The sequence below is a fragment of the Panthera leo genome, chromosome D2, assembly GCF_018350215.1.
Source record: "Panthera leo isolate Ple1 chromosome D2, P.leo_Ple1_pat1.1, whole genome shotgun sequence".
In the NCBI taxonomy this organism is placed as follows: domain Eukaryota; kingdom Metazoa; phylum Chordata; class Mammalia; order Carnivora; family Felidae; genus Panthera; species Panthera leo.
In genome coordinates, this window is record NC_056689.1 from 39,370,760 (window position 1) to 39,514,282 (window position 143,523).

A 143,523-nucleotide genomic window follows, 5' to 3' on the forward strand; every position below is an offset into this window, starting at 1 on the left:
CTCCCTGTTTCTACCAGTCATAATTAAGCCTGTGTTTCTCTATTACAATATTTCTTTCAACGTGCAGAAAAATGACAGTGCCCTCCTGTACCAGGGAATTAATGCTGCCCTCGGTAATAGATAAACGCTGAAATTTCAGCGAATTAAGTGAGGAAGCTTTATTTCTTGATGTGGATGAGGTAACTCTTCTGTGTCATTGGCTTTCAAACATGGACTCGTGGATCAGGCTGCTTTTTTCTCGTGATGCCACCATCTTGGATGAAATGGGTGGATGAGAGACAACGAGGAAAAGACATACCAGTTGCAAAAGCCACAGCCTGAGAGCATACAAATCAGATCCCCTGACATTCATAGACTAGAATTCCTTCACATGGCCACATGGAGCTGAAGGGGAGCTGAGAAAAGTAGTCATCTGGTGGGTTCAGGGAAGGGAAATAGGGTGCCAGACAGCACGGCCGTTGTCATAGTTTGTCATTCTGGTCCCTCACACGTTGTGTTCTCCTCTTCCATGTAAATACACTCACCATCTCCTTAACGGGGACACCCTCAAGTCGCAGGCAGTCACTGCATCCAGCCCAAAGTCCACAGTGTGCATGGATTCTGCATTAATCTCTAGAATGTCTGGATGTGGCTGAAAAGACATGTTACCTAAACAACCCCACCCCCACCCCCACCCCATATGACACAGTGCACAGCAGTAGAGCAGGTCCACTATGGAAAAGAAGAGAATGTGAGCCTCACTCAGTCACTAGTTGATAGCATTCCTGAAGTCCTGCTAGTCAGGCACTGTGAAGTTCTCCTGTCCTGGCAGTGAGGGGACAGCCTTGAATGAGGGTAGGACTGTGCCCTAGAGGAGGCTCCTCCTTGTTCATTGTCCCCCTTGGCTTCATCTGAATGAGGGTTGAGGACCACGCCCTCCTTGGATCAGGATACCCTTTGAAATCTGCCTCCCATTCATTCATGGAGGTTGGGTACCCAAAGGTTGCTGAAGTCTTGAATAATTGAAGGCTTTTTTGTTTTAGTTCAGGCTCAAAAACTTAGTAGGCTTCTGATCTGTTTGCTTCCATGTCCCGGGAACAACATCTAAAATTCTTTTCTAGACATATTTTGTAAGCTGGCTGTAATTCTCTGCCTCTTTTCCCCTATACCTCTACTTGCAACCGAAGGGCATCTATCTTAGGCTCTTTGAAAAGTGGGAAGGATTGCACTCTTCATGCGCTTGTGTTAGCCTGGCTCCTCCGAGGAGTTAGAGACAGGGATGGGGTTACACACACAAGGGTTTTATTCAGGAAACGCCTGTGGGGGGAAAGGGGAAGAGTGCTGGAGGAGTGTGGGAGAGCCATCACCCTGCAGCACAAGTCTGACCTTGAGTGAAGGAGGCAGGGAAGGCAGATGAGGGGACGAGGTGTTCTAGGCAGCCATGCAGCCCAAGGGAAGCTTGTCCAGGCCTCATGGAAGCTGCCCATCCGAAGGGTCTGGTGTCCCCTAGGAATGGGCCCACCATGCTGAGTCAAAGACTGGGGCCACCTCTGGGAAGCACGGCCATGGGCAAACACAAGAGCACAGGGACTGTACTGTTTGCTCAGTTATGCTGTCTGTAGTTGGATGTCTGCGGAGCACATTCTCATGGCCACCTGTACCTTAGATCACTTTATTCACCTTAGAAGTTTTATTAGGCTCTGTCATGCAAAACTTAAAAAAAAAAAAAAATCCCATCTCTTGTAATTTGGGCCCTAGAAAGAGGTGGCTTTTCCAATCCTACAAAGTCCCAAATTTCTATATTCTCTCTATTTTCTTTCATTTTGATTTGCTAAGCACTCAATCCTTTCTTGAATTCCTTTCTTTCTCTTAACACCTTGCTGAACACAGCTGCTAGCAACCAACACCCACTCTCAATGTTCTGTTTTCTAGCGTCTTCCTTAGAGTGGCAAGGTCAGAAGGTACGAGGGTCTGCCTTTCCAGTTACAGCATCTGACAATTTGATCAAGTGTTTTGCCCTTGCATAGCATGGATCTCTGGCCATCCATTCAGCCTGCTGCTGAATGCCAGCAACCTGCTAAGGCAATGGCATTACATAGTTTACATTTCTGTGTCAGCACTACCCCGCTTTGGGGACAGATTTGCATTTTAGTCACGGGAATCGTTGGGGTCTGTTGCCGCCGGCAAACCGAGAAATCTCAGTGGCTTAAAACAACACGGGTTTATTTCTTCCTCACGTTACAGGCTGATGTGGGTCAGGGGCCTAGCGTCTTCATCTTGCAACACTATCTCCGTTCCCCGTTTCCAGCCAGTGGACGGGAGGGAGAGAGAGGAAGGACTGGTGCACTGTCTGCTGAAGATCTCAGAGGGGCTCGGCCTCCAACACCAGTTCCAGCCTTGGGCACCGGCTTTGGCAGCCGTGAAGGGGAGGGAGGGAGAGAGGGAGGTGGCATTGCACTCGGGCCGGCCGGTGTCTCTCTGGAATGCCTTTGTCGATGACACTGCTCTGTAGAGAGGTGTGAAGGTTGTGCTCCTTCGGCCAACCTAGCTCCTCCTGTACTAATTGGGACTCAGACCTGTTTCTTCTTCCTTCCTGGTGCCTCCTTCTGCTGTGAGGCAGCGAGTGACAAGCACATCCAGTGGCTCCTGGGGGCAGATGGTGAAGTCTGGGTCTGGATCATGGGAGAAGGCCCTGGCGACAAGCCCTATGAAGAGATCTCTGAGGAGCTGATTGCGGAGAGGGCGCGGCTGCAGGCACAGAGGGAGGCCGAGGAGCTCTGGTGAGAGGTGCAGACGGGTACCGGGTCGGGTCTGAACACAGAGCCTACGGTGGGTCCAAGCCGCAGGACGCTAGGTTGTGGGTGGGAGGGGGGAGGTGCCAGGCAGCTGGCTGGCCGTTTTCTTAGCTCAGCTAAGATTAGGGGACCAAAGCACCAGTCTTCCATCAGGTAGGTCTGGTGGGTTCAAATCCCGGCTCCACCAGTTACTTGTAAGCTGATCTGGGGTCTCAGTTTTCACATCTGTGGTGCGGGCATAACAACACCCTTTCCGTCTGGACATAGATTGGATTCACTGCGATGATACAGATGGCATGCTTTTCCTCTATTCCTCGCGGAGCTGTCCCTGGGACAGCAGAGGAGTTTGGGTTCACCTTTGTGGCTGCTTGTTCCTCTTCACCGTACCTGCCTTTCTCACACAAGGTGCATAGTTGAGCCCCCAGTGAGATTTGGAGTCAGACTTCTTTCATAAACAACTTTTTTACCTTTTTTTTTTTATCGGAAATCCGTATGAAGTTGACTTCAACATTCCCCTACCCCCCCATAAAATAAGTGACAATATTTTATTTTATTTTTTAAGTATTTATTTATTCATTCATTTATTTAATGTATGTATGTACTTATTTTTGAGAGAGAGAGAGAGAGAGCGCACACAAGCACAAGCGGGGGAGGGCAGAGAGAGAGGGGGTCAGAGGATCTGAAGCGGGCTCTGTGCACACAGTAGAGAGCCCGGTGTGGGGCTCGAACTCACGAACCGTGAGATCGTGACCGGAGCCGAAAGCAGACGCTTAACCAACTGAGTCACCCAGGCGCCCCTTAATAACAATATTTTAGTTGTAAAATTGTAACAACAACTCAACGCCCACCGCCTGAGATAATCACGGTGAGCATTTAGGCAGCACGTGCTTTATAAACTGCTTTATTCACACCTTGATAAATTGATTAATATAGATTCACAGTGTTATTTAAGACTACTATATAGTATCCTATTACATGAGAAACCCAATTTATTGGCCCTGTTGATGGACATTTAGGTTGTTCGCCATTTGTTATGTTATAAAAATTCTCTGATGAACATCTTCTACCTACATCTTTGTAAACTTGAGTGAGATATAGGATTTCTGAGTCTTTTTTTTTTTTTTTTTTTTTTTATCCCTGGCTTCCTGACACTTCTGTTGATTTACACTCCCTTACAGGAGGGTGACTGTTTCTCTCCAACTTGGCAACATTGAGTTTTGCTGACCTTAGATAGTTGTCATTCTGATGGACCCAGAAATGTTGCTCATAGTTTTTATTTGAAGCTCTGTGGTTACGTGGTCCTTCAGTCTCCTGCATGAGCTTATATCTGCTGGTGTTTTATTGGAAGGAGACAGAAGGAGGCAGAAATCACCAAGAAGTTTCGGGATGCGCTGGCCAATGAGAAAGCCCGGATCCTGGCGGAGAAGTGGAAAGTGGAGACGGAAGACCGTAAGGCTGCCAAAGTCTTGGAGGAGCGCATCCACGAGGAATTCAAGGTGAGGCCGTGCATGGAACGTGTGTGTGGCCACCTATGCAGGCTCCCAGGCTACTGGCGCCCACCTCTGGTTTGAGCATTGGTTGGCCCTGAGCAGAAATCTCACATGTCTGAGCAGGAAGGAATTTGACACACCAGTTGGGCCAATTCACTTCTCACTGGACAGATGAGGAAACTGAGGGTTAGACAGAGGAAGAGATTTGCCAAGGACAAGTAGCTGGGGACTGAGCCAGGATCAGAACTCAGACCTTCTGCCTCCCAAATGAAGGGTCCTGCAAAGGGACCTAGAAAGTGTTGAGTTTGTGGTCAGACCAGCCTGGCATCCAGTTCCAGTTCTACTTGTTAGTGCTGCGTGACCTTGGGAAGCTTGCTGAACTTCTCTGAGCCTTCACGTTCTTGTTTATAATATTAGGGTAATAACAACACCCAATTTGAGATTTTTGGAGGATGTAAGGAGATGAAAAATGCACATTTTCTGGCCCCGGACAGAAAATTGTTGGGAACCTTGCATACCTATTCATGCTGGGAAAGTTCAGTGCTGGTAAAGGAGATTTACACTGCTCTAGTAAGAAGTTAAGATTGCCTGAAAAAAATTTTTTTTCCTGGTCCCTATTTTGCGTTTTTTTCCCCCTACAGGAATAACACATTTTGGGGGTGAGGGTAGAAAACTCAAAAATACATATAAGTGAAAAGAAGAAAATAATAATCTGCTGAATCCTATTAATGATATTATTTTATAAGTTGTATATTCATGGAATGTGCACATTTAAACATTTTAAAAGTATTTTTTCCTATAATGATTAGATAGAACAATGGCCCCTTAAGATCATTTATGTTGCAAATATTCTTCTCAGTGTTATTTTTTCTTAATTGTGGTTATAGTGCTTTCGGACGTACAAAAGATTACAAGTTTTATTAGCCAACTATATCAATCTTTTTTTAAAATGTTTATTTATTTTTGAGAGAGAGAGAGAGAGAGCACGAGTGGGGAAGGAGTACAGAGAGAGGGAGACACAGAATCCGAAGCAGGCTCCAGGCTCTGAGCCGTCAGCACAGAGTCCGATGTGGGGCTCGAACTCATAAACCGCGAGATCGTGACCTGAGCCGAAGCCAGACACTCAACTGACTGAGCCACCCAGGCGCCCCTATATCAATCTTTTAAAAATTATTGTTACATGCTAAGAAAGATCTGTGCCACTACAAGCTTATAAAACACTAATCTACGTTGTTTTCTATGTCTTTCATGATTTTATTTCTTTGCACTTAATTTCCCTCCACTTCAATTTTTTTCTTTTAAGGTTTGTTCATTTCTCAGAGACAGAGACAGAACTTGAGCGGGGGAGGGGCAGAGAGAGAGAGGGAGACAGAATCAGAAGCAGGCTCCAGGCTCTGAGCTGTCAGCACAGAGCCCGACGCGGAGCTTGAACCCACAAACCGCGAGATCATGAGCTAAGCCAAAGTCAGACGCTTAACCGGCTGAGCCACCCAGGCGCCCCAATTTCCCTCCACCTTAGAGTGTGGTATGATATAGGGCTATAACTTTGTTTTTCTTCCAAATAGTTAGCAAATTGTCCCATCATCATTTATTATATCATCTCCCTTCTCTTAGTGCACTCGCTGCCTTGATTCTTCTTACCTACCTTTGGATCTCTTCATGGGTTCTTCTTCATTGATTATTCCTGAACCAGATTCGCTTATTTAATTATTGTCGCATTTAAAATGAAGTTTAACATCTGCTATCAGGGAAGAACCTATCCTTGCTCTTCATTTTCCAAATGTCCTTGGCTAATTTTAGTCATTCTTGGCCCACTAGAGATACATCTGAATCATCATGTCGCCGTCCTCCTCCCCGAAACAACAAAAAAACACACGGTGATTTTCATTGGAATTACATCCTCGTTAGAGATGTATTTCTCGTTCAGTCTTCTTTTTCAGGGTGTGGTGTATTCTTCCTGTTACTCAAAGCTTCTTTTTGTCTTTGATAAAAATTTTTGAAACACCTCTCTATGCACCATCCACCCAATCCCAAACATGCACAATAACTTATATATACGCATGGTGCCTCCGTCTTTTGGAACTGGGCGAAGTTTATTGTTTTATTTAAATGCTCCACGTTTCTTTTCTACGTAAACCTTAGGTTGAATATTTTTTGTTGCTATCGTGAAGATTGTTCTCATTACTTTAAAACCTATTGCAATTGCTGCTTATATATTTACATTGGTATTGATCATATTTAATTTTCCCTTGCATAATATATACATTTTTAGGAGATTCATTTACTCTCAAAACATACGATTTAAAAGCAATTTCAGACTTGCAGCAACAATGAGAGAAAAAAACAAATGTTCGTGTGTTCTCCCCTGAAATTCACCAGTTATTGATGCCTTGTCCAATTTTCATTCTCTTTCCTCCTCTTCCTCTATATCTGCGTCTATCTATACGCAGACGTATATATACACACACATATCTACGTATGTACATTTTTGTTGCTACTGCTAAATTGTTTCGCTAAACAATTTGAATGGAAGCTGTAGACATCATATCCTCCAGCCCAGGGGTTAGCAAACTATTTTCGGTAAAGGGGCAGATAGCTAATATTTTAGGCTTTGTCGGCCTAAAGGTGCAGATAGCTAATATTTTAGGTGCAGATAGCTAATATTTTAGGCTTTGTCGGCCACACCGTCTCTGTCACAACTCCTCAACCAGGCCATTGTAGCACAAACACGGCTACAGACAATATGTAAGCAAATGGGGGTGACTGTCCTTTAACAAGACTTTATTTTAAATAACAGGGGGCAGATCTGGGAGCCTTAGTCTGCTGACTGCTGATCACACACTATGTACTTCAGCGTGCCTCTCCCACGACTGAGTACCTTTGCCCCTGGGTAGCCAGGACAATCCTGATCGCACCTGTTGAAATGAACAGTAATTCCATGATAGTATCCATAATCCAGTCAATCCATAGTGGAGAGATGTTCAGTTTGTATCGTTGGATTTTGCTTATGGTTGTTCAAGTCTGCTGGGGAAGAAAACCAACACTTTCTGTGTATCTCTAACAGCAAGAATCACATGTTCTAGTCTCTGGCCCCCCTCCTTCCCAGAGGTGGGCTGAGTCCCAGATACTGGGAGGGTGGCTCCTTGGAGCTGGGGTCCTGGGGTTCATTTATTTCACAAGGAGATTCCAGAGGGAATGAGTTCTCAGAGATTTTCGGGTTGAACTCCTCCTTGAGAACTTCAGTGAGAGAGAGAGAGAGGTGATACGTTGTGGGGCGCTCTGTGTGGACGTTCATGGAGGGCTCGGTAAAGCCATGAGGTTCACTAAGGAACCCAAACGCAGACTTTTGGTGTTATTTCCCAAGAAGGCCATGGTAATTATATGTCTGCTTTTGTTTTAAGAATTAACTTGCTGAATGTGAATGTTTACACGTCAGTACTCACATTCGGATTCTGATTTGGCATATCTGATTTTGAAAAGCCTCAGACTTGCAGGTTGTATCTGTGAGGCCCTGGTGGGGCTCATCAGGGCAATGTCTGACAGGAACACCAGCACATGGACTCTGGAGTGGGAAGGGCCAGGTTTATGAACTAGGATATTTCCTGTCAGAGCTGTCTGTAAGTGAGCTACCCTTGTATTGTGATGAGATCTTCATTGCAGGAACCGCTTACCATGGGCTGAAATGGTATCTGAAAAGTTTCTGTGGTGGATTAAATATGGCCGGTGGCAAGTTCTTTGCCATGTCTCTCTTTGAGACTGCTCTTCCCTTGAGTCTGCTCTGGCCTTGTGACTAGCTTTGATCGGTAGAGTGCAGTAGAAATGACTCTGTGTAACATTTGGGGACAGGATACAGGAGATTTGTAGCTTCGGCCCCTCTTGCGATGCTCACTTTTGGAAGCTGCCCCCATGAGAAGCCCTATGACCTTAGCCCATCACTCTGTAAGGAAACCCAGGCAAGCCAGGCAGAGAGAAAGGGGCTGTGTGGGGGAGCACTGAGGCACCAGACACGTGAGTGGAATCTTCTTGGTTCTTCCAGTGAATGACCCCAACCAAATGATTGGCCTCGGATGCCTCGGATTAACCTATGGAACCACGGTCAAATAAGATTGTTGTTGTTTTAAGCCATTATGTTTTCTGGTAGTTTGTTACTTGGTAATAGACAAACCGGATCAGTTTCACCAAAGGGATTTCCGCACTGGATTAGAGATTGGCTTAGATAATTTTTATTGTGTCTTTCAACAACCAAGACTCTAACCTGACGTGAGGCTCGCATTCAGGCATACGCCAACAACGTTCGTTTAATTTCATACATTTTTCCCCCTTTCCCTGAGAACCTGAGTGCAGGTTGTTTGGGGGAAGTGATGGTGGTAGTTATAAACTCCCTCCTCTCCTCAAGCATAGAGGGTGCCAGGGGAGAGAAACAGATAACTCTGGGAGTATCCTTCAGCCCCCACCATGCCTGGGGGACTATGATGGAGCTCAATGGAGCACCTGTACGCATCCGGGTGTGAGCAGAGATGGGAAATGGACAGGAGATATGTGGAATCCTGAATGGTCTGCTGGTGGGAGAGGAAAAAGTGATGGGGGAAGCCAGACAGGGATCTGGCAAGGTAGGCTGTGGAGCCCTTGGGTGCTACCATAAAGAAGCAGACAGTTCCCTGCGGGCAGAGCGGAGCTGTGAGGATTTTGAAGCAGAGGGACATGGCCAGATCAAGTTCAGTGAGAGTAACTGGTGGTGATGGTTATGATTCAAGTGCTGAAGGCATGGTGAGAGGGAGAGGCCAGTGGTCAAAGTGGGAACTGCTGAGTGTGACTATGGTGAGATTCAGGGGGATGGACACAGAGAAATGGAGGTGAAATCGGCAAGGCTTGGCATCAGTTAGATGCCGGGATGGGGGGAACCCAAAGAGCAAAGACATCAGAGCCCCAGGCTGAGGAGTAGGGACAGGGTGCCACCCTGTTGCTATGGAGATCTGGGAAGGCAGAGTAGGCTTGGGGGGAAGAGAATGTGCTTGGGCTGTCTGGGCCAATGTGGTTCTCTAGAAGGGGAATTTGGGGTGGGGGCTGGAGGAGAGGGGAGACGCTGGATGGGAAGCCTGCTGGTGGAGGGGGGCTGGCTGGGTTCACTTCCGGCTACCGGTGTGGAGGATGCAGGCAGGTTCTTGAAATCCTCCTGCTTATAGGACAGATAATAGTGAAAATTCCTTTGAGAAAATGGGGAGGAAAAAAAATCCCAGAATCTTGTGTCAGGTTAAAGAGGGAACTTCAAAATAGAAGATACAGACAGCTGGAAACCTGTTTTTAAAAACCATTCTGTTGTGGCTGGCACCATTGGAATGCAATTTACAATGCATATGAAAATGTTCCTTTAGTAAAAACGGGGATCAGGAGGCCAGATATAATTTGCATATTTTCTCTGCTTTCTTAACTCATAAAACTGCTTTTGGCTGCTTCTGTCTCTGCTTAAGACCGCAGAACACGGACAATAAGGCTCCTTCTCTCTCACTCTGTCTTAGTCTCCCTCCCCTCCCACCTCCTGCCAGTGTTCCTGATAAGGAACAGGCATGGGTTGATAGAGTTAGACTGCCCTTTAATTTTTTTTCCCATTTTCTGGAAATGGGAAAGGCCACCACGCTCTTTGTTTTTTCTTTCTCCTTTAAGGTTGTAGTTCATTTTGGCCCTTCGTGACATCTTGTATGACTACAGAAACTATCCCCACCTTATTTCCAAAAGGATTATATAAATGGTGGGGACACTTTCCACTTTTCAATTTTCTCTAGAAAGTTGTAGACTTTATCTGAGTTTCTCTTGGACAAGGCTGGCATCGACAGGACGACATGATATAGTTTACGCTTCGCCTTTCGACAATCATCACAAGCCCTGTCTTACCTTCACTTGTTCACTTGCTTCTCCAGTCAGTGTTTATGGAGCACCTGCTATCTGCCAGGCTCTGTGCTGGGGGCTGTCGATGGGGGAATAAATGATACAGGCCTGGCCCTGCCCTTTTGGTGTACCTCATCTCGAAAAGCATGATGGTATTATTTGGGCCAGATGAACAACTGAAGGGTTTGGGACAGCCCTCCCGCCCCTGGAATGTGCCACTTTGGCATGTGGACTGTTTTGAGCTGAAGGCAATTGAGACCCTGAGGTCTCAGGAGAAACTATCACCCCTCCCTCCAACCACATAGAAGAATCTCAGTGGGGGCTGTTTTCCAGAATGAGGGTTATTAACAGTGATAAATTTTATCTGAGTGACCCATCTGTATGGAAGGGCAGACATCTAATTACCAAACAGCTGCTCATCTCTTTATCACCCTGTGAGGTGCATTCTTTTCTTTTGAAGTTCCAGACCCCTATCGCCTCTCCTAAGCTCAGGATGACACAGATCCCTCATTTTGCCTGATGGTCTTTGGAATTTCCATATCCGTGTGCTTTCCTTGTATATCTGTTATTAAATCTGATTTCCTCCTGTTAATCTGTCTCACGTCAGTCTGATTCTTAGTGCCGCAGGAAGGATCTTGAAGGGGATCCTTGAAGGGGACAGGACTGCTTGCTCCCCAACACAACAAAAGCGACTATGCCTTCCAGAAAAGCATCTGTCTCGGTGACATTTTCCATCGGGGTGGGGCGGACCCGGGCCTCTGGGGGCTCCTGTGGTGTGCTGTTACTGATGGGTTATCAGGAGAAGGGGGATTGAATAAGCCGGACGGCTCAGAGGGCTTTGGGCCTGCCAGAAAAAGGCATCCATTCCTAATGTGGAAGGGAGTGTTTTCATAGTCGCCTTTTGGCTGCCTTGGCCTGTGGCTGCTAAATTTAAAGATAGACTTTTCACTGGGGCTCATGGAGGAGACGAAGGATTCTGAAAGCAGCCCCAAACAGGGAGAGCTTTTCAGACAATTTCAGCTGTGAGGGGTGAGTCATTTCAGCAAGACCCTGGAGGGAAGGATGCAGTGCTCTTTATCTGTAGGTGAAAAATGTTTCCTTTTGTTGTCCCCATCCCTGTGAGAAGCTTGTCTTTGTCACAGTAAGTGGCCAGTTATTTTCCTTGGAGATGGAAGCTGTTTTCCGACTCCCAGTCTGTTGTTGTTCATTCGTGGGTGCAGAGGATTGAGTGAACAGTGGCACTGCCGTTTATTTATGTATTTATTTATTTGCTGGTAATTATCACCCCCCCCCCCTTTACTGAGCTACAATGTACAAAGAAAAATTGTATATATTTGAGATGTGCAATGTTTTGGTGTATGCATACATTGTGAAATGATTACCATAATCAAGATAATGAACGCATCTCTCACCTTACCTGGTTACCGTTTTCGTGTGTGGTGAGAACACTTAACATCTGCTCTCTTAGCAGATTTCAAGTACACAGTATAATATTAACTATAGGTACCATGCTGTACATTGTATTTCCAGAATTTATTCATCCTGCATCACTGAAACTTTGTAGCTTTTCACCAAACACAATCTAAGTGTCTGTTGATCAATGAATGGATAAATAAAATGTGATATATATACATAATGTATATGTGTACATATATATGTGTATGTAATGTGTGTATATATATATAATATATATATATATATATATATATATATATATATATATATGATGGGATATTATTCAGTCTTAATAAAGAAGGAAACCCTGCCATTTGTGACAACATGGATGAATTTGGAGGACGTCAGGCCAAGCATCAGTCATGACCCTTCTCTGGGGTGCACTCTTTGTTATGGGCCTCATATGTTAATGGCCTAACTTCCACCATCACAGAATGTAAGTGTATGTAGAGGTAAGGTCTTTAGAAAGGTCATAAGTTAAGATGAGGTCTTCAGGGTGGGCCCTAATCCAGTATGACTGGTGCCCTTATAAGAAGAGGAAATTTGGACACAGACATGTGTGCCCACAGAAGACAGGGAGAAGACACAGGGAGACACAGGGAGAAGATGGTCCATCTAGAAGGCAAGGAGAGAAGCCTCAGAAGAAACCAGCCCTGCCCACGCCTTGATCTCGGACGAATGGGTGTTCTAATTGATGAGTTATGGCCTCTATAGCTCGTAAGTGTCTGTTGTTTAAGCCTCCTGGTTTGTAGTACTTTGCTATGGGACCCCAGCAAGCCAATTCACTCCTTGTCTGTATCAGAAAGTAGGACCAGGAGGCTGAAGCCCCTCTGACTCTGACAGGTCTTGGCTGACCGTATTTTCCCTAAGACCTTCCCGCCTGGAAGACCTGACGTGGGCAGGTGCTGGATCTGAAGTGTCTGGGTGGACGCCATTTTGGCTGGCGCTCTGTGTGTTGGGCGATGTGACCTCCTTGGTCAGAGATGGGGGGGCCCTGTGGGGGCACAGGAAACCTGCTGTGTACACCGTAATGCTGTGCCCACGTGGGGCTGATTTTTGCTCTGCTGACATGCTGGTGATTGCCGAAGGTGAGTTTTTTTCACGGCTTTGAGCTAAAACCCCGCTTGTTCTGCTCTGGAGCCAGGCCGACTTTGGTCTTGACTCTAGCATTTCTCACCTGAGGCTATTTCCCTCCTGACCCCACACTCCCCTCCACCTGTTGATCCCTGTCTCTGCTTGTCTGCAGATGTCCTTAAAGGGCTGCCTGCGGTCATTCCACTCCCTCCCCTCAGTCGCCTGGATGGCTGCCTTCCCCTCCCCTTACCTTGGCCACTTTCGCTCTCCCATCACATCCTGTGGCCACCACCCGCCTTCCCTTGTCGCCTTCCCTTGTCGCTTCTCTGTCCTTATCTTCTGCGCTGTCTCAATGTCTCTGGGCCTGCAGCTCAGTTTACCACTCCCTTTTACTTGAAATGTTCTCTTCTATTGGCTTCTCCAACAGACATCACCCCTTCTGGGTTTTTAGCTTATCTGTTGGCCTTCCTTCTCAGCCTCCTTTCCTGGCGCCAGCTCTTTCTCTCAAGTTTTAAATGGTGGAGTGGCCCAAGACACTCTGGTTGTTCTCTCTCCCTCTCGCTCTTTTTGACTGTTATTATTGAAGTGTAATTGAGGTACAGTGTTAGTTTCAGGTGTGCAACATATTGATTTGACCATTCTATGCATTACGCAACGCTCACCTCGATCAGCGTGGTCACCATCCGTCACCATGCAACATTATTACGGTTTTATTGACTATATTCCCTATGCTGTACTTTCATCTCTGTGATTTATCTCTGGTTGTTTTCTTTTGATCTGCATTCTTTCTCTCAGGGATAGCATTAGGTCCTGTGGCTGAGACACTTCATCCCTCTGCAGATGGCTTCTCAGCCAGTATCTTCAGCTGAACTTGCCCTGAAGCCCAGGCACACGCATCCTGCTGCTAACAGCAGGCCTCTGGGGACGTCAGATGGCTTCTTGAACTCATCAAAGATAGCATTTTCACTTTTCTTCTTTCAAACACGGTAGATGATTCTGTACTCAAACATGGCAAACCCATTTGCAATGCTGGCCCTATTGTGTGTGTGGTTTTTCTCTGCCCGGAAATTTCTTTTCCCCAGTACTTACGTACCAATATTCTTCCTTATTGTTTGGTTATCAGATCACATTGTCCCTCCTAGGAGGGCTTCTGGTCACACAGCCTGAAGTAGCTTCCTAAATTCTGTCACTTACCCTGTTTTAATTCTTTGCACACTGTTTATTACTCTCTGGCATTTCCTGATTTTTATTTGTCTGGTGTGTTTCACGCACTGGAAGGTGAGCTCTGAGGGTGGGGCCTGTGTGCGTCATGCCCATGGCTGTGTCCCCAGAGCCCACAGCCCGATGCCGGCCTGAGCCTCTAGGTGCTTTGTGTTTGGTGAGTGACTACATGAAGCCACTTGCCTTCTTTAGCCCTAATTCCCAACTCTTGAGAGTGGCTCATTTGGAAGTGGAAATTTTATTCTTTAGGATTAAAAAATGGATTTGAATTAGTGGAAAAACCTTAATTTATACCATTTCAGAAGAAACAAAAAACTTTGTCTTTATTAAATGAGGGATTAAAACTCAGTTATCTTTTTTTTTTTCTCTTGTTGATTCATTAAAATAGTAGCAAAGGACCGAGAAAGTTCTAAAGCACAAGGAGATAGAAGACGAGAAGAGAGAACAGATGAGAAAATATTCACCAGAGTTTGGTTGCCGGGAGGGGGAGTGGGGAGGGGTTCAGTGGGGTGCCTGCAGGAAGAGGGTGAGTAGGTGAGCTGTATTGGTCTGGATCCACACGGGCTCAGGACCCGGAGGCACCAGGGACTATGGTGAGGGGAGCTCAGACTGGCTCAGTTTCTCTGTGGTGTGGCTGGACCCCCATGTCCCCATTTTCATCCATTTCTTCCAGGCTGCTACATCCCTCCCTCCAAGAGGAAGGAGATGGGGCGCTGGCAGGGGTCCAGAGCTCAGTGTGTCAGGCAGAGTGGCGAGAGCAGGCCAGGGGCAGATGGGAAACAGTAAAGGTCTGAACACATGCAGTGGGACCTGCAGCCAGGATTCCCCTAGGATGCACAGGGCCGCAGGTATTTCTGCATGGTGTCTTTGTTTATAATAAATTATTAACTTGAGCCACATAAAATCAGCCTGTTAGCCCTGTTCTGGTGACCTAATCGCATGCAATCCTGTGATGAAAATATGGTGCTGCGGGCACCTGGGTGGCTCAGTCAATTAAGCGTCCAACTCTTGATTTTGGCTAAAGTCATGACCTCACAGTTCGCGGGATCAGGCCCCACATCCGGCTCTGTACTGACAGTGCAGAGCCTGCTTGGAATTCTCCTCTCTCTCTGCCCCTCCTTCTCTCTTATTCTCTCTCTCAAAAAAAATAAACATTAAAAAAAAAAAAAAAGAAAATACCATGCTAGCTGGCAGGTTTCATCTGCTTGCCAGGTCACCCTCCTGGAACCATGGCCTGGCTGTCAGGCTCCAGGATGACTCCATAAATGAATCCTGGAGCCCCTATGGGGCATATGGTTAACACCTTTCATGAAGGAAGGGTCAGAGAGCACCGAGGGGGAGAAATGGAGACTAGGGGTCATGCAGGAGCTGGTCTGGACTTGGAGTACCTTACCTGGATTCCACTGCTGCCCCTGCCAATCCTGGGAGGACTCTGTGGCCATTCCTGGGGGGGACCTGAAGGGATGTTTGCAAAGAAGACATTTCAAAGCATGGTGTTCCTATGAAATATGAGGTGTGGGCCACGGGTTCTGCTTGCTAGGGTCTAAAGGCTGTCCTGCCTGCAGCCTGCCTCCCCCACAGACTTCTGGTATGCTGGTGGTCAGACATCACTCAGGTAGGATAATCTCCGAGAAAGGACTTCTAGATACTTGAGCGTTCCCCAGCGAAATGGCTGATTCCTTGTCCATTCATCCTAGAGTGGAGCCCACCTCTCAAAGAAGTCCTGTCTATATACTGAGCCTCTGTGTAGTTATTTTCTCTCTTGAATATGAATAGACAGCCAGGAAACATCAGACATCTGAGGAAAGCCTCCAACATGAATGACAAGCATCACATAAAACACACTTTAAAGAAAATAAAAAACAAAAAACAGAGGAAATAGATCTAAATCAGAATATAGGGGAGAAAAAGCTCTAACATCCTCAGAGATGAAACATTACACTCATAACAGGGATGAAACCAGAACAGGGTGCAATGAAGCCAAAAAGAACGACCAAAGAATAAGAAGGAGGGCTTGGGGATTACAAATGCAGTGCTTGAAATAAAAAATGTAGTAGCAGATTTAGACAAGAAAGTCAGTGAAATCAACCAGGAAGTAGAACAGCAAAGACAGGAGACGGAAAATAAGAGAGAAATGATAAGGCACCAAGAGGATCAAGTCAAGGAGTCCAGCATTTGACAAACAGGAGTTCTAGAAAGAAAAACAGTGAGAGGAGAAGAAATTATCCAAGAAATTCTAAGCCAAGGTATATTAGACTGGAAAGATCTGAGACTTCAGGCAGAAAGTTACCTGAGTGCCTGGCACAGTCAATGAAAGAAAATCGCCACCAAGGCACATCATGTAACTACGTTCAGAATGTCAGCGATAAAGAGAAAAATTAATATCTCATGCAGAAGATTGAGAATCCGAGTGGCAGTACTGGATGCTAGGAGGTAAAGTCTTCTAAATTCTGCTTTAGGAAAATGATTTTTAATTAAATTCTATGCTCAGCCAAATGAGCTGTTATATCTGAGGGCAGCATATAGATGTTTTCAGCTAAGACTCAGTGAGTGTCTCTCTGTGCATCCATAGCTGAGAAGTCCTGTTGCTGCCAAATGACGAAGGGGCCAGAAAAAGAACAAGGAACAAAGAAACAAGAGCTTCAACTCAGGGAGGGCTGAGAAATGAGTCCCTGGTGGGTGGACAGACAGGAGACTCCGGTAACAACCAGTTGAGTTGGGAGAAAAAGGGAGGCTGGCATCTGGGGGCAGTGATGATCCTGGAAAAACAGTAACTGCTGTTTATCTGTTATCATAATAAACACAGTGGGGCACCTGGGTGGCTCAGTTGGATAAGCGTCCGGCTTCGGCTCAGGTCATGATCTCACGGTTCGTGAGTTCAAGCCCCGCATTGGGCCCTCTGCTGTCAGCAAAGAGCCTGCTTCAGATCCTCTGTCCCTCTCTCTCTCTCTGCCCCTCCCCAACTAGTGTTCTCTCTCTCTCTCTGTCTCAAATAAATAAACATTTTAAAAAATCTTTAAAAAATAATAAACACAGAGAAAGATCTACCACAGGTCTTAGAGAAGTTTGGGAAAACTCAATATTCAACTTCAGGATAAAACAATTATAAACTCAGGAAAGAAACAGCCATCATACTACCATGTTTTACTAAATATAAGATGCCATTATTAGTTAAGTAATGACTTGTCAATCATCATTTTAAGAAAAAACCGTTGCCCATGAAAAAGGCAGATTGTAGGTTGTGAGACATATACCCACGTTTCAGAGATTGTGTTAGAAGGCTAAAGAACATCACAGCGCCCCACTCTGGCTTTGCAGTGAGCCATATTTAGTCTGACTCATTGATTTCACCACAGAGAGCGATGTCGACATTGTGAGGATGAAGAGAGGGAAAGTTTGGGTGTGTACCTGTGTGAGAAACATTAGTGCTAAATAGTCATGAAGCAAAAATGAAAGGCAGTAGTTTAATACCTAGAATTGATACATCAAAATATTAGCCGCATTAGGCAGACGGAGATGTAATCACACGAAGGAGCAGCCAAAATAAGGGAGAATGGTGGCCTCTGGACACTGGAGAAGGGTGGGGTAGGTTGGGGTGAAGTGGTTTGGAGACTTGCCGGTTTTTATTGTATTAAAAAAAATTTTTTTTTAATGTCTATGTGAGAGAGAGAGAGAGAGAGAGAGGACAAAGACAGCTTGAGAGGGGGAGGGGCAAAGAGACAGAGACAGAATCTGGAGCAGGCTCCAGGCTCGTAGCTGTGAGCTATCAGCACAGAGCCGGATGCAGGATTCGAACCCACAAGCAATGGGATCATGACCTAAGCTGAAGTCATATGCTTAACCAACTGAGCCACCCTCAGGCACCCTGAGACTTGGTGTTTTTTTTTCCATTTATGTATGTATGTATGTTTATTTTTGAAAGACAGAGAGAGACAGAGCGTGAGCAGAGGAGGGGAGAGAGAGAGAGGGAGACATAGACTTCAAAGCAGGCTCCAGGCTCTGAGCTGTCAGCACAGAGACTAAGGTGGGGATTGAACTCAGAAACTATGACATCATGACCCTAGTGGAAGTCAGATGCTTAACCGACTGAGCCACCCAGGCACCCCATAGACTGGCTGGTTTTTTAAATGAGCCTTTGGCATATAATGCACGTTTGACCAAAGGTAGAGGAAAACACACACACACACACACACACACACACACACACACACAACACACACACAACCCTTTTGGAGATTAAAAGAGGGACAACAATTGCAGAAGTGGGGCAACCCTGCTTGTCTCTGAAATACCTTATTCGGACATAAGGTTAGGACATGGTCCTATCCTGCTTCACTGGCCCCCAGGAAGACGGGTACTTACACGCCTTCCCCCCACAATGCAAGATGGCCCAGCGTCCCCTTTTCTTTGCAGAAAGCTTTAGAGTCTACACATTGTTCCATGTGTTTTTACCCATTTGATCCTTACCGCTGCCTGGATTAGGCCTAACGAACTGTTGCCATTTCATGCTTCAGAACCGGAAATTGAGCCGCCGCCACCTCCCGGGCCGGCCCACCCCGCCCCGCCGCGCATCGGCTCAGCCCTGCTCAGCCGCACAGGGGCGCTTCTCTCTCGTGACCTCACGCCCTTCTGTCCCCATGATATTTTAGAGGAAAGAGGAAGAGGAGCGGAAGCGGGGAGAGGAGCAGATTCGCCTCCAGGAAGAGCAGAGGGCGAAGGAACTCTACTGGACCCTGAAGCAGGCCCAGCTGCAGAGCCACGCCAGCGAGAAGGAGGAGCGCGAGTGGGAGGAGCAGCGTGAGTACTCGGGCCTGCCTCCCCGCCCACCCTCCTCCCACTTGTGTCTGTGCCTCGTCCTCCTTCCGGTTTGCTCTTGCGCGCGGCCCACACGCCTTTAGTCGGGGCCACCCACGCGCGCGGCCCTGCCGAGGACCCAGAGGGTAAGGGCTCTCAGCCTAGGGGGGAGATTTCTTACACTAAAAAAACGAAACCCTACATTTACCAGTACTTCACTGGCCAACCCCTAGGCATCCAGAAATGAGGGTTCATGGTGCTTATCTTGGAGGGACTCATGGGCCAGACTCACAGGCGACGGGCTTGGAGGGGGAAAGTAGCACGTACTGCTGGAACAGAGAGTGGCGATCCTGGCGGGCTTCCAGACGCAGCATTACGGAGTGGAGCTTGATGGGGGGCACAGGAACAACTGAGGCAAACAAGTGGAGGAGGGAGAGGGCGTAGGAGATGGAGACCCCAGCAGGTGTAAAGGCATGGTGACCAGAGTGTGGGGTGCTCAGGAGGGTGGAGATGTACGGGGGTGGCGAAAAGGCTTGGAGGCTGTCGGTGGCGAGAAGTTAGGTGGGAGAGGGAAGGCGGGACCAGATTTGCAAGGTGGTGTTTCAATATGTGCTCGGGGTTCGTTTGAATCAGGTCTGGTGTCACATGCAGATGTGGAGATGTGGATCTTGCAGGAGGCAGTTTTTACTCGAGGGGGCGGGGCTACGTGGGGGAAGGCCTGGGGCCAGTCAGGAGGCGGTGGGAGCCAGGGGACAGTGTGGGCCAGAGTCTTCGCTGTGGTTTGCTTGGGAAAGGGAGGGCCAGGCAGGGTAAGCAGGTTTAGAATTGGCCGGGCTTGAATAATTTCTGCAGTCTCTGGGGCATAGGGGCCGTCTCTGGTTGCCTGACACCTGGCTCTGGGGTGATGGGGGCATGTGGATAGTGACCCAGAGTATAAGAACTAGATAAAGGAAATGGTTGGGATGTAGGTTTTTGATTGGCTGGTTTACAAATGAAAGGCACACTTGCACACGAGCCCTTTAGTATCTTTGGGACTTGGCTAACTCTGGGAGGGGCAGTCTCTCTGGGTTCAGGTGTGAAAACATCAAAAACTATGGAAAATAAAAAGGCATGGTTCATGCAGGTGGACAGTGGGAAGCATCCAGAAGTGGGCTTGGGAGTGAGAGGGAGGAGGCGGCTGTTGCCAAGGTACACATTAGAGATGATTGGAACCAGGCCCATAGCAGGGAGAGCGGAGACGTGGGGTGACTTCTACTCGCCAGCCCTCTGGTCCTCGAGCTTTTCTCAACCACATGCCAGAGTCCTCAAACAGACCTTAGAAAAATTGAAATACAATTCACATGACATAAAATTCACCGTTCTAAGGTGTGCAATTCAGTGGCTTTTAGTATACTCGCTATGTTGTGCAGCCTTCACCACTATTAGTTCCAGAACATTTCGTCACTGCAAAGAGAAACTCTGTACACATTGGTTATTCCTTCTCTTGCCATGCCTCTGGAAACCACTGATGTAATTTCTGTCCTTATGCATTCGCCTATTACAGATATTTCTTATAAATTGAATCATGCGTTACGTGGCCTTTTGTGTCGGACCTCTTTCACTCAGCATGCTTTCAAGTCCAGCCATGTTGTAGTTTGGGTCAGTACTTCATTCCTTTTTGTGGTTGAATAAAATTTGAATGTAGGCATGTGCCACCATGTTGTTTATCCATTTGTTAGCTGATGGACCTTTGGGTTGTTTCTACTTTTTGGCTATTATGAATAATGTTGCTGTGAACATTGGTGGGTTTTTGTGTGCACGTATTTTTCCGTTCTCTTGGGAGTGGAATTTCTAGGTCATATGGTAACTATGTTTAGCATTTAGAGTAACTGCCATACTGTTTTCCAAAGTGACTGTACCGTTTTACATTTCCACAAGCAGTATATGAGGGTGCTAGTTTCTTCCCATCTTTGCCAATGCTTGGTATCTTTTGTCTTTTTTCTTTAATTTTTTAAACGTTTATTCATTTTTTTTTTATTTTTAATGTTTATTTATTTTTGAGAGAGAGTGAGTGCTGGGGAAGGGCATAGAGAGAGGGAGACACAGAATCCGAAGCAGGGTCCAGGCTCCAGGCTGTCAGCCCAGAGCCCGATGTGGGACTTGAACTCACAAACTACGAGATCATGACCTGAGCCAAAGTCGGACGCTTAACCGAGTGAGCCAGCCAGATGTCCCCGTTTATTTGTTTTTTGAGAGACAGAGCATGAATAGGGCAGGGTGGGGGGCAGAGAGAGAGGGAGACACTGAATCTGAAGCAGGCTCCAGGCTCTGAGCGGTCAATGCAGAGCCTGACGCGGGGCTCGAACTCACAAACCATGAGATCATGACCTGAGACGAAGTCACCTGCTTAACTGAGCCACCTAGGCACCCCTGGTCTTTTGGATAATACACATTCTAACAGGTGTGAGGTGACACCTCATTGTGTCATTTGATTTGCATTTCCCTGGTGATTAATGATGTTGAGCACTTTTTCACGTACCTGGTGGCCATCTGAATGTCTTTTTGAAGAAAAAATATCTGTTCAGGTCCTTTGCCTATTTTTAAATTGGCTTATTTGTTTTGGCTAATTGAGTTGCATGGGTTCCTATATATCTTGGATATTAACCCCTTATTAGATATGTGGTTTACAAAGATTTTTGCCTATTCCACAGGCTGCCTTTTAATTTTGTTGATGGCTTCCTTTGCTGTGCAGAAGCTTTTCGAATGGATGTAATCCCACCTGTTTAATTTTGCCTTTGGTGTCATATCCAAAATATCATCGCCAAGACCAATGTCAAGGAACTTTTTTCCTAGGTTTTCTTCCAGGTGTTTTACAGTTTCAGGTCTTACATTTAAGCTTTTAATCCATTTTGAGGTGATTTTTGTGTATGCTGTGAGATAAAAGTTCAATTTCATTCTTTTCTAGTAGCTGTCCACTTTTCCCTGCACCTTTTATTAAAGAGACCATCCTTGCCCATTATGGATTCTTAGTGCCTTTGTTGAAAATTAGTTGAGTATATATGCATAAGTTTATTTGTGAACTCTACATTCTTTTCCATTGGCCTTTGTGTCTTTTTGTGTCAGTACTATACTGTTTTGATTACCATAGCTTTGTAATATAATTTGAAATCATGAAGTGAGATACTTCTGGCTTTGTTCTTCTTGCTAAAGATTCCTTTAGCTATTGAAATCTTTTGTGGTTCCATACAAATTTCAGGATTATTTTTTCTATTTCTGTGAAAAATGCCATTGGAATTTTAATAGGGATTGTTTTGAATCTGTACATTGCTTTGAGTAGTATATTTATTTTAACAATATTAATTCTTCCAGTCTATGAACACAAGGTAAGTCTTTCCATTTGTTTGTGTCTTCTTCAATTTCTTTCTTCAATGTTGTATAGTTTTTAGTGTACAGGTCTTTTGCCTCCTTGGTTAAATTTATTTCTAGTATTTTGTTCTTTTTTTTTTTCTTTCCAAGCTTTTATTTAAATTCCAGTTAGTTAACATATAGTGTAATATTAGTTTCAGGTGTAGAATTTAGTGACTCATCACTTACATACAACACCCAGTGCTCATCCCAACAAGTGCCCTCCTTAATCCCTATTGCCTGTTTCATGCACCCTGATGCTATTGTAAATGGGGTTGTTTTATTATTATTTTTTTGCTGATTCACTGTTAGTGCATAGAAACACAACTGACATTTGTATGTTGATTTTGTATCCTGCCATTTTAATTTGTTTATTAGTTCTAACAATTTTTGGGTAAAATTATTAGGGTTTTCTATGTGCAAGGTCATGCCGCCTGCAAACAGAGATAGTTTTACTTCTTCCTTTCTGATTTGGATGCCTTTTATTATCTTTTTCTTGCCTAATTATTCTGGCTAGAACTTCCAGCATTATGGTGAATAAAAGTGGTGACAGTGGGCATTCTTGTCTTGCTTCTGACCTTAGAGTAAAAGCTTTCAACCACACACTGGGGCTTATGAGGTTAGTTATGGGCTTGTCATATATGGCTTTTATTATGAGGTACATTCTTTCTATCCCCAATTTCTTGAGAGTGTTTATCATGAAAAGATGCTGAGTTTTGTGAAATGCATTTTCTGCATCTACTGAGATGATCATGTGATTTTTATTCTTCTTTTTGTTACTGTGGTGTGTCAGAGTTATTGATTTGCCGCTGTTGAGCCATCCTTGCATCCCAGAATACATCCCACTTGATCGCGGTGTATAGAGCATTTGGAAAGGCCTCCATGGAGGAAATGGCATTTGGTTTGGGAAGAACGGAGAGGTAAAGAAGGCAGGGAAGGGCATCACAGCAGAGGGAGCAGCACTGAGCAAAAGCAAGGTCATCATCGTGTGCATAGGGCACGGCACATGTTCTGAATCAGCTGCAGCCTGGGGTTCCTGGTGAACAATGACGAGAATGAGGCTAGAAAGGGAAGATAGGCAAGAGCTAAAGAACAATTCATTTAGATTCAGAACGGAAGAAGAGAGGGGAGAAACAAGAAGGTGGGACAAAGGTTTATACTGAAAATATGGTGAACAGGTACAAGGTGAAGTCACATGAGGCTACTCTAGTGTGGGAGGGGGAGGAGCCCTGGACTGGGAGCCCCGCCCCAGCTCTGCCACTGGCTCGTGTGACTGTGGACCAAGTTCGTGCTCAGTTGCTCAGTTTCTGTTTTGTACAGTAGGGGCATCCGTGTTGAGTTGAGGCTTGTTGGGAGGGTAAAGGGAGAGGGAGGATGTGTCACTCAGGAGCGTTTCTCTTCTGGTAGTGACACGATGAGGTGGACCGTTATGGGCTGGGCTGGTGTTTCCTTGGGGACGGAGACAGGAGATTCTCTGGCTCAAGTGCTGCCTGATTGCTAATTAATGTACAGCGTGGCAGCAGAAAATGGAAAACCCTCCAAAAGACAGAGGAAAGGATAATTCAGGTCCCCTGATTTTGGTTCCCTATTTTAGGCTTTCTTGAAGAATGATGCGCTAAACTCTGGAGCCTGTCATTCAAAACCAGCAAAGTCGTTCTGCACTCAATTAATTTAATATGAGAGATTATAGTGGGCCATTCATCTCCTGGGAGCAGCAGTTTTTGATAAAACACCTAAATTAAATTCTCCAAGTTAGAGGAAAAAGGGCATTGTTTCCTTTAGTATCACTAGAATACGAAGTTAGTTGTTCAGTTCAAATAGCAGAGCAGGCTCTGGCTTCTGAGAAGCTCTGAATATTCCAGGCAGAAATTCATTTAATTATGTCTCAACTGTGAACTTGCAGGCATGTGGAGTTAGGTGATGTCTAGCTGCCCAGAGATTTGGAGACAAGCCAGCATGACTTGGTAAATGATACACTTTCCAAAAATTGGAGCTGTGTTCTTCTTCACCCCTCTCCTCCCTCCTTGAACCGTGTGATTCTGGTGTGACCCTTAACACACGATCTGTGCTCTGCTTGGCTCCCCCCTTGCCAGGGTGTGGTCAGAACTGAGGGAGAAACTGTGTGCTCAGGCCCAGTATGGAGTCCAATTACGTTGGTTCCCTTCTCTTTGCCCATAGAAAGGAGACTGCTCTGGAGTCTGGGTTTCATGTGGGTGATTCTAAAATGCTGTGTGCTTGAGACAGGCAGAACCTGCAGGGGTTTGAGGAGACGCAGTGCGGTCTGAAGATGGGGTGGGGCTGGAAGGAAAAGATAACACAGAAGAAGGGCCTGTCCTATCTACTCATGGGATGGGAAATTATGCAATGTCTCTTTGGATGTAACCAGTTAGAGCTGTTCTTCATGTTCTGAGTGCCAAATGGTTTTGGTTTTACAACTTAGAATAGTGCCAGCCTGAGTCTCCACATGCCTGATTCATATCCTGCTTGGGGTTCTCTCTTCTCTTGAATTGCTCAAGAATCCCTGGGGGCTTTCTTTTGTCCCAAAGCAGAGTCATCCCCAGGTTTACCCTGGCCTTAAGGAACCCCTGAAATTACTTCTGGTGGCCACAGGGGGTCACTGTTGGCAGCCATCAAGAATCGTCAGCAGGACATGGTGGGTGGTGACCTCAGAAGACTTGAGTCAGGGTGGAGAGAGGTCTTCTTCCCTTGGCCACGTTTAGCTGGGGGTGAGCCTCACTTTCTTTCCCTGAGGCTCATCTCTCAGGGTTCATCATCTTGGTGCCAAATCCATCCGTTCTGCAGGTGAGGGCTGCTCCAGCACATTGAGTGCCCAGGGGCCTGTGTGCATATCCTTCACTCTCTGGAGTGCCTGTTGTCCTTTCCCAGGGGTCAGGAAGCCTCCCTGTTCCACAAAGATTTCATTTTCCCCATTTGCCCGACAAGAGCTCCTGACTACCCAGCCCCCAACCCTACACCAATTCCCCACCTCCACCCCGTTGCCTTAAGTGGGATAGACCCTTTCTGAAGGAGGCATTCCAGTCCCCTTACCGAAGGCAGCAATAACAATAAATATGTAATATTTAATGAACTTGTACCGTGTGACAGGAGCTGTCCAAGACCCTTCTGTGTAGTATCTCGTGTACCTCATTTACAAAGCAATCCCAGGACGTCCCCATTTTACAGGTGAGGAAGTAAGGTGTAGATATGGTAATCAAGTTGTCCAATGTCACGTGGAACAGAAAATGGAGAAGTTAAACACAACTACCCACATATATAATTTAAATCTTTATGAGTGCTTTTTCATATATTTTTCATATATATATGATTTCACATATACGTATAATTTCATATACTATAATTTCATAATATATCTCATATATATAATATACGCAAAAGCACCCATAAAGATTTAAATTATATATGTATACAATTATTCACTATTTTTCCGGGACATTATATTACACCCAAGGGGTTGCTACAAATAGATACTGCTTTGAAGGATTTGGTTTCTCTGTGGAGGTAACCAACCAGATCATCTGAATTCTATAAAACACTGACTCTTTTCTTTCTTTTTTTTTTTTAATTTTTTTAAATGTTTATTTATTTTTGAGAGAGACAGAGTGTGAGTGGGGGAGGGGCAGAGGGAAAGGGAGGCAGAATCCAGAGCAGCCTCCAGGCTCTGGACAAGCTGTCAGCACAGAGCCCAATGCGGGGCTCGAACCCACAAACTGTGAGATCATGATCTGAGCCGAAGTCAGACACCCAACCAACTGAGCCACCCAGGCGCCCTTACCCTGAGTCTTTTCTATCTGGGCAAAGGTAGAGAGGGCCCAAGGAACCATGGGCAAGTTCTCCAGAGAGACGTCTCATGACGAGCAACAACTAGTAATCTTCCAGAACCCCATGCCCACTGCTCCTTTCTCATCTTCCCAAACTGAAACTCCGTCCCCATTAAACAATAACTCCCTGTCCCACCCAGTCCCCAACCCCTGGAAACCAATATTCTCCTTTTTGCTGTGTATTTAACTATTGTAAGTACCGTGCATGGAATATCAGTGGAATCATATGATGTCCTTTTGTGTCTGGCTTATTCACTTAGCATAATGTCTTAAAGATTCGTCCACATTGTAGCAGGTATTGGAATTCCCTTCTTTTAAAAACATTTTTTAAAAAATGTTTTATTATTTATTTTTGAGAGAGAGAGAGAGAGAGAGAGAGAGAGACAGAGTGTGAGCAGGGGAGGGGCAGAGAGAGAAGGAGACACAGAACTAGAAGCAGGCTCCAGGCTCTGAGCTCTCAGCAAAGAGCCTGATGTGGGGCTCAAACTCACAAACCATGAGATTATTACCTGAGCCGAAGTCAGACGCTCAGGCGTCCCAAGGAATTTGCTTCTTTTTAAAGGCTGAATAATATTCCACTGCATATATATATATATATATATATATATATATATGCATATATGTATATACACACATACACACAAACACACACATACCATACTTCGGTTATCTCTTTGTCCTTTGATGAACATTTGGATTGTTTCCACCTTCTGGCTATTGTGAATCATGCTTCTATGAATATTGCTGTACAAAAATTTGTTTCAACCCCTACTTTCAATTCTTTTGGGTATATATCCGGAAGATTGTATGGCAATTGTACGTTTAATTTTTCTGGACCTGCTATACCATTTTCCACAACAGCTGCACCATTTTTCATTTCCACCAACAATGCACAAAGGTTCCACTCTCTCCATATCCTTGCCAACACTTGTTTACTGTTTTTTTTCTAACTAAAAAAATTAAAAACGAAAGAGCTACCCTGATGTGTGTGAAGTGGTGTCTTATTGTGGTTAGTCTATTGTTTGATATCTCAATTCAGCCTTTCTCCTGAAGTCCTCAGTGTTTTCACACTGTTCTAGCCATCCATACAGTGTTACTGTGACATGAGCCTCAGTTTCCCATTAGCAGAAGGAGAAAGGAGACCACGGATCTTATCTTGGAAGTAAGAATGGCCATGGTCACCCTTTGTTCTGTGTGTTGAGCAGGCCTCGCAGTGCCTGTTGGCCAGGCCCATGGGGCGTCACCTTGGGCTGGGACATGGGCTGTGGGAGGAAGAAGCAGGTGCCTTGGTGTGGGTCCTCACCTCTGCAGTGGGTCTGCCAGGCCACGGGGAGAGTTTGATACTTGCTGGCTCAGGGCAGAAAATGCCTGTGGCTCCTCATGTGAGTTTGAGTTATTTTCACTGGGTTAGAAGAAAAATACCCCATGGGTTCTGGCTGAGGGTTTTCTGTGGTAGATTCCTGGGATACAGTCTGAATTCATTCCTGATTCTGAGAAGGAACTGAAGCAATCCCTCAGGAGTTCAAAGTGGAATTTAGGGTAAGCTGCTTGACCCAGAGAGGATTCCCCATGATCGGCCAGCAAGGGTGCCCCCTCCTGGACTGGCCAGGAACTCGGTTTTGGACCTGGCAATTCCGGGGCTGATGAAAAGAAACATTTTAGCTAATACTTAACCATAGTGCTTAATATGTACCTGACATGGTTTTAAGTGGCTTACCTTATGAGCTCTCTGGATCCTCATGACAACGTTATGAGGTAGGGACTGTTATTATCTCCGTTTAACTTATGACGGAATGCAGGCTCAGGGCGATTAAGTAACTGGTCCCGCGTCACACAGCTGGTAAGTGAAGCTGGGATCTGAATCTAGGCACCCTGGCTCCAGACTCAGGCTTCGAGAGATTTGAAGAAAGGATCAAAGCCAGGGGCCTGATTTAGTCAGACATCGCTTTTCCAGGACACTTCATAGTTTATAGTGTTTTTATATGTTTCATTTACTCTCCATGACAACTCCGTGAGGCAGACGTTCGTGTCGTTCTCATTTTGACAGAGGTGGAAACTGAGGCCCAGGGCCGTTCTGGAATTTTCTTAGGGAAGCCAGGTGGCGCGTGCCAAGGATGTGCAGAAAAGGGAACCGGTGTATGCCGTTGGTGGGAACGTAAATTGGTGCAGCCACTGTGGAGAACAGTGAACTTCCTCAGACACTTAAAAATAGAAATACCCCATGATCCAGCAATCCCACTTCTGGGTATACATCCAAAGGAAATGGAAACAAGCTGTTGAAGAGATACCTGCACTCCCATGTTTATTGCATCATTACTCACAATAGCCAAGATATGGAAACAACCCAAGTGTCTATCAATGGAAGAGTGGATAAAGAACGTGTGTGTGTGTGTGTGTGTGTGTGTGTGTGTAGACACAATATGTATACACACTCTCTGTGTGTATGCACACACACACACACACACACACACACACACGCAGAAATACTATCCATAAGAAAGAAGGAAATCTTGCCATTTGCAACAACATGGTTGGACCTTGAGGATAATATGCTAAGAGAGATTAGTCAGACAGAGAAAGACAAATACTACATGATGATATCGCTTATGTGTTGAATCAAAAAAAGCGAAACTCCTAGAAACAACTAGAATGATGGTTACCAGGGGCTGGCTGGGAGGGGGCAAGGACTGGGGGAGATGATGGTCAAAGGGCACAAACTGGCACCTAGAAGATGAGTAAGTTCTGGAGATCTAGTGCACAGCACAGCAGCTGCAACGAACAGTGCTGTGTTATACACGTGAGAGCTGCTAAGAGACTAGATCTGGAATGTTCTTACCACAAGAAAGAAATGATTATGAGAGGTGTTGGAGGGGTTAGCTAATGGTATCGTGGCCATCATTACAATTACAATATATAAATGTGTCAAATCAGCATGTTGTATGCCTTAAACATACGCATTGTTATAGGTCAATTATATCTCAAAGACAAAACAGGAACGTAAGGAGAGAAAAAATAAAACAAACCAAGAAAGTTGTTTTGGAGCTGCCCTTGACCCCGTGTGACTCCACTCCGGTCCCTTTTCCATAATCCCTTTTCTTGCTGCCCAGGGTTGGCTTTGCCAAGGCCAAGGCAGAGCTCCCACTTGCTTCCTGCTTGTGGCTTTGGCCATGTCCTCACCCTGAGAGCTGTCAGTGCCTTGGCCTTTCTGCGCTGCCCTGGCTGTGTGTTCATCACAGTTGGTCTGAGCTGGCTGAGCACAGCCGAGCAGGACAGAGTCTGCAGAGCATGGGAAGCCCAGTGGAGCCCAGTGAATAATGGGGAGGAGCTCAGAAACCATTAGGCTGGGAAAGAAAGTGGGGCAGGCGGGACACTTCTTAAGGGCTGGGGAGGGGAATTTGTCCTTTATCCTGTGTCCAGTGGGAGCCCCTGAAGGCTTTGAGGAAGAGAATGGCAGGCTTGAGCTGGCCCTTAGGAGGCTGAGTTTAGTCTCTGTGTGTCGAATGGCTCTGGGCCTCACCTGGCTGAGTCCCAAAAGCCCACCTTCCTAGGTTGCCTATGACTTCCTTCTGCAACTTGTCTGTCACTGAGTGTCGCTGTCTGTGTGGGGCTGTAAGCTCTCAAAGGTCGCTGGCTTTTGTAGGGCACCACTGTCTGTGTTTCTTTTGCTGGCTAGTGGCTGCAAAGCCCACGCCCGGGCACCCTGGCCTTGTTTGACCCTCCCACGGCAATGCAAGGCAGGCATCATGGTGTTCCTGGTATCCAGAATGTACAGATGAGCCAGCTGGGCACCAAACCTAGGATTCTCCCTGGGATGGCTTCTTTTTCTGGAAAACTCCTGTTGATCTTCCCAGATGCTTCCTCTCCTGTGATGGCTGTTGGCTTCCTCGCAGAATATGAGAGCTGCTGTCCCTAAACCCTGACAATGCTTTATTTGTCCCAGACTTCATTGTGTTAGAGATATTTATCTTGTTTTCCCAGGTAGCACCTTGAGGGTCCGGTCTCTGTTATGTCTGCACCCAGCTCAGAGTTAAATCCTTAACTGGACACAGTCGGCCAAGAATAGGCATTGTCTGTTGGCTGGCACGTATGTATTGTAGGCACTGGACGATAGCCATGAGTAGAGCAGAAGAAATTCCCCACCTGACCTTGTGGGACTCTGCCTACTGGATCCTCTGCATGTGACCTCCACTTCCATAAATACCTTCTGAGGGACAGACTTGATGTGCCCTTCTTCGGATCTGGGGCAATGTTGTTTTTTGTGTTTTTTTTGTGTTTTTTTTTTTTGACATTTATTTATTTCTGATAGACAGAGACAGAGTGCGAGCAGGGGAGGGGCAGAGAGAGGGGGAGACACAGAATCCGAAGCAGGCTCCAGGCTCTGAGCCGTCAGCCCTGAGCCCGACGTGGGGCTCGAACTCACAAACCGCGAGATCGTGACCCGAGCTGAAGTCGGACGCTCAACAGACTGAGCCACCCAGGCGCCCCTGGGGTAACGTTTTATTTCAAGAAAGGGTCTTTGACAAGTTGAGAGACAACTTTAGAAGTGCTGCCTCTCAGGACAAGGGCTTATTTGTCTTGTGTCCTCCAGGCACTAACAGAACACAGATCTCTGACGTTGGCAGGTTGTAGGTGTTGGCTACACATGCATGGAATGATTGGAATAGAAGTAGATTATGGGTAAGATTTTACTCTAGGAGGGGAAGGTGACCTTCTCGGGCCCACTCAGTTACCAGTCATGCACAATTAGGACACGGCCAGCCCTAAGAGTTCTCTGCAGAAAGAACTAGATTTTAGAGGCAGATAGGGACCTGACAGGATGCATTCAGACTACAAAAGAATTAGCTTGAATTCTAGACCTTGCCTCCAACCGGTTTTGTTCCCTCTCTTGGCATTTTCCCAGCTCTAGGACTCCCTTGTGAGTGTTAGAAGCAGCAACACACAGATGTCTTTCCAAGGCCACTTGGCTGAGACAGGGCCCTGCCTGGAGGAACACAAAAGCCTGGAAGGCTGGAGAGAGGGGCCTCTGGGAGTGACAGAGCTCCCAAAGGATCCTCTCGCCAACACACTCGTCAGCTGTCAAGGCCACTGCAAACCAGAGAAGGGGCACCAGGACCGGGACGCCAGTGTTTCTAACAACTCACCCTGTGGTAGCAGAGAGGATGGTTCCTGGCTTGGCCATTGACCCAGCCCGGCAAGTTACTGTCCTAGCATGAGCTGGGGAGGGGCAGAGAGAGAGGGAGACACAGAATCCCAAGCAGGCTCCAGGCTCTGAGCTGGCAGCACAGAGCCTGACGTGGGGCTTAAGCTCATGAACCGTGAGATCACGACCTGAGCTGAAGTCGGCTGCTTCACTGGCTGAGCCACCCAGGTGCCGTGGAGGCTGGGTTTCTGGTGTAGAAATTGTGATGGGCCCCCTTCCCTGGGTGGTTGGGGGAAGTGTCTATAATGAGATATCGCAGGCAAAGCATAGAACCCAGGGCTTGGCACAGAGAAAGCTACAATCAATGTGGGTGATGGTAGTGCTATTTGGAGATGCTGACCACCTTGACAGGTGCCCTTGAGGCTGGGCAGGTAGGCACATGGTTTGAGAAGCTGCTCTAAGCAGGGTACTCCCGGAAGGAAATACGTAGAGAGATGTATATTTCCATCCAAAGTTTGCTTGCTCATTCTGGAACAGAGCCATAGGAACAGGCAGATGACCCTGAAGTGTCACGAGTGTTTCTACCTCCACAGGGACAGGCAAGCCCCGGGCTGCTGGCCAGGGCTGGGCCTGCCCTGTCGTTTCCAAGCTCTGAACCTCCATGCAGCCCATGTGGGTGAATCCAGGTGAATCGTGGGACTCTGGGTGACTCCCAAGGCTCTGGGCCCAGTCCTGACTTGCTCAGTGTACAGCCTGGGCTGCGGCTCTGGGTAAACATACTCTCTACCCCTTTGCAGTGCGCCGGTCCAAGGCTGCTGATGAAGAGAGGAGTCGCAGAGCCCAGCGCGCCAGGGACGAGTACCGGCGCCACTCACTCCGTGCCATCCAGAAGGGCACCGTCGCTGGCCTCAGCTCCATGTTCCGAGAGCTTGGCCAGAGCCAGGAGCAGGAGGCCAGACTTGACCACCACCTTCCCGGCGCAGGGCCACCGCCACCCCTTGCCGTACCTGTCAGGTGGGTCTGGGGGACTCTGCAAATGCAGTGTGGCTGGAGGATCCAGTCCTGTCTCTGCTCCAACTGCTGTGAAATTTGGAGCTAGTCATTTCCCCGCTATGGGCCTCAGTGTCTCAGTCTGCATAATGGGGCAGGAGGGGACAGTGAGGAGTCTGGTCGGAGATTTCTAGTAGCCCCGGAGTTCTGGGAGTCTTGACATTTTGGGTCTAGGATGCCTTTCAGAATCTAAAGAAAGCTGCATACAGTCTTGCTTCCAAAATGTGCATATGAACATACCCCAAAATGTCTGCATATAATTTCAAGCTCTTCAGGGTCTACAGATACCGGGTTAAGAACTTGTAATATAAGACCTCAAATGGGTTAAATATGGTGCAGCAGCTTGGAAACCAGTGTTGGCTGCTGTTTCTAACCGCAGGTGGCGCTGGTGCATCCTGGGTTCTGATACCGGGTTTGCAGGTGAGTGTGCTTGAGTGCAGGGGGGTCATCTCAGGAGTGCTTTGGCAGGGACACTTAAGTGACTGCCCATGCTCGCCAGACCCACGGTCAAGAGGTTGCCTGGAGCGTCTCCTTAGACCAGCCCCAAGGTTGGTCCCCGCACGTCCATCACTGCTGAGCAGCTCCTGCCCCGGTGAGGGTGGACAGTGAGTGTTTGCTGCTTCCCCGAACCACAGTTAATCTGCAGGGCAGTCCATTCACTCCCAAATGACGGTGGCTTGTCTGAGTCTTGCTTTAATTGGGATTTAGGATTATTCATAACCCCCTTCTCCTTCTCCCCGCCGTCTAGGGAGAGCTGACCACGTCTGCATTTCTCCTTTCCTTCCTTCCTCCCTCCCTCTCTTGTCATTTATGATTCACAAACCAGCAAGTTTAAAAAGAAATATGGAGAAAGACAGACTTCCATTCCTGCCTCCACCTACTTGGTTTTCCCGTGCCCCGTGGGTGGGAGCACTGTTCTTAGTTTATGTGTGCCTGCCCACTTCTGTCGTGTAGTTGCTGACGTGAAAAGTCGTAAAAAGTCCTAGCCCAGTCTCTCTCTCTCTCTTTTTTTTTTATAAGAAAAGGTTGCATGCTGTACACATGGCTCTGCTTTTCACATCAATTCTTAGCTATTCATTTATTTTTATTTAGTTTTCTTTTTTTTAAAATATTTTTAAGTAATCTCTGCACGCAACATGGGGCTCAAACTCACAACCTGGAGATGAAGAGTCACATGCTCCCCTGACTGAGCCATCCAGTGCCCCTATTTAGTTTTCTTTCTTTCTTTCTTTCTTTCTTTCTTTCTTTCTTTCTTTCTTTCTTTCTTTCTTTCTTTCTTTCTTTCTTTCAGTGAGAGAGAGAGAGAGAGAGAGAGAGAGAGAGAGAGCATGATGAGGGAGGGACACAGAGAGAGGGAGGGAGAGAATCCCAAGTAGGCTCCATTCTGTCAGTGCAGATCCGATGTAGGGCTTGATCCCGTGACCCTGGGATCATGATCTGAGCCAGAAGCGAGAGTCAGACCCTTAACCCACTCAGCCACCCAGGTGCTCCGAGTTTCCTTTTTTATAGTTACATCGTATTCTACTCCATAGATGTGCTAGAAGTTAATTATCAAAAACTACTGGTGGACAGTAGAGGTGTTTGAAATCTTTGGTTATTACCAACAGTGCCCTTAAAGAATAGCCTTGTAGACACTCATCTGACACATGGCGGCCACAGGCGGGAGGCCTATGAGTGGCCGGGAAAATGCCTTTTCTTTCTCTCAGACATCTCCTCCTGTCCTCTTTTCCATTCCCACCTGTGCGGCTTTTTTTCGAAGCAAGTGATAACAGTTCTCTTTGGGGAAAAGTAATAACAGCTGGTACGTTATAATCTGCAAAGTGCCTTCAAGCACCTGGACTCATTTAATTGTCTCCACAGGCGTGAGTGTGGGCATCGTGCTTATTCATCTCATAGCGGCCCCCCCTCCTCTCCCCTCCTCTCCCCTCCTCTCCCCTCCTCTCCTCTCCTCCCCCCTCCTCCTCCTTCTCCCCGCTCTTCTGGTCCCCTCCCCCTCCCTCCCTGACTTTCCACATCCCTGCTGTCTTCTCAGCAGGACTTGGGAGCGCCCACGGAGACCTGTCTCCAGGGAAGTCATAGTCCGCTGGTTTAAGGAGGAGCAGCTGCCTCGCCGAGCCGGCTTTGAGAGGAACACCAAATCCATCGCCCCCTGGTTCCATGGTAGGATGGCTTTCCGGGCCCCTGGGGTGGATAATTTCCACGTGTCCACCTCTCTCTGGGGTTGGCAGGAGGTCCTAAAGGACTACGGTCATCAGGGCTAGTGGAGGACTTTGGACTCTGCTGCTTTCACGCTACCCCCACGAAGACTGGCCGGTCTCCCAGGGTTAAGGATTGGCTGTCCTGCGTCGCCTGGGTGAGAGTGGAGTGGAGAGAGGTCCCGTGGCTGTCCTCTGTTTGCTCATTGAATGTGCCGCGTTCAAGCCACAGGTTGTGATTTCCCCAGGGCTTGAGCTGAATTACTGAGTGGCCTCCATCAAGGCCCTCAGGGACCAAGGCAGACGTGTACGAGCAGGGGTCCAGGACACGGAAGGCACCAGGGATTTCTAATGTGCATTCCCCTCTCTCTGCTGGGGAGGGATGACCACGATCTTGCTCACTGCTTTCACTCACAGACTCCTTGACCATCGGGGCCTCCTCAGAGGTGTCTTCTCTACACACCCAAGCGTGAGCTCTCCGTGAGCTCTCACTGCACCGTGAGCTCCTGGTAGGCAGGGCCCACATCTCGTTGTCTAAGCCTGCATCCCAGATCCCGGCCATAGGCTGGCACACGGCAGGCTCTGAACAAGTACTTGTTGCTGAGATGACAGAATGGCTGAATGAAGAGGTCAGGGTCACCGAAGCATAGAACACGAGAGCTGGAAGCCTCCCTGGAAGTGTCTCATTCCTCATTTTACAGATAAGGAGACAGGTCCAGGTCAGGGAGGACATTTTCATAATGTCACCAACAGACTTGTAAGGTTCAAGAACACATCTCAAGCTCATGACCCCGTCCAGTGATCTGAACCTGTAGAGGCCTCAAACAGGGAAACAGGATTGTGATTTCAGCAGAGACTTGCTACAGTGAAATAAGAGTGGCTACTGGCCATCAGACTCTTCTGTATCCGTTAGCTGTTGCTACATAACAAATCACCCCAAAACTCAGTAGCTGAAAACAAATAAGCATTTATTATTTATTCATACTTTTTTTTTTTTAATGTTTGTTTATTTTTGAGAGAGAGAGCGCACGAGTGGTGAAGGGATAGAGAGAGATCGGGAGACAGAATCTGAAGCAGGCTCCAGCCTCTGAACTGTCAGCACAGAGCCCGATGCTGGGCTGGAACCCGTAAGCCATGAGATCATGACCTGAGCCGAAGTCAGATGCTTAACCGAATGAGCCACCCAGGCACCCCAATTTATTCATAAGTTTCTGAATCAACTAGGCAGTTCTTCTGGAATGGGCCAGGCTCAGATGATCTGAGCTCAGCTTGCTTGTGTGTCCCCAGACAGCAGGCTGGTCTCCTGGGTGCTGGCTTATCCGGGATAGACTTGACCGAGACATCTCCTCTCTGCTCCATGTGGTCTCATATTCTCCAGCAGCCTGGCCAGACTGTCAGGTTTCTCTGGATGAGTTGTCTCCTGGCCTTGCTCCCCGAGTCTTCCCTCCCTTGTCAGCACTGAGCCGAGGTTTGCCGAAGGGCTCCTCTGGTCAGAATTGATCTCACCTGCCACAGTTAGCATCCATCAGACCCTTACCTGCCTTTGTTGCACTTCTGCCTGCTTCCTGGGAGCTTGGCCAACCTCCCCTTGGCCTGTGTGCCCTCTTGCGGTGTGAATTGCCAACCTGCTTCCTGGCCAGCTTCCATGTGTTCTCAATTCCATCCGGATGTAGAGATGACCCCAGTGTCACGATGGGCACTAGAGACCGTGGGATCTCAAGGGCTACTAGGGAGGCCCTCACAGGCAAGCTGTGGGCATGGCTCCAGCTCCAGGAAAGGCAGCTGGAGTGAAATCATGCAGACATCATGCAGGGGCGAGCGAGGCCACGTACGCCTTCATCCCCATCTTCAAGAGCCTAAAGAGCTTGTGAACTCCTAAGTATAGGCAGTCACAACATTACAGATGGGGTGAACTGTAGCATTTTTCAGGGACTGTCCCAGGTCATAAAGGTCACAGAGGCACCATCCAGTTCATGCAAGAGTATCGTCAGTGGTCTGCCTGTTTCACTCTGACCCCTCTACAATTTATCATTCACACAGCGTCCTGAGAATATTTTAAATATAAGTCAGATCCTGTCACTCCCCTGCTTAATACCCATCGCTTACTTCCCTTTATACTTGCAATGAACTTCAAACTTCATGCTGGGGCCTGCAGGTCCCCAGATGATGGGTCTTACTTCCTGCTTCAGCCTTATACCACAATTCTCCCCTTGTCCACCTTGCTTCCACAGCTCTGGCATTTTTCTTCTTCAGACAAGCCATTTTCTACCCCAGGCCCTTTGCACTTGCTTTTAATCTATTTGGTATTGCTCGTTTCCTAGCTTTTTTTGCATGGATGATGCATTCTTATTTCTCATCTCAAATATCCCCTTTTCCCAAGAGGCCCTTTCCTGAATCCTTACCTAGAGCAGCCTTTGTCAATTTCTCTCACTTTACTACACTTATCTCTTTAAGAGTGCTCACTCGGGACTCCTGGGTGGCTTAGTCAGTTAAGCATCTGACTCTTGATTTCAGGTTAGGTCATGATCTCACTATTTGTGAGTTTGAGCCCCATGTCGGGCTCTGCTTTGTTGGCACAGATTCTCGGTCTCCCTTTCCCCCTCTCTGTCTCTCTTTCAGAAAAATAAATAAACATTAAAAAAAAAAAGAGTGCTCACCCAATTGATATTTATCTTGTTGTTTGCTTTTGTGAATTCTCCTCCCTTAACAAAAGCCTGTGAAACTAAGGACCTTATTCATTTTCCCTGGATGCCTGCCATAGTAAGTGTCCATAGAAAGAATAGAAGGTGGAAGTGAAGTGTCAGTTTAGATCCCAGTCTTTCTGGTCCCCATGAACAGCCATTGCTTCTGTGCACTGGGCCCTGGTGGGTGTGTGGGTCCCCTCAGGGTCTGATGAGTGAGGTTAAGCTAGAGCCATCTGCTTGTAGACGCCTTCCTTCTCCAGGCCTCCACTTATCCAACAGAAGGATGGAGAGGCTCTTTATGGCCCAGAAAGAAGGGAGTCAACGTTCACAGGTGACTGAGCGACACGTCCTCGAAGCCGGTCCTGGGGGATGCCCTGCCTGTCACTCCCAGTTTTGTGTCCCTGTAGCCCTAGGAGAGCTTGAATCATTGTTTTCCTTTTCATTTATCCATTGGGATCATGGAAACACAACGGTAGCGTCTCAGGCACCTGTGTAGTGCAGCTCAGGAGTTCTGTGGAGATGGGGCTTTGCAGGGGCCCTGCATGCTTGTGGCAGCCAGCAGAGAAGGCATGACACAGGGACTCCCAATTGATCTCTAGCTTTATTTTCTCTCCTGATGGAAAAAACGTAATTTTTATATTGTCACAGGACAAACAGAGCCATGATTTAGGTCTCGTAATTTATGTAACTGATTTCATGTTCTTTTGACAGTTCTATCATAAAGTATGTGAGAAAGTTGCTAATACACAGACCGGAGCTATTTAGTGACAGAGTTTTTATTGATCTGTGACAGAATGAAAGAAAAAGGCTCATGTATGGAGGGTGGCCGACCGTCTTTGCTTGGAGAGGACTGAGTCATATTCTAAGATGATAGCCTTTCCTCAGTTTCAGTGTTCAGATGTTCCATCATCTTTTATGAATTGGTGGTGACAGTAAACAGTAGTTATTTTTATATAGTGCCTTTGCTCAGAAGAGTAAAAACTGTAGCAGCCCCATGCTGGTTTCCAAACTCTTGAGAGTACCTTTGCTCATACCTAAAATCCCAAAGTCTGGAACGACTGGTATGGTCCAGCTTCTGCCCCAACGTAGGCATTTCCTGACAGCATCTCTGAGAGCCTCCCCCGTACCAAACCTTCCAGAGATGGAGCTGCTGACCATAATGTGCCCAGACAGCCTGCACCCATTTAATTGTTAGGGAGGCTTTGCCCCAGGTTGGCTGGGGGCTCTGCCTTCAACTGGTCTTGGCAGACATCTTAGTGGGGGCGGCTCCGCTCCCTGTATCTCCCATGCTCCTCCTGGGGACCGGCAGGCTGGCCCACGCACGCTCTTCTCAGGGACCAGAGACCAAGTGGCATTCTTGGCTTGTGAATCCAGTCTTTGAAGCAGGACGCTATTGCCCTCATCTCACACCATTGGCCACGTTATGTCCCAGGGTTCAGGGGTGGAAAAATATATTCTACTTCTTTCCTGTGAGGAAGACAAGGAGGGGAGGAGAATTTGAGTCAATAATGTCATCTGTTACAATCCCAATATAAGTCTTTTCTTTTCTGGGTAAAACAGTCCTAGTTAATTTAGCTGGATTTTAGATGCAGGTTAAAAATGACCACTGTGATTTCTAGTTCCTTCCCTTCCCTCAAACACATCCGGGTGTGTTGTGGGGTATACACTCCAAAGAGCAATGTGGACAAGGAGTCTGAAGCTATGGGGCCCACTCTAGAACCTAGCAGCTCTGTGACCTTGGGCATGTCCTTTATTTATTTATTTATTTATTTATTTATTTATTTATTTATTATTTTTTAAATGTTTATTTTTGAGAAAGAAAGAGAGACAAAGCATGAAAGGAAGAGGGGCAGAGAGAGAGGGAGACACAGAATCTGAAGCAGGCTCCAGGCTCTGAGCTGTCAGCACAGAGCCTGACGCGGGGCTGGAACTCACCAACCGTGAGATCACGACCTGAGCTGAAGTTGGACGCTTAACCGACTGAGCCACCCAACAGCCCCTGGGTGTGTCCTTTAAATGCCCATCTATGAAATTGGGATTTTCGGTGTGAGTGCTGATGTCTCTCCGAGTCTGAGGTGGGCCACCAGAGACCCCACCCCCTCTGGGAAACAGAGTGTATATGGAGCTGGGGGGTTGGGAGAGGACTCAGAACAAGAAGGGGAGGGGAGGAGAACTGGCTTTCTGTTGGGACCAAGGGGTTCTCAATAGTCTCCTCTGTTAAAAAGAGAAAGTGGTAAAGTTATTCCTTGGTTCTCCTTCGTTCATTGTTATGTTCCAGGGTTGTAAGAGAGCCTTGTAGTTATACAAAAATACTCCTGAGGAAAGCTACTGCATATGAGCTTGGCTTGGAGGAGAAAAATCTATTTTTGGACTTCAACATGTATCTAAAATTATTAAGAACATCCTCTGTCTGAACATTGGCTCAGTCAGACCCCATTTCTCTTTCTGTGCTTTACTTGTAGGAAAACAGTCACAACGTGAGCCACGATGTATTGTCTTGGCGGCCTCCCGCTGGCCGTCTTGCAGGTTGACCTTAGGACTTGGTGGGGAATCAGCAGTGGCTGATGTAGTTGGTTTGGTAAACTACTCCCACAAGACCCTTCTCAGGGCCTCGTGGCGGACCTTGAACACAGCCTCACCAGCATGCGGGTGGGGTGTTACTGTCATGGCTTTTCTGACCTTCACCGGGGAGGAGGTATTCCCCATCCACGTGGACAGACGGTGCAGTCTGCAGGGTGCCCAGCAGTTGGGGGTGGCTTTCCATGCAAAACTTGAGCTACCCAGTGGAACGGGCACTGCTTCCTACTTTTCCACACTGTGACTCCCAGGGCTGCAGGGTTCTAGGATGAGCCGAAACCTTTAGACTCCTTGTTCACCTTGATTTTTTTTTTTTTAACGTTTATTTTTTGAGAGAGAGAGAGAGCGAGAGCGAGCTAGCAGTGGGGGAGGGGCAGAGAGAGAGGAAGACACAGAATCCCAAGCAGGCTCCAGGCTCGGAGCTGTCAGCGCAGAGCCCAACTCGTGGCTTGAACTCATGAGCTGTGAGATCATGACCTGAGCTGAAGTCGGACGCTTAGCCAACGGAGCCATCCAGGCGCCCCTACCTTGCTCTTGATTACAACGCTTCCAAATGTATTTGAAGGCAGGGAAGGAAATAGAAGTCATTGTCATATGTGGCGATTACCTGGGGGAATGTCGGTCTTGGAAAAGAGAACCTGTGGTGTGGGATGGATGGGGGAACAGAGCCGCCACTTCTTGATCTCAAGTTCTGTCTTGAGAGGAGGAGATTATTAAAGGGGATGCGACCGGAGCTGGGGGCTAAGCGTTTGGAAGAGATACGTTTCACTTCGGTACAAGAAAGAACTTTTTGGTGGCTACAGCTTACCACCGGGCAGTCTGGATGGCTAGTGGACTCACCGAATGGGAGAATGGGGACCTTTACGCTTTCTGTCCTTTGTGTCTGGGATACAATGTGATTCTGAGCGCATGTTTCGCTGGCATCACTCGAGGACCATGGGCTCTGCTCCTGCTGAGGCTCCAGAGCTTTCTCTGGTGGTTGGGAGCATTGGAAACTATGGCCAGGGCACGGGGCTGGCCACCAGTGGGCGCTTGGGAGTCTGCGGGCTGAGGATGAAGGGTGTTCTTCCCAAGACTGTTGGCTTCTTCACCTTCCTCATTTCTCTATTGCTGGTGGCGTTACTGGTCCAGGAGCCGAGGCACAGGCAGTGGTGACCCCTTCTGGATGGTTTTCAGGAGTCCTGCAGCTGAAAGGCGGACCCACCAGGCGTCCTGCAGGGAGGCAGCCCTCTGTGAGGTGGGAAGGATTGTGCCTGGAAGGCAGAGGCCGAGTGGGAATGGAGCGTAGACTCAGTTCCTCCAACTGCATGCGCTGGGAGGTCCCTTCTTCTCTGAGCTGCATGGAAGGACTTGGTTGGCTGACCAGCGCTGATCATCGGCGATCCCTCCAGCATGATGGTTGCATGTGGCTGTTTAGACATATGGGGGGGTGGGTGGATGTGCACCGTCTCACAGGGGCTCTCAACTGCTCTTGACCCAGTCATGGTTCACTTTTTACAGGTGACCATACTGAGGCCCAGAGAGCTTGAGAAACCAACCTCTGTCACCCAGCAGGAATCACAGGAGCTGTAGGGCTTCTGGATCCTGGCCTTTCCTACTGCATTTTGGCAGTCCCTTAAATATACTGTTACCCAGGGAGGGAGATCGGGGCCTAGAAGTGTTGCCTCTGGATTTACTATCCCTTACTGTATATTCATTTGAACCTCTTTTAGATGCTGCCCGGGTTCTATTTTTAAATCTCACCCCTGCTCATTCTGTGACCTTGTGGAGTGGAGATGCCACTGGTCTCCTGGCCCGGCTGGAGGGAAATCTGGCAATGCCCTGTTTGGCCTTTGGGTTCACTCTCAGAAGCTAGCTTTTCTGGGGCCGAGATGGAGAGAGTGAACCAGCTCAGGCCCCGTCCTTGCTGTCCAAGATCCGTGGGAGGACAGGGAACCGTGGTGAGGTTTGGAACCTGCAGCCAGAATGAGGTACTTGGGCAGCTGTGGACCCAGACACGAAATCCATGCTAAGCCTGGAATAGCCGAAGACACCGGCAGGTGCAGAAAGTAGTAATAGCCACTTTGTAGTTGTGTTATGAGGATTAAGTTATAATATTTATAAAGTGTTTAGAACATTCCTGGCATACGAGAAATGCTTCCATTTGTTACCTGGAATAAATAAACACGGTAGCCTTTGGAGATGCATATCATGATTTGAATATGTAAATGGTGGCCTCACACCCTGAGGCGATGCTTCTGCTGTCATGGAAGTAAAGAAAAAGATGACATCAAATGACTGTGCTTAAAAGGAAGACGATACCTGTTTAGCCTTCCCACCCCCAAAAAGCGAAAGTCTGGATTTTCTTACGTTATGAACATGATCCCCCTCTTGCAATGTTTTTTGAAAGCTGTGAGGGTAACACACGGGGTCATTTGGAAGGATGGTTGGCTTGTCACAGATCCATCATGTCAAAGTTAGATTGCTAGTTCTCTGCCCAGCAGAATGTGGAATGGAAATTTTCCACCAACTCGGATCCCAAATGCAAACATTTCCAAAGAGGAGAAAAGTAGGTCAGTTGACCTACTTTCCTCTTAAGTTCTTGCTTAAGCTGTTCCAACTAAGAAATAAAGGGATCTTTTTCCTTATTTCAAAAAAAAGGTTGGGCGCTGGCTGTAAAGGCTCAAAAAAGGAAAAAAATAATTACAAAGAAGAGCAATGCTAATTTTTGCTTTGGGAAAGCGTAGATTGTAAATGGCATTTTCAAGGTCTTAACTCTTTCCTTTCGGCCGTCTGTCGTTCTGTGTTTTTGATTTCAGCCTTTTGTGTCTTGTCTACCTCACACGTTTATTTTGGCTCTTTTGCTGCCATTTAAATTTTTTTTTTTTTAACGTTTATTCATTTTTTTGAGACCGAGAGACACAGAGCATGAACGGGGGAGGGTCAGAGAGAGGGAGACACAGAACCCGAAACAGGCTCCAGGCTCTGAGCTGTCAGCACGGAGCCGGACGCGGGGCTCGAACTCACGGACCGCGAGATCATGACCTGAGCCAAAGTCGGCCGCTTAACCGACTGAGCCACCCAGGCGCCCCCCATCTTTACTTTTTGATCCACAGGTGGGGGTGACTAAAATGTGTGGGCAGGGACAGGGCTAGGGGATCTAGTTGGATTTGAGAGGACTGAATTTTTGTTTTCTTTCTGGATTTAAAAAAAGCACAGAGTAACAATAAACCATGATTTCTGTTGATGTAATTGATTTAATATTCTTCTGACGGTCCCGTCGTATTTCTGGTGTTCCCAAAAGATCCCTCCTACCTTCCTAACTCTGGGAAGTGCCTATCATAGGTTAGACCCTTCTTCAACTCCAGCAAGCTCTTTTGGGACTTTCTTTGCTCTAGGCTCTGTAGTCTATCTAGTTTCTCACCTGTTTCCAGCCCCAAGTTCATCCCAGCCCTGGCACCCACGGCCACTGCTCAGCCCAGAGCATCAGCTGTGCATTTTCCTGAGGGCAGGCGTGGGGTTGAGAAGGAAAATTTAGAGCGAGGGGCACAGCTGCTGTCTTGAAACCACTAACGTCCCCTAACCTGTTGAAGGCCTCAAGGTCAGGATGTGAAGTACACGGTGAAAGGCACAAGGTGCTGACTTTGATTCAGTCTGGTGAACTTTGCAGCACTTAGCTGTCCGGAGACGGAATAAGCTGTCTCTGGGAGTCGCGAGCACCCAGTGCTGGGGTGTGTAAACAGAGGCCAGACAGCCCTTCGGTCAAAACAGCGAGCCTGGGGCGCCTGGGTGGCTCAGTCGGTTAAGCGTCCGACTTCAGCTCAGGTCACGATCTCGCGGTCCGTGAGTTCGAGCCCCGCGTCGGGCTCTGGGCTGATGGCTCAGAGCCTGGAGCCTGCTTCCGATTCTGTGTCTCCCTCTCTCTCTCTGCCCCTCCCCCGTTCATGCTCTGTCTCTCTCTGTCTCAAAAATAAATAAAAAAAAAACCTTAAAAAAAAAATTAAAAACAAACAAACAAACAAAAAAAAAACAGCGAGCCTGTGGATTGTCCAGTCTGATGGGATTAGGTCTGATCACATGACATTTCCCCCCTAACCTGCCCACTGTTAGTTATTCTGTCTCTGCTTACCTGAGAAACAAATACGGTGGCTTTGGCATTTGCTGGAGAATCAGGTCTAGTCTCAACTACAATAGTAGTTGAGAAGACTTTCTGGAAATGAAGATTCATTAATATTTATGCTTAATTATTAAAAGTTGATCGGACTCAAATTACCTTCTGTCTAGTAATTAAGTTCTTTATGGATTTACATGCCCGAGCATTTGCTTACAGGTTTCATTTCAAACCAGGATGCTGCTTTTGGGTGTTGTGATTCACACTCCGTCTCACCAGCCTCCAGGGGTGCACAGGGCAGGAGGGTGGCCCCTACCCCTGCCACAGCCTAGAAATGCTTCCTGGAGGAGAACAGCATGGCTTGCATATGCAATCAACATATGGTTTCTCCTGTAATCGACACAAATGTGCCGCCCCTGCAGACAGTGGGGCATTGCCAACATTTGTGCAGTCGGGATGTAGGTGTCAGTGTCCAGAGAAAATGCAGTTCCCTTGCTTTTCTACATTTTCTCCCATATCCTGAACTTCTCATCACCTCCTTTTCCTTTCTGGGTAGTAGGGAAAAAATAAACTCTAGTCCATTTTCGGTTAACTTTGTCCTACTCAGTGGAGTAGTCTTTTTTAGTTAAACTGCCTTCTGGGGGAGACGAGGTCTTTGGGGTTTTCTCTCCCCACCCCCTTGCTGCTCTGCAAGAGGGCATTGGGGTGTTTGGGGCTTCTCTCCAGGGTGAGGAGGTGGTCAGGGGCAGGGCTGCAGGGCAGATGTTCAGACATCGTCTTGCATGAGGGTATGTGGCTGAGGCGGCCAGAGAGGCAGAAACCTGGGTGTCTGCTTCTGAGCCCTGTATGCCGTATGGGGCTGTGTCCATCTGGAGTGCACCAAAGTCCCGCTTGGATTGGTGGCACCCCCGGAAAGGAGGCACTTTTTTTTTTTTAAGTTTATTTATTTTGGGGGGGGGGGCAGGGAGAGAGAGAATTCCCAAGCAGGTTCTGCACTGTTAGCACAGAGCCTGACACAGGGCTCGAACTCACGAACCGTGAGATCATGACCTGAGCCGAAACCAAGAGTCAGTGCTTAGCCGACTGAGCCCCCAGGCGCCCCTGGAGAGGGGGCACTTCACCTTGTACTGGTCCTCAGGTGTGCGTGCACTGGTTGCTATCCACAGGGGTGTGGTTGGTTAGCCTCCCCTGTGGCGTCACGCTGGCTTTTATGTTGTAACAGATCATTTATTAAGTTTTTGCTTTGTGCTGGCTATGGCAGGTAAGCATGGAACAGCCGGTGTTTCATTTAGTCCTCCCACAACTCTCTGGAAGAACTAGTAATACTGGCCGTGAGGCAGGTGCACAGTGTTTAAAGTGTGCTGGCTTCTCGCTCACATTCGTTAATTTATTTAATCCTTATAACATCGCATGTGTGCTTCCGCTAGCATTAGCCTCGTTTCGCAGACGAGGAAGCTAAGGCACAGAGAACGGAGGCCATGTGCATGAGGCCCACTGTTTGTAAGGGGGGGCAGTGGGGTTCACATCCCAGTGGTCCATGCTCGGATCTGTGATGCAAAACAGCCTTGTTGCCATTTCACAGTTAAGTAACTGCCGTGGGGCATGCAGTACTCAGGGAGCTAGTTCCTGCCCAGTCCAGAATGTCTCCTTGAGCAGGGAGAGATGGCTCTTCCGTTAGGAGACACCAGCGCCTCTGGGTCGTGGGGTGAGCTGTTTCAGCTGCCATACCTTATTCTTGGCCGAGGCAAGTGTCTGCTGTTTCCTAGGCCTCCCTCCCACAGAATTCTTGAAGGGTGCCCTCCAAGTCTCCTACAGTCTGCAAAGTCCTCACGCAATAAATAGAGCGAAACTGGGAATTGTCAGTGTTTGGAATTACCCAATTACCTGGGCAGGGGCACGAGGAGGCAGGCTCCCTGCATAAGGCATTTGCATAATTAATTTACTGATTGTTACTATTACGCTGCTGTTGTGTGCTAGGCACCATGCTAAGTACAGAGCATGTGGTGGTGAATGAAACTGACAACTTCCCTGCCCTCACAGAACTTACATTCATTTGCAAGTAACAGAAAAAAAATCAAACTGATAGAATCAAAGAGAGGATTTATTTGCTTCTATGACTGAAAAATCCAAAGGTATGTCTAGCTTCAGGCTTTGCTTGATCCAGGGAGCTTAGGTTGGCCTGGCCTTTCTCCGTCTCTCAGCTCTGTTGCTCTACATGTTGTTTTCATTCCCAAGCAATGCATCAGCCTGTGGTTGCATGCCCGCTTTTGCTGAGTTTGACATCCAGGAGACACAGGGCATGGTTTTCTCTCAATACTCTGAATACTAGTCCCCATATGCTGCCTTGTTGGGTCTGCTTTGGTCACATGCTCACTCCTGACTCCAGTCCCTATGGTCAGAGGCATGAGACCTCTGATTGGCTAGGCCTGAGTCACATGACCATACCTGGCATGGGAGAGAGTCCATCCCACTGCAACTGCATAGACATGAATGAGAGGGTGTGGCTTTCTAAAAGAAGGTCCAGGATCCCTTGCCAGAAGAAGGGCAACTGGTCCTGAGTGGGCAAGACTGATGGATGTCTATCATAGAGAGGAAAAAAAACCTGTCCTCTGTCCTAGTGAAACTGTCCGTCCAGTCAGCAAGACCGGCATGAATCAAATAATAGATTTATGCTTCCAGTTGAAGTTAGTGCTACACAGGATCCTTGGGTAGCCAGGTTGGGAGGTCATTTTGCTGGGTGGTTGCAACCCTCTGTCACCAACAGTGGCATTAGTGATTTGAACCTGGCATGTCAGCTTGGAGCAGGCAGTCATGGGTGTGGGATACTGCCTCTTGTGCATGGCTGTATCTGGAACCAAGAAGGTTTCATCTGCTGAAACCCTTGTCTCAGCAGTTCGCTATGGTTAAATTTCATTTGGAGGTATAAAAAATGAAGGCATGCGAGCTCCTTTATCACAATCTCTGTGGCTTTAGGATGCTTTAAGAAACGGTTGAGAATGAAGAGCTTAACAATTCCAGCCTCTTTAATGATACCGTCTGGAAAGTATGGCAATAAGAAAGGAAAGTCACAAAAATGAGTGAGAAATAGCTAACCCGTCATGGAGGAGTTGCCGGCCGGTGAGGCGTAGCTATAGTGAGAGCTGTAAGAAATATGCACGTCAGATAAATTGAGACCCATAAAAAGTAAACCCGTCGTGTCTGGCCCTCCTGCATTTCTTTCTTTCCAGAGAGAAACCCTAACAGAGAAATAAAAGGAACTCATTTGGTTACCCAGGTGCAATTCAGAGCTAATGATTTCAGGGAATGGGCATGGAGGTAGAGGAGGGGCTGGGAACTGAATCCCGGGCTGGCCTTAGAATTTGCTAACATGTGGATTTTTGGGTCCCTTATAGCTGAGCGTCTTTTGAAGCTGTGCCTTCCCTTTCCTGGGGCTGCCACAGTTAGCACCGGTGGGATAAATATTTTGATAGCAACTTGAAGTTGTTGGCAGGTTTGAGAGCATCTGCATGGGATGCAGGGAGATGATTAGGTGGCGTGGGGAAGAAGGCACAGGGATGCATGGGGATTCGTGCTCTGTGCAGTAAGAAGGGAGTCGGGAGCTGCTGGCTGCACCTCGCGGGGGTGCTGGGTGCAGACGCCTGCCTACCTGCGATATTAATGGGTATTGGGACAGGGATAGCAAGCCTTGCCTTAAGCCTTGACTTCTTGCCTGGCCATCCTCCCGTCCTGCGTTTCTAGCTTCTCAACCGTCAGGGGGCAGCTGCCCTGGAAGGCTTAGGTTCCCTGACCTTGGCCCTGGCTTTTTCTGCAGAGGCCCAGCAGAGGGCGCTGTAGTTGCCTTTGACGCCCAAAGTCCAGAGGAGCCCTGGACTATTTTGCTCTAACTTTTGTTGTTATTGTCAATGAGAGATCTGTCGGGTCTATCTCCATGTGAGTGGTTCTCAACTTACCAGGGGTGATTGTGCCCCAGGGAAGAGCTGATAGTGTCTAAAGGCATATTTGGTTGTCACAACTGCAAGGTGCTGTTGGCATCTAGCGGGTAGAGGTCAGGGATGCTGTTATACATCCTACAATGCATTCTGCAGACCCTCATCTGGCTCAAAATGTCAACAGTGCCAGGATGAGAAACCCTGGTCTACCTGTAGACTTATGTCTACCTCTCCACCAAGGTTTTTAATTGTTGCTGGAAAGACCTACAAGTGTAACTTCTTGTTTACTTCTTTAAAAAAAATTTTTTTTAATGTTTATTTATTTTTGGGAGATAGAGAGGCAGAGTGCAAGCAGGGGAGGGGCAGAGAGAGGGAGAGACACAGAATCCAGAGCAGGCTCCAGGCTCTGAGCTGTCAGCAGAGAGCCGGATGTGGGGCTCAAACTCACCAACCTGCGAGATCATGACCTGAGCCGCTGTCTGACGCCCAACAGACTGAGCCACCCAGGCGCCCCTACTTCTTTTTAGAAATGATCTTACCTCGTCAGGACCTCTATTCTGCTAATGCCTGAAAAAAAACCCTTAAAATTTCCCGTTCCTCTGGTTTAAGAGTCTCTTTCAGTTTACCTCGGTTACTTTCTAGCAACTATTCAACCTTAATTTTAAACTCAAAGTTCTGCTTCTCCCTTCTCACGGGGTCTTTCCAACATCACTCCTTCCCCCCAAGTAGTGTCTGAGTGTAAGGGCAGCTTGTGGCTTGGGAGGAAGCCAAAGAAAGGCCGTGGTTGGTTGCTCATCTCTGGACTTTGTTCTCTGCTTTTAGGGGTCCCCTTCCCCGCGCTGATTATCCCCTAAACTTGACTTGCCTGTACCTTGACTCTTGCTGGGGCTTCTGAATTTTAACAACTGACATCAATTAGCTGTTAGTGAAGACCGTCCACCCCAAAGCCTAAGTTCGGGGGTCACCTTGCCTCTTTTCTGGGCTCTGCTCTTTTTTTTTTTTTTTTAAGTTGATTTATTTTGAGAGAGGGAGGAAGGGAGAGAGAGAGAGAGAGCGAGCGTGCGTGTGCAAGTGGGGGAGGGGCAGAGAGAGAGGGAGAGAGAGGCAATCCCAAGCAGACTCTGCACTGTCAGTGCACAGCCTGACTCTGGGCTGGAGCTCACCAACCCGGAGATCATGACCTGAGCTGAAGTCTGTTGCTTAATGGACTGAGCCACCCAGGCGCCCCTGGGCTACACTCTTAATGACGATTATTTTTTCAAAAAACCCTAAGTCCTAAAGGTTCATTTCACTGGCTCCCTCTTCCCTCTCTTGTCCTCACAGTTTATGATCATTATGGAAAGGAACAAGGCTGTCTCTTATTGTTTTATTTTCTTACTCTCCTTTATTTTTCACTCACATTCCCATTCCTCCTCAATAAGCAGCCTCTCTGATAATACTGTGTATCTGTTCAAACGTTCTTGTATATATATTGTATATATATATCACCCGAGGGGGGTTACTCTGCTCTTTATTTTCTTTTTTTCTCATGGTAGCGTTGACCTTGGTGCTTTTCTGTGGCTAGTTTTTATGTGAAATTAGTTTGCCTGAACATTTCAAGTGAAACAAGAGCCTGGAGAGTTGTTTTGGACTTTCCAGAGCCTCCTGTTCTATTATTTTTGTGAAGTGCTCACAAACAGGGCAGCTTGCCTCTCCGGAGTAGCTCGGCTCTGTTCCCCTCCCCCCACGTGGGTCTGGACCTTCTCCTTCTTTCTTTTCTTTTGTCCTACCCGGCTCAATTTTTATGCCACTCCCAGTGGTCGAAGGTGGCTCTGGAGGGTGTCACCATGGGCCTCTTGCACTTCCCCAGGATTGCAGAAGGCAAATCCTTCCCAAGTTTTGACTGCTGTTCTTAAAGTTAGCCTCCTGCTTTCCAGTGAGTTCCTGTTGACTGCTCTCGGGTCCATTGGTCACTCTTGCTTCTTTCTTCTTCCTGTGGAAACACCTGGTATCGTGAAGGTCTTGTGTTGATTATTTGTTCCCACCACTGTTTGTATGTGGGGTTCATGGGACCACCTTGCTACCTAGTTCTGTTGTAACCATAGCCCATGGCCTTTTGATTTCGTCTTTACTTGTCCTGCTTCTTCTTATTTGCGGATTTGGACAGATTGGAAAATGATGTTGCTGCCATCACAGATTCTACCTTGTCCTACCCTGTGCTTAAGTACATTTACCTGAAAGCTGAGGTAAATCATTCTTGTTCCTCACTCTGTCTCACCGAGCATCTGTTATGAGAGCCATGCTGTTCCTGTCTCTGGCCTATTATCTCTAATTGCTGCACAGTATTCCTCAGGGTGAATCTACCTGGTTTTGCTCATCCACTCTGAGTCACGGACACCCTGATTGCCCCCAACTTACCAGCACCACAGATCAGTCTAAGAACCAATTACATCTCTTACGCCAGATGCTTATGGACCCGTGTGATGATTTCTTTAGAATATATCTCAGTAATGGAATTGTTGGGCCAGAGGGTATACATGCAGTTAATTTGACTAGGGGTACCAGTGGCTCTCCAGAAGGCTGATCCGGCCCCTATTGCCAGCAGCCAAATGTGAGAGTTGCTCTAGCCCCATGTTCCAGATCCCACACCAGAACGCGGTAGAGGTCCTTGGTCCCCTCCACGATTCACAGGAACTTGGGGAGGCTGGCAGACATCATCATCAGGCTCTTCTGTCTCCAAATACATCATTCTGCCCTAATTGTGGCTCTATTGTGTGGGCAAAATTGGGGTACGGGGGGGATATTCTACTTTCTCAATATCTGTGGGGTTCAGGAACATGAGTGGGGCCCCTCCCTTTAGTCCTTCATCCCCTCTGTCCCACCCCAGCCCAGGAAAAGCTCTTTCCCATCTGGCAGAGACTTCTCATAGGACCTATCCCATGTCCTCTCTAGAGTAGGTCAGTTAAATTGTGTTCAGACCTCCAAGTATTACTTTAAATACAGAGGAAGTTTCTGGAATGTAAAAATCACTTTTTACCTTTTTGCCAATCCTGGCTTGCAAGACTGTTTACACTCTAGCTTGGCGAGTCTCAAACCTGGCTGCCAGTTGGAATTACCTGAGAAGATTGTAAACATGACTGATGCTTGTTGTTCCCAAAGTGACTGACACAAGACTCAGTCAGAGTGGGCCAGGGTTGAGAACCATGCTCTAGAGACTCAAAACAGCCAACACTGACATTTAAAGCTCATTAGCGATCCTTTTTTTCCTAGGTGATAACCTCCCCATCCCTCAAAGGACATTGACCGACTTTGAATGAATGTCATAGCATAATGTGTGGGGAGGTACAGAGCAATGATATTTAAATACTTAAAATATTCAATGTTGAATATACGTGGTGTGTGCACGTACAGATGTGAAGGGCATGAAGGGAGCTTCAGCAGCGGGGACACGACCAATCCTGGAAGCACCTGTGTGCTCGTCCCCAGGGCAGCCCCTGCTCCTTCCACCAGATGTGATCTGTCGCCTGAATATTTTCTCCATCAGCTCTTTGCTTCATTTCTTATTTCTATGTTAATCTCCAAACACTGTAGTGTTTAGCTTTGTGAGCTTTTCCATTTAATATAAACGGAACTATAGTGGTGTTATTTTTTAGTTATTAGCTTGTTTCACGCTTCATTGAAAAAAACTTTTCTCTCATTGCATTTTTCCATCTCTGTTGTTTGGAGGTTATACCGCTCTCAGTGCTCGTCTTTCAGTGGTTGGTTTAGAGGATTTAACATTCATATTTCACGTATCCTAAAGTTGATGTATATCGTTACCCTCTTCCTAAACACACAGAATTTTTATTTATTTTTAATGTTTATTTATCCATTTTGAGAGAGAGTGGGCACACGAGAGAGGGCGTGAGTGGGGGAGGGGCGGAGAGAGAGGGAGAGACAGAGAATCCCAAGCCGGCTCCGTGCCGTCAGCGCAGAGCCCAACTCGGGGCTCGATCATGAACCGTGCGATCATGACCTGAGCCGAAATCAAGAGTTGGAAGCTTAACTGACTGAGCCACCCAGCTGCCCCTATTTTTGTTTGTTATTATTTTTTGAAGTTTTATTAATTTAGGTAATCTGTATACTCAACATGGAGTTTGAACTCACGACCCCAAGATCAGGAGTCGCGTGCTCTTCTGACTGGGCCAGCCAGGTACCCCCTAAACACATAGATTTTTTGAAGTCCAGCATTTCTACTCTCAACTGATCAGATGTTGTCAACATTACAAGTTCTATCTTTTTTAAACCCTCCACTATCCATTATTAGTATTATTTTGTAAGTCCACATATACTTTTAACTTAACCTGCGATATCTGTGCTCATCATGCCTTCTAGCCTCTCAGATGGTCTATCCAGGATCCAATTTCTTCTACTTGAAGTACGTCCTTTAGAATATCCCTAATTGTCAATTTTCTCAACTTTTTTTTTTTTCTGAAGATGCCTTTATTTCGTCCTCCTTGAAAGATAGTTTCATTAAACACTGTTATTTTTTTTCTCAGCGCACTGAAAATATTATCCCATTGTCCTCTGGCTTCTACTGTTGCAACTGAGGAGTTAACCAGCAGTCTAATTGTTCATTCTTTGTAGACAATCAGCCTTTTTCTCTGGTTGACAAAATGAGACGTTAAGTGGCTTTGTGCAGTTTCCCTGTGATGTGTCTGTGATGAATCACTCTTAAATATTGCCTCCTCTCCATTCTCCTCACCGGTCTTCTCTGGGATCCAGATCATACACATGCTAGATCTTTCCGTCCATGTGCTGTGTCTCTTCCTGTCCTGAGACTTAAATTAGGCTTCTCTTAGGTTGCATTTTTATAAACGTGCCATGGACTCGTTCTTCTTAGTCTTCGCTGTGACTCTTCACTCATTTTATCCCTCCTTCTCCCCTTTTACCTCACCACCTCGGCTTACGGCCACGGAATCTACGCAGCCCCCAAGGCCTGCTTCTCATCCCCCTTCGTTGCCTCTTTGAGGCCTGCCCTGACTTTTCTACAGGCCACATTAGTCTCCTCCTTCTTGTGCCTTTCACAGCCCTTACTGTCCTCTGCATGAGATAACATGGTGTAGAGCAAAGAGTACTAGACTTGGAGTCTGAGGACCTGAGTTCAAATTCTGACTCCACCATTTAATAGCTCTGTGACCTTGGGGAAGTCCCTTTTCTTGCTGACCCTCAGTGTCCTCAGTTATGAAGTGATGATAACTGGGATGGTAGGAAGACTGAAGGAGATGAGGCCCACTGAGGCCCCAGATGGTGTCCCATGCTGGCTGTGACATGAGGCTTTTCATGTAACCCCCAATGTGTCCTTTTGCCCCCCTGCTTCAATATAGAAGCCATTTCTGGCAGACTAGTGGTCTGGGAGCTGGATTCCAGTGCTGTAGCTATGGAAATGTAGCTATGAAGCAATGCTTAGATGAAGGAGCCCTCATTGCACTGAGATCGCTGGCTTGTGTGCCTACTATAATTCATACCTCCTGAGGCCATTTTTTTATCCTTGAACATTCTCATATTCTTCTTCTGCTTAGGGAACACCAGTCGTTTCTCATTGCCATCAGAATTAGGTCCAGAATCCTTCTAATGGTCTGGGGAGCGCATGGGAGCTTGGCCCCTGCCGACCTCTGTGTATGTTGTCACCACCCATCTCCTACGTTGGCCTCCCCTCCTGCCACTTTGGCCTCCCCTCCTGCCATGAAGACTCATGTGCTAATCCCTTTTGCAAAACAGATACTTGCCTCACCCCTCTGTTTTAGCCCTTCTGGTCTTAGTCTAAGTGTCACTTCTGCCCCTGACACCAGAGCTGGGTGGGGTGCTTCCCCTGGATGCTCCCATAGCACCCGTGGCCTTGATCACCACTGGTTACAGTGAGCCTTTTCTTTAAAAAAAATAAAAAATAAAAAATAAAATAAAATAGAAAAATTCTGCCAATCTCTACTTCTGTCCAGAGTCAAAACTTCTGGGAGGCAGGAACTGTTTCTCATTCAGTGCTGACTCCCAGGTGCTGAGCATGGGGCTTGGCTCCTAGAGGGTGCTTAATACATACTTATTAAAGGGAGGAAGGAGAGAAATTACAGGAAATGCTACATTTCCCATCGTTGGTGGGTGAGAATTGGCTCAGAAGGGATCTACAGTTGCAGTCTCCAGTGACCATTCCAGAACAGGTGCTGTGGGGCCTCGGCCATGTCCCTCAGCCAGCCCTGGTCATTGCTGAGGCAGAAAGTTCCCATGATCCCTGGTGAGCAGTGTGCTCGCTCCCCAGTCAGAAGGGGTGACTTGAAGCTCTCCCTTCTTCCTCAGCCAAGAGGTTGTGGAGTGTTTAGAAGGGGCAGAGGTGGGATGGGTTGGGGTATGGTTAGTGCTTAGGCTCAGTACACTTGGCTTAGAGGCCATCCAGGGAGAGAGAGAGGGAGATGGGGAGGGCAGGGTGAACGGGGCAGGAAAATGTGACAGCTTCTCCTTGTAAGTGTCCCTGGGGGCTCCCAGCCACTAATTCTCTTGGGGGTCAGGTTTGCTGTGAAATGGCCGGTGCTGTCCTAAACGATGAAGCTGTACTCCTTTTGGTCTTGGGCCCAGTTACAATTTTGATTTCTAGGTTAAGTATCCAAGAGCGGGGCAGATCTCACACATGTTTACTATTCCAGACACCCGGAGGAGTCTGCGGGGGAGGGGGGGAGGTGGTGATGGCAGTGCAGGCTGGGGCCCAGGGGCCCGAGCAGTCCCCACCAGAAGAAGTCCTCCTCAGCAGCTTCTGTCTGGGGGGATTGGGTGCTTGGGCAGCACAGCCTGGCAGCACGATGACCAAGGCTGCTACCAGAACAAGGTGACATCCAGTCTTGGCACATGAGCAGCACCCTTGGTGTGGTCAGGACAAACTAGTTACGTGTATTAGACGGCCATTGCGGAGGTGCCTGGTGGCTCAGGCGGTTAAGTGGTTGAGTGTCTGACTCTTCATTTTGGCTCAGCCCGTTCGGTGTGAGATCGAGCCCTGCGTTGTGCTCTACAAGGAGCATGGAGCCTGCTTGGGATTTTCTCTGCCTCTCCCTCTGCCCCTCCCCTGCTTGCATGCATTCTTTTTTTATAAAAAAAAAAAAATTAGATGGCCATTGTGTTCTCAGGCACTGTGGTAAGCACGTTCACACATTAATTTAATGTAGGCTCGAGCAACCTTATGACGTAGATAGTATTAGTGTGACTGCTTAATAGATGAGGACGCCGCCCTGGGTTTCAGAAGCTTAAGTAACCTGCCCAAGGCCACCTGTTGAACAAGTCCCTGAGCTGTGGTTTTAGTCCACGCTCTGGATTACTGCTTCGGACAAGCCCCCCAGCATTCCAGGTCCTTGGGGCACAGACATCAGCTTCTGTGTCAGTGTGGGGCTTCTGGGAAGCAGAAGTGCAAGGGATTTACTGGAAGAAATGCCCATGAAGGATAAAGGGGAGAGGGAGCAGGAGAAGGTGGGGAGTCTTCAGACAGTGGTGCAGGGAGGGGGGGGAGGGAGCGAGGGAAGGAGGGGCGGTTGGGGGAGGAGCCTGCTACTGGAGCGCAGCTCAGGGCAAGTCTTGCTCAGGCTGATGGGAAACCCCAGAGCAAGGACTGCTCACTCAGAAGTCCTGCACTGGGTGGGCACGGTGGCTCCAGTACCCTTGTGCTCAGTCATAGAAACCTCTGTGCTCTGAGGCAAGGGCGCCCAGTCTTTTTTTTTTTTTTTTTGATGTTTATTTTACTTTTGAGAGAGAGAGAGAGAGAGAGAGAGAGCAGGGGAGGGGCAGAGAGAGAGGGGGACAGAGGACCTGAAGCGGGCTCTGCGCTGACAGCAGAGAGCCCAGTGCAGGGCTCGAACTCACGAACTGTGGGATCATGACCTGGGCTGAAACTAGGACGCTTAACTGACTGAGCCACCCAGATGCCCCAAGGGCACTCGGTCTTGTACCCTCTGTGCCAGAAGCAGCCTGGGGAGAATATGCTTCAGCGGTGCGTCCTGAGCAGCAGCTGGAGGCTGTCAGTCCAGACACCGTTTGCAGCGGAGTCCGTCCGTCCTGAGGGTCCCACAGTTGCCACAGGCTCTATCCTTGAGCCGTTCACCGCCTGTTTCCTAGTGTACTGTAGCCTCTGGGCAGGGCGTTATGAAAGCTCGAAGGTGGGTATCCCGTGCAGCCTCCTGGTGTAGAAATGATTTCCTGACAGGGTTGAGCAGATTGCGCACCGAGTAAAGCGAACTTGCCAAGAGGGCTAGTTGTGGGCAGGAGGGACTGAAATGCAGAAACGAGAGCTTGGCCATTTGGGTCCAGACGGGTACCCTTTTCAAATTCTACCACTCAGAAGGACATCTTTTTCTAACTTGCACAAAGGCGGAGTGTAAGTGATCAGCAGCCTGTGCTTCCCAGGAGAGAAGAGACATCCTTCATTGAGGATTTGGGGTCAGCTGGGACAAAGGGGGCTGGGCTGGGGCTGAGGCTTCTGCACAAGGGGGGTTTGAGGTCAGCAGCCAGTAATGGCTCATGAGGGAGTGAGTGAATGAGCCTAGAGAGGTGGGTGAGATGGGGTCCCAGAGCCCAGTGCCTGTCATTGCTGAGCCTGGACTCTGCTGGATTTCAGGGGGGCTATTCAAAGGTTTTAGATGGCAGAGAGACATGACATTGTCCTTTTGGTCTTACTGGTCACTTTCGGGCGGTAAAAAGTCGAGTCCTATTCAAGTTTGATTGTTCAGTCTCCTACCCCATGTAACACTTCTCTCCTCTCCCAATTTCCAGTCTGGGCTGGACTTTAGCTTGAGGTGTGGGGAATGGGGTTGGGGGTGACATTTGCTGGTCCCTCTTCCTCCTGAGCTGGCTCTACACTGTCTCACTTTCTTCCCCACCCCAGCTACCTTTAGGATCTAGGTCCTCTGATATTGGGGCAGGGAGGTGGGTGAGGGACTGTGCTGAGTCTTGTGACAGATTCCAGGTGGGCCATTTTGGCCCTCTTTTGGCTGTCACTGCTTCCCTGGCCGAAGGCACTAATGCTTTCCCTGGGGGTAGGGGACAGCCCCAGAGTGCACCCTCCTGCCTACGAGGGGTTTGTGTGCGATTCTTCAGGTGTCCTGTGGCAGAAGGTCTCCCTACTGCCTTCCCTTCCTCTCTCTCTTCCTAATTTCCTACTAATATAGCCTGGTTGGGGAGAGGGTGGCTCACTTGATTGCCTCTTGATAAGTCCTGGGCAAGGAGGCAAGAGGTGGCCCCCATTTGTGTTGGCTGTCTTTAAAAGGGGAACAGGTGACAGTGTGATTGCCTCTATGTCCTCTGCTTTGGGCACAAGGAAAGTCTGGCCAGATGACCTATAAGTAGGAGAGTGATGGTGGTGTGTGTGTGGGGGGGAGGGGAACGCTACAGGAGAGTGCAATATTGAAAGCAGTACCAGGGTGCAGCATGGGACAAATCACAAGTCCCTGGGTCACAGGGATGAACAGCCCAGCTACCTTCTACCCCTTGGCTATGTCACTGCCGTAAATGATCCCACTGAATGTATGCAGCGGGTGAACAGGTGGGTGTGTGAACAAGACAGTGTGCTCCTCCTCTCCCCCGAAATAACAGAGGACAACAGCAGCCAACATGTCCCCAGGGACATGTTCTCGATTTATGAAAGGCTTTCACGAACTTTATCTGACTTGAAAGTTGTGAGGTGCCCTCGAAGTAGATGGATTAAGATGATCACTTAAACGTCGAAGGACACCGCAGAAGTTGAGGGGTTGGCTGAACATCCCGTAGCCCGGATGAAGGCAGGGGTCAGTAGGTAATCTAGGTTTTCTGGCTCCTGCCCTCTTCCCACTGCCCTGCCCTCAGAGGCGGACCCACTGCCCGCATGGCTTCCTGTGCTCTATCCAGATGAGCACAGCTCCCTAAAAGCCCTGCTGGAGATAGCCACTGGTGAATACTCGACTCCGGGGCCAGACCGCCTTTCATACTGTGGTGAAAGCACATTGTGAAGGACTGTAGAAAATTTTGTCCTTTGAGCTGTTTGCCTGGTGTCCGCAGGTGGATGGAGGAAGCCCTCTTTCTTCTTCAGAGGACGTGCTGTGTTCAGGCGCTCATTCACGGGTACAGGAAAGGTAACTGGGGTAGTAATCGTAAGTCCCTCCAGTGTTGTTATCAAAGCAGGACTCTTATTTGTAATTGATAGATGCTATAATCCTGGCTCATTGCTAATTCTTTGCTTACCCAGTTAATCCAAGTTAGTGTGGCATAATTTGGAGGAAAGAATGCTAAACTCAGGTCCTAGTAGGAATTCTGCCCAGACAGCTTGTTCTGGGCCAAGATGAGCCCACTGTGGAATGAGGCAAGTACCTGAGCCCCCCGCAGCCTCCCTTCCTGACACCCTTGAAGGAGGATGAGGGGCAGGGATGAGTGGAGGAGAGTGGCAGGGGAAGGTTTGCTGAACCTATGGCCTTTTCTCCCCCCTTTTTTAAACCAGGAATTATTAGCCGAGAAGATGCAGAAGATCTCCTTGAGAACATGACAGAGGGAGCATTTTTGGTCCGGGTCAGTGAGAAAATCTGGGGTTATACCCTCTCCTATCGCCTGCAGAAAGGGTTCAAGCACTTTCTTGTGGATGCCTCTGGAGATTTTTACAGCTTCCTGGGAGTGGACCCCAATCGCCATGCGACGCTCACTGATCTCATTGATTTCCACAAGGTATCCCTCGTAGGGGTGCTGGTTGAGAGATGGGACTGGTAGAAACTTGAGCTGAAGGAGAGCCAGGTTGTAGGTGTTAAGAGAGGAGGTGGAGAGGGAGCGGGCAGCCCCCGAAGGTCTGTAGGATCACAGGAACATGGGACATTGGGGTGGAAGAGAGTACAGTTGTCTAGACAGGCTCTGGGACCTTCTGTTCTTCTCTCTGGCTTCCCCCCTGACTGATACAGGCACCTGGTCCCTAGCGTCTTCTCACCTCGAGTAGCTGAGGGCTTCCTACTGTCAACACTTAGGAGCTGGTTGACTCACCTTCAGTCCAAGCCTGCATCTCACCTACAACTCATCCCTAGGATGTCCTGCTTGAGAACGTTCTAGGCAGGTCTCTGGCAGCTCTGTAGAGTTAGCTGAAGCCTAGCTGTCAGCCCCGTGGTTTGAGAAGCTTTTCTAGTAGAGTTACCATGTCTCTTGTTCCAACTACAGCTTTACCACTTGGTATGTGTATGACCTTGGGTAGGTTCCTTAGCCCTCCCTGAACCTGAGTTTCCTAACCAGGCAAATGGATGTAAATAGTACTTAGTTCAGATCCTGTGACCATTAGATGAGGCAGTGTACATAACAGTGCTCTGTAACTGGGAAGCGGTATGGAAGTTCTTGTTTTCCAGAACCCTTTCTTGTTATTTGTCCCCTGCTGTAGACCTCTCATTGGGAAAGATGTTGCCGTCCGAACAATATATTTAGACAGGAGCAACTTTTGTGTTGATGTGGCTGTTGGCACGGTGGTAACTGGTAGCTGGGAGAAAGCCTAAGATGGAACTCGATGGCCCAGAAGGGTGGGGGAGGGATTCCGAGGGACAGAGTGGTGGGAGCTCACCATCTCCCTGAGCTTTGCACCTGTGGAAAGGTTCTCAGGGTTACTTGACCATCTCACTGGGGTTTTGCTGTAATAGGGAGTCTTGGATTTGTATTGTTTTCTCTTCATGGATGTTCCCAGGGCTCTGAGGACAGCTCCTGACTTGACCTTATAAGTCAAGCACGTAGACAGTCACCCGTTTACAAATACCTAGACATTGGCTGGAGAGTACGGCTGGAAAACTGGACTCACCAGGTTGAAGGCAGATTTCTTTTTTTTTTTTTTTTTTTTTTTTAATTTTTTTTTTAACGTTTATTTATTTTTGAGACAGAGAGAGACAGAGCATGAACGGGGGAGGGTCAGAGAGAGAGGGAGACACAGAATCTGAAATAAGCTCCAGGCTCTGAGCTGTCAGCACAGAGCCCGACACGGGGCTCGAACTCACGGACCGCGAGATCGTGACCTGAGCTGAAGTCGGACGCTTAACCGACTGAGCCACCCAGGTGCCCCTGAAGGCAGATTTCTACCTGTGTTGGGAACAGTCTTCTAACAATTCTAGGAAAGAGAGAGCGAGGGCATGTGTGGATGTTGGCACCTTCTCTGTATCCGGCATTGTGCCTGTTGCTGTACATCATGGTCTCACGTAATCTTCATGGCAGCTCTGTGAGGGAGGCATATTTCACAGATCAGGAAACCAAAGCCAGGGAGCTTGGGTAGCCTCCCTAAGTTTTCGTGGCTGGTACCACTAGGTCCAGCAGTTAATCCTCAGGCTGTCTGCCTCTAAAGCTTGTGCCTTTTCCCTCTGTACCACAACTGCTTGGTTTCCCCTATCAAATATAATGTGCTTTGAGCAGCGATGAACTTCTTGCCCCTGGAAGTGTTTAGGCAAAGGGAAAAGGTCCGTCTCTCGGAGGTGCTATGCTATGGTTCCTGCACGGGAAGGCTTGAACAGTATCTTTGAAGGTCTTTATTCTCTTCCGAATCTGGGGTTGGAGACTGCCAATCCAATTTTGTTTCTTTCACAAAAGGGAGAGCTCATCTATGCCCATGTGGCAATCTGATGGCCAGCGTGTATAAATTAAAATTTTAATTACACAACTAATTTATGATTACATTCTAAGAAAAATCAGATACAGTACAAGGTGAAAGCCTTGTTCTTTAAATATTTTTTTAAGTTTATTTATTTATTTTGAGAGAGAGAGCGCAAGCAGGGGAGGGGCAGAGAGAGAGAGGGAGAGAGCGAGAATCCGAAGCAGGCCCCGCACCGTCAGCACAGACCTTGATGCGGGGCTCAAACTGACAAACCATGAGATATGACCTAAGGTGAAGTCCGCCACTTAACTGACTAAGCCACCCAGGCGCCCTGTGCCTTGTTCATTTAATATCCCCACTTCCCCTGGGTGGCTCAGTCGGTTAAGCGGCTGACTTTGGCTCAGGTCATGATCTCACGGTTCGTGGGTTTAAACCCCACGTGGGGCTCTGTGCTGACAGTTCAGAGCTTGGAGCCTGCTTCGGATTCTGCTTCTCTCTCTCTGCCCCTCTCCCACTCCCACTTTGTCTCTGTCCCTCAAAAATAAATATTAAAATCCCCACTTTCATCCTCCACCTTGAATTATTAGTTTGCCATGTATCTATCCGAGTATTTCCTGGGTATTAACATAGAAATTTATGTACATAAGGAAATACATAGTTGTGTTAATTTTCACATAAACTGGACAATTCTTTACTTAATAGCTCAGCAATATGATTGTTTTGTTTAACACAATGTATCATACGGTATATTTTTTGAAAGCATGGTCCCTGGAAGCAGGCTGCTAAGTTTTAAATCCCAACTTCATTACTGTGTGTGATTGCGGGCAACTACTGATGATTTGATGCTTTAGTTTCCTCCTCAGTAAAATGGGTTTCAAAATAGCACTCGCCTCCTTAGGGTCACTGGCAGGTTTCACTGAGAGAGCACTGTGTAAATTGCCGAAACAGTATACCTGACATTTGTAAGTGATCAGGACGTTGGCTGTTACTGAAACGTTTCTATTCAGTCCACGCACCACATCCTTGTACGTGCCCCATGGTGTTCCGCAATGGCCACTTAGTCAGCTTCCAGGCTCCCACAATCACAAATGGGGCTGCAGAGATTTGCTTGTCTGTGTCTATGTCACTTAGGGCGCATGTGCAAGGATTTCTCTGGATGGATCCCTCGAACTGGGATTGCTGGATAGAAGAGTATGCACATTTTAATTTGAAAAGATCTGCCAGATTGCCCTCCAAAAACATAGCGCCAATTCATGCTTCTGCCAAAGCGAGATGAGGCTGTTTCCCCACACTGCTGCCAGCCCTGGGGATTATCAGTCATTTTAATTTTTTCCCATTAGATGGGCAGATGCTGTATCTCCTTGTTGATTAGCTTGCATTTCTCTGATTCCTGCTGGCACAGAGGATCTTTTCATATGTTTACTGGCCACTTGGATTTCTGCTGGGGATTGTCTGTTCCTGTCTTCTGTCCATTTTCTACTTAGACATCTCCTTTCTTACTGATGTGTCAATTCTTCCAGCAACAGAATCGCTCTTTAGTTATGTCCATCCTGCCCCTTAGGTCTTCTATGGAAATTTTTATTTAAACGGGCATTCTTTTCATTTCCAGGTTCTTTAATTTTGAAAAAAATATAGCCCATTCTTATTTCATGGATGATTTATGTTCTTATGTTCTCCTGAGGAGATTAATACCCATCCCTTAAAAGCTCCTTCTGTTTGTTTTATAAACTTGACCTTCTCTTCAGTGTCCATTCTGTTGTTGAGTTTGGCATCTTTCTTTTATAGGTGTGATTTTTCCTTAAATATTTATAGATTTTGAACTATGAGGTGGTGTCTGAACTTGAAATTTCCTGTTTATCCATCAATGGATGTAGTCCCTATTTCCCAAATCTGTTCTCTCCGTGCTGTAAGGGTTGGAGTTGATAGTGAGTAGCTAGCTCATCTTTTGGGCATGGGAGTGTAGGAGCTTTGGTGGTCTCTCCTCACTTCTGATCTGCCCAAGGCAAAGACCTTTGCTGTCTGGGGTTCCCCAGCCCCTGCCCTACGTTATCTCTTCTGACAATCTCATCCTGTAGGTCTTTTGGTTTTTCAGTACTCTTTAACATTTAGCTTTGTGGATGGCCTTCCTTCTTATTTTCCCGTGTTGGATTTCTTTCCATTTTCCCAATATGGATTTACTTCTTTTTAAAAGCAGATTTTTTTTCCTGTCATTTCTATAAATTTGAGTGAGGAGAAGGCAGATACATATTCATAGACTTTCTATCTTGAACTGGTCTCTCTCTGGCGGATGTTTATTTCCCTTGCTTGATTATAAGTGCTCTTTCCTTTTTGTTTTCCCTTTTAGGAGGAAATTATCACTGTTTCAGGGGGAGAGCTGCTGCAGGAACCCTGTGGACAGAGGGACAGCCCGCCAGACTACCATCTGTTGTTTGAATGATTTTTTTCCCCCTTACCAATTGGACTTCTTTGGGCATCCAGTTTTTGAACTCAACTTAAGAATTTCCCAGCTCAAATCCTTCCTTATGGCCTTCTGGAATATCCACCACCATCCAGTGGATTAAGTAGATTAGTATGCCTCAAGGGATATGAAATATATGGCATATGTGCTATCGGTCCCTGTCCCGATGCCCAGGACAGAAATTGCAAATAGCTGCTGCAACTCTTTCACGAAGAGTTTAGTTATGACTTCAGAAGAGAAGCCTATCTGCCCTAAATCGAGCTCCTAGAGCACACGGACCATGTTTTAATAATCGAAAATAATTCCAGTGCCGAACTCTAATTTTAACATATGGTAGACATTCAATAAATATTTGTTTGAATGAATGCAGTTCTTCTGAAAGTTTTCCAACACTAATCAGCAGTCATTTCTAGTAAGTTATTTCCTACCTGTTCTGTTTATAAAGTCATGGAGAGGATGGAAGAAACGTTGCAAAGAATTTATATGGAAAATATAGACGCTGCGTCTTTAATGGTGTATGTTATTGCCCTCATTGATTTTATCGTTGGAATTACCCAAGGCTTCTGAGACCCAGCTTCCAGAATAGGTGACGGATACTGCCCTGCCTTCCTTATTTGCCACCCCTGCTTGGTCTTGGAAGCTTATCTTGACCCTGGTTTTACAATATTGAGGCAGTGGTTTCATGCACTCCCAATAAATGTGCCCAAAACCTGGGGTGAATTATAAATCCAAAAAAGCCTTTGCTCTCTAGGATTTACCCCTCTTTATGCAGGTTATTCAAATGATTACTTCTGCCTTTACGGTCCTTTGGACATTGATCCTTGTGTTCACTTACTCTCGCTATGTTTTTCATATCGACAGGATTCTTCCAGTGACCCCTGAATAACTCTCAGGGGCAGTGTCTTTGCCCACACTCTGCCTTCACGTTTATGGACATATGCGTAGAGACAGCATGTTGTGATGGGAATATTATAGTGGCATCAAGCAGACTTGCGTTCAACTCCCCACCCTGGACCTTACTAGTATTGTAATGCTAGAAGCCCTGTATTTGGCGGGAGTGGGAGGATGGATGGACTTTGTGCCTTGTCGGTGGACGGGCATACATTACTTGATGGTCACGTCACACATATCTTACGTCACCTCTCACATCATGCGTCTCTTCCGTCATGTTATCTCTTACACTCCATTTCCTCTCTTGCCTCTTCTACTCGTCACATCCTTGGCTGCTTATTATGCCCTGGTCACCATCACTGCAATCAGTTCTGCGTGGACTCTGTTTTTCGCCACTGGGCCCATCAGCTTCATTTGAGATGAGCCAATGCCACCTGGCCCCACGTGGGGCTCTGGGCCTCTCATCCCCTATGGCTGCAGACGCAGAAGACACCAGAAAACCAGCAGGAGCAGGGCAGTTAACTCCCCATGTGGTGAAGCTTGCATCAATGGGAGACAGCAGCTTGAGGATTAGTTCTTCTGTCTTCCTCCTCCGGGGGTGCTGTTTGGACCGGCAGCTCTTCCTATGACCTCTGGGAAAACAGTCCTGCAAGACTGAGCAACTAGTCCCGATGGAACCAAGGAGCAGCCGGATGAGGCCCACCCCCTCCTGTGTGGCCCCCCTCCTTCCCCGCCTCGCTCTCCTGCTCCCCCCCAGGATGGCACTCTTGAGCTGAATGACACCACAGAGGCATTTGCCGTAGGCTCTGCCTCTTAGGGAAAGCCAGGGAAGGCCCCATCGTACAGATGTGTTCGATAATGTCAGCTTTGCAACCTGGCGCCCTTCTGCTATCTCACAGGGCCCCTGAATGAATAAAACCAAGAGAAGGCAGGAAGCCGGCTTCCTGAATATGGAAGTGCTTTAAAACTATTACCTATTATGGTTCGATTTTCTTCTATTAGATGTCGAGTGGCCTCAGACGAGCTGAATTTTAGTTTTGGCCATGCTACTTACAAACTATGTGACTTTGTTCAAGTCAGTTAACCCCATGAAAGCTTCTCAGTATACTGAGAAGAGAGCTTTTTGTGTGGCCGTCACTGGTTTTTTTTGGAGGGTCAGTTACATGAGCAGTAAGAAAGCTTCATCTAAATGGAAGGCATTGCTAATAACAACCCCACTAACAGCAACAATTATTCTGGGCTCAGCAGCGATGTGTCAGGGGAACATGGTGTTGATTTTCAAGGTGTTAGAGGAAGCTTCTTATTCTAAGAACTAGCAGCAGCTCTGAAAGCAGACCAAGGGTTGAGAACCTGAACCCCTGAGCTGTTGTTTCTGTCGCTCCTAATTAATATGTGAGAGACAACAGCTGGGTTTTCCATGCCTAACACATTTATTTCATTCTGTTTGGGGCCTGCACTTTCTGCACATCTCATATATTTTAGGTTTTACCTGGCCTTAAAATAAATTCCTCGTAAGTTGTCCTGCAAATGAAATTACTGTCTGGAAAACTGCAATTTCATCTTGAGAGTTTTATTATGCTAATAAATGTCAGGATTCTCAAATAAAGGGATTGGCTTTTTTTTTTTTTTTCCCTCCCCGAGCCCTGCAAATATAATGAAAAACAGTCAGTCAGCTACAAGATTCCGCAGAGAGAAAATTTACAGTCTGGAACTAGAAAGAGAAGTTGTAAAAAACACTAGGCAACTTATCGGAAGATAAACGTCGACGAATGGAAGGGTGACTTGGGGTCCCGGTCAGGGAGAGCCCTACGTGGCTGAGCTGGGGAGCTGGACACCTGGGGTGCAGGGGTCTGGGGAGCATAGGCTGCAGGTGGCTTCTGGGAGTGGGAATGGAGCCCTGGACATGAAGATCTGGGTGCCTGGGGAGTGCGGCCCTTTTTTATACCCTTGAACCCTTCCTTAGCCTGAGGACCAAATCTGGAGCCAGAAAGACCTCTGTTCGGTGACCCTAGACAAGTGTTCCCAATTCTCTGGGCCATAGTTTCCTCTGTGAAATGGGGTAAACGGTGACTGTCTCAGATGGTGGCCTGTGAAAATGTAGTTGACCCTTGAATAATGTGGGGGTGAGGGGTACCAGCCTCCCACACGCTCAAAAATCCACATATAGCTTTTGAGTAACCTCAGACTTAACTACTAATAGCCTGTTGTTGACAGAAGCCTTACCAATAACATAAACGGCCAATGAAACACCTACTTTTTTATATGTATCATATACTGTATTTTTTACAATAAAGAACCTAGAGAAAAGAAAATGTTATTAAGAACATCATACTGGGGGCACCTGGATGGTTCAGTTGGTTGAGTGTCTGACTCTTGATTTTGGCTCAGGTCATGATCCTAGGGTCGTGGGATTGAGTCCTATGTCGGGCTCTGTGCTGAGCATGGAACCTGCTTGAGGTTCTCTTTCTTTCTCTCTCTCTCTCTCTTTCTCCCTCTCCCTTTGGCCCTTTCCCATGCTCATGTTCCCCCTCCATCTCTAAAATAAAAAAGATAATAATAAAAAAAATAAAAAAAGAAGAAAATCATACTGAAGAGAAAATACATTTAGAGCACTGTATTTATTGGGGAAAAAAAACCACGTGTAAGTGTACCCGTGTAGTTCAAACCCATGTGGTTCAAGCATCAACTGTCACATGATATGAGATTTTGTAATAGTAATGACAAATTCTGTTTCAGCTGTGTGTGTGTGTGTGTGTGTACTCACAATCATGCTGAGGCAGACAATACTATCATCTCCACCTTGTGCATGGGGAAACTGAAGCACAGAGAAGTTTAGGACCTCCCCAGCGTTACCTTTCTGGGAATTCGTATTTTAGAGCTGGGATTTGCCAATCTGGCTTCAGAGTCCGCGTAGACCTTAAACCAGTGCTACTCAAACTCGGGTGTGCAAATCAGACACAAAGGGATGTTCTTAAAATGCAGATTCTCCTTGCGTGCATCTGGGGTGGGGCTTGAGGTTCTGTATTTCTAATGAGCCCTTGGGTGCTGCTGATGTTGCTGAACTGTCTGCCACACTTTGAGAAACCAGCTTTGAAAGCAGGGCTTTGCAAACCATTGCTACAGCCCAAATTTGGCCTGAGGCCCTATGTTTCTACAGCCTAAGTAAGAGCCAAGAGTGGTTTGTACATTTTCAAGTGGTTGGAAAAAAAGTTAAAAAGAAGAATAACATTTTATGACCTGTGAAAATTTTATTACATTCAAATTTCAGCACTCATAAAGAAAGTTTTATTGGAAGAGAGCCACGCTCATTTGTTGACATCGCGTCTTTGGCTGTGTAGGGCCTGAAAAGCCTGAAATAGTTACCGTCTGGCCCTTTACAGAGAATGCTTGCTGACCCTGGCTTTAAATTACGTGCATATGTCACGAATTATTTTGCTCTTTTGGTCTGCTTTATCTAAATCTACTCTTAGGAGCGATTCTCACACTATATTTATACCCTGAACAAAATGTGTTACATTTTCCGACAGCGTTCCTATTTGAAATACAATACATCTCACCCCTTCTCTGGTAACCAGAAGGGAGGCTCATTTCTTTGACAAAGGGTTTTAACCAAATGTAAGCCAGTAACTATCACAGTTATATAGATGCTTCACGTGGACATCGAATCATTTGCCTCTAAATTTATCATCCTTTCTTACACTTAACTGTGCCTATGTCTGTTTTGCCCTCCTGTCTGTGCGGTCACCGAGGTCCGACAATGTCATATTTACTGGTATGTTTTATCATGCGTGGAACAGTGGATGTTGTTGGGTTGTGTGTGTTATAGATTCGGGACAAACGGACTATGCAGATCTCAAAGCCTTGCTTTATCCTTGACAGGAGCCCTAGAGTCGAAAATCACAGGCTGAGCTAAATGATGGCTGCCTTGGGTTGGAATCTCGAACCCACTATTTTCAGTTGTCGAGAGGAACGAACCAACCAACCAACGAGACTGAAAAGGTCAGAGACAGCCCATCTAATAGCTAGGGTGGGATGGGCAAACTGAGAATTAAAACAGAAATCACATCTTGGCCAAGCTGTTCTGTGACTTGCCAAATGTAGACTGAACTCAGCCACAGCAGGCCAGAGAACTGCCTGAGCCCAAACTCTTTTAGCTTGTTTGTGCAGACTCGTGTGTTCTCACAGGACGTCGGATGCGCTGATCTAGCGGTCACTCTGCGTGACTTTTTTTTATTATGGTAAAATATACGTAACATAAAATTTACCATTTGAATGCACTCGGCACCCTGCCCGTGCACGGAACACTTCATCTTGTAAAACTGATGCTCGGTACCCATTAAACAATAACTCCCCATTCTCCTCTCCCTCTGGCCCCTGGGAATCAGCCTTCTACTTTCTGTCTGTTTTAATTGGATAACTCTAGGTAGCTTATATAAGTGGAATCATTCTGTATTTGGCTTTTTGTCACTTGGCATGATTTCTCCAAGGTTCGTCCGTGTTGTAGCATGTGTAAGTATTGTCTTCCTTTTGAAGGCTGAGTAGTATCCCCTTGTATGTATGTATCACGTTGTGCTTATTCATTCATCCATCCGTGGACGTTTGGGCTGCTTCTGCCTTTTGGCCATTGTGAAAATCATCCCGCTAGGAAAACTCCCTGGTTTACAGATTCTGACCAATCCCTGCCCAAGCCGTTCCCAATCTCAATAAGAAACCTTGCCTAACTCCCGCCTTATGAGAAATTCATGGTTCCTCTGGTCTATGCTCTTTCTTGTCGCAATAAGCTAATAAACCTAACTTGGGTTACACGTATGCTCTAGGTGGGCTTTAGCTGGTGGGCTTTGAAACGATGATATCTGTGAAGCATGGAGTCCATGAGAAGCACTTAATAAGAGCTGAATGTCTTCTCCCCCTTGACCACGCTAAGAGCAGCTGTGCAAGTCCGTGTCATGAGTCGCAGTGTGTGCACTTACACCCTCGTCTCAGAGAATGAGCTTCTGGACTGGCTGGGCTACGAGCTCATCCCCCAGAAGACTGTGTAAAGCGGTCTTTGCAGAGCCAGAGGCAGACTCAAAAATGGTGCACCGGCTGCTCTTCTGAAGGGAAATTTCTTATCCCGGGGTCACCCAATGTCAGAGGCCCAGTGTTCAGAGGGACCCCCTCAAGGGAGGCTGAAGGAGGAGGCCTCAGGAACACCTGCGTCCTGTAGAATGGGGGGGGGGCAGCGGAGCTTGTTTACGGTGGACCCTTAACCCATTTGCTAAGGGGCTTCTACCCTCCATGGACACCTATCCTACTCCCCCCTCACCTCTTCTGCAGACAGGAGGAGACAGCGGAGGATAGTGGGAAGAGTAATTCTTTGGGGCTATCAATATAAACCTAAATTTAAATGGCAGAAGAATAGAAGAGGCTGCCAGGGGGCACCTGGGTGGCTCAGTAGGTTAAGCGTCTGACTCTTGATTTTGGCTCAGGTCATGATTTCACTATAGTTGTGAGATCGAGCCCTGCAATGGGTGTGGAGCCTACTTAAGATTCTTTCTCTCTCTTTGCCCCTCCTCAATCATGTGTGTGTGTTCATGCATGTGCTCTTTCTCTCAAATAAAAAGAGGAGAGGAGAAGGAGGAGGAGGAGGGGGAGGGGGAGGGGGAGGGGGAGGAGGAGGAGGAGAAGGAGAAGGAGAAGGAGAAGGAGAAGAGAAGGAGAAGGAGAAGAGGCTGCCAGGAAGAGGAAACAAGTGTCATAAGCAAAGGTTCGGAGGCATGAAGGTGCATAAGTGTCTGTGCATGTGTGTTTGAGGGTCAAAAGCCTTAAATATGATCCAAAGGGGTCATTCAGACCCAAACATGGGCTGTGTGTGTGTGTGTGTGTGTGTGTGTGTGTGAACGAAGGCCTGAGGGCCGCTCTCTAGGATACTATTCTCTACTCCTCCCTTATCATACCAACTAAACATTTGCATGACCAAATTCATCACTGGGGACACATTCTGCCCAGATTCTCAGCCATTGGCCAGGTGCCTTGGACACTTCTGCAAGCCTATGGGGCAACAACAATTTGTGCATATAACTTGGGTGTTGACCAAAAATTCAGCATAACCTTCCATACTTGGTTTGTTCCTTATACGTCTTTTCCTGAATCCTTTAATCAATATTGCTTTAATCAGTATTGCTGACTACCTTTTATGTCCTCTGCTGGAACGTCTCTGGGCAATTTCTCTTTTATTCTCACATCTTCATGGATTTTTGGTGGGTTTTCCATTTGTTTTTTTCTGACTGGCTGGCATTATTGCCTTTCATTTCACCATTTTCTGATGGTTCTTTCTGCCCTGGGCAGCTGCCAGGCAATTCGATGAGAGGAGGGAACCCACCCCCTTATATGTGGCCTGGGTATTCTTTGCAGCATCATGTTTCTACTGGTTGTTTGTTGTTGAACAGAACTATAGACATTTCTTTGGGATAATCAAACCTCCCCCCTCATTTCTGGTTTCTAAGGATTTATGAAAAGTATGACACACGTATAAGCCGATAAAACAAACAGAACAGCCAAAATATTACAATGAAACACAAAAATTAGTATTCTAATAAATAACTACATCCATAAAAAACATCTGTGAGCTAGTAGCCCAAAGTCTGACTCTAGCACAGTGTTTTAGGAACAAATCTGACACTTCCCCAAGTCTGCCTAACAAAACATCGTTTTCCATTAACAGCTTAGCAATTTGTTCAAGAGGCATGGAATCCCTGAACAAATGGGCCATCGGGAAACTAATTAATGACGCTCTGCATTAGACACGTTCTTAACCTTAAAAAGCAGACGCTAACTCATAGTTGAAACAGAAACACAAAATCATTTTAGGAACAACTTAACTTTTATTACTTAGTGCATACCAAGGGAGGAATACTTTGTGTTAAAAGCACTTACCTGACACATCTATAAAACAATAGAGCCCGGGCTGATAGGTGTACCACACATGGCCCTTAAAGAGAAACTGTCAGTATTCACAATAGAGATTTATGTTCTCAATTAAGCAATTCAATTATTGGTTTAAGGGAGGTACCATTTCTCCCAGCAATTTAAAAAGCCCTGAGCACTAATTTTTTAGCCAATTGTACTGAAAAGTACGATGGTGGCTCAAAAAGGAGAAAAAGTTAGAGATACATTTCATGGGCTCTTACAAGTTTTTTCTTGTGTCCCTGTTACTTCTTCAGATAGAATCATTTTTCAATACCATTGAATATGTATTCTGTCTTTTGCCACAGACATCTGAGAGTGGCCAGAAGCAGACCTAGGGGCTGTTGGTGTCTATATTAGTCAGATCCCTTAATAGGAAAGAAGAGGGAGCCCAATACAGGGCCATCTGATGAGGCTTCATTCCCAAAGGTGGGGGTGTAGGGGAGCCAACTGGAAAGTGCAGTGACCTATGGCTTAGTAGCTTTCCAGCTGTCTCCCTTTCTAGCTCACCCCCAATGACAGGGGAGGAAGCAGGTGCCATATGAGGAAGGAGATCCACATGCAGGTGACCAGAGACAGAGCTGGACTCAGGTGACCTTGCAGGCAGGTCCCTGGGGCAATAAATAAATACCCTGACCTCACCCTCCTCCTTCCTTCTAATCTCTGCAGCGTGCCCCAGTGGCTGCACCGCCTAAAGCCAGAAGGTCTGAAACTCTGGGTGAAATCTACCCAGGTCAGTCTCCAAGGTAGAGGGGGCCAAAGGTGTATCTGGGGGGCAAAGTTAGTCTGATGGTGTCCCAGCATTCTTTGCCAACCCTGAGTCCTCTCACACATCCAGAGGTATATCCCTGCCTGCTTTCCTGTTCCATCCACCCCTGTCACCTTTCCAGTCCCCCTCGGAAAGTCTGTGAATGGGCCTCTTCATCTTGCTTTGAAGGCAGACACCATTATCTCATTACCTAACTTCCAGCTTTTCAACTTGGCTCTAGTGTTTCGGTGCCTGCCACCACCACCAGGTGACGCTCACCTTTCCCTCCTTACCTGAGGAGACAGACAGCATGGCAGTGGTCACTGGACCCCGGGATGGCAGACTGCCTCATCCTCTATACTCTGATGTGCCCATTTTGATGGATTTTCTATTTAGTTTCATGTTTAGCAGGGAACCCATTCTTGGGATATTTCGGTCCTGACTGTGACCGTTTGATCCTTTTGTGGGTCTCCAAAGACAAAGTAACCATGGGAGATTTGTGAGGGTCATCAGAGAAACACACAACTGGAGTCAGTACACTCTGAGCATCTCTGGAGGCTCAGGGCTCCCGCGCAGGTCCCTCAAGCCCCTACTGCTGGAGGAACATGAAGCCTGGGTCCTGCCCCTCAGGAAGCTCTGTCCAGAGTCTCCACGCAGTAGTTCTACAGTGTTGGCAGGATGAGGGGGTGGCCATTCAAAATGGCTGTTGTCATTTCCTCACTGGTTCATCTGAGCATGGGATGAACCACTAGTGTGATTTCTAGCAAATTAGGAGGAAGAAGTGAAATTCAACTATAGTTGAGACTTCTGGCTGAGTCTGATATGGCCATATTTGAAATTTGGCCACAACAGGACAGAAAACACACTAGCAATGAGGGGAAAGATCCGCAATTGTCTGCTTCTGTCTGTCCAGCCAGTAAATTGTCTAGACACAGGATCACATACCGGGCATGAACAGGAAGATCTAAAGTAGTTTCCAGTGGTACATGAGAATAATCCAGGGATCTTTAAAACAAACAAACAAATGAGCAAGCAATGCCTGCCCTAGTTATGTGGACACTGTTGGTCTGAGCTGGGGTCTCTGTATCAATATATTTGAAGGACATGGGGGACTCTGTGTGTCAGAGGCTAAATTTGCCCTCTGTGGGGCACAGGATAGTGTGGACATACTGCGTTTGTGGGGATGATGACATTTATAACCTTCACAACTTCAGGTAACTGTGCAAGAAATGAACCTTTACTTTTCTGTAACTAAAACTAATTTATGTCAAATTCTCATTCTGCTGAAATAAACTTGGTTATTTCAGGTTAAACTCAGTCAATTCACAATCCTGTCTTCTTCCCTGCGTGGATTTAAAGCACTGGGGGCGGGGGGTTTGTGACTACTCCAGGGTGGGATGGGGCTGGCTCGGGGTCTTCCTTTCAGGAACTGTTCCTTCCGAGTCAACGTCCACTGGACGTAGCCCTATGTGATGTTGGGGTCTGTCCTGCTTTCCTGCTGGGTGTTGGTGGACGTTCCCATCTTGTTCCCAGCCATGACATTCACACTGCCACTACTGATAGTCCTGGTCTGGCTTCAAAGTCCCAGTAGGTCCACCCTCTGTGAAAGGCACACAGGAAAAGATCTGTCTGCTTTCTGAGCTCTCTCTATCCAGATGTGTGGAGACTGTGCAACCTCCTGGGACTATCCTTCTAGGTACATTCATATATATATTTAAATAGAAACATCACTTTTATTGACAAGTTAGGGCCACAAATAAGACAGTCCCAAGACAAATACACACACACACACACACACACACACACACACACACACACACGGATGTATATCTATCTGCAGGGTTTGTCTTTGGAGAAATGAACCTGAAGTTACAGTTCAGTCCCAAGACTACTGCAGATTTTCCGCTTGCTCACAGGAGGTCAGTCTTTTGTTCTATTTAGGCCTTCAACTGATTGGATGAGGCCCACCCTCAATACAGAAAGCAATCTGCTTTATTCAAAGTCCACTCATTTAAATATTAATCTCATCCAAAAACACCCTCACAGAAAGATCCAGAGTAGTCTTTGGTGACATATCTGGCACTGTGGCTCAGCCAGATGACATAAAAATAACCATCACAGTGGCCCTTAACTCTAGAAGCCAATGGCGATGTTAAAAAGCATTGACTTCCTGATGACAAGACTTGGGCCATGGTGTCCCTAAGGAGGGCCTTACTTGTTGGTCCCCTCTCTTGGTGTTCTGCCACACCTATGCCTCAGACTAGGAGGACCCAGCTCTCTCTAGCCTCCCAGATCAAAACCTTTGCTAAATCGCTCCCTGCTGCTTCTTCAGCCTAAAATGGGAGAGAGAGATTGCCTCCAGGCTCTGCTCTTTCTCTGAGGTTGCCAATTCAAAGGCATAGGATTAAAAATAGCCCTCTTTCCAGAGTCAGCCTGGATGAATTCCTTGGGGGGCTCTCCCGTGAAAGCACATCTGTCAGGGGCTTATGAGCCTGTCCAGTCCTGCCTTCCACTTGCTAGCAGGTGAAGAGAAGTGACCTGCTGTAGCAAATCGCCCGTGTCCTTTGGGTATTTTATGTGACTTCTGGAAGCCATCTGCATTAGCTCCAGCTTCTATCCTCCTCCGAAGAGGATGGATAGTTGTAGACTGGCTGTGTCTGAGAACTCCATATGCTTGTTCACCTTCTACAGACAAATGCACACTCCACACTGGATCCTTTCTAATGGCAGGGGTCCTTTCACCTTGGAAACTCCCAAGAGTTTTTTTCCTTTGGCAGAGACAGTGTGGTCAGGACTTGCATGAGAATGGAGTGTAAATCCAGATTGGAATCCCTGACCTGCACTTGCTTGCCTCCAGTCGGGTCTGTGCTCATCTCTGTTGCTTCATTTTGCATCCCAGCAGCAAATGTGCCGATTATAGCCAGCATTTATTCACTTTTTGACATTTCCAGGATGCTGCTAAGCTCCTGCCCTATGTGGGGTGCTGGGAACGTAGGGACAAATCAGCCACAGGCAGTGCTTTCAAGGGGGCTCCCAGTCCAGTGGGCCCCTTGGAGCGGAGAGTGGCAGAGCTCTCTCCCACCTCCTTGGACCCCACTTTACCATCGCTGCTGTCAACATCATGTTTTTAATAGCTTGTGTCTGCTGCTCTTCTCGAAGGACTCTACTAGGGTGACTGGAGCCACTTTGCAAGGATGTGCCTTGGGGTTTACATTAATTTCCCTCTCCCACCCTGGCTGCCACTAATCAATGCCTGTTGGGCATGAAGTGTGGGAGCCCAGCCCCTTGTCTGGGGGTGGGACACTTCTGAGGTGCAGATGACCCTCGTGAATTCCCGAGGGGTCAGCCCGAAGCCACCCTCTGCTTCACTTCCGTCTGAGATCTCCTCCTGGCTCAGCTTCCTCCGCTTCCTGTCCTGTCCTCCCTTCTCCCCACACCGATCTTCCCCCAGGAATTGCCTTCATAAATCCCTGCTCTGTGATTCCTCTTCTGAAGGTCTGCTTTGGGGGGAGTGTATCCTAAGTCACAGCAACCTAGTCAGAAAAATACAGAACCATATGATTAAGCTTAAGGGGTGCTGGGAACACAGGTCAGGGACTGTGGGTGAGTGAATGTGTGCGTGTGACACACACAGAAAAGCGTGTCTGGGGAGTTTTGGCGCCACAGGGATGCTCGTGTAGAGTCGTCGTGTCTATTCTGTTTCTGGCTGCCTGGCATCTGAGCCCTTTACCTGAGTGAGTCTGGCTGCAATGCAGGCTGTGTGGCCCACCACGGAAGTTGAAAAGCCCAATTTTCCCGTTCTCTGCCCCTCCTTATAAGAAGGGCAAAGTCCCCCAGACTTGCCCATTTGGACAGATCGGTCTGAACTTGGCATTGCAGCTGCTGAGTCACATTTCTTATTGGACTGGTGATGGTGGCAGTGTGGGGGCAGTCAGCCCACTGCAGGTGGTGATGGTGAGGCCCACACCTATGGCTTCTGGTGCTTGGCAGTGGAGGGGTCGGCCCTGAACTGTTTTGCACTGCGGTCTTGGCCGCGGTTCTGACTGTGATTTTCCATCATTCCCAACCACCTGCCTAGGCTTCTCAGTGATGCTGGGAGCTCCTCTGGCAGGCTACTTTAGTGCTGAAGTCACCTGGAGGCAGATTCTGTTGTAGCCAAGAGGCCTGACTGGCCTTGGGTCAAAAGTCTGGGGAGGATGGAGGGAAAGGGCAAGGGGAGGGGGCATGTGAAAAGCCACGGAGGTGGAAGGGGCACCAGGAGCTACGGAAGTTTGACATTTATTGGACACAGAGTCAGGGATGAGCTGGAGAGGCCAGAGCAGAAGGATCTCATGGGTTCTGCGATGGAGATGGGCCTATGTTTCTGTTGCTTTTTCTTCCAGATGTAACCCAGATGGGGAGATGGGCCTTCGATGCTCAGTGACTGAAACTCTTTGGCCATATGATAAATTGTAGTATATTTTATTTTCAAATGAACGTTTCTGTAACATCTCCTGCCTCTAACTTCCTGGAACCTGGGACCCAGAACTAACCACGAAGAAAGGGTCCTGGTTTTTCTGGACTTCCAACCCCTCTGACACAAGAGGAGCCAAGGCAGTGGGGATGGTCCTTTTCAAAGCAGTTCCCATTCTCTAACTTATGCGTTCTGTTTGTCAACTCCTTACAGGTAAGAAAACTGAGGCTCATGTGACTTAAAGGTTGTTTGAGGTGACCCAATGACAAAACATTGATGCTGGTATGTGAACCCAGACCTTCTAGCTCCATAGCATTGAGTCTTTCCCTCTGGGCTCACTGAAGACTTTATTTGCAGGTCACGTTTCAGTGTCTGCCTGGAGCACAGGTGAAATACGGCTCACTTCCAGTGTGGCGATGAGGCATCAATCTTATTTCTTCTGTGTCTTTCCAGTTTGGATGTGAGAGAAGATGTACATTCATCAGGGACGCCTAAGACCCCTGTTAAGAATTCAGCTCTAACTGAACAAAAGCCTCGGCGTTCACAGTTATAGGTGGATCTCGCCTTGGCAATGAGGGGGCTAATAAATGACTCTGACGTCCATAAGTGTGAGATGCTATGATTTCCATGTTTGTGTAAATCAAAGCCTTTTACTAGCATCCACGAGCAGTGAGCTGCTGAGGACATGAGCCTATTGGGAGAAAATTCGCATAGTGGTGCTGGTAATACTCACCTTTCACTGCACGCCCATTACACACTGGAGACCATCCTGGGTACTTATATATGGTAGCCACACAATCCAGGCAAAATGCGGTGAGGAAGGTATGGACACGCCCATTTTACAGACAGGGACTTCAAGGTTCAAGACGGTTAAGTCGTTTGTCTGAGATCACACAGCTGGTAAGTGGGAAAATTGGGGTTCAGACCATTCCATCTGACTCCAAAGTTTATGCACTTTCGTCTACAATCTTGCTACTCAGAGTGTGGCCCTTGAGCCAGCAATCGTATCGCTGGTGACCTTGTTTAGTGATGCAGGGTCCCAGGCTCCACCTGGAGCCCAGCTAATCAAAATTTGCATTTCCACAAGATCCCCAGGTGAACAAATCTGTTCACCTTAAATTTCTTAAAAAAGCTCTTTTAATGTTTAATGAGACAGAGAGACAGAGCATGAGTGGGGGAGGGGCAGAGAGAGGAGGAGACACAGAATCTGAAGCAGGCTCCAGGCTCTGAGCTGTCAGCACAGAGCCCGACGTGGAGCTCAAACCCACGAGCCACCAGATCGCCACCTGAGCCAAAGACGGATGCTTAACCGACTGAGCCACCCAGGTGCCCCACGCTCACATTAAATTTCAAGGCACTGCTCTGGACTAGGCTACCTGGGTTTCATCCTTTCAGGATCTCGTGGATGGAATTCTGATGGCCATAGTTTCAATTGAACATGAACATGAACAATGTCTCATGGAATATTTCATTTCCCCTCTATGTGGACGGTTGTTTCACTTTGGCCCCATAGCTTATGTATAGGTTTCCAACTGCTGGGGATGGGCGGGCAGTAATAGGGAGGGCGGGCAGGACTGTGATACTCTGTTTGTCCAGCAGGGGCACCTGCTGCATCTGCCGACCTCTCTAGCTGCAGACCCCCCAACATGGTGAGTGTAGGGGAGACCATGCCTAGGTGAAAAACTCTTGCCGTCTGATTTCTTGGACTGGGGCCCATGATCCCGCAGTGCTGTGGCGCAGAAATGCAGGGGGCTTTGTTTCCGAGTAAGAAACTTACTCGGTTTCTTACCGAAAAAGTTTGTGTGTTTTCCGAGTAAGCCATGGTGTGTGTTTAATAGTGTGTGTGTGTGTTTCCGAGTAAGCCATGCTACAAACCCCCCTGGAAGAGCCTGCACACTTCTCTGCAAGTTGCAAGCCAGCAAGCACATGGAGGCGGGAGCTTGTGGTCAAGGGCAAGGGGCCTGTGTTCTAACTCTACCTCTGCCGCGACCTCACAGTGCGATTTTGGTTCCTGGTTCTTTTCTCCACCTTAGTTTCCCCAGCTGTCTGAGGACTAAGGTGCAGGACTAAGGATGAAGGTCTTTTCAAGCTGTAACAGTCTATGAAGTAGTAATTAAAATGCCCTGGGAGAACACATTGTCTATTTAAAGGATTTTTTTGTTAAATGAAACTGTGCAAAGCTAATTATCACTCCTTAATTCATTTATTTTATAGCTTTCCTTTTTTTTTTCCCCGCCTTTTTTTTTTCTGGTACAAAAGTGAATATTTAAGATGTGAAAAGAAATCCCAGCAAAACACAAATTTGAATAAGTTGCCAAACACCACAAACATCTTCAAATTCAAGGTGGAATAATGTTTGCTAAACAAGTGCCTACCACTCGTCTAGAGTACTTACACCTTCCTACCTTTTTCTTGGCTTCATATTCTTTGATCATCTTGCCCAAGAACTGTCATTTTCCACGCAAAGAATTAAAAGGATAATCTCCTGTTTCTTCTAACAAAGTTGATCAAAATTTAAGGCATTTGGGACGTATATGTACCACGTGACTTCAGACACACACATACATACTCATTTGTTTATAGCCTTGCTACAGGATTGTGCTTTTCAAATAGGAAGTCTGAAAAAAATTGTGTTTCACTCAATTTTCATCAACACTGAGAAGGTATAGGGTACATTTATAACTCTATACACTGCATCCTTGAGTATGTTTTTGAAAGGAGAGCACTTCCATTTTGGCTAATCGGCAGTGAGAATTCTGGCTTCCACTGTCAATTGTACACATATGATGGCTTGAGAACTTTCTCACAGATTGACTTCTGGCTCAGTACACGTCAGACCATGTTTCTCCTTCTCTGTTCTCCATTTATTTCTGGGGCCAGGTGCAGTAGGACGTGTTCACCGGGTAATGGAACTGGTGGTCCTATACCTTCATGAGAGGATGTGGATATGTCATCATGTAGAGTATTCTGGAAGCCATTCCTGCACTCTTGCCTTCTTCAGAGATCTGGACAGAATTTGGGCTGAGATTCCATCATTGCTGCTGAGGGAAGTTCACCTCAGGGGGCAATGCAGGCCACTGGCTATGATTGAGCCGGGCTTTGATCTTCCTCAGGGAAGGTGCCAGTGGAAGATGAGGCCACCGGAAAAGGTTCTTCTAATGCTTTAATTTCACCTCCTCTGAGCAAGTTCAAACCTCAATGCCATTTCCTCCTATATGATGTGTCCTTTCTTTCCATTAAGTATTTTTCTCACCATATGCCCAAAGCCTGAAACTGTGGGTGGACTTGGGATGGAAATAGTTGCACCCTACTTTCCCTCTCGCTCCAAACCACAACTTGAAGGGTAAGTAAAAAAGGAAGCAAGGGGCACCTGCGTGGCTCAGTCAGTTAGGGATCTGACTTTGGCTCAGGTCATGATCTTGTGGTTCATGGGTTCAAGCCCATTGTCGGGCTCTGTGCTGGCAGCTCAGAGCCTGGAGCCTGCTGTGGACTCTGTGTCTCCCCCTCTCTCTGCCCCTCCCCTGCCCACGCGCTGTCTCTTTCTCTTTCAAAAATAAATAAAAACATTAAGATTTAAAAAAAAAAATAAAAGGAAGCTAATGTTTTGGATGTTCTGTGCCTTTAGAGAACATTTCCCAGTCAGGTCTCCTGCTTCTCACCTGTGCTGGTAATTCTTTGCCTTTTTTTTTTTTTTTTTAAATTAAGCCTCATATGAGGATGTAGTAAGCCAAATTCAGAATGAGAGAAATCCTATAGGACAAATGACCTGACTTCTTCAAAAAAGAAATGGCATAAAAAAGTGGGGGCGGGGCAGTACGTTGTAGATGAGAAGAAACTTAAGAGACAGATCAACCCAATGTAATGTGTGGACACTGTTTGAATCCTGAGCTGAACAGATTGCCTATAAAAAGGATGTCTGTGAAAGACGTGGGATGTTTGAACATGGTCTAGAAATCAGCTGATGCTAAGGAATTTTTGTTAGTTTGGCCGGATGTGCTGTGCTGATTGTTTGTTTATTTATTTACTTATTTCCCCCCTGTTATTGGTTTCTTTTTTTTAATTAATTTTATTTTTTTAAAATTTACATCCAAATTAGTTAGCAAATAGTGCAACAATGATTTCAGGAGTAGATTCCTTAATGCCCCTTACCCATTTAGCCCATCCCCCTTCCCACACCCCTCTAGTAACCCTCTGTTTGTTCTCCATATTTGTGAGTCTATTATGCTTTGTTCCCCTCCCTGTTTTTATATTATTTTTGTTTCCCTTCCCTTATGTTCATCTGTTTTGTCTCTTAAAGTCCTCATATGAGTGAAGTCATACGATATTTGTCTTTCTCTGACTAATTTCACTTAGCATAATACCCTCCAGTTCTACCCATGTAGTTGCAAATGGCAAGATTTCATTCTTTTTGATTGCCAAGTAATACTCCATTGTATATATATACTACATCTTTATCCATTCATCCATCAGTGGACATTTGGGCTCTTTCCATACTTTGGCTATTGTTGATAGTGCTGCTATAAACATGGGGGTGCATGTGTCCCTTTGAAACAGCACACCTGTATCCCTTGGATAAATACCTAGTAGTGCAATTACTGGGTCATAGGGTAGATCTATTTTTAATTTTTTGAGGAACCTCCATACTGTTCTCCAGAGTGGCTGCACCAGCTTGCATTCCCACCAATGCAAAAGAGATCCTCTTTCTCTGCATCCTCGCCAACATCTGTTGTTGCCTGAGTTGTTCATGTTAGCCATTCTGACAGGTGTGAGGTGGTATCTCATTGTGGTTTTGATTTGTATTTCACTGATGATGAGTGATGTTGAGCATTTTTTCATGTGTCGATTGGCCATCTGGATGTCTTCTTTGGAGAAGTGTCTATTCATGTCTTTTGCCCATTTCTTCACTGGATTATTTGTTCTTTGGGTGTTGAGTTTGATAAGTTCTTTATAGATTTTGGATACTAACCCTTTATCTGATATGTCATTTGCAAATATCTTCTCCCATTCTGTCGGTTGCCTTTTAGTTTTGCTGATTGTTTCCTTTGCTGTGCAGAGGCTTTTTATTTTGATGAGGTCCCAGTAGTTCATTTTTGCTTTTGTTTCCCTTGCCTCCGGAGACATGTTGAGTAAGAAGTTGCTGCGGCCAAGATCAAAGAGGTTTTTGCCTGCTTTCTCCTTGAGAATTTTGATGGCTTCCTGTCTTAAATTTAGGTCTTTCATCCATTTTGAGTTTATTTTTGTGTATGGTGCAAGAAAGTGGTCCAGGTTCATTCTTCTGCATGTTGCCATCCAGTTTTCCCAGCATCACTTGCTGAAGAGACTGTCTTTATTCCATTGGATATTCTTTCCTGCTTTGTCAAAGATTAGCTGGCCATACACTTGTGGGTCCATTTCTGGGTTCTCTATTCTGTTCCATTGATCTGAATGTCTGTTCTTGTGGCAGTACCATACTGTCTTGATGATTACAGCTTCGTAGTATAGCTTGAAGCCCGGGATTGTGATGCCTCCTGCTTTGGTTTTCTTTTTCAAGATCGCTTTGGCTATTCGGGGTCTTTTCTGGTTCCATACAAATTTTAGGATTATTTGTTCTAGCTCTGTGAAGAATGCTGGTGTTATTTTGATAGTATTTGCATTGAATATGTAGATTGCTTTGGGTAGTATCGACATTTTAACAATATTTGTTCTTCCTATCCAGGAGCATGGAATCTTTTTCCATTTTTTTGTGTCTTCTTCAATTTCTTTCATAAGCTTTCTATAGTTTTCAGTGTATAGATTTTTCACCTCTTTGGTTAGATTTATTCCTAGGTATTTTATGGTTTTTGGTGCAACTGTAAATGGGATCGATTTCCTTGATTTCTCTTTCTGTCGCTTCATTGTTAGTGTATAGGAATGCAACCGATTTCTGTGTGTTGATTTTATATCCTGCAACTTTGCTGAATTCATGAATCAGTTCTAGCAGTTTTTTGGTGGAATCTTTAGGGTTTTCCATATAGAGTATCATGTCATCTGCGAAGAGTGAAAGTTTGACCTCCTCCTGGCTGATTTGGATGCCTTTTATTTCTTTGTGTTGTCTGATTGCAGAGGCTAAGACTTCCAATGCTATGTTGAATAACAGTGGTGAGAGTGGACATCCCTGTCTTGTTCCTGACCTTAGGGGAAAAGCTCTCAGTTTTTCCCCATTGAGGATGATATTAGTGTTGGGTCATTCATATATGGCTTTTGTGATCTCAAGGTATGATACTTCTATCCCTACTTTCTTGAGGGTTTTTATCAAGAAAGAATGCTGTATCTTGTCAAATGCTTTCTCTGCATCTATTGAGAGGATCATATGGTTCTTGTCCTTTCTTTTATTGATGTGATGAATCACATTAATTGTTTTGCAGATATTGAATCAGCCCTGCATCCCAGGTATAAATCCCACTTGGGTGTGATGAATAATTTTATTTAAGGTATTGTTGGAGCCCTGCATCCCAGGTATAAATCCCACTTGGTTGTGGTGAATAATTCTTTTTAATGTATTGTTGGAGCCAGTTGGCTGATATCTTGTTAAGGATTTTTGCATCCAGGTTCATCAGGGAAATTGGTCTGTAGTTCTCCTTTTTAGCGGGGTCTCTGTCTGATTTTGGAATCAAGGTAATGCTGGCTTCATAGAATGAGTTTGGAAGTTTTCCTTCCATTTCCATTTTTTGGAACAGCTTCAAGAGAATAGGTGTTAACTCTTCCTTAAATGTTTGGTAGAATTCCCCTGGAAAGCCATCTGGCCCTGGACTCTTGTTTTTTGGGAGATTTTTGATTACTAATTCGATTTCCTTCTTCCTGTTTCAGTTTTGGTAGTGTATATGTTTCTAGGAATTTGTCCATTTCTTCCAGATTGCCCATTTTATTGGCATATAATTGCTCATAATATTCTCTTATTATTGTTTTTATTTCTGCTGTGTTGGTTGTGATCTCTCCTCTTTCATTCTTGATTTTATTTATTTGGGTCCTTTCCTTTTTCTTCTTGATCAAACTGGCTAGTGGTTTATCAATTTTGTTAATTCTTTCAAAGAACCAGCTTCTGGTTTCATTGATCTATTCTACTGTTTTTTTGGTTTTGATGGCATTAATTTCTGCTCTAATCTTTATTTTTTCCTGTCTTCTGCTGGTTTGGGGTTTTATTTGCTGTTCTTTTTTCAGTTCTTTAAGGTATAAGGTCAGGTTGTGTATCTGAGACCTTTCTTCCTTCTTTAGGAAGGCCTGGATTGGTATATACTTTCCTCTTATGACCGCTTTGCTGCATCCCAGAGGTTTTGGGTTGTGGTGTTATCATTTTCATTGGCTTCCATATACCTTTTAATTTCCTCTTTAACTTCTTGGTTAGCCCATTCATTCTTTAGTAGGATGTTCTTCAGTCTCCAAGTATTTGTTACCTTTCCAAATTTTTTCTTGTGGTTGATTTCGAGTTGCATAGTGTTGTGGTCTGAAAATATACACAGTATGATCTCGATCTTTTTGTACTTGCTGAGGGCTGATTTGTGTCCCAGTATATGGTCTATTCTGGAGAACGTTCCATGTTAACCGGAGAAGAATGTATATTCTGCTGCTTTAGGATGAAATGTTCTGAATATATCTGTTAAGTCCATCCGGTCCAATGTGTTATTCAAAGCCATTGTTTCCTTGTTGATTTTTTGATTAGGTGATCTGTCCATTGCTGTGAGTGGGGTGTTGAAGTCTCCTATTATGGTATTACTATTGATGAGTTTCTTTATGTTTGTGATTAATTGATTTATATATTTGGGTGCTTCTACATTTGGCACACAAATGTTTACAATTGTTAGGTCTTCTTGGTGGATAGACCCCTTGATTATGATATAATGCCCTTCTGCATCTCTTGATACAGTCTTTATTTTAAAGTGTAGATTGTCTGATATAAGTATGGCTACTCTGGCTTTCTTTTGTTGACCATTAGCATGATAGATGGTTCTCCATCCCCTTACTTTCAATCTGAAGGTGTCTTTAGGTCTAAAGTGGGTCTCTTGTAAACAGCATATAGATGGATCTTGTTTTCTTATCCATTCTGTCACCCTATGTCTTTTGATTGAAGCATTGAGTCCATTGATGTTTAGAGTGAGTACTGAAATATATTTATTGCCATTATGTTGCTTGTATAGTTGGAGTTTCTGGTGGCGTTCTCTGGTCCTTTCTAATCTTTGTTGCTTTTGGTATTTATTTATTTATTTATTTATTTATTTATTTATTTATATATTTTCATCTTTTCTCCCCTCAGAGAGTCACCCTTAAAATTTCTTACAGGGCTGGTTTAGTGGTCACCAAACTCCTTTAATTTTTGTTTGTCTGGGAAACTTTTTATCTCTCCTATTTTGAATGACAGCTTTGCTGGGGAAAGAATTCTTGGCTGCATATTTTTCTGATTCAGCACACTGAATATATCCCGCCACTCCTTTCGGGCCTGCAATGTTTCTGTGGATAGGTCTGCTGCAAACCTGATCTGTCTTCCCTTGTATATTAGGGACTTTTGTTCCCTTGCTGCTTTCATGATTCTCTCCTTGACTGAGTATTTTGTGAATTTGCCTATGATATGCCTTGTTGATGGTCGGTTTTTGTTGAATCTAATGGGGGTCCACTGTGCTTCCTGGATTTTGATGTCTGTGTCTTTCCCCAGGTTAGGAACGTTGTCCGCTATGATTTGCTCACATAAACCTTCTACCCCTAATTCTCTCTCTTCCTCTTCTGGGACCCCTATGATTCTGATGTTGTTTCTTTTTAATGAGTCACTGATTTCTCTAATTCTTAAATCGTGTTCTTTTGCCTTAATCTCCCTCTTTTTTTCTGCTTCATTATTTTCTATAAGTTTGTCCTCTATATCGCTGATTCTCTGTTCTGCCTCATCCATCCTTGCCGCTGCAGCAACCGTCATGATTGTAGCTCAGTTATAGCATTTTTTATTTCATCCTGACTAGTTTTTACTTATTTTGTCTCCTCAGAAAGGGATTCTAATCTATTTTCAACTGCAGCTAGTTTTCTTATTATTGTGATTCTAAATTCTGATTCAGACATGTTGCTTGTATCTGTGTTGGTTAAATCCCTGGCTGTTGTTTCTTCCTGCTCTTTCTTTTGGGGGTGAATCGTTCATCATTTTGAATGGAGAAAAGGAGTTAATGAGGTAGAAGAAATTAAAATTAAAAAAATTAAAATTAAATAATATTAAAGTTAAAAAACTAAAAACACACACACAAAATCAAATAAATAATGCTAGATCCTAGGTGTGTTTTGGTCTGGGTGTTGAAAGTGGCTTGATCGACTAAAGAAAAAACGGAGGAAAAAGGAAAGAGAAGAAGAACAGAAAAGGAAATCGTTTGAAAATTTGAAAAAACGAATACACTGCAGTAGACTAAAGTGAAATGATGGAAGTAAGATAGAATTTGAAAAAATTTACACAAAAGTAAAGAATATAGTAGAAAAAATTAAATAAAATATTTTTAATAAAAATTGAAAATAAAAATGAATTTTTTCTCTTTCTGTATTCAAGAAAAAGAAAAGAAATGAAAAAGAGAAAAAAAGAAAAAGAAAAAAAAGGAAATCGTTTGAAAATTTGAAAAAGTGAATACACTGAAGTAGATTAAAATAAAATGATGGAAATAAAATAGAATTTGAAAATATTTGTGCAAAAGTAAAAAATATAGTAATAAAAATTAAAGAAAAACATTTTTAATAAAAATTGAAAATAAAAATGAATTTTTTCTCTTTCTGTATTCAAGAAAAAAGTGAAAAAGAGAAAAAAAATGGAATAGATGGACCTGCTAACAGATTCAAATATGATTGAAATTACTTCGTTTTCCGCTAGAAGTCAGACTACGAAGCTCTTTATAGTCCATAAACTAAGCAGGCGGTGAGACTTGTATTCTTGAAGAGTGAGGCTGGCCCAATTGGGTGGGGCTCAGTGTAATGGCTCCATTCTCCACTAGATGGCGATGCTAGCCTACTGGGATGGATTGTTGTGGTGCTCGTAGGTGCGAATGTGCATGCGCGGGAGCAGTGAAAATGGCGTCACCCAGTTACCCAGTCTCTAGTATCGGAACTCTGTTCTCCTGATCAGCAATTGTGCACCCGTCCTCTGTCTTCAGCTTTCGTCCACTCCCCGCTTTTTCACTGTCTGTTAGCAAGCCCCAGGCAGTACCTCTCTCCCGAGTTTTGTCTCAGATGCAGCTGTTTTCCCCGGCCCCTTACTTCCGAAGGACTGTGGCTTTGACCCGTTCCGCCCCTCTGTGGAGGGTCTCACGGAGCAATGGCCGAATGCCGGCCGCACCCAGGAATGTTCGCAGGACCGTGCTGCTGCCGAAGCCCACAGACTGCGGCCAGGTGCCAGCCGGCCCCATAAAAAAGTTCGCGAGACAGTGTAACAGCAGCGTTTCAGGGATTATGGAAAATCACAACACACAACTGGCACCAGGCTTCACCCTTAATGACCTTGTTCTAGCACCAGCGAATGCGGTCGTTCTCTGGGGTCTGCTGGGCCCAGGTTGCCTCAAGCCTCTACCAAATGTCCTTCTAGCAGTGGAACCGCTTTTCCCCGTGTGGCCCGAGAACCTCCCGGACCCCACTCTGCTCCTGGGGATTCGCCCTTCCCACCAGAGCACCGCCAGGTATGGAGCTGTGGAGTTGCAGACTCTGTGCTCGCCCTGTTTACAGTTTTAATGGAGATTAAACCCTCTCCTTTCTCCTTTCTGCCTTTTCAGTTTAGTCCCTGCAGCTGTTTCCAATTTTCTGCTTTCTCTCCAGCTGCTTTTCCCATATTCTCCACCCTCCCCACCCCGGTCTCTGTCCTCTCTCCACACGCAAGAGCACCTCCCTGCCCGCCGTGGCCTCTCTCTCCCCCGGTTCACCTCCTTGCACCGCGCACCTGCTGAATTCTGTGGTTCAGGTTGTGCAGATTGTTGTGTGAATCCTCAGATCAGTTTTCTAGGTGGGCAGGATGGTTTAGTGTTGGTCTGGCTGTATTTCATGAATGCGAGACACTCAAAAAACTTCCATGCTGTTCTGCCATCTTGGCTCCCTCCCCAATAGTTTAAATTATGGGTCAGCGCAGGGTCACCCGCTACTACCTACGCCCCCCAGCAGTAGAGGATGTGTAGGGAGGGAGGAGGCAGATGCACAAATCCAGAGGGGAGATGGCGGCGGCTCGGACAAGGGGGCGGCCCTAGGGTTAGTGGGAAGGAATAAACCCCAGAGCCATTTTCTCTTTCCGTTTCACCCATTGTCTCCTCCCCATACTATCATGCTTTTTCTTGTCCTTGGGCTTTGCTTACTGGGTTGCCCCTTCTTAGAAGCCTTTTCTTTAGCTTCTTTTCTCTACCTTCCACCCAGCCTACCTTCGGCCTGCCTCCTCCAGGGAGCATCCTCTACTGTAGCACACACTGTTGGCCCTTCTCTGAAAGCCCACTGTATGCCCACGGAATTCATGGGCATTGGCATACAAATCAGCTCTTGGTCACGTGCTCATCTACCCAGTTGGACAAGAGTTTTTTTTTTTTTTAAGTTTATTTATTTATTTTGAAAGAGAGAGAGAGACAGAGAATCCCAAGCAGGCTCCAGACCACCAGTGTAGAGGCTAACACGGGACTCGAACCCACAAACTGCAAGACCATGCCCTGAGCCAAAATCAAGAGTCAGACGCTCAACTGACTGAGCCACCCAGGCCCTGCTGGACATTGGGTTTTTTGAGGAAAGGCAAGGGCTGGGTCTGATGTGTGTGTATCTCTCCTAGCGTGCATGCTTAGAAAAGGTTTGCTGACTGAGAAGCACACCAGGCAAAGATAATTTATCCTGGAAAATGCACTTGCATTGAGATAGGGTTGGCCCCGGCAATGCCTCTACCAACTCACAGTGGGTTTGGAGGCAGCGAGAACACCAGGTGGGGACCTGCACATACCCCGGAGGATAGTGAGTAATGTGGCTTTATTTCATCCTGTCTCACCCCTGATCATGGCACTTCAGAGGTGCTCTCCTCAATGACGAGGCAAGACTCCTGGCAGAGAAGGTGTTGATCTGTTTCACGGCTGCTTCTCAACCCCGGTCATATGTTAGAATCACATAGGATGGGGGGAAAGGCAATCCTTACACATGGCCCTCCTCACCTCTTGCAGACTAATTAAAACAAAATCTCTGGGGGTGGGGTGGAGACCCAGGCATCTTATTTAAAAAAAAAAACCATCCAGGTGATCCCATTTGCAGCTGAGGCTGCAAAGCACTGGGCTGTGGGAATCTTTGCCCCACTACAGAGCTGGGATTTACTGGAGTCATTTACAAAGCTGCCAGCTGTTCCGTGTTGGCTGTGCCAACACAGAGAACAAGCTTATAGTTTTTTATTTCTATAAAATACAGCCAATAGTCCCAACAGTAAACAAGGGAGGGTTCTTAAAGCCATATGCTGCAGGAAAAAATTGGGGTCTGGGCTTAGCTGCCAAGAGGAGAAATTCAGAAGAATGGGATGGAAGTCTCTTTGCCAAAAAGAAGGGACTGAGCAATCATTTCAGATGTTTTATAGTTCCTTGTCCTGGGAAGGAGGCTGGAGCATGGGGTGAGGACAGTGGGCAAGAGGGCAGGAGGAAGGGGAGAGTGAGGAAGAGCGTCTACCCTGGGATCTGTCCTCAGAGGAAGAACTCTAACAATCCGAGGGGGACTCAGCTGCCTGGAGCCCAAGGTCCAGGGAGAGGGTTAAAGTATCCAGCTCTCTGAGGGCCCTGATACCCCTCTATACCATTGCCAGTTCTTGCCAAATGGATGTGACCTGGTGGGGCATGGCTGGGAGCTGAGCGGGGCACATGCAGGTGGCTGAAGGATGTTGGTAAAGGAAGTGCTAACCAGCTTGGTGACCCCCTTCTGTGCTGCCATGTTAGGGGTCTCCCTCCCTCTCAGCACTTGCTACCCTGTATGACCACTGAGTGGATAAAAGAAATGAATGACTGGGGCGCCAGGGTGGCTCAATGGGTTAAGCATCAGGTCATGATCTCACGGTTGATGAGTTCGAGCCCCACGTCAGGCTCTGTGCTGACAGCTCAGAGCCTGGAGCCTGCTTCAGATTCTGTCTCCCTCTCTCTCTGCCCCTCCCTCACTCACACTCTGTCTCTCTCTCTCTCTCTCTAAAATAAACATTAAAAAAAAGAGAGAAATGAATGACTTACATGATACTTGAGGTACAAAAAGTGACATATTTCCTATTTTTTCTAAATCATATAAAATCCAGCTCTGAGATTCACTCATAAACAGGCCCAGTCATTTCTGGGCTTTCCCTAGACAAGTACCAGAGGCTTTTTACATCCATGGTTGTTGCCAGTTTCCTTTTCTTTGCTTTATCCGCTAATGATGCCACTGCTTCCCTGGGAAGTCTGCTGTGAAGATGTTCTAGTCTCAATAGGAGTGGAAACCCAAGCCCTTCCCCTTATGCAGCTGATCCTGAAGGGCTGGAACAACACTGTATTCAACCCCTAATGTCCAAAGGGGCCAGTTCCCTTGGTGGTTCCAAAGGGCCCCCTTAGACTAGTTCTCACTGGAGTCTCCTGGGGAACTTGGGACACTACTGATCATTGGCTCTCACCTCCAGATTTTCTGACTTAATTGGCTTAGATGTACTCTGGCCATAGTGACTTAAAACTTCCAGGTGATTCTACCCTGTAGTCAAGATTGAGAGCTACCGCCAGCCCAACCCGTCTTCATTGAGCATAGAGAAGGTTCACAAACCCAGCTGCAGAGGGCGAGTGGTTAACATCAACACCACACACCAAGTCTCCCACCCACCCAGGTCCAATGTCTTTTCAAGTTTTGTGCAGGCTGAAGACAGTGGCTATAGGGCGGCCTCAGTGACCGGTGTGAGATCACTTGCCCAGATTTTTGAACACAAAAGCTTACTCATGCACTCATCCCACGGGTAAAGGAGGCCCAAGCCTTCAGACTGAAAGCCCTGGCTATCTCTTTGGGGCAATAAGACACAGCTATTTCTAAACTGGGTTATAGCATATTTCTTTCTTTTTTTTTTTTTTAAATAATTTTTTTGAAAGAGAGAGAGAGAAACAGAGTGAGCAGGGAAGGGGCAGAGAGAGAGGGAGACACAGAATCCGAAGCAGGCTTCAGGCTCCGGGCTGTCAGCACAGAGCCCGACGTGGGGCTCGAACTCACGGACTGTGAGATCATGACCTGAGCTTGAAGTTGGACACTTAACTGACTGAGCCACCCAGGCGCCCTGGTTATAGCATATTTCTAATGAATCATGCTGCCATGCTAGTGGACTTGTCTGTATTTGTCTGGAGAGGCAGTTCCACGGGACTGGGGACCAGATCTGTGAGTTTACTGCTATGTCCCTACTTTACAGGACAGAGCCTGGTAACCAGCCAGTCGTTGGGAGAACAGATGAATGCCTGAGTGGATGGACGGATGGACGGACGGATGGGTGGGTGGGTATATGATGGCTATGTGGATGGAAGAACTGGAACCACAGCCTCCTGAGAGGCTGTGGGAAAACCAGCCCCTCACTCAGGGTTTAGGGTTCTTTTCAAAAGTCAGAATTAGAAGGACATCTGAAAGCGGAACAACCTAGAAATTCGATTTTTCGAAAGGCCAGAGCCTCCGAGTCCTGGGAAGTTTTATTTTAGCTATTTATGTTGTTGCAATTTAAGCTCTCATAAGAGTAGCCACCGCATTAGCCTCTCTATCTTGTGACATGCAGACCCCATGACTGAGGAGCGGAAAGAAAGCACATTCCTAAGAAAGCCATCAATCTCAGAGTGACCTTTCAGCTACGATTTATATGAGAGGAAAAAAGAAAATGCTACAGTGAAAAGACTAAGATTTCTTTCTTTCCTTCTTTCCTGGCTACCTTTCTTCCTGGAGGAAATACCTTTGGGCTGCCTTTTATACCATCATTGTGAAGGCCTTCTCTGCAACCTGTGCAGAAGGGGTCCCTCGGGGCAGAGACACCTCTGAGCTGGTGGGTGGCGATGGGAGGGTGTGAGGTGGCTGTGGTTGACTCCTGTGCCGACGTGGCTTCATTCTAGCTGTGCCCGAGCAGCATGCAGTCCTGTGGGTTTCTCACCTGTCTCTAAGTAAGGAGAGAGCGGCCCATGTCCCTGCGGCACAGTCTGCCTTCTGCTGGGGACACGGGACCCAGGCCTGTCTGTAGAACGGTATCTCGGGTGGCTTGCAGGTTCTCTTGCTTGCCCTATGGAAGCTCTCAGAACCTGACGTCGGTTGGGCCTATAGACCAGACCTATAGGCCTATAGCCTACAGAGGGGCCAAGAATTCAGTAAGAACCCAGGGTCAGCAGGTGCGTTCTACACCCTGATCAGCTCTCACTTCTGACCCCTGACCCTTGCCTCGGCAGGGCTTGAGCCCACCAAACCCTATCATGAACTGTTAGGCACCATCATGAACTGGAAACCCATCCTTGGAGGAGAGTCAGTGCTCTGCCCCTGTTTGAGGTGACGGTTGAGGTTTGGCCATTTTGAACCTTTCTAAGTAGGGGCAGTCAGCTGTCCTCCCTCATCCCAGGCAGCGCTGGACACCAGCGCTGTAAAGGAAGCGGTGAACCCATAAAGCGTGTATTGTTTCAAGGATGTGAACTTTCCTTTGGGGTCCTGCTCTGTGTCAGGCTCTATATGATTTATACATTTCATCCTCTTTAAATTAAAAAAAAAAGTTTTTATTTTATTTGAGAGAGAGAGAGAGAGAGTGAGCACAAGTTGGAGGGAGGGACAGGGATAGAGAGAGAATCTTAAGCAGGCTCCAGGCTCAGCATGGAGCCCAACATGGGGCTCGATCCCATGACCCTGGGATCATGACCTGAGCCGAAATCAAGAATCGGACCCTCAACTGACGAGCCACCCCGACACTCCACATTTCACCATCTTTGATCTTACAACAGCCCTCCAAATGAGCATGATTGCCCCATCTTAACAGAGGAGGACACAGAGACCCAGAGCCATACAGCTAGAAGGAGTCGTGTTTAAAATCTTGGCCTGTTTGATGGCCCAGTGACTGACAGCAGAGACCCCTGCAGAAATTCCTGAGACTCCAGAGGGTACATATAGGAAAGGTGGGAGGAGGGACACAGGTGAACGGGAGTTCACCCAGGCAGCGTCAGGGTGAACAAAACCTTGAGAATCTGAGACTCACAGTGAATGCCAAGGGCAGGTGCACTCAAGGTCCTATTTAATTCTGTCTGGAGTTAATTGAATAAGGACAGGGTCTGCCTGCTGTTTGGGGGCAAGGTTGATAGGTGGAGTGAAAGAATGCTATTTTGCTTTCTTTTTTTGTGTGGGGGGGCACCACTTCATGTACTGACCCAGTTTGGATGGAAGAACCAATACAATGGGCCATTGAATAGACCTTCAGAGACAAACTGTATCATTTAGATAAAATAAAATAAATTTTAGCATGAATGCATCCCAAGTTCACTATTCGGCCCTTAACATCAACTAGTCAGGTACAGGTCAGTCAGAAGAGGCAGAATTTAGGCTCACCCCAAAAAAAGCTGAAGGGTCTGCTTCGGGAACGTGGGCTCTGCTACGAGAGAGATAGCAGAACCAGAGAAAAGATGGGTGTTCTTGCTGTACAGAGATCTCATCCTGTGGACTGGGCTGCACTCTTCACATGATGTTTGGGAAATTGAAGCATGCACAGAAAAGCATTCATTCAGATTCTAGTCCAAGATGGCAATGTAGGAAGACCTTGAACTCACCTCCTCCATGGGCGCACCAAAGCTACATCTATTCATAAAGTGATTCTTCCTCAAGAAGAACTGAGGGCTGACTGGACAGCTTCTATACAGCAAAAGCTAGAATGGCAGGAGAGAAGGAGATATGAAGGGACCCCTACCTCCGACACCGGGGACTGCAGTGGGGAGGGACAGCACAGAGGGAGGGAGCACATTCATCTACCCCGAGGCACAGGAAAAAAGCCATGATTTAAAAGAACAACAAGGGGGCACCTGGGTATCTCAGTGGGTTAAGCATCTGACTCTTGGTTTTGCAGTTCCAGTCATGATCTTTACAGTTTGTGAGTTCAAGCCCTGCATTGGGCTCTGCACTGACAGTGCGGAGCCTGCTTGGGATATTGGGATATTCTCTCTCTCCCTCCCCCCTCTCTGTCCCTCCTTGCCTCTCTCTCAAAATAAATAAATAAACTTAAAAAAAAACCTAAAAAGTAAAAGAACAACTAGTGTATTAAAGATCCAGTTCTAGAACCCCGCCAGGTGATGGGTTGGAGGAGTTGGCAAGCACCACAGTTTATATTTCCCCTTGGCCTTGATAGCACTGACAGGAGCAAGGTCCAGGCACCATAGCCTGCCTGCTGCCTCAGTGACCTCCGGGCTGCCAGGCCCACCAGCCCCAGCCATCCCACCAAAGCGGCCCCTAGGACACTCCTGGTCAGCACTCATTACAGCTCAGGCCATTGTGCCAAGGCGACGCAGGTACAAAGCACCCCAGGATACTCCAGGCCCACACTACTTAAGGTCCAGATGGCTTTCTGGGGCACCCCTGGCACAGAGCACTGTGGGACTTCCTGGTTCACACCTGCTTCCAGCCACCTGGCCAGGGCGTCCCCTGGGACACCTCAACTTACACCCACTTCAGCTACAGCTGTTCTGCCAAGTTGCTCCTTACACAGAGCATTTTGGGATTCCCCAGCCACCCTGTCAGAGCACCTCTTGCGCAGGGCACCCTGGGACCCCTCAGCCTGCATCTCACCTTGACTCCAGCCACCTGGCAGGGTGCCCTCTATGCAGAGAGCCTTGGGACACCCTGGCCCATGCCCACTTCACCCCCATGCCATCCTGCCTGGGTGACTCCAGGATAGAGTGCGCAGGACCCCCAGCCCAGGCCAGCCAAAGTCACCAGCCATACACAGTCTATCCGAGGCATGACCATACACAAGAACATTCTTTCAAGTCGAGGAGAAGTAGCTGTTCCACCTCAATATAGAAACAAATACAGAAAGTCAAGCAAAATGAAGAGACAGAGGAATATGGTCCAAATAAAAGAAGAAGACAAAACCTCAGGAAAAGAACTAAATGAAACAGAGATAAGCAATAGGCCCGATAAAGAGTTTAGAGTAATGATCATAATGGTATTCACTGGACTGGAGAGAAGAGTGAAAGAAAAGCATTCATTCGTTCATTCTTTTATTCAAAAATATTCATTAGCATCTGTCAGGGCCAGGCACTCATGAATTTCTTAATCTAATGTAGACATGGTAATAAACAAGTGTGGAAATAACAAGGCAGATTCAGATGCTGATATAAGGGCAATACAAAATTGAAACAGTGGGGTATGTCAGAAAGTCCCCGGTGAGCGGAGGCGCCTTTAGATCGAGTGGCCAGGAAAGCCCTCTTTGAGGATCCGACATTTAAGCTAAGGTCGAGATGATAAGAAGGAGCCAGCCACGCAGAGAGCCAGGCAAAGAGAACAGTGGTGGGCAGCCTGAGGTGGAATAGACCTAGGTGTTTGAAGAACAGAGATAAGGGATTGAGCACTAGTCCTAAATTGATGGGATGTATGGCAGGGATGGCTAACTAAGCCCTTTCTTCTTCTAGGAACCCAAGGCTTGTATATTTCCTAGCCACCCTTGATGCTGGGTATGACTCTGATTAAGTTTCAACCTGTGGCATGTGCGTTTGGTGATAGGTCCTGCTTCCAGTCTTGGCCTGTAAGAAGCGCCCCCAATGCCTATTTCCCATGTCCCATTTTCTTCTGCTGGTCTTCTGGAGATGAGCAAGATATTAGGAGTCGTGTTCTGAAGATTAAAAAAAATATTGTTAGTTTATTTTTTGGAAGGAAAGATCAAGGTTCTTGTTTTGGTTACATTAGGTTTGAGATGCTAGTTAGAACCCATAGGAGTTTGCCCACTCTGAAGTGGGTGCATATCAGATCACCCACACTTCTGACACCAGCTGTAAGCTTGGGGACTTTTTTTTAAAATTTTTAAAAATGTTTTTATTTATTTTTTTGAAGGAGAGAGAGAGACACAGAGAGAGAGAGAGAGAGAGAGAGAGAGAGACAGAGCATGAGCAGGGGAGGAGCAGAGAGAGAGGGAGACACAGAATCCGAAGCAGGCTCCAGGCTCTGAGCTGTCAGCACAGAGCCTGACACGGGGCTCGAACTCACAAACTGTGAGATCATGACCCGAGCCAAAGTCGGACGCTCTACCGACTGAGCCACCCAGGTGCTCAAGCTTGGGGACTTTTAAAACCACCTTCATATTTGATAATTCACTAGAAGGACTCTTGGAGTTCACGGAAAGCTGTTTTACTCATGTTTATGGGCTATTACAAGGCAAGGATACAGATTAGAATCAGTCAATGGAAGAAGCTCATAGCAGAGTCCAGAAGTACCAAATATGGAACTTCTGTTGTCCTTTCCCTGTGAAGTCAGGATAGTATTTCTCTCCCAATATCAATGTGTGACAATATGCATGGAGTATTGCCATCCAGGGGGCTCACCTGGGCCTTGGCATTCAGAGGGCTCATCACATAGGCATGAATGAGTACTCATGGGGCTGATCTTAATTTCCAGTCTCTTTGGTTATGCTGATACTATGTAACCTAAATCACGTTGTTAGACTATTTGGTGCCATCCAAAGCTCTCAGGAAAATAAAGACACTCCTATCAGTCAGGATATTCCAAGGACTTACAGATAAGCTCCCAGAAGTGAATGGCAAAGACTAGATATTTTTTGGGGGGGCAAGGTTAACTTTTTTACTACACAATATCCGAATGGAAATGTCTAGTAAATAATTGGATATGTAAGTGTAGAGCTCAATGGAAAGGTATGAGCTAGAGTTAACACAGTTGGGGCAGTCCTAGACATAAGGATGTTATTAGAAGCCAGGGGTAGAAAGAGGAGGTTTGAGGGCCTAGGACAAAGCCCAGGCACCCTACCATTTGGAGGCATCCAAACAACCTGAATTAACAAAGGACACTGAGTGGTATCAGCCAGTGAGGTAGGAGGAAACTAGACACTTACAGGGAGCCATATATATATGTAGTTGAACAGTTAAAGGTGTCAGAATCATAAATATATAAGAGTTTGAAGGAAGAATAATACTAGTATTTAATGGAATACTTAATATGCATTAGGACTTATGCTGGCATTGTGCATAAAACTCTATTAGCTATATCTTCTCCTGTAAATTCTCCATTTTATCAAAATTCCCAACATGTATTAAGTGCTGAATATGAGTTAAGACCAGTGTTCACATTGTGCACCGGACTCTATCAGGTGTCTTCTCTATTAAATTCTCTGTATTACAGAAGAGGCGTTAAGTCTTAGGAAGGTCAAATAGCCGGATCGGGCCCCAACTAGATTCACTCCACATCCATCTGACTTCAGAGCCCTTGCGATTAAGTAGTGGGCAACAGAGTTTCTGTTTGGTCTTTGGGGACTGAGGAAGGAATGGGGAGTCCTTAGTGGAGACAAGAGGTGCTTTCGTAGGGGTGTCGGGGTGACTCAGTTAAGTGGCTCTCAATTTTGGCTCAGGTCATGATCTCACGGTTGGTGGGTTCAAGCCTCGCATGGGGCTCTGTGCTGACAGCTTGGAGCCTGGAGCCTGCTTTAGATTCTGTGTCTCCCTCTCTATCTGTCCCTCCCCTTTCGTGCTCTGCCCCCCCCCCCCCCCCCCAAATAAATAAACATTAGGAGGTGCTTTTGTAGGGCCACCATTTGGAAGCAGATGTAGAACTGCTCTATGTAGCAGCAGAGGGCAGACCTTGAGCCTACACTGGTCTACTGACAAGGTTTCATTTGACACAAAGAAAACTTCCCAGTGGCTAGTGTTCTCTGAGACAGGCGCAGGTGGTGTAGAAGGTGTTCAGACTGGTGAGTCATGGTCAGGGTGGATGGATGTCCTTCTTCCAGTTCACTTTGCTTCTTCTCGTATGTGGGAAGCTGCTACTGGGGTCCAAGCTTTGCTTCCCCTCTATGCTTTCTGGGCCATTAAGTGTAATCCAAATACCACAAGCCTCCAATCCCCTCAAGTTTTTCTTCCCGTATCTTCAGTTTCCTTAAATGGAAATCAGCCAGTCAGTAAGCTGCAATTGGGTGGGTGCCACATGGTTGTTGCCATGGAGGGCTATACTGGGCACTAATTTTGTGTCAGGTGCTGTATTAGGTGCATCTCAATAATCCAATAACATAGGTACTATCATTCCCTCATAAAGGTGAGGAAACTTCAGAAAGGTGTAGTTGCAGAGCCTGCATTCTAACTCCAGCTGGCCTGGCCCCAAAGCTTGTCCACGTGGCTGTGTATCATTGGCCAGACCCTGGGTGACGTTCCTTGTGGCCGTCCAGGCTACAGTGCAAGCTGTCTTGTCAACCTCATTGGTTAATTATGGGATTGTTGTGTTTTTTCCCTTGAGCCATTAGAGATAAATAACTAGCTATTGATGTTTTGGGGAAGGTCCAACAGCAGAAATGTCAGCTTTTTCAGAAGAATAACAGCTAAGGAATATTAGCTGAGGAATAATGTGTATTTTGCTTGAACATCAGCTCTGGGAAGTGGGGAATAGACACCCCACCCACATCTGTAGCCACCAGTATTCATGCTGACCTTGACACTTAGCCAGATCTTAGGCTGGGAGGTGAATGTGCAGTGTGGGTGTGTGAGTGCTCATTTCTAAATAACTGAGTCTTCCCCTCATGCTTTTTCTTCTTTCTTTCTTTCTTTCTTTCTTTCTTTCTTTCTTTCTTTCTTTCTTTCTTTCCTTTCTTTCTTTTCTTTCCTTCCTTCCTTCCTTCCTTCCTTCCTTCCTTCCTTCCTTCTTTCTCCTTAGTGACTGAACCACTGTTCCATTAGCAAAGTGTAAACAATATTCCATAATCTAATGTGATTCTCCTAATGGGCCTGGAGGCACACAAGACTATGCTATTGTTCCTGTTTTACAGGTGAGGAAACTAAGATCCAGCGAGTCTGAGCAAAATGCCCAAAGTGACATAGTGGGTTAATGGCCAACACCCGCGTGCTTTCTACTCTACCACACTGCTAGCCAGCCTCGCTCACAGGCCCAGAGAGAGGAGTCCAACCTCTTTCCAGAGTGGAGAGGTGAGTGGAGAGGAGGGAAAATGGAGATAGCAGCTATTGTGTTTCTTTACGAGAACCATTCTACAAAATTTGATTCTTCCCAGATCTAAACCAAGCATGGCGGCTGGGCTAGTACCTAATTCTTAGGCTTGACCATGCATGGAGGGAAATGGGATATTGAATGCTTATAAGGTGTTATTGTCGTGTTAATGCAGGAACTTGGAGTGATTACACTGTGAAATTTACCTGGCAGCTCAGCAGTGAAATTGCAGCTAATTAATTTTGCCTGACTTGATGGAATCCTCCTCATTCTTAATCCTCTCTCTGCTCTTTGCCAAAAGATGAATGAGGGGGATGTAGGTGGAAATGTAACTTGCAAAGTAGCTTCTCTGTGTGGCCACCTGGCATTTCTCCTGCAGCCCACCCATTTTCAAGCACAGAATTCTCTTTTCATGGGGTCTGGGTAGAAAGAAAGCTGGAGGCTCTTAGGGGGTTTCATTCATTTCCAGCAGAGCTACAGAGGAATTGAAGATGAGGAGTCTGAAGTAGGAAGAAGGAGATTTAACAGTCCAGTTTTGTAGAGTTCATGGAGAAATTCAGAAAATTTTTTAGAGCTGGAAGTATAGAACTCATCTATTCTGTTCTAGCACTCTCTCATAAAATTGTGGCAATCTGTGAGTGAGTTTGGACTGAGCCCTGGGAACTTGACCTGAAAGGGGCAAGCTTGGGCAAGGACCCATGGCGGTTGTCTAGTGTTTGGTATGGCCAGCCAAGGGTTGAGGATGATCTGAAAATGATCTGGGGCTGCGGCCATGGAGAGCAGCCTGTGAGCCAGGTAGGCTCTTTAGAGATGACTGAACCATGATTGATCATGTCTTAATGCTTTGGATGGTGGAAGGACCCCCTACTGGGCCATTGTTGGGGTTCTAGCCTGGGCTGCTGCAACTCCGTAGGTCTCAAGCTTAGGGTGCAGAGTAGCAGATGTCCCTATAGCTGTGACTACGTGTTCTCAAGGCATGCCAGGGCTCCTTTTGGGGAACGTTTTGCTGATCAAAATTAGGACGCTTCCCAAGCCTAAGCTATTTCTTTTTTCTTTCTTTCCCAGGCTCTGTCTTTAAAGTGTTCTACCCAGGGGCACCTGTGTGGCTCAGTCGGTTAAGCATCTGACTTTGGCTCAGGTCATGATCTCATGGCTTGTGAGTTCGAGCCCCACGTCAGGCTCTGTGCTGACAGCTCAGAGCCTGGAGCTTGCTTCAGACTCTGTTTCTGTCTGCCCCTCCCTGACTCACGCTGTGTCTCTGTCTCTCTCTCAAATATATATAAACATTAAAAAAAATTTTTTTAAAGTGTTCCACCCACTTTCTGTCCTGTAGCCTGGATAAGTGACAAGAAGCAGGCTTTCCATTTCTTTCCATCTCTCTCTTGCAGCCCTGATTACTGATCTCTGTCCCCTAGGAATGTCATCACACAAAGGGCTACATTTCCCAAGATAAGGGACTGGAATTTAGAAGTGTTGGGGGAGGGGGGCGCCTGGGTGGCTTAGTCGGTTAAGTGTCTGACTTCGGCTCAGGCCATGATCTCGTGGTTTGAGCCCTGCGTCGGGCTCTGTGCTGACATCTCAGAGCCTGGAGCCTGCTTCGGATTCTGTGTCTCCCTCTCTCTCTGCCCCTCCCCTGCTCATGCCCTGTCTCTGTCTCAAAAATAAATGAAACATTTAAAAAAATTTAAAAAAAGAAAAGAAGTGTTGGGAAATTATTGAAAGTTTTTTTCCCCCTCTACTAGTTTCTTTTTAATTTAATAACTGTTCATTTTACAATAGTTTTTAGATTTACAGAAAAATTGCCAAGAGAGAACAGAGAATTCCCATGTATCCCACACCCAGTTTCCCCTATTATTAATATCTTATAATAACTGGATACATTGATTACAATGTATGAACCAATATTGATATATTATTATTATTAAAAAAAATTTTTTTTGCTGTTTATATTTGAGAGAGAGAGATAGACAGACAGACAGAGCACAAGCAGGGGAGGGGCAGAGAGAGAGTGGGAGGCACAGAATCCGAAGCAGGCTCCAGGCTCTGAACTGTCAGCACAGAGCCCAATGTGGGGATTGAACTCATGAACTGTGAGATCATGACCTGAGCCAAAGTCAGACGCTCAGTCAACTAAGCTACCCAGGTGCCCCTATTGATATATTATTTTTAACTGAAGTCCATACTTTATTCAGCCTTTTTGAGTTTTTACCTAAGGGGCCTTTCAGTTTCAGGATTGCATCAGAGATACCATGTCATATTCAGGTGTCATGTGTCCTTAGCCTCCCCTTGGCTGTGAGTGTCTCAGAACCACCAAAGGGTGCTATCTGGTCACATCTGAGTTTCAGAAAATTCTGAGACTAGAGTGATGGAAGGTGGGTGTCTTCTCAGAGATGAGCCTTGGGGTATGAAGAATGGCAGGTGGACTTCTGGCATCTGGGCTCAGACCCTTAGTCGGTGGGGCAGGGATCTGGGGCTGTGGGCTATTGCTTCTCACTGGGTCAGACCCACGTTCTGCTCCTCCCAGAAGTATTGTCAAGAAATCTCTTACTTTATCTCAGGTTTTAAGATTTATTCATGTGTAGTTGTTTTATTTATTATTTTATTTATATTGTGCCTGTAGGTGTTTCCTATCATTCCACTTTTTAATTTTCCCCGTTTTGTTCTGATCAGTGTTGCCAAAGTTCTATGTTGTTAATTTCTTCAAAGAACTAGCTTTTGGTTTTGTACAATGTCTATTTTTTAGTTACCAATTTCATTTATTTTTGCCTTTTTGCAATTTCTTGAATTGGAGCTTTTCAATTTCTGTTTTTACTGTTTAGATGAATTTATGAGTATCTGGAAAGTTCTTCTATTCCCACAGATTTTGAAATGGAGTGTCTTAATTGTTACTGAGTCTTAGAGCATTTATTAATTTCAGTTATGATTTGTTAGACCAAAAGTTATTAGTCATATCTAATCCTATTTCCTGATACATAGAATTTTGAACTTAATGTTTTGTTAGTAGTCTCTATTGGAATCTGAGTAGAGAACATACATACCTTTGTCATAGTAGAATATACCTTTTAGAATTTATTGACACTTCCATGGTGTTATAGATGGTCATTTCTTGGTGCAGGTTAAATATGTAATTAGAAAGAATGCATACTCTGTACTTATTGGGTATGAAGTCCTCTATCTTCAATAATTGCATTATCCAGATAGTCTCTACTTTTGCTCAATTTTTATGGCTTTATTTATCAGTTTCTGAGAAGGGGATATTAAATTCTTAACTGTAATTGTTGATTTATAAATCTCTTCCCACAATCCTGGAGGTTATTGCTTTGTATATTTTGAATTATTATTACAATTATATTGTAAGATATATAAATATTCATCATTATATTTTTTTACCCTACTATTTCTTTTGATCAATATATATGTAACATTACTCTTTGGTCTTTGAATTCCATTTTGTCAGGTATTGAAACTGCTCTCCCAGCCTTTTTTTGGTTTCATATTTGCCTGGTATATCTCTCCTCATTTAAATACTTTTTAGCTTTTCTCTATTTCTTGGTTTGAAATGTATCTAAGACAACATGTTGGTAGATATTGTTTTCTTTAATCCAATGTGGAGAGTCTCATTTTAAATTGGTAAGTTTAACCCATTTGGGTTTACTATTATCAGATTAGAACTTATTTGCCATCTTAGGTCATATTTTCCATTTGTTTTGTTTGTTTTTCCTCTTTTCTGTGTTTCGTTGGGTAGATTGAGTTTTTCTCTGTTGATATAAAAGCCATACGTTCTATTTTGCTCTTACTGTGATTTCCTCCTCTTATCTAACTGATTGGCTATTATCTCTCGTAGTGTTAAGAGTTGTGAAAATGGCATCCTTGCCTTGTATCTAACGGTAGAGCAAATGCCTTCAGCAATCCCCCATTAAATGTGATGTGTGCTCCGAGTAACCACATTTTCTCTATTATCATAATTAATGATAAAACTCACTTTCCCCCTCCTCACTTGAACCCAAGGCATGAGGAAAGTAATCATCATTTACTTTCATACTTTCTGACTTGCTAGGTTTGCAAATAAAGGTTGGAGTCTTTCTGAATGAGCCCACATTAATATACAAATGGATGCATTTTCTTTTGTAGGAACAGTGGCATATTAATACAATAATTTTGAAACAATATTTATAATACATTTAGTATTAAGTGCCTGTGGCAGAGGCAGTTACTTGTTTACCCTAATTTCCATTTTCCGTTTCACATAAGCTTTGATTTTTTACCAGGGCACATGGCTGCATTGAATAAGACTACATTTCCCATCCTCCTCTGCATTCAGATGAAGGCGCGTAATTAGGTTCCAGGCAATAAGGGTAAATGGCATTGTTGTATAATAGCTTCCGGAGTGCTTTGCCCCTTCTTCCTCTCCTTCTGTCCTTGCTTCTTGGAATATGGATGTGATGGCTGGAGCTTCATGATGGGACATGAGCAGGAGGGCTGTCCCCTGGGAATGGTAGTGACTGATGATGCTGCAGACACTAACCTGGCCCTGGCCTGCCCGCCTTCAGACTTTGAAATAAGACAAACATAAACCCGCTTTAAGCCACTGTCATTTTATGTCACTGTTAACTGAAGCTGACCTTAATCCTAACCACTATAGTTATGATTTTTGGGTGTTCCTTTCTTATCGCCCATCATTTTATATTAAGACTTTTATGTTCTTTATTTTGATTTGACATTTAGTCTGGGAAGTTGGTCTTTGAACTAGTCAGATTTGAGTTTAAATTCTTATTTTCTCGTTTATTAGCATAAAACTAGGACTATTTTCTGTATTTAACCTAATTCTTTATTTGCAAATCACTAATAACATGTATCTTACATGACTGTTGAGGGATCCAATGTTTATAAAATGTTTAACGAAATGCTAGCCCTATAATAGCCTCTTGATGCATTTTTGGGGGTCATTGTCCTCTTTACTCTCCATGTTGGGGAATCATATCCTGTGCCACAGAATAATATTCCCAAATCTTTCCCATAAAACTCATTGTATGTTGGAACCCAGTGACTTGTCCTATGGTCGCTGCCCCACTCAGTAGCTTGATCTTCTTTCCCTGTTAATCTCGGGGCACCTTGTGCCATTTGCCAGTACCTAGGATGAGAGTGAGTAATTTTACCTTACCTTGAAATGTGTCGTCATCTTTTACTTTTAAATATCATTTTCAAGGATGATAGAGAAGTACGTACTCAGACTCTTTTCACAAAGTGATGAACTTCAGGTTTTCTGCAATGAGTTGGTTGGTTGAATTGAGTTCTGTTCATTCAGGGGGACAGGACCTCTGGATGTGTGACAAAGAAAGCAAGACGTCTGTTTTTGAGTAGTCCAGGGAGACAGACAGGAGGTAAACACGTTTGCTCAAGTATATAGAGCATATAGAGGAAGGACTAGTTAGTGCTAAGGGGAGATTAGATGTGTTAGGTAAGTGTTGGTTCATCAGACCATACCTGAAGAGGACTTTGAAGAACAATAGGGATTTCCCTGGCAGGTGATTGGCAACGTTTTGGGAGCCCTGGGCAGGGTGAATATAGATGAAGAGACCAGACCGCACTGAGGGATATGGGTAGGAACTAGCACGGTCTGTCTCTGCACCTGGGAATGGCTGTATATTGCCAGGTGCAAGAAGGAAAATGCTTAGAGTCTGCACAGTCCTGGGGCTGGAGGGACAGAAAGCTGCAGGAGGGCGCTAACAAATACAATGCTTTTAGAGGTTAGAGTTTGCATTTTCTCAAGACCCCTGAGGCAGCAGAGTTGAGGGAGGATTGGATTATTCAGGGGAAAACCACAACAGGCAGCCCAGTGAGGAAGCCACTGCAATCATCCACGAGGGAGAGGAGAAGGGCTGGAATCAGGTAATATCATCTAGGGATAGAAAGAAGAGGGCATGTTTGAGACATATCAAAGGGACAAAATTGACAGCACTTGACTGCTGATTGGTTGTAAGAGTTCAGGGCTGTCCCCCACTCTCTGGACTGAGTGACTGAACGAATGATGAGTCCATTAACCAGAACAGAGCATCTGTAAGGAGAAGGCAGTGGAGGAAGACAAGGAAGCCCAATGTGGGGCACGATGAGATGATGCTGCCTTTTCAGAAACCTCTCCGTGCCACTCAACTCTGGTCCTGATTCTTATAGGGTGCTTCTTGAAGCCAGCTGTCTTTTACCCGCCTCTATTGTGGGCACATAACAGTAGCTCGGTTTCAAACATGCAGTGTTTTAGGAAAAGTACTTGGTACACCCGGGAGAAAGCTGGAGTCAGGGCAGTGTTGGAGAAACGGCGTAGGAGCTCAAGAAGGCAGACGCAGCGCATTGTGAGTCTGTGCTCAAATCCTAGGGGAACGCCTTACAGGAAAAATAAATGAACTCGCAGGAGACAAAACACGAAGAATCTCTGAATTATGGAAAGCATGTTAGAAGGGATGGAGGAGGAAGCATGGGCAAACCCATGCACGAGAGTGAGGGGGTTTGGAGGCGAAGGGGGTTCGGAGCTGATGGCCAAGAAAGAATTCTTGAAGATGTCTTTGGTGCAAAAAAGTGATTTTAGTAAAGCATGGCCCTGTGGGCAGAAAGAGCTGCACTGGGGTTGTGAAGAGTGACTGCTTATATACTGTGGAATTGGGGGAGAAAAGTCAAGAGGAAGTTTCTTGAAGGGATTTCCATATGCTAAAGAAGACTCATAGATTACTGGAGGCCTGGCAATTGTCAAGCTAAAGTGGTTTTTCCTTCTAGCAAAGCATTATCTTTAAGACAGTAGGGAATTCCTAGAGATTAGGCTATTGATGAGATATTTGTAAACTGATGGAGACTCATCAGTTAGCCATCGGTTTTCTTTCCCTTTCCTTTATCATTGGGCAGCCAGGAGTGCCTGAGGAATATAACACATATCCTACCCTAGGTGGCAGGGGTGGGGGTGGGGGGTGGGGTACTAGTTTGTGCTTGGCCTTCAGCTTGCCTTATGGTCCCTCATCCAGAGGATTGTGAAATAGTGGAAGTACTCCGGCCTGTGCTCAGCACCTGGAGGAGGCCGGCCCTGGAAGCATGAGGATTTCTCTGGAATAGCAGTCAGGTGGGCTGGTGTCCTCAACACCCTTCGTTGCCCCACTCGGTGCACAGGACAATGACAGGGGTGGGAAGAATGAGAGGTGGAAAAGTGAGAAAGGCAAGGCAGTGTCTGTTGGAAATCACCCTGGAGGGGTTCCTGTGGTCCCCAAATGAGGTCCTGGTGCATTCTGCCCTGTGACCCAGATGCTTTGCCCCCACCGTGATCTCAAGTCCACCTCACCTACCACTTCCTTTTCTCTCTTTCTACTTCCCAGTGGAAAGTAAAACTGTAGGAGGGAAGACCTAAGAAAGTCTATACCACTGCCTGTCTGAAAAATGAGCTAAAATCTGAGTTTGTAGTGGGTATAATTTACATCATAATAAAGCTTCTACAAATATGATTTTACAACAACCCTTTCAATTTCCAGTCAAACTCCTAGAAGTTTGGTGATTTTAGATACTTAAAAATTGTTTTTAATGTTTACTTGTTTATTTTGAGAAAGAGAGAGAGAGGGTGCAAGGAGGGGAAGGAGGGGCAGAGAGAGAGGGAGAGAGAATCCCAAGGAGGCTCTGTGCTGTTGGTGCAGAGCCCGAGGTGGGGCCTGATCTCACAAATGGTGAGATCATGACCTGAGCCTAAACCAAGAGCTGGTCCCTCAACCAACTGAGCCACCCAGGTGCCCCTTTTAGGTGCTTTTATGATGTGGAAGGGCATTGAGTCCTACAGCGAGATCTCTGGGCTAATGCACTTGTTAACTTTTAAGATTGGTGGTTGCTGGGAATTTGTATGATATCACACAGGGACAGCACAGACCAGCTACACAGCGTGCTCTACTCAGCTGGTTAGCAGTCTGGGAATTACAGTATCCCTTTCTGCTCATGTCTTAATTGACTGGGGGGGGGGTAACTTATTTATGAGGATTGCAGTAGCATGAGGGCTGGTTTTCTAATGAGAAAGTCATAGGATATAGAGTTTTCTACATGGCAGGGCAATGTGGTGAGGGGCAAAGTCATGGGTTTCAGATCCAGGTGACCTAAATAGGAATCCTGCTCCCATCACCTATTTGCTGGATGATCTTGGCAAGTTACTTGACCACCCTGTATCTCAGTCACCCCATTTATAAAATGGGGGTGATGACATCTGTCTCATGGGGCCACTGCAAGGATTAGATGAGATGAAGCATATAAGACACCTGGACCAGAGTAGGTCCTTGATCAAGGGGCCTTTTCCTCACCCCTAGAGAAGGTGGAATGAAAAAAACACAGCAACGAGGAGCAAAGAACCTGGATTCAAATACCACATCCAATTCTCCCAGTTCTGAGAAGCTCTTAACTTCTCTGAGTCTCACTTGCCTCATTTGTAAAAGAGGATTAATATAATTGTACTCTCTAATTACTTCTCCCTGATGCTATGAGGCCCTCAACCATAGTGCTGAAAGTCCTTTAAGAGCCATGAAGCCTTCTTAGTTAGTGTGTTTAGGAGAATGTGTATGAAGGGTCAAGGAGGAGAGCAGAGAGGATGTCTTTGTTTAGAATTTGTGTGGGAAAGACATTCATTTAATATTCAAGAGACATTTGTTAGTGTGGGCCTAAGGTATGTTTATTCTGGGAGTTAGCATGGTCTGGAGGACTGTATGGAGGTGGGATTTGACCCTAGAGTTAATTCACAGGAAGATATTGGGTCTCTCTTGACATTTTGATGGAGGAAGAGAGCATCATCGTGCATATGTATGGCTTCAGGCCAAGAGGGTCCTTTTGAGGGTTGATGTGGGATTCCAAGGAAGACAGGCCTTCACTCCAGGCACTTCTGACAGATGTCTTAAGTGAGTCTGAATGGGTTGTATCTTAATGGCCCTGGCACCAAGCAGATGCACAGTCACCTATACTGAATGAATAAACGTGTTGACTGTGTCTTTGTGGGACACAGAAAAGACAGGGCATGGATAGATTTAGAACTGGGGGTGGCAGTGACATTGACTTCCCATGTACTTGCCATTGAACTTCAGTGCCTAACGAGCAGCAACTGGGCCATGCGGGGCACTGGGCCTTGCCCCACTCTTTGAGTAGGTAAAGGAAAGAGATATTGTAACAGCTCTTGGAAGACAGAAGACAAGAGGTAAACTGCAGGTGTCCCATGGTAGCTAAGAGGTCTCATTCTCAAAGCTCATATAAGAAACCTCCTGGCCACTTAGAGAATTGGCTGGAAGAAAGTTTAGAGGATTCAGAGTTTCCGTGGAACAAGTGGAGTTGTAGTTAGAGAAATACATTTGGATGCCCAGACCAATGTGTTGTAGTCTATGTCCAAGGAATCTTGGGTAGAAACAAAAATGAATGAGCTGGAGTCTCAATTCCTAACAGACTTTATAGTCTAGTGGTGAAGTAGACACGTACCTCCCTGATTTAGGATGGAAGGAAGTAACTAGGGTTGGAGGAGAGGTCAAGGACAGGTGACACGAGTACTCAAAGGAGGAGGAGATGTGCTCTGCTCAGGACATCAGGGTAGGGGTGGGCTTTGATCTGGGCAGGGGTAGACCAGGGAGATGAGGCAGAGACTCTTTCAGACACCAGTGCTAAATCCCTAGAGGGACAACCCAATCGTCCCCCTGCTGTGTCATATGTGCATGCCATTCCTCTCAAATGGGGACGGGAAGGAGGCATCATGAGAGGCAGAAATGGCTGCAGGACCTACACGTCTCACCCCTCCACTCAGATCTTAGAGATACCTTCCCAGGTACCCCTTATCAGAGCTCTTTACAGCTTGATGCGGACAGTCTGATTTCCACAGAGCCACCTAATTAATCTTGCAGAAGCATGACTATTTATGTTATGACCCTGCTCCAAAACCTTCAATGACTCCCAATTGCCTCTGCAAAGTTTTTCAAACTTCCTTGATGACAAGAATTACTGGAGGGGTCCCTAAGTGACTCGGTAAGTTAAGCGTCAGACTCTTGATTTTGACTCAGGCCATGATCTTGCAGTACCTGAGATCGAGCCCTATGCTGGGCTCTGCGCTGACAGCATGGAACCTGCTTGGGATTCTCCCTCTCTCCCTGTCTCTCTGCCTCCCTGTCTCTCTCTCAAAATAAACAAACATGAAAAAAAAATAACTATTGGAATATCAGGACTCTCCCCTGGAAGTTCTTTTTTTTTTTTCTAAGTTTATTTATTTTGAGAGAGACAGAGACAGCATGAGTGGGGGAGGGGCAGAGAGAGAGGGAGAGACAGAGAATCCTAAGCTGTCAGTGCAGAGCCCGACGGGGTCTCGAACTCCTGAAACTGTGAGATCATGACCTGAGCCAAAAGTGAGAGTCAGATGTTTAACCAACTGAGGCACCCAGGCACCCGTACCCCAGAAATTCTAAACCAGGATGCCTAGGTTAGGCCCCAGCAATCCATTGCTTTGATAAGCACCCCAGATAATTCTTAAGCTCAAGAAAACTTGAGAAAAGTTCAGAATAAATTGTAAACTCATGAGCGTAAGACTCTGGAGAACGCAATAAAGTGGTCTGCAGACAGAGAGCTAGGAGATGGGTATGCTGGGTGGGGTGGAGAGAAGTCAGGTCTGGACTTAGCACAGCACCAGGTTAGAAGTCTGGCTCCTGGTCTGGTCCCAGCTCTGCCCCTGACTCACACTGTGGCCTTGGACTCTACTTTCCTCTCACTGGGCCTCAGTATTTTCTCTTCTATAGTACGGGAGGTCGGGATCATCATATCAGCTCCCAGTCAACCTCTGGTTTTGGCAAGATTCTATGGAATCTTGGAATCTATGGAATCTATGGAAAGTTCTAATGTTGCCAAGTACTTACTGGGGTTTGCTTTCCTATCCTGGGACCTGGGTGAACCTGGAAGAGGCAGGGCCTCCTGGACCAGCCCATGGTCACAGCCAGACAAGGTTGGCCTGGGGCACCGGCAGGCAGACAGTCAGTGGCCAGCACGCACACTAAGCCATGTGTGGGGCTGGAAGAACAATCAGTCCTGTGATTCCAAGGTAAGCTCCTGGAACCAGAGGTGAGGTGAAAGCTAGAGATCAGAAACATATTGTTGGGAAGGGTCCACGCCTCTAGCATCAGGCGGGTCTCTCACCTGTGCTGGGTGCCTGCAGAGCATAGTACTATGGCATGCATGAGGCCAATTGGTTTAAGGCTGCAGCTTCTGGCTGGAGGCTTTAAAAATCCTTTGGCAGATCAGGGCATAGACAAGCCAGGACTGCTAATGATGTCAGGAGATCTGCTAGATGATGTCAGGCAGGGGTGCTGGGGAAGGAGCTTCGGGAAGGCGGGGAGCTTTCTTGGCAGGCCGCTGTCCCCTGCCCCGACCCTTCCCCGCTCCTGCTTCCCACCTCCTGCCCAGGACCAATGATCTGTGGGGTGTGTGCTGTCATCCTGGAGGAGGTGCAGATGGAGGGGTAGTGAAGCAACAAAGCCGAAAACCTTGTGTCATTTTAACGAAGAAGAAATGAAACATCAGGCAATTAGGCAGGAGTACATCAATTAGTGAGCCAGAAAAGAGCTTCACGATATTTTGATGACTCAACACTGGCAAACAAAAACAAAATTAAAAAGGAAAAAAGCCCTCAAACAAATACCAGAAAACCCGCAGAAATCCTTAAATAATCACTTGATTTAAGTGCATTTAAAATATTGGAAACAGGGAAAAATGGAGAGACGCATTTGGAGGGGAACAGAGTTACCACGAGGTGATTGAGTTCCCCATTTGTAAGGAATATAGTTGCACTGATTCCCTTCCTGGACTTCCCTCTCAACAAGGCCCCCCCCCCCCCCCCCCCCCCCTTTGACCATCAGACTGCTGTGAACTTCCATCCACTCCCCAGCCTGGGAAATAGAGGAGCAGAGAAGGCACCTCACACCTCCCTCCTCAGCTAGGACAAGAACCCTGTGAAACAAGTCATGTGCAAGTGGGTAGATAAGGGAGAAGGATGCGTTTTTGGGTTGACCTCAGCTTTGACATTCACTGGCGATGCGACCCAAGGGAGGATAGATTAGCTCGTGAGTTCTAGTGTCCTCATTTGCAAATCAGGGTAATGATCCCTATGTCACAAGGTCATTGTCAGGATTTAATGAGAACATGTATAAAAAGTTGGTGACGTATACTGGGTGTGAACCACACGCTATTTTCCTGTCCTCAGAGCTTCAGTCTCAAAGATAACCAGGATCTCCTGAAGTGTCAAAACACGCCAGCTTTCCCTGTCCCAGCTTGTTTTATGAGTAAAAGAAAGGGCCTTTTGGCCACACGGCTACATGCGGCCATGCTGGGTGCCAGGCCTAGAAGATTTCCTGGAAGGTTTTTTTTGTGTTGTTTTTTTTGTGTTTTTTTTTTCAACTTTGTATATGTTTTATTTTTTTTCAATATATGAAATTTATTGTCAAATTGGTTTCCATACAACACCCAGTGCTCATCCCAAAAGGTGCCCTCCTCAATACCCATCACCCACCCTCCCCTCCCTCCCACCCCCCATCAACCCTCAGTTTGTTCTCAGTTTTTAAGAGTCTCTTATGCTTTGGCCCTCTCCCACTCTAACCTCTTTTTTTTTTTCCTTCCCCTCCTCCCCCACGGGTTTCTGTTAAGTTTCTCAGGATCCACATAAGAGTGAAAACATATGGTATCTGTCTTTCTCTGTATGGCTTATTTCACTTAGCATCACACTCTCCAGTTCCATCCATGTTGCTACAAAAGGCCATATTTCATTCTTTCTCATTGCCACGTAGTATTCCATTGTGTATATAAACCACAATTTCTTTATCCATTCATCAGTTGATGGACATTTAGGCTCTTTCCATAATTTGGCTATTGTTGAGAGTGCTGCTATAAACATTGGGGTACGAGTGCCCCTATGCATCAGTACTCCTGTATCCCTTGGGTAAATTCCTAGCAGTGCTATTGCCGGGTCATAGGGTAGGTGTATTTTTAATTTTTTGAGGAACCTCCACACTGTTTTCCAGAGTGGCTGCACCAATTTGCATTCCCACCAACAGTGCAAGAGGGTTCCCGTTTCTCCACATCCCCCCCAGCGTCTGTAGTCTCCTGATTTGTTCATTTTGGCCACTCTGACTGGCGTGAGGTGATATCTGAGTGTGGTTTTGATTTGTATTTCCCTGATGATGAGCGACGTTGAGTATATTTTCATGTGCCTGTTGGCCATCTGGATGTCTTCTTTAGAGAAGTGTCTATTCATGTTTTCTGCCCATTTCTTCACTGGGTTATTTGTTTTTCGGGTGTGGAGTTTGGTGAGCTCTTTATAGATTTTGGATACTAGCCCTTTGTCCGATATGTCATTTGCAAATATCTTTTCCCATTCTGTTGGTTGCCTTTTAGTTTTGTTGGTTGTTTCCTTTGCTGTGCAGAAGCTTTTTATCTTCATAAGGTCCCAGAAGTTCATTTTTGCTTTTAATTCCCTTGCCTTTGGGGATGTGTCAAGTAAGAGATTGCTACGGCTGAGGTCAGAGAGGTCTTTTCCTGCTTTCTCCTCTAGGGTTTTGATGGTTTCCTGTCTCACATTCAGGTCCTTTATCCATTTTGAGTTTATTTTTGTGAATGGTGTGAGAAAGTGGTCTAGTTTCAATCTTCTGCATGTTGCTGTCCAGTTCTCCCAGCACCATTTGTTAAAGAGACTGTCTTTTTTCCATTGGATATTCTTTCCTGCTTTGTCAAAGGTTAGTTGGCCATACGTTTGTGGGTCTAGTTCTGGGGTTTCTATTCTATTCCATTGGTATATGTGTCTGTCTTTGTGCCAATACCATGCTGTCTTGATGATTAGAGCTTTGTAGTAGAGGCTAAAGTCTGGGATTGTGATGCCTCCCGCTTTGGTCTTCTTCTTCAAAATTACTTTGGCTATTTGGGGCCTTTTGTGGTTCCATACGAATTTTAGGATTGCTTGTTCTAGTTTCGAGAAGAATGCTGGTGCAATTTTGATTGGGATTGCATTGAATGTGTAGATAGCTTTGGGTAATATTGACATTTTGACAATATTTATTCTTCCAATCCATGAGCACGGAATGTTTTTCCATTTCTTTATATCTTCTTCAATTTTCTTCATAAGCTTTCTATAGTTTTCAGCATACAGATCTTTTACATCTTTGGTTAGATTTATCCCTAGGTATTTTATGCTTCTTGGTGCAATTGTGAATGGGATCAGTTTCTTTATTTGTCTTTTTTTTGCTTCATTATTGGTGTATAAGAATGCAACTGATTTCTGTACATTGATTTTGTATCCTGCAACTTTGCTGAATTCATGTATCAGTTGTAGCAGACTTTTGGTGGAGTCTATCGGATTTTCCATGTATAATATCATGTCATCTGCAAAAAGTGAAAGCTTGACTTCATCTTTGCCAATTTTGATGACTTTGATTTCCTTTTGTTGTCTGATTGCTGATGCTAGAACTTCCAACACTATGTTAAACAACAGCGGTGAGAGTGGACATCCCTGTCGTGTTCCTGATCTCAGGGAAAAAGCTCTCAGTTTTTCCCCATTGAGGATGATGTTAGCTGTGGGCTTTTCATAAATGGCTTTTATGATGTTTAAATATGTTCCTTCTATCCCGACTTTCTGAAGGGTTTGTATTAAGAAACGTTGCTGAATTTTGTCAAATGCCTTTTCTGCATCGATTGACAGGATCATATGGTTTTTATCTTTTCTTTTATTAATGTGATGTATCACGTTGATTGATTTGCGAATGTTGAACCAGCCCTGCATCCTAGGAATGAATCCCACTTGATCATGGTGAATAATTCTTTTTATATGCTGTTGAATTCGATTTGCTAGTATCTTATTGAGAATTTTTGCATCCATATTCATCAGGGATATTGGCCTGTAGTTCTCTTTTTTTACTGGGTCTCTGTCTGGTTTAGGAATCAAAGTAATACTGGCTTCATAGAATGAGTCTGGAAGTTTTCCTTCCCTTTCTCTTTTTTGGAATAGCTTGAGAAGGATAGGTATTATCTCTGCTTTAAACGTCTGGGAGAACTCCCCTGGGAAGCCTTTTGGTCCTGGACTCTTATTTCTTGGGAGATTTTTGATAACTGAATCAATTTCTTCGCTGGTTATGGGTCTGTTCAAGCTTTCTATTTCCTCCTGATTGAGTTTTGGAAGCATGTGGGTGTTTAGGAATTTGTCCATTTCTTCCAGGTTGTCCAGTTTGTTGGCATATAATTTTTCATAGTATTCCCTGATAATTGCTTGTATCTCTGAGGGATTGGTTGTAATAATTCCATTTTCATTTATGATTTTATCTATTTGGGTCATCTCCCTTTTCTTTTTGAGAACCCTGGCTAGAGGTTTATCAATTTTGTTTTTTTCAAAAAACCAACTCTTGGTTTTGTTGATCTGCTCTACAGTTTTTTTAGATTCTATATTGTTTATTTCTGCTCTGATCTTTATTATTTCTCTTCTTCTGCTGGGTTTAGGCTGCCTTTGCTGTTCTGCTTCTATTTCCTTTAGGTGTGCTGTCAGATTTTGTATTTGGGATTTTTCTTGTTTCTTGAGATAGGCCTGGATTGCAATGTATTTTCCTCTCAGGACTGCCTTCGCTTCATCCCAAAGCATTTGGATTGTTGTATTTTCATTTTCATTTGTTTCCATATATTTTTTAATTTCTTCTCTAATTGCCTGGTTGACCCACTCATTCGTTAGTAGGGTGTTCTTTAACCTCCATGCTTTTGGAGGTTTTCCAGACTTTTTCCTGTGGTTGATTTCAAGCTTCATAGCATTGTGGTCTGAAAGTATGCATGGTATGATTTCAATTCTTGTATACTTATGAAGGGCTGTTTTGTGACCCAGTATGTGATCTATCTTGGAGAATGTTCCATGTGTACTCGAGAAGAAAGTATATTCTGTTGCTTTGGGATGCAGAGTTCTAAATATATCTGTCAAGTCCATCTGATCCAATGTATCATTCAGGGCCCTTGTTTCTTTATTGACCGTGTGTCTAGATGATCTATCCATTTCTGTAAGTGCAGCGTTAAAGTCCCCTGCAATTACCACATTCTTTTTTTTTTTTTTTAAATTTTTTTTTCAACGTTTTTTTAATTTATTTTTGGGACAGAGAGAGACAGAGCATGAACGGGGGAGGGGCAGAGAGAGAGGGAGACACAGAATCGGAAACCACATTCTTATCAATAAGGTTGCTTACGTTTGTGAGTAATTGTTTTATATATTTGGGGGCTCCTGTATTCGGCACATAGACATTTATAATTGTTAGCTCTTCCTGATGGATAGTCCCTGTAATTATAATGCCCTTCTTCATCTCTTGTTACAGCCTTTAATTTAAAGTCTAGTTTGTCTGATATAAGTATGGCTACTCCAGCTTTCTTTTGACTTCCAGTAGCATGATAAATAGTTCTCCATTCCCTCACTCTCAATCTGAAGGTGTCCTCAGGTCTAAAATGAGTCTCTTGTAGACAGCAAATAGATGAGTCTTGTTTTTTTTATCCATTCTGATACCCTATGTCTTTTGGTTGGCACATTTAGTCCATTTACATTCAGTGTTATTATAGAAAGATATGGGTTTAGAGTCATTGTGATGTCTGATTGTTTTATGCTCGTAGTGATGTCTCTGGTGCTTTGTCTCACAGGATCCCCCTTAGGATCTCTTGTAGGGCTGGTTTAGTGGTGACGAATTCCTTCAGTTTTTGTTTGTTTGGGAAGACCTTTATCTCTCCTTCTATTCTAAATGACAGACTTGCTGGATAAAGGATTCTCGGCTGCATATTTTTTTCTGTTCATCACGTTGAAGATCTCCTGCCATTCCTTTCTGGCCTGCCAGGTTTCAGAAGAGAGATCAGTCACGAGTCTTATAGGTCTCCCTTTATATGTTAGAGCACGTTTATTCCTCGCTGCTTTCAGAATTTTCTCTTTATCCTTGTATTTTGCCAGTTTCACTATGATATGTCGTGCAGAAGATCGATTCAAGTTACGTCTGAAGGGAGTTCTCTGTGCCTCTTGGATTTCAGTGCCTTTTTCCTTCCCCAGTTCAGGGAAGTTCTCAGTTATTCTTTCTTCAAGTACACCTTCAGCACCTTTCCCTCTCTCTTCCTCCTCTGGAATACCAATTATGCGTAGATTATTTCTCTTTAGTGCATCACTTAGTTCTCTAATTTTCCCCTCATACTCCTGGATTTTTTTGTCTCTATTTTTCTCAGCTTCCTCTTTTTACATGATTTTATCTTCTAGTTCACCTATTCTCTCCTCTGCCTCTTCAATCCAAGCCGTGGTTGTTTCCATTTTATTTTGCAGCTCGTTTATAGCATTTTTTAGCTCCTCCTGACTCTTCCTTAGTCCCTGATCTCTGTAGCAATAGATTCTCTGCTGTCCTCTATACTGTTTTCAAGCCCAGCGATTAATTTTATGACTATTATTCTAAATTCACTTTCTGTTATATTGTTTAAATCCTTTTTGATCAGTTCGTTAGCTGTTGTTATTTCCTGGAGATTCTTCTGAGGGGAATTCTTTCGTTTGGTCATTTTGGATAGTCCCTGGAGTGGTGCGGACCTGCAGGGCACTTCCCCTGTGCTGTCTTGAATAACTCGAGTTGGTGGGCGGGGCCGCAGTCAGACCTGATGTCTGCCCCCAGCCCACCGCTAGGGCCACAGTCAGACTGGTGTGTGCCTTCTCTTTCCCTCTCCTAGGGGTGGGATTCACTGTGGGGTGGCGTGGCCCGTCTGGGCTACTTGCACACTGCCAGGCTTGCGGTGCTGGGGATCTGGCATATTAGCTGGGGTGGATCGGCAAGGTGCACAGGGGCGGGAGGGGCAGGCTCAGCTCGCTTTAACTTTGGAGATCTGCTTCGGGAGGGGCCCTGCGGCACCGGGAGGGAGTCAGACCCGCCAGAGGGATGGATCCGCAGAAGCACAGCGTTGGGTGTTTGCGTGGTGCAAGCAAGTTCCCTGGCTGGAACTGGTTCCCTTTGGGATTCTGGCTGGGGGATGGGCGAGGGAGATGGCGCCTTTGGAGATGGCTGGGGGATGGGCGAGCGCCTTTGTTCCCCGCCAAACTGAGTTCTGTCACCCTGGGGCTCAGCAACTCTCTCTCCCTCCCATTGTCCTCCAGCCCTCCCGTTCTCCGAGCAGAGCTGTTGGCTTATAACCTTCCAGATGTCAAGTCCCGCTTGCTGTCCGAACATACTCCGTCCAGCCCCTCCACTTTTGCAAGCCAGACTCAGAGGCTCTGCTTGGCTGGCAGGCTGCCCCTCCGCCCCGGCTCCCTCGCGCCAGTCCGTGGGGCGCGCACCGCCTAGCTGCCCTTCCTACCCTCTTCCATGGGCCTCTCGTCTGCGCTTGGCTCCGGAGACTCCGTTCTGCTAATCCTCTGGCGGTTTTCTGGGTTATTTAGGCAGGTGTAGGTGGAATCCAAGTGATCAGCAGGACGCGGTGAGCCCAGTGTCCTCCTATGCTGCGATCTTTCCTTCTCCCTGGAAGGTTTGAGGAAAGTTACCTTTCTTTTTTTTTTTTTAATTTTTTTTTTAAGTTTATTTATTTTTTTGAGACAGAGAGAGACAGAGCATGAATGGGGGAGGGTCAGAGAGAGGGAGACACAGAATCTGAAACAGGCTCCAGGCTCTGAGCTGTCAGCACAGAGCCCGACGTGGGGCTCGAACTCATGGACCGTGAGATCATGACCTGAGCCGAAGTCGGCCGGTTAACCGACTGAGCCACCCAGGCGCCCCGAAAGTTGCCTTTCTGTAGGGACGCTTCCTTCATTTTCCCACAACGGTGTTGTCTCCAGAGGAAGCCTGTACAAAGAAGTCAGTGAAAATAAGTTTTCACTGTTATTTCCTTGTTCTCGCTGAGCAGAATATGCATGTCAGTTTCCATCTGCTTTGTATCTCTTCAATGCCTTAATTCCTTCAATTCTGGAGCCCAGGAAAGACATTCAATGCCTAGGGAACAAACTGGTCTATGATTTCGTTCATGCATTCATTCACTTGTTCATTCATTCAGCATAGATCTGCATGTTCCCATTCACATAAGAAGGTGCTAATATGGTCAGTCCTTTGGGGGTGGAATGTGGGATGCAGGGAGGAGGTTGCAGATGTACGGGTGCCTCCCGCAGGGTGATGGCAGCATCTGCAACGAAGAGCCCCAATTGCCAAGTGTGCTGGAATGACTCCAGGACCATCAGTGATGCTGGTTCAGAGGTGCCTTCCTGTGGCTCTGCCCTCAGCCTGGGAGCAGGTGGGCAGGGTTTCCTTTGGCTTAGTTACAGAAGGGCCGAAGCTGCCCTGGACAGACCCTGTGCCTGTTGGAGTTTGAGCACCCTTCTGAGGTGTGTGGGGGGCAGGCGTGGCCTGGTTCTGTGTGACACTCAGGCTGCCATGAGCATGAGAAATGTATTTATCCTCACACCCAGTACCCATAGTGCATCCATCCACATAAACCCACATGCCCCGAACTCCAAGCCACAGAGCCGGACAGCCACTAAAAGTCACTTAGATGGCACCATCATGATACAAATGGCGAAACTGAGGCCCAGAGTGGGGAGTTCACGGGTCTGAGATCAAGCAGAGAAGAACACAGGACCCAGCAGACCCCGGCCTCCCCCTTCCCACCCAGTGCTGCTCCCTAGACACAACCTCTCTCAACTCTAGTTGTTCTTTCTAGTATTAACTTTATTGTCTTGAAATACAAGGGTAACCTACTGTTTCTTGATTTATCACTATTAGGCAATTATCTGTGGATTTCTTGTCAGTAGATGTGGGGTCAGCTCTCCTGTTTCTTGCCCCCTCCCTCTCTTTAGTTTCCTCAGCCACCCAAATCCTCTTAATGTAATGAAAAAGACTGCTCCCTGCAGGTCAAGTTGGTCCCGTGGTCACATTTTCTTTCTTGTACAACTTTTCATTTGCCTGGAATTAAAAAACCACGCATTCCTTTTTCATTTGCATGGTTTGTGACGCGCTTGTCATTATTTTCATTCCCATTAGATATGCTATAACCTTAACAGATGGCTTTTCCCAAATGGGGAAGGGCATTGTCACCCATGGCTTGGATCAGCCCAGTTCCTCCCCACTGTGGCTAGGGGGCATAAATTGGGGTTATGCTCATAGGAACCCTCTGCATTTCAGGGTCCCTGACACATAACCTCACGGGGGGCCTCGACCCTCCCTCCTTAATCCAGGCCCTCCTGGAGCGCCAGAGCGCTCACAAATGGCTCAGCTTTTGCTGTGTACATGCTTTGTCAGACCCCCTCTCTCTGCTCCCTCCAGGCCTCTCCATGAACGAATATCTACTGGGAGCCGTAGACCTCTGCCAGATACCATGCCTCATGTTCTGAAGGCCCCGCGAGGCCAGCTAGTGCTGTGGCAAGACGGGTTGGAGGTCTCCTTCCCCTTTTGGCTACCAGGCGTTACATAACACTGTAACACCAGGGCTGGGCCACCACGGCCCTGGATTGTAGGGATGCCCCATGGCCATCAGGGGCAGGGTTCTCTCCTGGTGCTCTTAGCCCCACCAACAGAGCAAAGTCCCAGTCATCGGCTCACAGGGCTTTGCATGCGGCCAGGGCTGTTGTCTGCAGGCCGGGCTAGCGAGAGGGTGGCTTGAGCCTGGGCCCTTTCAATCTGCTCCCTGATCCTTTGGCTTGCTGGTTTTTCTTCTCCTTCCCTCTGCAAGGACGCTCCTTCCTCCTCTTGTTTCTTGACTGATCCTGGCACTGCCAGCCGCTCCCTTCCTTCCCTCTAGCCTTAGTCTCAAATACATTTGTGGAGCAAAATAAAATCTCCCACTTCTGATGAAAGCACGGTGGAGAGAGGCTATCTTTCTCCAAGATTGGCACCTGTCTCCTGGAGTCTTTGTTTCAGCTGGGGTGCCCCCAGGGTAACCAGCAGGAAGGGCAGGAAGTACACAGAAAACAAATCCATGAATGCTTTGGTCTATGCTGCCTCAGGACCAAACTAGGTGCTGCCCACGGCCTGAGTCTTCAGCTTCCGAGCTTTTAAGGGAAAGGCTGTTATCCGATTTGCTGATTTGATTTTTGTTCGCTTTGGGAACCGGGCAGATTTCTGAGACTGGCCTGAGGGCATATTCTGCCACGGCTGTGTGATCCTTTCTCCCAGGTGCCTGGGCCAGTATCTCTGTCCCTGGGTCAAGGCCACCCTGCCCGGTTCCCTTTTTGTTGAACAGGAAACCCTCAGTCTTTCCAGCAGATCTGGATCCAGCTTAGGCTCCAGCTGCAACCCGGTGCTCTTGATTTAAATGCCGTAAGTTCTGGAATGGTTTTGGTGTGTCTTAATGACATGATATTATTTTCAATATAAAATGTTTTGCATGTGTAATTAACTATGATGGATTTTGCAAATCTTTGTGAAACTTTTTGCAGCAATTGACAAGTCAGAGCCAATTTCTCTTATTATTGTTTTGTACTATATTCGGTGCAAAGATACAGCTCCATTGCTGGTAGGGGGACATCCACAGCACCCACCCCAGTTGTGGCTTGACTTGTCACCTCTTTCCCAGCCTGGCTCTGCACCAGCTTGCCCAGCCTCTGCCTTCTGTGCCTCTGGGGGAAGTACCATCAAGCAGATGGATGGAGACTTTTCAGCTTTAGAGGAAATTCACTTTAGCAACCCAAGAGCCATTTGAGAAACCAATGTTTCTGTTGTAAACATCTTACACAGCCATAAACTTTAGCCTCTCTTTAGAGCCTCATAGAAGGGTGACCCTGCCCTTCTGTGACCCCTGCATCTGGACACTGGTTTGTATGAATTGTCTCCTCTGCAGGGAACCTGGTGACTGTCTGGTAGGGATGGGGAGAAGCAGAAATTCAGGCAGCCATCCCCCAGAGCCTCAGGCAGGTCCCGCCAGACTGCCCGGGGTGCCGGCCAGTTCAGTGCCCCACCTGGAACTGAGGCAGGAAACCAGATGTGCAGATCCCTGCCAGGCCCAGGTCTGCTGCCAGTGTGGGTCCATGCCCTGGCGGACTCATGCCTCCTGTCTGACCTCTGTGTGGACAGAAGTTCTGTCTCACTGAGCAGCAGCTGTCTTTATTGGACTATGATGGTGTATTAGTCCGCTAGGGCTGCTGTAACCAAATACCACAGCCCCAGGGGCCTGAATCAGCAGAAATTTATTTTCTCACAGTTCAGGAGGCTTTAGTTCAAGATCAAGATGCCGGCAGGTTTGGCTTCTCCTGCAGCCTCTCTCCTTGGCTTGCAGATGGCCGCCTTCTTGCTGTGAGATCTCACGGTCTTTCCTCCACCTGCAGCCCTGGCATCTCTTTCTGTGGCCAGATTTCCTCTTTTATTTGACTTTTTCTTGTTTTCTTTTTGTTTATTATGGAAATAATTAAATATAACAATATTCACACATTTTCAAAGTACACTTTGATGAATTTTGCTAAGTATATACAATCATGTTACCACCATCCTACCCAATACATATATTTTTAACATTTATTTATTTTTGAGAGAGAGAGAGACAGACAGAGACAGACACAGCATAAGCGGGGGAGGGGCAGAGAGAAAGGGAGACACAGAATCCGAAGCAGGCTCCAGGCTGTCAGCACAGAGCCCAACACGGGGCTTGAACTCACCTACTGTGAGATCATGACCTGAGCTGAAGTAGGACGCTTCACTGACTGAGCCCCCCGGGAACCCCCATCCTACCTAATATTAAGACCAGCCCCTTTACCCTAACAAGACTCCCTGTGCCCCTTTGCTCCCACTGATCCCATTTCTCTACCCCAGTGCCAGGCATACATTGATCTGCTTTCTATCACTATAGTGTTGCCTTTTCTAGAATTTAAAGTTTATTTATTTATTATTTTTGAGACAGAGAGGAAGCATATGTGCGTGGGAGGCACAGAGAAAGAGAGACAGAGACAAGGAGAGAAAGAATTCCAAGCAGGTTCCTCGCTGTCAGCTCAGAGCCCAATGGCAGGGCTTGAACTCATGAACCTTGAGATCATGACGTGAGCTGAAATCAAGAGTCAGACGCTTAACCGACTGAGCCACTCAGGCACCCTACCTTTTCTAGAATTTCCTATAAATAGAATCCTTCGGCACATAGCCTTTTCTGTGTGACTTCTTTTATGTGGTATAACATTTCTGAGATTCATTCGTGTTGTCATAAGTATTAATATTTTGTTCCTTTTTCTTGCTCCATAGTATTCCATGGTGTTGTTTCCGTTTTTTGTCCATTATGAATCATGCTATCCATGTTTTGTGAGGGCATATGCTTTTATATCTCTAGGGTAAATACCTGGGAAAGGAATTGCTTGACAGTCTGGTAAATGAGCATTTAACCTTACAAGGGATGGTCATCTTGTTCTGGAAGATGGCTGTAACATTTTGCACTCCCAGCAGCGATGTAGGAGAGGGTTGCAGCTTCACCAACGCCTCCCCAGCCTCACAACACTTGGTATTGACAGTCTTTTTAACTGTGTCATTCTGATGCGCGTAGGGTAGTACTTCATTGTGGTTTTAATTAGCATTGCCCTGAGGACTGGTGATGGTGAACACGTGCTTCTTAGCCACTTGTATATCTTCTTTTGGGTAATGTCTATTCTTAAGTTTTTTTTTTAATATTTATTTTTATTTTTGAAGGAAGGAGAGACAGAGTGTGAGCAGGGGAGGAACACAGACAGAGGGAGACACAGAATCTGAAGCAGGCTCCAGGCCCTGAGCTGTCAGCAGAGAGCCCAACATGGGGCTCGAACTCTCGAATGTGAGATCATGACCTGAGCTGAAGTTGGACGCTTAACCGACTGAGCCACCCAGGCGCCCCTTGGTAATGTCTATTCTAATCTTTTGTCCATTTTTTATTAGGTTTTCTTGGTCTTTTTTTTTTTTTTTTGAATTGGAAGTGTTCTTTATATATTCTGAATGCAAACTCTTTGTTTTGAAAAATTTTGTTTTCAGCCTGCGGCTTACCATTGTGTTTTAAGATTTTCTCATAGGACACCAATCAGATTGGATTAGGTCCCATAGTAATGGCCTCATTTTAACTTAATTACTTCGGTGAAGGCCCTCTCTCCAAATACAGTCATATTCTGAGATACTGGGAGTTAGGGCTTGATGTGTGAATTTTGGGAGGGGAGACACAATTCAGCCAGTAACAGATGGGAAAGAATGGGCTCATTAGGGAGCAAGGAGCAAGAGAGAAAAGAAAGAAAAAATAACACTTATTAAGTGAAATAGAGCAGAGCATGGCATCCCAGGTATAGCCTCACGGTTCTGATAAAACGCTGAGAGTCAATGTTATGTAGTAATTTATTGTTGTGCTGGGGCTTTGCTTTGAGTTCTGTGCCCTGCAAGTCCCATACGTGATTAAGTTGATGAAACTTTATCTCAAAAGGGCTTTGTTCTTCTATGCACATTTTACAGAGGAAATAGTAATTTTTGAGACCCTGTAATATTGAGTAATAATATCCAGTAATATTTGAGAACCTGAGCCTGTCTACAGACATATATTTCCCAGCTCTTAGGGGCCAGCCGTGACATGTCCAGCAAACACAAGGCTTCACTGGGGTGGGTGTGCAATCATCACTAAGTCTCCTTGCCCATCTCACTGAGTTCCTGAAACAGGTGTGTTATCTTGTTCACACAGCCCTGCATCTTAATAGATAAGGAAACGGAGGTTCAAAGAGTTGGGGACTTAGGGTCCCTAACTGAGGGGAAAGGGTGAGGATGGTCTTTGAGCCCCGAAAGCAGCAGAAAGAAGAAAATCAGTGCAAATAAATAAATGAACAATCCTGCCGATTGAACCCATGGAAGATCCAGATGCCCACTGCACGAGTTTTTTGGTGACGCGATGAAGGTCTGTCTCTGGCCAGGGTCGGGGTAGAAGAGATAGCCAAGGACCAGCGGGGAAGTGGCCCCAGCAAGCAAGGTTCTCCGGTGCTGCTGCTGGAGAGAAGAATTTCCGTTTCTCCAGCAGGTGGCACTATCCAGCCGATTATCCAGGAGCGCGGGCTCTGGCTGGAAAAATGTCTGCTTGAGGTTTTCCCAAACTGCAGGCCTGCAGGAGTGGCCACTGTGCCATGAGGGTGCCGGGCTGGTGCCTTCTCTCCTGGAGAGTGAGAAAGAGGGATCTGTCCTCACCTGAAAATCAGACCTCTACACATGGGTTTGCCGGAGAGAAGGAACACTTCTGTGTGATCCCAGGGCTCGCTGGCAGGGGTGGCCAGTGGGCCAGGCTCCAGGGCCAATGAGAATGCTCTTTTTTCCCCCCAGCCTGAGCCTGGAGCTTTTTCTAGAACAGGGGTGAAAAACTTCCCGGTAACCAATAAAGGAAATTCTCCCTGAACACCTCGGCCCTTCGCGCAGCAGCTGGCCAACTGCATTTTCTCTGAAGCTGTCCTTGAGACGTGAGAAGTCTTGGGATAAACCAATCAATTATAAGCATTTTCCTGAATATGCCCATTTTGGATTGAATTCATATCTCTAAAGAGCCGGGGACGACTCCGGTCTTTCCCGTGCTGTCACTCCTCCCTTTGTGCCACAGAACATCAGCGATGACAATGGCAGTTGCAGGTACAGCTGTTGGGTCGAATCCAGACACTTCTAAAACTTGCTGTGTGACCTGGGCAGATTACTAAACCTCTCTGTGCCTCAGAGCCCTCTTCTGTAAGATGGAGGTGGTAACAGTTCATATTTCATGAGCTTACTCTGAAGATTAATAAGTGTGAGGGACTCAGGGACACCATATCTAAGCAGCTGTTACCACCATCAGTTGTGCACAGGACAATTTTCTCAACTAGGTCATGTACCGCTAACTCTTGGCATGCAGTAGGTTCCCAATAATGCTGAATTGGATTTAAATAGGGGAAAAAGAGCTCGGGGAGTGGGAGAGCCCATATTGGTGGCTGGAGTGTCCACCCGTTTCCAAGAGGGACCTGCTATTTAGGCCAGCAAGACTCAAGATTCAGTAACTCTGAAGAGTAGATGGGAGGGGTGGGTAGGGGGAAGGGCTGAGTCCAGCAGCATATAGTGGGGGTGCCAGTGCCAACCCGGGGCACCCATCTGGGTCCACGACTGAGAAATAGGAATAGAGCCATGCTCCAGGAGCTCTGCCACCCAGTAGCATGGCCAAGCAGCCTGGCCTGGGAAAACCGAGAGTCAGGTCACACACACAGCCCGGACAAGGAAAGAGTTTCAAAGCTGGTCTGTCGGGAGGCTACTGAAGGCTCTAGACTCATCTGTCACCCCCGACGCCTGACTTGGGAAGAGCAGCAGGCCGATGTAGGGCTGATAGGATAAGCCACAGCAACCTCTCTGGGCCCCACCAGCCAGGTCCGCAGGCACCTTCTGGAGGCCCCATGCAAGGCCAGGGGTTACCCCTTCATTGTTGGATCCTGGGTGGGGGTGGGGAGAAGCACTTTGCAGGAAAGGGGCTGGGCGCCGACTTTTTGTCAGTTTGGAAGTGTTCCAGAAATCTAACAAACCAGCTGGTCTGTGCTTGCGTGACCTGGCTGGACCCCAGCCTTGGCGCTCCTGTTGTCCATCTCTGCAGGCATCTGATTCTCATTGTCCCACTGAGGGTGCTGAGGAGAGTGCAGCTGGGTAAGTGTGGGAGACAGGCACTGCCTGACCTCTAAATTATTATTTCCATGGTCTCTAGAGTATGTCTCAGATAGGACCCAGAGATTAAACCTGGTGGTGAAGAGCCAGGGGTCCTGTTCTCTGTCACCCTGAGTATGTTATGATTCCACCAATTCCAAGCTGTGTGACTTTGGGCAAGTTACTTGCCCTCTCTGTGTCTCAACTTCCTTCTTTCTTTTTTTTTTTAATATTTTATTTTTAATTAATTAATTAATTAAATGAAATTTATTGTCAAATTGGTTTCCATACAACACCCAGTGCTCATCCCAAAAGATGCCCTCTTCAATACCCATCACTCAACTTCCTTCTTTCTAAAAAGAGAACCAGAATAGCACCTCCCTCAAGAGATCCTGTGAGGATTAACTGAACAATGCATGCAATGCACTTGAAACAGTTATAATTATTTATAATACTTCAAATTATTCCATAAACATTAATGATTATTGCTAAGTATACATTAAATTTGCATCCTATCCCAAACTCCATAGTTTCTGGCCTTAAGGACACATACATATTTGGGAAGGAACTGTGAACTATATGTCAGTCCTCTGCCCCTGGGTATGAGCTGGTAAACCCAGGACTAGAAAGGGAGGGGATTGACCCAGGCCATGAGAATAAGTGGCTAACACAGAGGAGGATCCAGCCTACCTGACTCATGCTAGTCTTCTATGGGTATATGCTTTGATAGAGTAATCTAGTTTCTTTTCTCCTCTTCTTCCATCCATGCTGATGCTCGGGCTCTGATCTCCAAGGGTGAGAGAGAACTGAAAGCAGAAATGGCCAGAAGTCTTCATGGTTTTATTTCCCAAGGTCTTAGCCTCTAAAGGGAGTGGAAGCGAGAAGCAGACAGGGAGCGCATCTGGCATGAAACATTCAGGGAGAAGAAGCATTTACTCTGAGACTAGAGGGATCAGAGGAGGGAAGCAGAAGGGCTAGTTAGAACTCCATTGTGGGCCAGCAACAGGGCTGCCATTGGGGCCCCACTGCTGTGCTTTTCCATGAATTGCATTTCTGCAGGCACAGCTACTTTGTGCTGTGTGGCTACTTTGTTGCTACTTTGTTCTGCAGAGATCCAGGCCACTGCAAGGGTCTTTCCATCCCAATGCTCTCAGCAAGGAATGGCCGCAGCAGCTGTCTGGAACAAAACACCTTCTTCCCGCTGCCCTGCTGCTGGTGTGTGAAGGGTTTTATAGACTGCCCTGCTTTGGGTGGAAATAGAACAGCTCTGAATTTGCTACCTATTACCTGGAAGTCATTTCCCATAAAGTTATGCCCTTTGGTACACCATCAACCACGTACTGCAGCAGCAGTCGAGAGTTTGCTCTTTAACCATCTCATGCCCTCTCTCTTTCTCTCTCTCTCTCTCTCATACACACACACACACACACACACACACACGCACACACACACACGACTGGGTTTTGACTATGCCCTTGTGAGCTCCCTGGCTCATACCCGGGTGTGCTGGAGACTGTGTGGCTGTTCTCATCACTGCAATTGTCATTCGACTGCAGGCTGCGTGAGGGGCTGGGGTCCCAGCTCTGACCTGAACTGGGCTTAAAGCTTTCCTCCCCCCATGCCCATATGTTACTCTTTGTGCCCCAGTAATCAGCATGTGTATTTTAGCCAGATTCTTTCCAGAATCCCCAGCAGGGAAGGAAAGGGGATGAGCAGGAAGCCAGGTCCCTGGTGGAATGGAGTGGGGGTGGGGGCACACCAGGTCCCTGAGGAGCTTGAGTGGGGAGAGTGCAGGGCCACCCAAATCAAAACTCTTCACTTGCCAGGGCTGCTGAAGGGTCTCCCAGCACCTCAGAAGGAAGCAGGGAAAGTCCAGGTTGTAAAACTTTCTTCCTAAAAGTGTTGTAAGTCACTTTCCTTTTTGCCCCTCTTTGTTTTCCAGAGTCTATAATAGTAATCGGGTCCTTGCTCTGTCTCCCTTTATGTGGCATCCTGGGGCCAGGCTGGGCTGGGGGGCGGGGCTGTTGGTTGATGGGCCACAGAGGCAATGACGATTGCCTGGCTCCGGCCCCCGGGTGGCTCCATCCTCCGAATGGAGGCCTCAGACAGAAGCCTCATGACAGGACATGGTGCTGGTGTTACCCGGTTGGCCCTGTCCTGGGCCAGACAATGAGGTGGAGAAGGCAGTGGGGAGGAAGGAAAGATATTGACTTTCAAGCCCCTGTTGGTTGCTGTAGCAACGTTCAGAAATGACTGGAGATCAATGGCAGCAGCCTGAATTTTATTTGCTTTTATTTCCTCTTCAGGAACAGCAGCAGGCCTAAAAATAAGAATGGCAGCAAACCGGTGGTGGGGTGGGTCCCCGCGACTGTGGTGGCTTCTTTCTGTGTCTGGAAGGTCTACAGCAGGGGAGAGAGAAACGGGGGTTCTTTCAAGTGGCAGTGGAGGGAGGTGGGGGTCATGGGAAGAGCCATGGAGAGGGACATCCCTGCTGGGTCATTTAGCCTGTTTGGTTAGCCGTACAATTTGGCAGCCAGGGATGGGGGGTGCGGGGGGTTCGGAGGAAGGAAAAATCAATCGCGATGTCCACACATTTGTGCCTCTCTCAGCTTCTGACCACTTTAACTTTCATAAAGAGGCATCAAGGAGTATAAATAGAGCCTGGGGGTGGGGTTGGATTTCTGCCCTTGCAGAGTTCTTGTGGGGACCAAAGGGGTCTGGTCCATTCAGGATGCTTGGAAAAAAATGACACAGGCCAATGTCGATGCATCCATGCAAAGAGTGAAGGTTCCAGTTTGGTTGAAGTTATCTCTGACACCTTGTAAACCTATGTGCAGAGATTCCCTAGTTCGATCCTGAGCTCCTGCGTTGAAAACCCGCCTCAGCATCGCTTTGCAGATTACAAAGTACGCCATATCCATTTTCCCCTATGGTTCTTGTAATACTCGATGAGCTCTGTGGAGTGTATTGTTGATGAGTTGGGTTGACTGATGAGTTTGTCATTCGTTTGTCCACTCACTCACACAGAATACACATGCATGAGGTAACTGCTTTATGCCACTCACTCTTCAGATGAACGAAGCAAAGTGTATGCCCTCAAGGAGGTTACGGTCTAGTTGAGAGTTGAGGACGGCAGGTTCTAAGTGAGCAAACAGGTGTCTGATCTGTGAGATGCTGTACATGCTCTGGAGAAATGAACAAGGGCATGGGGTATAGGACATGGAGCTGGGTGCTGATGGCAAATTTGCCTTTTATACCAGGGCTTGGGGGATTAATGCCTCTCGGACAGTGGCGTGTAAGCAGAATCCTGAAGGAGGTAACGAGGTGGGCTATCAGATATTTGGAGGAGAGCATTCCAGGCAGTAGATTCAAGTTCAAATGCTCCGAGGCATGGCCATGCTGTTGTATGAGGTACAGCAGGGAGGCCAGCCTTGCTGGAATGTAACAGAGATGTGGGGAGTCTGGTCGGAGAGGAGCAGGGACCAGGTGACGAACAGCCTGAGAGGCCCTTCTGGAAACTTGTGGGGCATCAGTCACGTTCATACAGCAGAATTATGTGATTGACTTATGTTTAACAGGATCATCTATTGGGGTACCTGGGTGGCTCAGTTGGTTCAGCCAGCAACTCTTGATTCTGGCTCAGGTCATGATCTTGTGGTTCGCGAGTTCTAGCCCCATGTAGGGCTCTGTGATGATGGCATGAAGTCTGCTTGAGATTCTCTCTCTGGTCCTTCTCTGTTTGCTCTCTCTCCCTAAAATAAATAAATAAACCTTTTTTTCTTTTTTTAAAGGCTCATCTATTATTTTACCACAATTAAAAAAAAAAAAATCACCTGCTGGGAAAAGGCTACTGTCAGCAGTGGGAGTAGGGAGTGTGGAGGCCAAGGGTGGCTGCTAGGGTCAAGTGACCCAGGTTGTCACCGCAGCAGTGGAGAGACGCAGGGGGATTCTGGCTGTATTCCCAAGTCATTGCTGGCAGGATTTACTGAGAGATTAGATACGGTTTGTGATGAATTTTATATATAATGGTAGAAGGATAATGTTGTATAATTAGTCTAACCATTAGCATATGAGAACTATATAATATGAACATATCATTTATTCAGATGTTACCAATCCTTTCATTTTATCCCACTTTGCATTTTACAAACTGTTTTTGCAAATGTGCCTACCGTGTCCTTCAAACCCCATGAAGAAGATTACAGTTTGCATTTTCAAGGGGAGGAAATGGAAGCTCAGAAAGAAGAAATGGTTTTCCTAAGGTAACATACCTATTTTTATTTTTTACTTTCAGAGGTCCTTCTCGTATGGTAGAGTCAGGGTTCTGACATAAAACCGTGAAATCACATTTGCCCATAACTTTTCTCACAGTGTCCCCAGCAGATCATGAGTTTTCTGAACTCACTGCCCCTGCCTCACCTCATTTGTGCACAGGGCTCGTGTCCCAGCTGCCCACCCGAGCAGGGTTCTTGGGTGCCCTGGACACCTGTACAGGCACATGGAAGGTGAGGCCAGAGCGAGGGAGGGGCGGCACCCGGCAGAGGACAGGCACGGCCCGTGCAGTATCCACACCACAGAGCGACTCATTGCCCCAGCAGTGGGGGCAAGGCTGAGAGCCAGAATTCAAGGCCTCTTTGAAAGTGGGGGTGAGCAATGAATGATCTGGACAACAGATAATAGAAAGCCCAAGTGCTTAGTCTGGGAAGACAGTTTCTAATTGTCCACCTGGAGTCCTTTTTGAAAGACTCTGGTGCCAACCCCAGGGACACGCCTCTCCCAGTCTGGCTTCCGATGGCCTTTTGCTTACAGTGCGCCCTTCCTGAAGGTGGGTGAAATACATCCAGGGCACGCAAGCAAACGTAGCACCTTGTCGACAGTGTTCTTCCCAGGGCCTCCTACTGGCCAAGCGTTAGCATTGCAGGCTCCTTTGCAAGCTTCTCCCGGAAGTTGCTGCTAGCCTGGAAGGATCTTCCCTTTGGAGAATTCCCAGGCTGGAGAGGCGAGTTTTGGCCTGGGCCTCACAGGGAAACTCTGGCAGCCAGTGTAGGACCTTCATCGCTGAGTGGAACCCCTCCCCCCCCCCCCCCCCCAGAACGAGGGAGATAGGGTTTTTTATACATGAATTCGTCAGTCATCTGTTGATGAGGTGGAAGGACAAGGTAGACTCTGGGGACCTGGGTGGCTCAGCCCATGTCCGGCTTCCTCTCGGGGTGTGATCTCCTGGTTGGCGAGTTAGAGCCCCACGTGGGGCTCGCTGCTGTCGGTGCAGACTGCTTCAGATCCTCTGTCCCCTCTCCCTGTCCCTCCCCTAGTCTCTCTCTCTCTCTCAAAAATAAATAAACATTAAAAAAAAAAAAAAGTAGACTCTGTTGAGAGAAAGCCATAGACGAGGAAATACAGCCCTTGAGGCTGGGAATCAGGCCTGCTGCCCGACCTCGTCAGAATCAGGGAGCTGGAGTGTGAAGCTGCACGGTGTGTGTCCACAGGAAGGGCAAGGGGATGCCTGACCATCTCAGAGGAACAGGAACTCAAGGCCAGGAACCATGTCTCTTGAAACTTTCTAGAACCTGGATCTTTGTAATTTCTCTGGGCAGGTCCAAGTGGGTCCTTAATTTTTTCTTACATACCTCAGTGTTTTGATAGGATTTTTTCTGTCTCGGTTTGGGTGAGGAACCAAAGTTTGGCACAAGCAATGAACGCTATATTCCAATGCTTCCACCACATTCCACAGTAAATGGCCAAGAATTGTTTAAGCCAGTCCACAAGCTGAATGCTCCTGGTCTACAATGGCATAAGGGCCTTGAACTAGAAAGTAAATCAACTATGTCCCTAGGCACATCGTTAGTTTGCTGACTTTTGAAAATTATTAGTATTATAAATAGCAAGGCTTTCCTTTTTTTTTTTAAATGAAATTTATTGTCAAATTGGTTTCTATAAAACACCCAGTGCTCTTCCCAACAGGTGCCCTCCTCAATACCCATCACCCACCCACCTTTCCCTCCCACCCCCATAAACCCTCAGTTTGTTCTCAGTTTTTAGGAGTCTCTTATGTTTTGGCTCCCTCCCTCTCTAGCCGTTTTTTTTTTTTTCCTTCCCCTCCCGCACAGTCTTCTGTTAAGTTTCTCAGGGTCCACATAGGAGTGAAAACATATGGAATCTGTCCTTCTCTGTATGACTTATTTCACTTAGCATAACACTCTCCAGTTCTGTCCACGTTGCTACAAAAGGCCATATTTCATTCTTTCTCATTGCCACGTAGTATTCCATTGTGCATATAAACCACAATTTCTTTATCCATTCGTCAGTTGATGGACATTTAGGCTCTTTCCATAATTTGGCTACTGTTGAGAGGGCAATAGCAAGGCTTTCCTCCTGAAGGAAGCAGAGCACTGACCTGCTGTCCAGGATAAGTTCCTTCTCTGGTTTTCCAAGACCACACTGTAAAGTAGTGCTGATGGAGGGCACTTAAACTTGTCTTCGCATTGAGGATACAAAAGGGTTGCAAAGGAGAAATGATTTTTTGGAAACGTGTTGGGACGCCTGTCCCTCACTTTAAGCACTGTAAAAGGTGCTCCTGTGGGACTGCTATGTGAGCTTATTAAGGGACCTGCTGAGAAATCTAAGGGGTGTGAGGTAGGATCACTGCAGATGAACTGCTGACGGTGGTGCAGAGGTGACCAACACTCATCTGTGTTTCCGGAATTTATCAGGGCCGGGCTGAGTGTTTTCCACGGAGCAGCGAAGGCTCTGCAAGTGAGGGAGCTGGTCTGGGTCATCTTCATTCCTGGCCACAGGGCCTCCTGCAAGGCCGGTGGGACCTCCGCAAGAAAAACCCTAGAGCTGGACCACCACATCCTTGAGGTGCTGTAGGAGGAGTCAGCCACTCACCAAAACAGAGATGTGTCCGTTCACATCGAGGGAGCAGCAGGGGAGAGCTACCTACAGGATTCTCCAGAGAACCCACCACAGCTGCCCATCTAGGAAAAGTTCTGCCGTAAACACTGGCCAGGGCAGCGTACAAAAGAGCTTGTGACACTTTTATTCCGGTAAAACTTCCTGTTCCCATGGTGCCTGGGTGGCTCAGTTGGTGAAGCCTCTGACACTGGATTTTGGCTCAGGTTTGTGGGATTGAGCCCCACGTCGGGGCTCTGCACTAACAGTGTGGAGCCCACTTGGGATTCTCTCTCTGCCCCTCTCCCTGCTCCAGCGTGTGCACGTGCTCTTAAAAAAAAAAAAAAAAGACTTCCTGTTCCCGTCACTTCTCCATGGGCCAGTGCTGGAGGAGGCAGACCTGCGGTCAGATGGCGGTGGTGGGAAAGGGATAGTTGAAGCAAGATCCGCCATGAGCCGGGCAGGTGATAATTGTTGAAGGAGAGTAATGGATTTCTTTTATTCTTCTTTATTTGTGTATTCTTGGAAGTTTCCATATTCAAAATATTAAGAAAGGAAGAGAAACAGAAGGTAGCAAGTGGGAAAAGAGGTGAGCAAGAAGAGAGAATCTTTGTGACCGCAGGAAACTAGCAGAGGAGGAGGATTAAGTGTTACTTTCAAATTAAGATTGAAGTGTTAATTATTAGATGGAGCCAGACCTTCTAATTTCACAATCGGGACCGAGCTTTGTGGCTTCAAATGGCTACAGGACTTTATAATAACCAGAAACGACCAGGAAAGTCCTGGGAATTATTCCTAGGAGTAGATAAAAAATTAATCCCACTAAGCAAATTTAAAGGGCATTAGACAATTTTCGCTAAGAGAAAGCAATCGCTGTTTTATGTAGGTTTTGATCTGGATTCAGACAGAGTGTGGGTTCAAAACTCTGATCGCTGTGCAACTTGGGTCTTAGTTTTGTCATCTGTACAGTGTCTGTGATGCCTGTAGAAGGTCATGGTGCCAGAGATGACACATATGGAGTGTTTTACATAACAAGTTGCAGATGTTATTGTTAATTGAACTATGTTACCATGTTAATGTAATGATTACGTAGGGATGCAATCAGTTGTCAACAAATATTGATTGAGGACATGCTACAAGTCAAGTCCTAGAATGAATTCAGAGGATATGGAGGATGGTGTCAGGTTCCAGAGGAAGAAGAAGAGGGAGACGGAGACATTGAATAAGTTTGTGATTATATCTCATGAGTTGTGCCTCTTCAACAGGCAGGTCACTTGCAGGGGACCAGGAGCAGACCTGAACATATTCAGAGCCTGAGGTCATGTCTTTGGAGCAGCTTCCTACGCAGCAGCACAGGCTATGTGTGTTTGTGGGGGTAGGTGTCCTCAGCTCCTGGGAGAGTGAGGAAAGCTGAGTTCCCTGGGCTGTGAACATCCTGTCTGGACCTAAGAAGAGAAGACCCCGCAGTTATCTGCACTGTGTGGCCACAGCTCTGCTCTGCCCAGCTGTGTGGGCTACAGGGGTCATTTCCGTTCTCAGTTCCATCTGTAGAGTGGGAGAAGGGAAAGGGAGGAAAACAGAAGGATCTCAGAGGTGGTCTTCACAGTACATCATAGAGCATCAAAACTGAACTTAAACCTCAGGTCTATCTCCCAGAAAGGTCTGAAAAACACACTAGAAAGCAATCCCTATTCAGCCGTAACCTCTGTTAAGAAATGCTCGTTATGGACTCTGAGGAAATTCACCTCAGGGCTAGGTAGCTAGGTAGCATGACACATGGGTTCCTGGTGTGGCAAAGGGGTTTGCCTCAAGAGAGAGGAAGGTTTCTCAGGGGCAACTGGGAAACCTTGATATCATTCTTTCCTGGGGGTTCCTGACATGCAAGATTGTGTCAGAATCCCAGGTCCTTGCACGATTTGTCCCTAGAGGTCAGGTACTGCTGGCCACTGACCTTTTCATTAGGCATGGACTTCTGTGTCCTGCACTCTGCTTTGCACCTATGTTCCCCTTGGTGCATGGGGTCCACTTGGGGGCTGCCCACTCTGGTCCCACAGCCAGTTCTTTCTGGGGTCTGTCCAGTTGCCGGCCATGCCTCCTGGATGCTTCCTGTCTTGGGACCCACACAGATCATGCACTTTTTTCTCGCTGTCTGCCCTCTGCAGACTCTGTTTTCAGTCTGGATATGGTCACAAGAGGTTCGGGGAAAACTCTTACACCAATCTCTGTTCTTCCTTCTTTAGCAATTAAGCTTTTGGAAATAGATGCCTAGAAAGCTCACAGGCTATTTTTACTTTCTATGTTGCTACAGCTCTCTCTGCAGCAAAGAAGATCTGCTCTTCTAATAGAAATTATGGTAGGTCCCAGTAGGCAGCCTTCTCAGAAGTGGAGGCCCTTTCTCCTAGTTGGAATGGCCACAAATTAAACCATTCTAGGCTGATTTGCAGCCTCTCCCCACCCTGACACACCTCTAGCAGAGAAAGGGGGATGACCATCATATTGTACTGACCTGAGGAATGATGATATTTCTGATTCTGCTTAAGTCTTTTCCCTTTGAATTTCATTAATAACGTGATTAGCAATGAAATAGCTCCATTAGACATTTTTATGTGTTTTTTTTTATTACAAAAGTAATAGAAACACATTGTAGAGAATTTAAAAAGTGAGAAGGGAGCAGGATGAGGAAGGAAGGTAGGTCCAGGGAGGAATGAAGACAACCAGATATAGATTATTCAAGAACACGTCTTGTGTGCTGAACTCCTAGGTGTTTTACGTGCCCACTTACTTAATCGCCACCACATCCCTGTGTGCTGTTATTATCAGCATTTTGCAATGGGGAGAACACTGGAGCACAGAAATGTTAAGTAGCTTTTTCAGAATCACACAGCTTCAGGCAGTCTGACTCACCATCAAACAATACTGTCTTCTGGATGTTATATTCCCACCTCAGTTGGATTTAATTCTATTCTTTGCATCATTTAAAGAATAATGATTTGTAGTTTTGGGGCTCCTGGACGACTCAGTCGGTTAAGCGTCCAACTCTTGATTTTGGCTCAGGTCATGATCTCACGGTTGTGTGATCGAGCCCCGTGCCAGGCTCTGCACCGGGCGTGGAGCCTACTTTAGATTCTCTCTCTCTGTTTTCCTCTCCCTCTGCCCCTCCTTTGCTCACTTTCATGTGCATGATTCCTCTTTTTCTCTCTCAAAAACGAAACAAAAACAAAAAGAAAATGACTTGTAGTTTTGATTTCGATTTCCTTTTTAATCTAGCCCAAGAGATTTTCGTAACTTTCAGAACTCCGTTGGTTACGATGACATTTGAATTGTTTTCTCATGCAGTTGAATCATGATCAGACTATAGTTTTGTAGATTTTTGAATTTCACCAAGCTTTTCCTTTGGCTAAAGATGAAATCAGTATTGTAAAATTTCTTTGGATGTAAGACAGGAGTCAATCAATCGATCAATGTAGCTGTTCTCAATCAAATCTTCATTCTTTGTTGGCTTTTTGCCAACTTAATCTGTAACACTTTACAGACATGATTATATTTTAAATTTAAATTGTATCTGACTCATACCTTAAAGTATTTATAGGAGATTTTGATTTAGATGCTATGTTATTTGCTATAAAGTATATATGACTATTATAATGCCATCATGGACTGTATCTTTTACCCTTACACCATCTACCGGGTGAGATACTTTGGACTTGAAATCGAGGTTATTTGATATTGAGATTATTGCTATTGCTTTTTGTTTGCTTGCTTGTATATTTTCACTTGTGAGTATTCTTTCTGTCGCCCTCATTTTCCACATTTGTCGCTCTGCTCTAGGGGTTTCTTGTGAATAACACAGGGTATGGTGTTGTTTCTAACACAACCTAATAGTCTGTGCATCGATCTGGAAATTCCGGATGATAGGTGATAGCTTAGATTTTATTCCTGTCATTTTATTTAAAGCTTGCCATTTATTTTATTTCACTCTCTCCTTTTTCTCTCTGTCTTTATGTCTGGTGAGTCAACAGAACACATTTTTTATTCTTCTGTTCCCTCGTTTTAATTGGGAAGGTCTGATATGCCCCTACCTTCTCTACAGCTTTCTCTTCATATTCTAAGGGAACTAGTAACCCTCCTTTCCCTCGGATGCTTTAATTTCCTACTCCTCTCTGTCACTTCCTGCTGCGAGTCTCCAACAACCTGGGTTATTGTAGCAACTTCGATAACTTAAAATTTTAATTTTATATAAAATTTCCCCAAACTGCATGTCTGCTTGTTTCAAGACCCCTCTTGGGAAGCAGGGGTGCCCTGTAAGAGGGCCGCGCCCAGCCTGGCTGTACCCTGAGTCTGAGCAGTAGGGCACAACAGGGGCCAGGTCTTCAACTGCCATCTTTGAATTAAAAGCATTAAAATTAATTTTCCTGGTCTATGACAGCAGAAGGAAACTGAAGGAAGTGCTGAGTTTCAGATGAATGTTTGTTTCTTTATTACATGCCATTGCTCCCTTCCCCCAGAGATCCTTCTGGAGTTAAGGAACAGCGTAGGAAATATTACCAGGTGGGGGTTAGCTTTTAAACTTGCATCTTTAAAGGAAGCCTGAGTAACTCAGTCGGTCGAGTGTCTGACTCTTGATTTCGGCTCAGGTCACGATCTCAGGGTTTGTGGGTTCAGGCCCAGCGTCGGGCTCTGTGCTGACAGTGCGGAGCCTGCTTGGGATTCTCTCTCTCCTTCTCTCTCTGCCCCTCTCCCACTTGCTGTCTCTCTCTCTCTTTCTCAAAATAAATAAACACACAAAACGTTCTAAGAATTACATCTTTTAAATAGTAGACACTTTATCAACCAGCTGCTTGCTGTGCAGGATTTAAAAAAATGAGCACTTTTCACTTTTTTTCTTGTCTCCATTTCCCTCATGTCTCTACTTTTGTTTGTTATAGTATTACTTTTCCTTCTTTTAGGACATTTGCATTCGTGTCTTTAAATTTCATAATACTTGAGTTTTAGTTGTATATTTAAATAGATTCCATAATCTCCACTTATCTTTTACCACAGTTTTTCATATCTACTTTTTAATTTTAATCATTTCTTGGGAGTCAAATCCATTATCAAGTAATTTTTACAAGAAAGGCTCAGAGTCATATATACTCAACACTTACCATAATTCAAGGCAGTCATCATTGTTTAAATGCTACTTAATAATCATAAATAGAATAATAGAATAATGATAATAATACCTTTTATTCTATTGAGAATATTTTGCTTATTCATCTACTATTTAATTGTTTTCCTTTTTAACATTGATATTTCTTTGTTCCTAACAGAATGAAATTATTACCTCTTTGTTTTTTCTAAAGATATATTAACAGAAGTATTTCTTTTCTCATCTGCCTTTGTATTTTGGTTTCTTTCACTATACAGAAACTTTAATTATATGTAATTAAATCTGATGATCTATTCTTTGTGATTTCTTCTATTACTTCTAATTTACATACTTGATACTCAAGTTTATAGTCTATTTCTTCTATAATTGGAATTTAATATCTTAGCAGGTAGCTCTGTAATTCATTTAAAAGTTTATTTAGTATATGGTTTAAGGAAAAACTCAAAGTAAACTTTTTTTTCTCCAAATTCATAACCAACACAAATTTTGGTAAGTTCTTCCCTTCCTATATTTTCTGAATATTAAACTCTAATAACCCCCCTCCACACACACATTTTCTCGCTCTTGACTTCTTTTTGTCTTTTTTTCAGCTGCCTATTTTCATATTTTGATCTCTTCCTTTTGTGATATAGGACTTAACCCCCTGCTCTGCCATTTGCATTGATTGTTTCGTTGAGATAATTCTCTAAATCAACCTTTTCCAAACTGTGTTTCCTGTGTTTCAATGAAGTCTTTGCAAATACAGTGCAAAAATCCGGTCACATCACTTATTTCTCCAACTTAAATTTAATAGATCAAATGGCTGCTTTCCATATTTAACCAAGAACACTGGAAGTAATTCTGTCTAAAAGGTCTCTGTGTGGGGCACTCTGTCTTATCTTCACAGCAAGGTTGGAAGACCAATTAACTGCTCAGTTATGTAATACGGATTTGCTCCCCTCCTCTGTGAACAAACTTTTCTCGTCCCAGAGATCTTAAGCCTCTGCAAGATGGGGTCCAAAAGGGTTTCTTACACCATTACATTGGGACAATGAGTGTAAACTCTCCACGCACGTGTCATACCAGGAGAGTCACCCTGGATGGTATCTATAGGACAAACACACTGTTCTTACCTCTATTATAGTGTTTAATCATTTGTTCTGTGAATTTCTCTTTTAATAAGTGTGAGTCTGTCTTCCCTGACATAATGAATTGCTGGAGGGCAGGAAATCTATACCTTTACTTCTGTGTCTCCAGTGCAGAGCACAGAATCTACCTTGTGGTTGAGGCTTAGTTGCTACTCCTTAGTGAATGATCAACTTTCCTAAATCCCATCTTCTCCCCCAGACCAACCTAGACCAACCAACCAACTGACCAACCATCACACCATCCAATAGAAACAATGATGCGGTTTTCAAGGCAGTTCCCCAAATTTACTTAAATCAGTTGTGTTTGTATGCAGTCAGCCTGTTTCAGTTATTGGATCTAGATTCTGTGGCAAATCCAGACAGAGATGAATCAGACATGATTCCCTTCCTCAAGGAACTCAGAATTTCTGAGGATTGATGACACATTGGCTTAAATATAATTCAGAGAGAAACTGATGGATGTCACACAAGCTGTGTACCAGGAAAGGGAAGAAAGGAAGTGAAGAATAATTTTTCCCCCTATTAGCCTTTGGGGATAAGAAACACCATAATTTTGGTCTTATTAAAGGCTGCCCCATGATTAATATTTCCATCTAAGAAGCAATTAAGGACTTATTATCCAGGGAGATTGTGACAAAGGAATTAAGTCACGCCAGCTCTGTTCAGACAGAATAAGGCTCTGCTCTGAGTATTGAAAATTAAGTCTGTTTAGAGTAAAGGCTTACATTTTGTCCTTAGCTTTTGCTCAGGTGCTATATAAGAACCACTGAGTGGATAAGTAATAAATTATCTAGACCTACCTAGCAAATACAATCTACAGTGCTAAATGGAACGCATTATAATCATGGTGTGAAAATCAGAATAATAATAATTTAACATGTGGACTCCAAGGGGCAACAATCTGTTTTAGTCTGTTAAAGTACATTCATTTTGAGATATAAAACTATACTTTTCAGTGTTATAGAAAGTGCTTAATTATTTCCAACTATTATTGAAAGAGTGGAGAAATCCTCTTGCCTCTGTGCTGGAATCATACGGTGTTCACAAGGGCATCTAATTATAAACATTTTGTCAGGATTTTTTGCAAACCCATTTTTTTTTTGAGGCGCTAAATGGAAAAGCTTACTACAAATGCCTGTAAAACAACTTTTAAAAAAATACACAAGACATCAACTCAAAAGTAGGTACTTCCATATCTGTGGATTCACAGAAGAGCAGAATAGTAAGGTCTCCTTTTACTTAGGAGAACGCAGTAGCCCAGAGAGGCTAATTGTCTTGCCAAGTAGGAATATGGCTCAGAGTAAAACCTATGCTTTCTTACCTTCTTCCTAGTGTTGGTCTTTAGAGGGTTTTTTTTTTTAAATGGAAGGAGTGGGATTTTTATGTCCTCATTTGAGAGGTGGAGACGTGGAGGTTTTTTGTCATGAAACAATGTAGCTGAGCCATGTAGGTTGCAAGTGGTAGGTCTCTGATCAGAATCAGAGTCTGCTTGCTGCTGTCCCCTCCGTGGTGCCTGGCACAAAGCTGGGCTCCTCTAGGGACACTCTCCTCTGCTGTAGGATCAGAATTTCCTACCTAGTATGTCTGCACACCTCTAAAGAGGTTGCCTCTCCTCTTGGAACCACTGAGGGGTTATCAGGAAGAGTTCTGGATGTTTCTGTGGATCTAGTCAGGGTAGGATCAATTTCCATTTGATAAATGTTTACTGAGCACTTACTATATGCTAGGCACTGCTTTAGGAGCCAGAAGCAATGAATAAAACAAGAACTTTCTCTCAAAGAGCTGACAGTTTAGAATAGAGACAAGCCAGAAGGAGGAAAGAGGAAAGGGTGATGGTAAGACCCTGGCCTGGGGAGGCGTCCTCAGGAATGGCAGCAGTCTTATTCCACATTTTCGATGGAAACTTTCTTTGTACTGAATTCCCGAATCCCACAGATCTCAGTGTAGTGACATTCTACTCATTCCTCAGCTCACCAGCTTCAGAATATGTGCTTGTCTACACTAGCCTTTCCAGAAGTTTTCCACATGATTAATGTTACATTTAAAAATCTCCTCTTTGCGGGGCGCCTGGGTGGCGCAGTCGGTTAAGCGTCCGACTTCAGCCAGGTCACAATCTCGCAGTCTGTGAGTTCGAGCCCCGCGTCAGGCTCTGGGCTGATGGCTCGGAGCCTGGAGCCTGTTTCCGATTCTGTGTCTCCCTCTCTCTCTGCCCCTCCCCCGTTCATGCTCTGTCTCTCTCTGTCCCAAAAATAAATTAAAAACGTTGAAAAAAAAAATTTAAAAATCTCCTCTTTGGATAGGCTCGCAGTAGATGCCACACAGCTGTAGCTGTCAGCGGGTCATGCTGCGTGATAAATTAGCCAAATGGAGCTCTGGAAATGCTGTCACTTTCCTCCATTAATGCAAGAGCCGTGGATGAGTCCCTGCATTGTCACTGTTCCAAATGACACCTGGGGTCAACAACAGAACTCTGTGTGCAGAGGAGTCTCCTGATGTGAGTCCCAGACACTTGAGAGATGGCAGGTACCAGTGGAGCTCTTCACAGAAGACTGATTCTCCTCCACAGTGGTAGGCCAACAGTGGGACCCTAAATCTCTTCTCAGTTATAGCCTTCTTTTTCCTATTCATGCTGCATGTTTCCATTTTTTTAGGTGGTGCATTTGCTTATGGTGTGGGGAAGTCTGGAATCATCCTGAGGTGAGACGTGGTGTCCAGAGATCATCCAGAGGTCTCCATCTCTGTGTTGACATGGGGAGGTTGTGGTTTTGTGTCAGGACACCCTGTCTTGGGGACCTGCCTGGGCACTCTCTCTTTCTGTCTTTTTAACATGAATGCTCTGGGTTTGTATCCCATGCTGCATACAGCCATTTTCCAAAGAGGGGACAGGGCTAGTGACTAGGTTTCTGCTTACTGAACTATAATTATGGCCGCTGTTCCTTGAGGTTTAATGAAGACCCCTTCGGCAGAATTTGGTGGTTCAAGTATTCTTTGGTCAATGTCCCTTGGTTTGGTCCTGCGGGTGGCCTATTATAGTGTTAGTGATGGTTTAATCTCTGGAGGGTCATCTTATTCTTGTAGCTCCTGGTTCTAGGGTTTTTCATACCCTGAGAGGAAGAGCAGCTTCCATTCCCTTTCCATTTGTGTGTGCAATTGATAAAGAGAAGCCATAGGAGGAATCCGAAGCCAGCCTTCAATTCCTGCTCACTCAGGCAGTGGGAAAATCATCACACAGGTATGGCCTACTGAGCAGTGTCCCTTCAGGTCCAGTGGGACTTCATTTAAATCAGGCCCTTCCTATTTATACCCTCTAGGAGACCTCAGAATTGCTACTTTTCTCCTTGGCATGGCCCTGAATGCATTCTCTCTCTGTCTACCAACTAATTCTGGCCATTGCTCCCTAGATTCTGGGGGTGCTATCTTCTCTGCCTCACAGGGTGATGGGGAGATTCACTCTGCCCCTTATGGACAAGAACAATTGCCTGATTGAGATGGAGCTGAAAGCAGAATGTTTTGGAGCAGAAACCAGGCTACCTTGACCGTCTGAGCATTATTACTCTATGAAATATCAAAGACTATCACATCTGCTTCCTGGCTAAAGCAGTCAGAATTATGTTGGTTATTATTCCTTGACTACTCTTGAGTGGGCTGCACATAAATGAGATAGATGTTTAAAATGTGGGTAATTCAAGGGATATAGGAGTGCTGATGCATAGGGGCACTTGTACCCCAATGTTTATAGCAGCACTTTCAACAATAGCCAAATTATGGAAAGAGCCTAAATGTTCATCAACTGATGAATGGGTAAAGAAGATGTGGTTTATATATACAATGGGGTACTACTTGGCAACGAGAAAGAATGAAATCTGGCCATTTACAGCAATGTGGATGGAACTGGAGGGTATTATGCTAAGTGAAATAGGTCAGGCAGAGAAAGACAGATACCGTATGTTTTCACTCATATGTGGATCCTGAGAAACTTAACAGAAGACCATGGGGGAGGGGAAGGGGGAAAAAGTTACAGAGAAGGAGGGAGGCAAACCATAAGAGGCTCTTAAATACTGAAAACAAACTGAGGGTTGATGGAGTGTGGGGAAGAGGGGAAAGTGGGTGATGGGCATTGAGGAGGGTGCTTTTTGGGATGAGCACTGGGTGTAAGTATGGAAACCAATTTGACCATAAATTACATTCAAAAATAAATAAATAAAATGTGGGTAATTGCTTGTGTTAGGATGCAGCTAAATGCAAAGACCAATAGTTGTCACGAGAGGGGCAGCCTCAGCTGGAATGGGCCTCATTCATGTGGATCTGGATGGCCCCATTGGAGACTGAAAACAGAGTCCATGCTTCCTTCCCACTGGCTCACAGGTAGACAGGCTTCCCTCGGGGGTTGGCACTGGTGGTCACTTTCCAGGAGAACACATCTGCCTCTCCATTTCCATGGTTACAACTCTGGTCCAAACTACCTCTGTTTCTAGGGCTACTGCATGGTTTCCCAAACGGATTTATCCACAGCTACTGGCCTTACTTCTTTTCATCCAGTTTCCACTCTGTAGCAGGCATTCTGTAAAGGAGACCATGCCACTTAAAATCCTTCAGCTAAGTCCTTGCTTCAAACCACCTCCACTAGTTCAGGAGATCTTCCCTGCCTTGGGCCCTTGGAGCTTACAGTTCCCTCCGGCTGGAGAGTTTGCCACATATTTGGATCTGTTTCATTCCTCAGATTTGCTTAAATGTTCCCTCTTCAAATAAACCTTGCTTGCCCTTTATAGCATCTCTAACCCTACCCTGCCCTAGGTATTCTCTATAGCATCATCTTTTCTATTGTCATTAGAGAGCTGATTATCTGAAATTGTCTTTGCTGTGACTGTGGTTGTTGCTCTTTAGGAGACCATCATATCCACAAAAGAAGGATCTGGTCTTCCTGGGTGAGGACTGTTCCTCATAACTGTTTCCGTTCATGACTCAACAGCCCCTCAAGATATGCTGTGCAATGAATCTCCCTACAAAGCTCTAGGTTTGTGGCTATTTAAGTGCAGCTTCTAGAATCATTCCAAAGCCCCACATGGTCAAGAGTATGCCAATGGAGATATTGGCTCCTCAGAAATATTATCTCTGGGGGCGCCTGGATGGTCATTTGGTTAAGTGTCTGACTCTTGATTTTGGCTCAGGTCATGATCTCCCAGTTCGTGGGATCGAGCCCTGTGTCAGGCTCTGCACTGACAACATGGAGCCTGCTTGAGATTTTCTGTCTCTCTTTCTCTGCCCCTCCCCTGCTCATTCTCTCTCTCTCTCTCTCTCAAAACGAACAAACAAACATTTAAAAAAATTGTTATCTCTGTGTATTTGAGGGTTTAGTTATCTCTTGCAGGCCAAGGGCCTCAGTTTTCTCATCTCTAATAAGAACAGTTTGAAACGGACTGGGCAACCTCTTATGACCTTTCCTGCTCTGAATTTTGATGATTTCAGTGTAGGAGCCTCTGTCTCTCAGAGATCTCATCTTCTCAGACTCTAGAATGAGAATAATTTCACACAGATATCTATGGCGCTCCTGTAGACGCTGTGTATTTATGAGACGGCTGTATTGACTAATCTTGCTTCTTTTTGGTCTTGGAAGAGAAGTTTCTCTGATTTAGTTATGTCTGATTTAGAGGAGTTTAAATTTTTTTTTTTTTTTTTTTTTTTTCTGAAGAGTAACAGACTTGTGTGTGGAGTGTCTCAGCACTGCATTAAAGACTTGTGAGCTGTTTTCTCTCAGAGTGTGTGGCAGGTTCCATCTGGTCACACAGGGAGTGGGCGCGGCCCTTCCCTCCTCTGCTCTCACAGGCCCGAACCTGTGGGGGCAGGAAGCTAATTATCACCTCCTAGGATGCTTGGAACCTTGTCTCAGTCTTGAAAGGACGGTCCTCATGCTGGCCCTCAGAAGGGAAGAGACCCACACAGGCAATTATTTCCTTAGCTCCGTGCCATCCTGTGAGCACATGTGCCAGACATGCTTGAACTTTCATCAGGAGACTCACATGGAATTCAATGTGAAGAG

The 143,523-nt window shown here is 46.1% G+C and overlaps 1 protein-coding gene and 1 long non-coding RNA gene across 3 annotated transcripts; one reads left to right on the forward strand and one right to left on the reverse strand.

Annotated features, from left to right (window-relative positions):
- Positions 1-2,481: 2,481 nt before the first annotated feature.
- Positions 2,482-62,942, forward strand: SH2D4B (SH2 domain containing 4B). 2 transcript variants are annotated; one of them, XM_042908047.1, is made up of 7 exons: positions 2,482-2,759; positions 4,123-4,270; positions 18,547-18,694; positions 31,852-32,068; positions 34,137-34,264; positions 58,036-58,256; positions 62,480-62,942. In XM_042908047.1, exons 1-7 carry the CDS (start codon positions 2,659-2,661, stop codon positions 62,570-62,572), a joined length of 1,056 nt encoding a protein of 351 aa, XP_042763981.1. In that variant the 5' UTR covers positions 2,482-2,658; the 3' UTR covers positions 62,573-62,942. The 2 variants fall into 2 exon arrangements, with proteins under 2 accessions (XP_042763981.1, XP_042763979.1); XM_042908045.1 differs by having other exon boundaries at positions 2,584-2,759; positions 34,140-34,264.
- Positions 62,943-94,278: 31,336 nt separating this feature from the next.
- LOC122201970 lies at positions 94,279-108,531 on the reverse strand. The gene is made up of 3 exons (XR_006194400.1): positions 108,446-108,531; positions 102,964-103,055; positions 94,279-94,414 (listed from the first exon to the last, which is right to left on the reverse strand). It is a non-coding gene; the product is annotated as an uncharacterized LOC122201970 (long non-coding RNA).
- Between the last annotated feature and the right edge of the window lie 34,992 nt (positions 108,532-143,523).

What these genes read in the sequence shown, in the direction of transcription:
- SH2D4B (XM_042908047.1), top strand. Translation starts at nt 2,659, where the DNA reads ATGGGAGAAGGCCCTGGCGACAAGCCCTATGAAGAGATCTCTGAGGAG. An exon ending in GCATCCACGAGGAATTCAAG is followed by an intron (nt 4,271 to 18,546) that starts GTGAGGCCGTGC and finishes ATGATATTTTAG; the next exon opens with AGGAAAGAGGAAGAGGAGCG. An exon ending in ATCTCATTGATTTCCACAAG is followed by an intron (nt 58,257 to 62,479) that starts GTATCCCTCGTA and finishes TTTCCCTTTTAG; the next exon opens with GAGGAAATTATCACTGTTTC.